General features: G+C 39.8%; 8 protein-coding genes, 2 non-coding genes and 1 pseudogene across 12 annotated transcripts; 7 read left to right on the forward strand and 4 right to left on the reverse strand.

Annotated features, from left to right (window-relative positions):
• The first annotated feature begins 2,241 nt into the window (after positions 1 to 2,241).
• Positions 2,242 to 17,660, forward strand: TMEM192 (transmembrane protein 192). Of its 3 annotated transcripts, XM_036031934.1 has the most exons (7): positions 2,325 to 2,406; positions 2,845 to 2,974; positions 6,420 to 6,566; positions 7,992 to 8,256; positions 11,143 to 11,277; positions 15,159 to 15,261; positions 15,599 to 15,959. In XM_036031934.1, coding segments are annotated over exons 1-7 (921 nt in total). In that variant the 5' UTR covers positions 2,325 to 2,404; the 3' UTR covers positions 15,738 to 15,959. The 3 variants fall into 3 exon arrangements, with proteins under 3 accessions (XP_028375711.1, XP_035887828.1, XP_035887827.1); XM_028519910.2 differs by lacking the exon at positions 2,845 to 2,974 and having other exon boundaries at positions 2,242 to 2,406; positions 15,599 to 17,660; XM_036031935.1 differs by lacking the exons at positions 2,845 to 2,974; positions 6,420 to 6,566 and having other exon boundaries at positions 2,242 to 2,406.
• LOC114504432 lies at positions 12,454 to 12,517 on the forward strand. Its single transcript, XR_003685201.1, has one exon. It is a non-coding gene; the product is annotated as a small nucleolar RNA SNORD19 (small nucleolar RNA).
• LOC114503404 (putative tripartite motif-containing protein 75) lies at positions 17,130 to 20,181 on the reverse strand. The gene has a single exon (XM_028520963.2). The coding sequence runs from the start codon at positions 19,884 to 19,886 to the stop codon at positions 18,468 to 18,470; it is 1,419 nt and encodes a 472-aa protein (XP_028376764.1). The 5' UTR covers positions 19,887 to 20,181; the 3' UTR covers positions 17,130 to 18,467.
• Positions 20,182 to 26,707: 6,526 nt separating this feature from the next.
• LOC114504118 (putative tripartite motif-containing protein 75) lies at positions 26,708 to 28,202 on the reverse strand. Its single transcript, XM_028521796.2, has one exon. The coding sequence runs from the start codon at positions 28,199 to 28,201 to the stop codon at positions 26,780 to 26,782; it is 1,422 nt and encodes a 473-aa protein (XP_028377597.1). The 5' UTR covers position 28,202; the 3' UTR covers positions 26,708 to 26,779.
• Positions 28,203 to 29,807: 1,605 nt separating this feature from the next.
• LOC114504426 lies at positions 29,808 to 29,952 on the forward strand (annotated as a pseudogene).
• Positions 29,953 to 43,578: 13,626 nt separating this feature from the next.
• On the forward strand, positions 43,579 to 45,548 carry LOC114503585 (tripartite motif-containing protein 60-like). The gene has a single exon (XM_028521246.2). The coding sequence runs from the start codon at positions 43,834 to 43,836 to the stop codon at positions 45,211 to 45,213; it is 1,380 nt and encodes a 459-aa protein (XP_028377047.1). The 5' UTR covers positions 43,579 to 43,833; the 3' UTR covers positions 45,214 to 45,548.
• Positions 45,549 to 51,747: 6,199 nt separating this feature from the next.
• LOC114504457 lies at positions 51,748 to 51,938 on the forward strand. Its single transcript, XR_003685222.1, has one exon. It is a non-coding gene; the product is annotated as a U2 spliceosomal RNA (small nuclear RNA).
• A 1,291-nt stretch (positions 51,939 to 53,229) lies between these two features.
• Positions 53,230 to 54,514, forward strand: LOC114503586 (putative tripartite motif-containing protein 61). The gene has a single exon (XM_028521247.2). The coding sequence runs from the start codon at positions 53,417 to 53,419 to the stop codon at positions 54,062 to 54,064; it is 648 nt and encodes a 215-aa protein (XP_028377048.2). The 5' UTR covers positions 53,230 to 53,416; the 3' UTR covers positions 54,065 to 54,514.
• Positions 54,515 to 62,547: 8,033 nt separating this feature from the next.
• On the forward strand, positions 62,548 to 65,885 carry LOC114502281 (putative tripartite motif-containing protein 75). The gene has a single exon (XM_028519078.2). The coding sequence runs from the start codon at positions 62,867 to 62,869 to the stop codon at positions 64,274 to 64,276; it is 1,410 nt and encodes a 469-aa protein (XP_028374879.1). The 5' UTR covers positions 62,548 to 62,866; the 3' UTR covers positions 64,277 to 65,885.
• Positions 65,886 to 70,888: 5,003 nt separating this feature from the next.
• LOC114503524 (tripartite motif-containing protein 60-like) lies at positions 70,889 to 79,245 on the reverse strand. The gene is made up of 2 exons (XM_028521159.2): positions 79,171 to 79,245; positions 70,889 to 74,100 (listed from the first exon to the last, which is right to left on the reverse strand). Exon 2 carries the CDS (start codon positions 73,805 to 73,807, stop codon positions 72,386 to 72,388), a length of 1,422 nt encoding a protein of 473 aa, XP_028376960.1. The 5' UTR covers positions 73,808 to 74,100; positions 79,171 to 79,245; the 3' UTR covers positions 70,889 to 72,385.
• Positions 79,246 to 86,853: 7,608 nt separating this feature from the next.
• APELA (apelin receptor early endogenous ligand) lies at positions 86,854 to 103,767 on the reverse strand. Its single transcript, XM_028521898.2, has 3 exons — positions 103,495 to 103,767; positions 102,070 to 102,159; positions 86,854 to 89,578 (listed from the first exon to the last, which is right to left on the reverse strand). The coding sequence occupies exons 1-2, from the start codon at positions 103,568 to 103,570 to the stop codon at positions 102,071 to 102,073; spliced, it is 165 nt and encodes a 54-aa protein (XP_028377699.1). The 5' UTR covers positions 103,571 to 103,767; the 3' UTR covers positions 86,854 to 89,578; position 102,070.
• Positions 103,768 to 144,179: the final 40,412 nt, after the last annotated feature.

A 144,179-nucleotide genomic window follows, 5' to 3' on the forward strand; every position in this document is an offset into this window, starting at 1 on the left:
ATGAAACTCTTAGTGACATGTTTTTACTTGGCCATCATTCTGTAGGACATAGAGATCCATGCATATGGATCTATCCTTAGGCTTTTTAATGACAACTTCCATTGGTACAATATTTTATTTGGCTAGTACCCTATTGATAGGTATTTAGATTGTTAGTTTTTAATAAAGAGAAAGTTTTACAAATGATGTTGCAACAAATGTCTATAGACAAATATGTTTCTCACTTTTTTTAGTATAACTGCAGAAAAAAATCCTACAGTCAAAGGATAGGTATTTAAAAACTTGGACAAAGGTTGATTTGGTAGGTTTGACAGATTTAGCCAAACTGTCCTCAAAATGTTTCAGTAACTCACACCTTTTCTAACAGTGTATGAATATTTCCCACAATCTAACTAATACTTTTTATCTTTGTCAATCTAAGTAAAATGACATTTTTTGTTGTTTTAATTTGCATTTTTAAAATTGTGAGAAAGGTTAAACATATTTTTCTATGCTGTTTGCCTTTCTATTTCTGTGAACTACTTGCTTTTGTCATTTGCCTGTTTAAAAAACTTTTTAAAACATTGATTTGAAGTGCTTTTTGTGTAATAAGGAAATTAGCTCTTTATCGTGTGAGTTAGTGTTACGATAATGCTATCATTAATAATTACATGGTAAGCAGTTTTTGTGTGTATTCTAAACTTTTTTAAAACTGTGTTTTTATGGTGGTAAGATATTTATAACATATTTGCCATGCTAACTATTTTTAAGTGTGCAATTCAGTGGCATTAATTACATTTGTAATATGACACAACAACCGCCACCACTTGTATACCTACAGCTAGAATTGCCGGATCATATGGTAATTCTATGTTTAGCTTTTTGAAAAATTGCCAAACTCTTTATTAGCTGTTAACTTGTTTATTAGCTCTCAGACCATTTTTGTGCATTCTTTAAGGTTCTTTTTAAGATATGTCTTCTGAAAATAATTTTACCTCTTTTCTTTCCAGTTTGAAGGCCTTTTATTTTTTTTCTTGCCTAATTTCTCTAGGTCTGTATACTTTCATAGCATATATTAGCATATCAAAATATCAAAATATTTGTTTTTTGCATTAAGTGTACTCTTTCATGATTAAAATTACAGTATGACTATTATTTTGCAACCTGCTTTTATGACACCCTATATTACAGAGCTCCCCCCAACAACATACATAGATCTAACTCATCTTTTTTTAATTGCTGGATAATATTCTCAGTATGGATACTATAGTTTACTTAACTATTCTACAAATAATGGATAGCTACATTGCTTCCAGTTATTTGGCATTTAGATTTTAAGTTTATGTTGTCTTTCTTTCTCATACAGAAGAAAAAGTTTTAAGCTTTTCATGTAGTCAAAGTTATTACACTTTTTTCTTTGGCGTTTTGGGGTTTGGTGTCATGCATGAGCAGTCTTTACTGTAAGACGATGCTAAGTTTTTTCTAGAACTTCTGTTGATTTATTTTTATGTTTAAATCTTTGAAATATTAGGAATTTATTTTGGCTTAAGGAATGTGGGAATGATCCAACTTTATTTTCTTCCAAGTGGCTAGCTGGTTTTCTCAACATCATTCACTAAATAATCCGTCACCTGGGAAGTACTTATCAAAGAAATATAAAGTTCAAGTTGAAAAAAGGTTAAAACCTTATTTCTCCTAGAATTGTTATACAAGTGAAGACCCAGACTCAGGAGACTCAGCCTCCTGAAAAGAGGGTGAAGCCTACTTGTTTAGAACTGAATCCAAGCCAGATTAGGCAGGTACTGAATAGCAAAATCTGTGAGACTGGCTTCTAATTTAATTTCTTTATTCCTGTGCATTGGTGAAATCTGTAAACATGTTATAGGAATTAGAATCTTTATTCTGTTCGTGTCCCTCGACTGGTGTTTTGAGCTAAAAATGAGAACCCTAAAATTCTGCCGGTGGTTCTGCTTATGCATGGAGCTATGCCTGCAAACAAAAACTGAGGGAGATCGAAAAAAGTTAACGTTTTAAAAGGAAGCAAGTAGCGACCGGAAATATTTAAATTCTTGGACTTTGAATACATCACTTAATGCTCAAGCCTCTGACCAATAGTAGACCTGAACGGGGAAGGCTGGAATCTCCAGGAACCGAGCCCAGCCTCTGCTGCTACCCAAAGGTCCAGCCTTCGGGGAAAGGGTACGCCCCTCCCTCTGCCTTCGCCAATAGGAAGTAAGGAGGCGGGGCCCGAGGGGGCAGGAGGCGGGGCGGGCACAGGAGGGGGTGTGTCTGGAGTTGGGGCAGGCGGATCCTTGAAGGTGGCAAATTTCTTGGGCCCTCGGCGCCTGGGAACAGGTGGACAGGCCTGCTGGCCGAGGCTTCGGCCTCGAGCGTCGGGAAATGGCGGCGAGGGGCAGACTGGAGGATGTGAGTTTACAAACGTGGCGGGCAGCTAGCCCCAGAATCTCCTTCTTCCTGTACGGGGCGCGCTGGGCGGGGACGGCGCGGGGAAGCCACCCTCACCCCGTGCGGCCACGGCAGGAGGCGGTGCTTCCTACGTGAGGCTGCTGGCTGCGGGGTGTTAGAAGGCACCAGGGCCGGGTGGGGTCCGCGATGCCCCCGCTCCCGGGTCTCCGAGGGGATGGGCTGCAGGATGGTGGCTGCGCTGGTGCGGGGGTCCCGGCGGGAGCCCAGCCCAGGTGCGGTGCTCATCCCTGATCCCGGAACTGAGAGCTTCACGTGATGCGCGCCCGGCCTGACAGCACTCGCTCCAGTTGTGTCTCTGGGAGTCCCGCCGCTGGGCTCCGCTCCGGGGCGCAGGGGGCGAATCTCCCTCCTTCCGGGTCCCCTGCCTTGGCTCTACAGGACTCTGAACCTGGAGCGGCTGCAACTCGCAGACCAGCCGCCGGCGTCCCATGGGCAGACCTGTCACTATCATCACTCAGAAACCAACATTGGAGAAAAACAATGCCGTGATGTTTTGAATCTAGGCATGGCAGAAATGAAAGGATTTTTTAGTCTCCGTTCTTAAGATGGGCCCAAACAAGATTAGTAAAAAAACAGTGCCCTGTTTTACCCTGTATATAGTACGGAGCGATTGCATAATTGCAAAAATCTTTGCTTTAAGTATATGAAAACATTTTAAGGGAAATGTGTTGTGCCCAGAATTAACTGGGTTGCCCTACTGGCACAAAGTAAAAATACTGCCTTTCCAAAATGCAAAGTGGACAGTTACATTAAAACACTAATTTGGATTAATAAATTAATAGAAAAATTATTGTGATCCTATTCATTGAACTAGGTGCATCGAGCAAGACACATGAAACGCAGTCCCAACCCTACAAGAAGAGCTTAGGTTCTTTGGTAAACAGTGACCTTAGTTAAATGATCTTGACTAAATAAAGACTAAAGAATTTCTAATAAGACTACAAAATTCTTCCCCCCCCCCCCCGGAAGAAAATGTAACACTAACTAAAATCTGGAAATAGATTTGAGACTCATATTTATTTTTTTAATTGTTTCTAAATTTTTAAGGGTGGGATTCATAAGCTGACACTATGGAAAAACTAGTTTCTTGATTGGTGCTAAGCTACCTCAGGGTTCTTGGATCTGTAGCTTTTAGCTGTAGAATGAATACAATCCTAGAAATCTATTTCACTAACAATTACATAGCTTAAATCACTTTCGACCTGAGCAAGTTGCCTGCTTTGGTATTTTTGTGGATATGAATTCAATCATTCTGTAAAAAGCTAAAAATTATCTGCTCCAAGCCCAGACACTTCAGTGACTTAGAAGAGGCAAATGCTTTTTAGCTAAGGTTAATTGTTTGCTAGTTGTGGAACCAACTCTGGCTCATTTAAGGAAGGTAGGGATTTATTTGAAACAAGCTAGATGAACAGCAAGTCCTCTGAAAAAAACCGACAAGGGCGGCTCCAGTCCTTTTCAGGGCCTGCCCTGGAGTGACTCTGCCTCAATCATGGCCTCGCTTTGCCTTGCTGCTCATAGAGAGTTGGATTGCCCAGGTCTCTGTGGTTCAAAGACCACCTCTAGGACAGAGGAGGGTGAAGAGTATTAAAAGATGTTCCCACTGAGATTTAATGCAGAGGTAGACGGTGGGTCCCCAAAGGAAATAGATTTATTGTTGCAGAAGGAAAGGGGGGAGATATAAAGCAACAGGTATCTTTTACAGGTTGTAATGTAGTTGCTCATATTGCAAATGAAATAGTTTGGATTCAGGAAGCATCTGGCCTTCACCTTTCACTTGCAGGGAGTGAATTAGAGTGCTCGCGTGCTGTTTGTATGGTTTTGCTCTATTTCCCGTAGGACCCACTGGACAGTATATTTGATATAGCCGTCGATACATTGTATTGACTGAACATCTAATGAGTGACAGAGAGAAGAAAATATATTGCAGGCTCCAACCCCTTCAGTAGAGCCAGGGAAGATGATACAAGGCAGCATAAGAAATATTTCAAATTAATATTAAGGGCAGTGTGTTTTATAGGAGTTTTAAAGTAGAAAGAAAGCAAGTGGCTGGACAAGTCTTACAGAGAACATAAGTTTTGAACCCAGGCAGTTTGTCTTAGGAGCCTACCCTTAACCATAGCACGTACTGCCTCTGGTCTGAGTTGAGTGTCCCTACAGCTCTTGACAGTCTCTCCCAAGTACGACGATTCAATAACTGAGTTAGGGAACTGCAGGGACAGGTCTGGAACATTCATTCATTCCTCACATGTTCAGAGCGTCGACCATGAGTCACTGCTAGGCGCTAGCATTACAAAGACATAGGAAGTGGGGAGACAGTGGGTCCCCTAAAGTCTACCGGGGAAGACAGATAAGAAGACATCACAAGGATAGTGTGACGAAGGAGGTGAGCACCAAATGCTTGGGAAGACACGGTGGGGTGGCATGATCCAGATGCTTGGCTTCCCAGGAAGACTGCCTGTGGGAATGGCCCCACCTGAACCTGGAAGTCTGCATGGACATTAGCTAAGGGAAGAGCTGTGGAAACTGGGACATCTGCTGACTGAGAGAGAGCTAGGGGGAAAGGAGTCTTGAAGGGAACGGAAATAATCAGAATTGCACCAGGAGTTATGGCAAACTAAATGGGAGGCTGCTTAGGAATCTAAAAAATTGCAGCCCTTGCCACATCGCATGGCTTAGTTGGTTGGACATCGTCCTGCAAAGCAAAAGGTTGCCAGCTCAGTCCCCATCAGGGCACATGCCTGGGTTGTGGGGGTTTGGTACCCAGTTGGGGTGTGTGCGGGAGGCAACCAATTGATGTTTCTGTGTCACATTGATGTTTCTCCCCCTCTCTCTATCCATTCCCCTCTCTCTAAAAGTAAATAAATAAAATCTTTTTAAAAAACTACAGAGCATCACCAAAGGCCTGAGACTGGAAATCAAGGTGCCCACCCCAGATCTGGGTTATGCCCCAGATCACTGAATTATTTGTGTAACCCTCGTGGCTGACAGCCATCTCACACCACCCTCTACCCTTTCCAAAGTAAAAAGCCCTCATCCTCTGTCTCCTGGTCCTGTTCTCAGGCTTCCCTTTTGTGCACTAAGGCTTCATTTTCCTCTCATTCTAGTGCACCTAGTCAGCCTGTTGCATTGTTTGTGCGAGTCATTTGCTAATTTATTATTGCTTCCCTACAATATCACATGCACTGTATTCTCTTGTACGTTGTTTAGTTGTTCATGCCTTTATCCCCAACTGCCCCCACCACGAAAATGTAATCTCCTTTTGGACTGTCTTATGTTCTTTTATCTTGGACCAAGTGCCTCATACAGAACAGTTTTCACTAGGAATCTGAGATTAAGAGATTGTTGTATGCACCAGAGACGAGAAAGTATTGTTTCTGTCAAGGCAGTGCCTTTAAAGGTGACAAGTAGATCTTTAAGTTGCAGCTGAACTTTTGCCAGCCACTTCAGTGACATCGCAAATAGTAGTTGCCATTGAGAATCTGACAGCTACAAACTAAAGTCTCTTTGGAGGTCCATCAGGGTGGTCAATACTCGAAAATATTTCTATCGTAAATGAAAGTCTGTTTTAAAACCTCTTTAATAAAGTCTTTACCAACTTTCCCAAATTTTATGGAACACAAACACATAGTTGAAGAATTGTAACCATTTGTAGTTATTTCATCAATATTATAAATTATGTTAAATAAATCAATATATAAGCATTGAGGGCTTGAAGATTAATGAATGAAGATGTCCTCTACCTGTTTTAATAATTGTTGTTTTCACCAATTTGTATACTAGTTATCTAGAGGCTAATGGTATATTTTCAAAATTGGCTTTAGGTAGAGAGTTGGGGTTTTTTGCCTCTAACTTGTGTAATGCTTTATCAAGTTTTGTAGTTTACTAAATTTGTCTTAGAAACATAACCCAGAAAGTGGTAATCAATGCTTGCTTTCTTTTTTTCTGCACCCCAGGGTTCCTTGGATCCAACCCAAAGTATTGAAGAGGACCCCCTTCTGGACACCCAGCCTCACCCACATTACTCATTACACGCTCATTTTAGACCCAGATTCCATCCTCTTCCTACAATCATCATAGCAAATCTTCTCTTGTTAGTACATGTAAGTTGACTGGGAGAAAGTGATCCATCTAGAGGTGATGTTCTTAAAAAATATATAAGCTGCCCTGGCTGGTGTGGCTCAGTGGATTGGGTGCCAGCCTGTGAACCAGCGGGTCATCAGGTTGATTCCCAGTCGGGACACATGCCTGGGTTGTGGGCCAGGTCCCCACTTGGGGGTGTGTGAGAGGCAACTGATAGATGTATCTCACACATCAAACTATCTCTCCCTCCCTTTATCCCTCCCTTCCCCTCTCTAAAAATAAATAAGTGAAATATTTAAAAAAAATATATATATATATATATGCTCTTTGGAGGGCAGTTTGGTTATATTTATCAACATTTAAAATGTGCATACTTTTTCACTTGTATCTCTACTTCAAAGAATTTTATTGTAGACACATTTGCAGTGGTATCCAATTTCTTTCAAAAAATGGATAATATTTCAGTTATTGCTCTACAGCAGTGTTTCTCAAACTTCGATATGGATCAGACTTCCTGGCATGCTTGTTGAACTACAGATTGCCCTGCCACACCCAAGATTTTGACTCAGTCACTCTGGGTGGGGACCCAAAAACTTAGATCTCTAAAAGGTCCCTGGTGCTGCTGGTGCTGCTGGTTTGGGAACCACACTTAAGCTACTAATCTGCAACTTATTTCTTAATCTTAACATGTTATAGACATCCATCCAAACTAATACACAGAGATTAATTAATTCTTTTATGGCTGAATAATATTCTACTATGTGGATGAATGTACCTTAATTCAAGCATTCTTCTACTGTGGATGGACATATGCGGGCAATTTTCAAGTTTTGTAAATACGGAGAATACTGCAGTAAATATTCATACCCCAGTGTACTAGGTGCCAGTGCTTTCCATTCTGAGGGATAGAGTCCTAAGGTAGGCAGCTGGATCAAGACATTTCCAAATTACTTTTCAACAGCAGTTCTCAGGCCAGTCAGCATTTTATGAGAATGTCTGTTTGCCTGTATTTTGGCACCAATCTTTTAAATTTTTGTCAATATAATTGGATAGTTTTTATTCTCTTAACACTGAAACTAGAAATAAACTTTTTTTTTAATACTTTTTTAAATCATGATTTTTATTAGCTACCTTTAAGGCACTAAATTAACTATTTTTACTCTTTTCAGTAATAGAGAAGTAGACAAGGAACTGTGTTTACATTAAGTACCTATACCTGTTAAGATCAGATTTGGAGTGATTTCTATTTTATTTCTGATTTTATTTGTTTTCCAAGTTATCTGCAAATTTTTCTTCAAATTTTGTTTTGAAAGTTTGCAAAAAATATTTTTAAACTCATAAAAATTGGGTAGCAAAAGTCATAGGTTTAAGAGTATATGCTGGGACGGTGATGTTTCTTAAATGCAAATATTGAATATTAAACCTACTGCTTTCCTTTCCACCAGGTTGTGTTTGTTGTTTTAGCATTTCTGACAGGTGTGCTTTGTTCTTACCCTAACCCAAATGAGGACAAGTGCCCGGGAAACTACACCAACCCGCTGAAAGTTCAGACGGTCATAATCCTTGGAAAAGTCATTTTGTGGATTCTGCACTTCCTTCTCGAACGCTACATTCAGTATCACCACAGCAAAGTAAGAAACCGAGGCTATAACATGATCTACCGATCAACAAGGCATCTGAAAAGGCTTGCATTAACCATACACTCCACCGGTAAGCCCGGTTGTCTCTCTCAGCTCGTCAGGTGTGCTTGAGTAACAAAAGTGACAGCAGAGAGAAAACGTGAAGATTGGTTTTATAATCAAATACAGCAGGTCCTTGAATAATGCTGTTTCATTCAAATGTGGATGGGGTGACATGGGAACTGAACTCTTGTTTGGATCAATAGCCTATGTTCGGATGGGTTTCTTTATATGCTATTTCACTTAAAGTTGCAGAAACCTATTTACGGTGGTAAGTGAGGATTTACTGTAGGTTTTTCTCATTTTTGTGAGAATGATATATGTTGTGGCCACTAAATTCAGATCACCTCAATGTCTTGAAGCTTAGTTTTTTTTTGGAATCTGTGTTTATTATTATAGAGGAAGACATATCTTTTTCCCCTCTATCCTTTCGGGTTCTGAGCTGAGAGCCCACTGTAATAAAAGACAGATTAACAGGAGAAAACCAAACAAGTTTAGTAACATGTATGCCTCCTGTAGACATGAGAGAGACCCAGGATATCTGAGTAATTCCCCAAAATGGCCCAAGCCACCACTTTAAATACCATCTCCAGCTGCAGACACAAGAAGATGTTGGGGGTGGGGAAGCAGCTACGGGAGGTTACCGAGAAAGGCACAGTAAACAAGGGTAAGGTTGTTAGCAGGTGTAAGTAGATGCCTTCACCATTGATGAGAATTTCTTAAGATTTAGCATCATCCTTTCTTAAAATAAATTAATTAACTTATTTATGAGTCATCCTTTTCTTCCCAGTACAGAGGGAGACAAACTTACACATGGATAACTTCTACTTGGTGTTCAGAGATTTTCCTGTGTCTGCTGTTTCTTAAAGATAATCAGGTTAAAATTATCCATATGCTAATGTTATATTTTCAGTTGGCACTTTCTGCTCCCATTCATTGTGAACCTGGTGTCCATGAATTCCTACGTGAAACATAGAAACTCCTCCCTTTCCTTATTTATGTCAAGCAGATATAAATGCTGCTGCTATCTGATCCTTCAAAGATAAGAAGAGGGAATTCTTTTATTTTAAGTGAAGCTCAGTACTTGTCTTATAGTAAGAGAGATTGTTAAATAATATGGTGTATTATCCAAAACGAAAAGAGAAAAACAAATTATGAAGGCAAGGTCAGAAAGTCCACACGGGATTTAGAATGCATGAGTGCCTGCTTCTCTTTACTGTTGTAGACATTTTAAAGGCTTAATGGAATGAAATTGAACATCTTTAGGTAGTTTAGCCTAAGTTTCTATCGTTATAAAAGACCATCTTTGAATGTGAGTCCAGAATAAATCTTTAAACATTTTGAAACTAGATTAGAAATGAATATTTTTCTCCAGAAAAAACAGCTCTACAGAATTTAATTTTTATTTTTCTTCCGTGTTCTGTTAGTACCATTTGTTAAGGGCAAACTGCAAGGTCATCCACTCTGACCTGGTTGGGCCAGAGTGGATGGAGGGCCATACGACAGTAGAGAAAGCAGCATTTTATGGAGATGGATGAATTTTACTCATCCAGAAGGGGGCGGCATTTACTGCTTGCTCCCTGAGGAACTGTGGTTTTCTTGTTCAACTTTTGATGTGTAATACTGTCTCATGGCCACAAGATGTCACTATCACCTTTCCTCTGGTGGCCGGGTAAGGTGGTGGTGGAGATGGAGAGAAATAGGCAGAAACCTGTTTTTAAACTACTGAAAACCTTATGCTCTATGACCAAAATAATGTTCCATCTTAAGTGATTTTCTGGGAATAGCATTTTTTAGGACTCGTATTTTTGAGGCCACCAAAAGGGTGATATCTGACTTTATCTTTTCTCTGACTTTCAAATTCTTGTTAAACATGTGAGCCTTAATCATAATCTGTTTCTAAACAATTGGACCCTTAGTTTAATCACAGATGGCATCACTTGTATGTCACTCATACAGGGACCCAGGAAATCAAAGAGATTGGGGCAGGTATTTACCCTATTTCTATTTTCCTTAAGTATATTGTTTTCTTAATTGAAGAAAAAGAAAATAAATCATAGAACCTCCAGCTAATCAGGAGAGTATAACCATATTTTTAATCATATGTGATAGTATTGCTGGATATTGATTAACCTCATTCTGATACTTTTTGTTATTCTCCAGAGAGAGGAAAATACATTTATTTTGTGGAGATGGGACTTCCCTTTTCTTCCAAATAAATTGAAAATATCTGATTTATCTGTCCTCCTTCCCCAGATCCAAATACATTTTTAAACTCTATCAAACACTGCCCAGCGAGTAAGAAGAGGCTGGGTCTCGCTGTAGTGGGGCCTGAGCCTGTAGGTCAGCCGTGGGGACTTGCCCGGAGGAGGGGCTGTATGGCGTATGCCTGGAATTGGGATACGCCCCATAAAACCACAATTATTATAATAATGGTACCCACCATTTATCGAGTATCTACCATTTATCGAACACCTACTGAGGCACTGTCAGTTCCTTGCAAGTCTTATTTCCCAGGTTTAAAGAGGGAGAAGTCTGAGGTCAGAGTGAGTTAACGGCTTTAGTTCACAAAAGGTGGCAGATCCAGAAGAACTGGGATAACGCAAATTTCTAAAACCTTCATTTTTAAAATGCACAAAGGACCCAAAGGGATGTCATTGCTAATAATTCTATAAAGCAAAAATATCATTCCTTAGTTTTTAAGGAAGTCCAGAGTCATGTATTTGTATATGAGACATCGTTAACTCTTTGATGTTTTGTTTTGGTTTTCATTTCCCTCAAAAGATGAGCAGTTTTTTGGTTTTTATCCTCTAACTTCCTCACTGCTACATAAAAAAGGCTCTGGGTACGTGCATGGCCTTGGGGTGTCACGCTGGGCTCTGGCTAACGCCATGGTGATGATATTCCTTCTTCCCAGGCAACACAGCACTTCTCCTCATCCTGTGCATACAGCATTCCTTCCCGGAGTCCAGCAGGCTGTATCTGGACCTCATCCTGGCCATCCTGGCCCTGGAACTGATCTGTTCCCTGACGTGTCTGCTCGTCTACACAGGTGAGAGATACAATCAGGCTGTTCTTACAGAGCCCAAGCCACTGTCTCTGCCATAAGGAGGTTGTTCTCCAAGATACTCTGCGTGGCTGAGAACCTCTTGAGCACGTGGATCTGTCACTGCTGACCATATCCAGACTTCTCTCATTTCAAACCAACAGGAAGATACGCGTGCGTCACATGTCTAAATTTGTGCCATCTACAGTTTTTGTGAACTAAAGTGAAGCCTTCCCATTATAAATCAAAAAATTCCCAAAAGCCCACAAATGTGTGATTCCTCAAAGGCAACTGAAATGTAGATCTGGCATTTCAAATAAAAAGTAACAAGCTACAAAATAAGTAAATAACTCATGCAAAAGTGCATTAAGCCCAAAATTGCTTTGGGAGAGATTGTTGAAGAACCCACTTCTTGTCCTGGCTGGCATAGCTCAGTGGATTGAGCGCCGGCTGCGAACCAAAGTGTCGCAGGTTCGATTCCCAGTCAGGGCACATGCCTGGGTTGCAGGCCATGGCCCCCAGCAACCGCACATTGATGTTTCTCTCTCTCTCTCTCCCTCTCCCTCTCTTCCCTCTCTAAAAATAAATAAATAAAATCTAAAAAAAAAAAGAACCCACTTCTTTCCAAATTTAGAGCTATCTGAGGGTTGGCCTGTCTGTCTGCCTGTCTCTCTCTTCTCTTTGCAATCTCTCATTTAAAATATATATACAGAAATAAAAATAAAACTCTCAGTAGTAAAATTAAAGCAAGCTAGCTATGTTAATATGAAAAATAGATGAAAGGATACTTCAATAGAAAAAAATTCAAGCCCTAGGGAAATCCAGATTTCATTCCTGCTGCAGCAAAATCGGTCCTCAGTAGTGCTGCTATGTGCCATTGAGCTACAGTCAGTCATTTTATGACAACAAAGTACCTTATCTGCCCATTTGCAAAGAAATCACTTCTCTGGTTGTTAAGTAACACGAGTCTAGGCTTGTGTTTTATTTTACTGATTTTTTTTTTTTTGGTGCATCTCCTTGAGGACCCAGAGAAAGGTATTTAGAATAGGAATGGAATACCTCGTCTTATAAATGTGAATGCTGTTTCATCTTAATAGACTTAATACATTTTCCTGCAGTTATCAGCTAACAATTGGCCAAATTAGGTAGATTACATTTGAACCTTACTAGAAAAAGAAGTTCGAGGTATGAGGAAAACACCTGAACAGTCTGATTGTTACTAAGAAAAGAACACCTAAACTTGAACAAATAGACAGGATTTTCCTTTATTATGTACTATTTATTTTAAAGATTTTATTTATCTGTTTTTCAGAGAGCGGGGAAGGGAGGGAGAAAGAGAGGGAGAGAAACATCATGTAGGTTGCCTCGTGAGTGCCCCTATTTGGGGACCTGGTCCACAGCCCAGGCACGTGCCCTGACCAGCCATGCAAATAGCAACCCCAATCCATGGAGCCCCGCCAGTCAGGGCTACCTTGTATTTTAATTTGTTGTCTTCCTAATTGGAAAGGATTGCTTTGGTCTATAGTCAAAGACTTAGAAGCATAATTTATAGTATTTACATAAAATTTAAATTTTTTTTAACACACTATGAAAAATTGTCCTTTTAAATCTTAACATGTTTCCTAATTTAAGAAAACTTGATCACTGGTAATTCAAGCTTGTAAAATAAATAGACTATAATTGTGACCATTATAAATTTACTTAGTGTAGGGTTTCTGCAAATACTGAATTTCTTTCGAAGGCTCAAATATAACTATTTTTGCTCCACATCCTCAATAAGACGTGCACTTTTTAAGCTGTACTGTTCCTTTAAATGTACTGTAGGCTCTCAGAGGAGAGATTTAGGGAGTCACTTCTGGAGACAGATGTTGCTATTGTTCATTGTCACAGAAAATTTAAGGTTGGTCCCCTGATAAATGCATTGTTCTTGCTTCTCTCTACTTTAAAAGATAGCTAGCTAGTTTTGATCATTGTTAACAGTAACTCTTTAGGGCGTGATTCTCTGATACACCAGTTCCAACCTAACCTTGACTACTTGATTTGCATTGCAAGCAGTTAATCTCTAGAAGCCAGGATGGACTCTTCCTGATGAGCACTCCTTTACTTGACTGCCTCTGTGAGGAAAGCTAGGAAAAGAAAACTTGAAACGGTTCTGAGATACTAAATTTGATGAGCTGTCCATGCATTTAAAAATACGCAGAGTCAACAAAGGCCACTCAGGTATCAGCCTTCCTGCAGCCGGTAAAATTGTCCTCTAGTTCATATCCTTTACTCTTGCCAAGGTGATTGTGTTTACAGGTACATCTACTTATTAACACCTTCCCTGTTCAGAGTTTTCTAAGGGCCTAAGGAAGAAAATCTGAAGTCTTAGTGTGGCATAAAAGGCTTTCCATGGACTGGCGCCTACCCATCCCTGCTCTCCAGGGAGGATGGTGAGATCCTTTTGCCCTCAGGATAAAATCCAAATGCCTTACCATAGCACACCAGCCTCTCGCACCTTCCTGCGGGCCTTTCCAGCCTCACCCTTTGTCTCTGCCCAGCCCTACTCACCGGAAACAAAAGAGGTCATAGTTGAATGATGTAATACAGTAACATAAGTCATTTTGCTTCAAGGAATTCAGATGGCCAAATAATAACTGCTTTGCTGATTACCTTTGCAGGGCTTTTGTCTGAACCCTTTATCAGCAGGACTTTGAATGTCTGACAGTGGCACGCACACACACACACAATAGAGCACCTTGTTAACTTAACCACCCCCCCCATAATACTCCTAAAAAGTTGTGCTTGCTAGGTATTTGAACCCTGTGCTAGTGCTCATTATTTGTAAAATAAATATTTTTAGTTCAAGCAGATATATGGTGAGTTTGTCCAGGCTAGCAGTGTCTAAGCCCCTAGTCTGCTGAAAGTAGAATCTGGGCTACCTCCCTTCCGTCAGAAGAGGGGAGAAATGGAGGACTCTGAGACGTCACATTGTAAAGTAGCTTGTTTTATGTTCCCGAAGCTATCTTATTCTGTGTTAAAGCTGTTGTCTCAGTGTAGGTTTTGAATATACATACTTCATTAGAAAACACACACTCTCTCTCACACACACCCTCACTCACTGCCTCGCTCTCTCCCCTTCTCAGGATCCTAAGTATTTGTCCTGGCTCTTCCCTCAACTAAAACTTTATTCTTTTAGTGAAGATTTTAAAATTTAAAACACCATCTCCTCCACCCCACTTGTCTGTGACTAACTTCGGGTTTCTGTCAAGGCTGGACTCGAGCCCTGCCCTCTTCCTCCTCTCCCATCTTCCCCTGACCCCCACCCCACTCCTGCCGAGTAAGGGGCTGCTTTCCAGGGAGGGCTGTCTTAGCTCCTCTGCAAGCGCTGATTTGTGGTCCTTTCCATGCTGTCATGGAAGGCAGGCTTATTTGTGCTTTTCCCTGGACTAGTACCTCCTCCCACAGGGTAGCGTCCACAGCGGTCTGTGGATTCCTGCTTCCTGGGCTAGAGCCCTGGGTACTTGTCTGGCTTCCTTGGGCTGCAGTTTACGTGACTGTAGAAAAGGAGGAGAAATAAAAGCACCCACCTCAGGGTGGTTCTGAGAACTGAATGAGTTAGTTCCATGTAAACTAGTTCACCTCTGCCTTCTGTGTTTTCAGTCCAAAAAAACTGACACCCATTATTATTATCAATAATCACTGTGTTCCCAGTGCTTAGTACAGGCTTGGCATGCAGTAGACTTTCAAATGTTTGACTGCATCAATAAACAAATGTGCTTGTTCTCCTTATGAAGCACTTCTGTGCATATTTGCATTTTTCAAAATAGCCAATTAATGTAACTTAAATAAATGGAAATGGAAAAAAAATTGGATAATTAGATAACCTGACAATGACTTTATTTCAGTGAAGATTCGAAAATTTAATAAAGCCAAACCACAGCCTGATGTACTTGAAGAAGAAAAAGGCTATGCCTACCCCAGCAATATTACTTCAGAGACTGGATTCAGGTAAGCTTGGGGTGGGGAGTAATAGTCGACAGAAAGAGAATTAAGTTTCCCTCCTCCCCCCGGGAATCTAGAAACCATGCTCCTTGGGGATTATGACTGTGCATATGTGTTGTTAGAAGTAGGTTTGATGGTGCTTCCTTTTGACTGTAGTGAAACTGATTCGAATGAAAGAATCTCATTTTGGAATATTGCCTTGGCTTATGTGACATGTAAGAAAAAGTGACGAAAGCATTTTGCTGCACTTTCACCAGGCTTCAACTGGTAGGGACCCATTTGCAAAAAGACTAATGAGTATTGGTGACTGTGTGTAACCTATTAACATCTTGATTCTTTGCAGGACTATTTCAAGTCTAGAAGAAATTGTTGAAAAGCAAGGAGACATTATCTTGTACCTGAAGCGACACAATGCCCTGTTGAGCAAGCGGTTGTTGGCTTCCACTTCCCCTGACCTAGGCTCTCATCCAAGTAGAATATGAGAGTTCAAGGTCAAGACAGCAATTGCTGAGGAATCCAGACTAAGACTGACTACCTGACAAGCTGTCATAGCAAACTGCAGCTTTTGCCAAGTAACAGTTAACCATTTTCGTCGGAAACCTGAATTTGGTTCTCACCTATGTGGCTGTGTGACATGTAGGGCTGTGGATCACGTGAAAAGTGATTTGTAGTCTTGGTAACTAAAGGAGACTGTCTTTCTTGCACATTTTGAAGTGATTTAACTACCTGGTTTATCCCAGGACCAACAGTATAAACATCTGAGCCAACACTTCCACATGACCTAAGAGCCCTGTAATAATTTGGCTGTTTATAGAGGGAATCTGGCATGCCAATGAACTTAAAACAGGGATTTGATCGTATTAAGTTTTTCCCACTTTTAAACTGACAGGGAAGGCATTTGTGTTAATGTTCCTTCCCATGGAGCCTTAGCATATATTTCATATGCTTGTGTCGTATTGGAGAGCAGCTTGGCCGTTGTAGCTTTTATAAAGAATTTTTTCATTGTAGAATCATGTTCTCACTAGGTTATTGACTATGCAAACTCCTACAATTTTCCATCCTCCAGAAATAAGCTATGAAGGTTACTTGGGTCAGTGTCAGCCTGACCAGTGCTAGACTGACCGTCGCTGTTACATCTGTACAACCTTCCGGTGGCAACAGCTGAAGTACTTAGGAAACCTTCAACGTTCTCTCTATTTTTGCCCTTTCTCCAGGAAGTTGCTGTGTATTTCAGTATTGACTGTCCCGTCACTGGAGCAGTACGTTCAGCAATAGGAAAGGGGTCTCCTTTGGCTTAAGTTTGTCTAAAAAGTAAAAAGGACACGTCTCTTAGGCTTGGATTATACTTAAAAATTATGACGGGAATAAAATGTCCTATCAACTTCTGTATCAGATATTAAACACATCTCATGCCCCAGATAAAGTGAAGCATTTTTAGGAGTAAATGGCATTACTTCTGTTTTCCCAGTGTGCCCCTTTATCAGTTGTTATTGGCACCACGACATGCCGCCGTAGAAACACTTTTGGTTGGGACCTTAATATGAGGGGAGGGCATAAAGTATGCTGCTAATTTACTTTATTTTTAGCGTCTTTGGTATTTAGCTGAATAATCAGTGTTCGGTTTGGAAACCCTTAACCTAGACACAGCTGTCTGGCAAGGGACGTAGCCATTCGTAGCCTCCACCACTCTTACTGATGGTGGGCAAACACCTGTATCCTTCAGATACAGCCATTGCGGGCATTCTGAGTTTTCTACTATAGTAAAGGTGATGGTGTATCACCTGCAGGCAATACCATTGAATCCCCCAAATGACAGGATTCACAGACTAAAGCCAAACTAATTTTAAAGTTCAGATGATCTCCAAGTTCCCTGACTTTCCCCCTCCCTTTTATCTTTTTTTTTTTTTCCTTTGGTATGTCTCAAAACCATTGCCTTCTCTGAAAATCTGTCTCTATGACTTTGCTGTCAGCCATTTTCTTTTTCTTTTTAAGAAGATTTTACTATTTTAGAGAGGGGAAGGGAAGGAGAAAGAGAGGGAGAGAAACATCAATACATGGCTGCCTCTCTCACACCCCACTGGGGACCTGGCCCACACCCAGGCTTGTGCCCTGCCTGGAGATCTCAAGCCGGCACTCAACCCACTGAGCCACACCAGCCAGGGCAGCTGTTTTCTTTTTCAAAAGGAAGACACTGATGGTAGATGATTCATTCTTATTTATTTTTAAATTCAGTGTGAATCTAGTCAGTTTCTAAGGTTTATGGGATGAACTTGGGTTTACAGAGAATATGGTATAGTTCAAAAACGAGGATACTCAGGGTCTAATGTGTCAGCTCTGTGAACACCAGCACTCTTTAAATCCAGTGACGAACATTTCAAACAATAAAAGAAAATGAAATTAAGTACTAGAACTAGCAAAACAAAAGAATGACCGAAGCGTTTTAAATGTTGAGCATGATTATAGGTGGGATAAATGGTGATGGAAGGAGGCCTGACTTGGGGTGAACACACAGTACAATATACAGGTGCTGTGTTACAGAATTTTACACCTGAAACCTATAGAATTTTATTAACCAATGTCACCCCAATACACTCAGTAAGAAATGAATAAAATGATTGTTAAAAATGTTAAGCATGCTGTTCATCAGGCAAATACTGCGCTAGCACCAAGGATATAACAATTGACTGAGATAGACCCGGTTTGTAGCTTACAGGGGACTAGCGTTTCTGGGCGAAGTGAAATGACGGCAGCAAGCCCAAAGGTGCTGTGGGAGCTCCAGGTCAGAGTGCCCCAGAGGCGACGGAGACGGTAGGAACTCCAGGCAAATTCGTGAGTAAAGAAGCAGGGCAGGCAGCTACAGAGGACCGCAAGCACCATGTACAGCTTGAACCAAGTGTGTGGCAGGACATGGGGGAAGAGGTGGGCAGCCTCAGATCTTGGAAGGTCTTAATGCTGTCTGTCCTGTGTTGCTGAAACAAAAGGAAACTGTCTTCTTGAGGGGTGCAGCTGTTGTGGGGGGATTGTATTTACTGTCATGTTAATATGATACCCACCTTCCAGGGGGAGGTAGGAGATAATGTATTATAAAATTGTACCCCCCAAACCTATGTAATTTTATTAGCCAATGTCACCCAGTACATTCAATTAAAAAGGAAAAACCCACCTTCCATTAAAAACAAATTATGAAACTGGCCCAGCCTATTAGAAATGTTTCATTCACTATCTATTCTTGTACAGATTCTAAGATGATCTGAATCATGCCCCACAAAGAAATAAGGCCTAAGAGGTCTATTAAAAGTGTCCGTGAAAGTACAGATATGGGACTTGTCAGTCATGTTGTAAAATGAGACCTCACCCATCTCACAGTCCAGGAAGATGCCAATGCCTGTGAGTTTCACTTCTGACAGAAGAGGGGGTCTGCCAGCTCCTGGGGCATCATAGCTGTCTCCCTGCCGCCGAATGCTCCAGCATCCCTGACAGGCCGATGGGCTTCTCCTCGCCTTTGTAGAAAGAGAGTCTTTGCAAACCCCAACAGCCCATTTGCATTTGTCTTCCACTTCTACCTCCCAGAAATGCCTGCCAGAGTGAAAAAATGGAAAACCCAGGACAACCGTGTTGACTGTAAATCTTTTTGGAAAATCTGGAACGTTTTGTTTTCTCTTTGTGTACCTCACACATTTTTTATCCTCAGAGACAATCAAGTTAGGGTGTGCTGTTTCAGGGTCCAGGATGACATCCACTCTAAATTTCTGCACAATTTTCTGCAAAGCAGAATACTGGAAAGGAAAACTGCAGCCTTCCTTCCTTAACTGAACTGAAAAGACTGATGGACTGTACTCCTCGGAGTTCTTGTAGAAATTTTTAATTTCTAATAGCAGTTCCACTTCCGGCAGCACACTGCTCTGTGCAAGCTTACTCAGTAGATGTTTGAGTGTGGAATTGTACTCGGAAAATGCAGTTATATTAGCGCTGAGTTTCCTTTGAATAGCCTTTTCTTCATCAGCTAATCTTGAAAGAACTGCTTCTTGATCATGTTCTAAAAACTGCCGCAGGTGCTCAAATTCAGAGAGTAATTCCAGCCTTTGGTTTTCCACCTTCTCTCTCAGTTCTAAGGTTTTTTTGTTTTGGATGCTCATTAATTTCTGAACGTCTGCCATCTGCTTCTTGAGGGGCTCAATGTAACTGCTGAGCCTTTGCCTGTGATGGGCAGCGGCCTCCTCCATGGGCCTCACCTGGTGGCCCTGGTGGTCGGGGGGCTGAGTGCACAGGGGACATAGCACCTCTAGGTCCTCCTCACAGAACAGGGTCAGGGCCTGGTTGTGCTTCTCACACAGGTGCCTCTCCTCCTTACGCTTCTTCTTGCTCCTGCTGATCTGGAGGAGCTTGGCAGTGTCAATCATCCTTCCCAGCTGGGTGTTGCTCCTCAAGTGTCTCTTTTGGCACAGATGACGGCACACAGGGCAAGGCAGTCTGTCCTGCAGATCAGCCCAGGACTGTTGGATGCAGGAGCGACAGAAGTTGTGGCCACATTCGATGGTGACAGGGTCTTTCAGGTTATCCAGACAGATGGGACAGTTGACTTCTGCCTGGAGTCCTGCCAGAGCTGCTTCAACTGCCATGGAGCCCTGCATGATGGACTGGCCTGAGGGGGGTTTTCTTCAGGAAGCTGGGCCCTGCAAGTAAGAAGTGGATATCCCCGAAAATCTCAGTCCTCACTTTGCTGGTAGCCTACAAAGTCCTGAGTTTTCAGACCTTTTAATTCCAGCTGCCAAGAGGAGCCCCTCCCACAGCCTGCAGCCTGTCACAGCCTGGCTAGACAGCTGCTCCTCCAGAATTTGGAAGCTCAGCGGGAATTAAGCAGCTTTCTTGGTCAGAACAGTTGTTTGTTATCTCAAATAATAAGTTGCTGTGGGTGAGAAGTGATTCCTTATTATTTTTTTTAAAGAAAGAAAAATCACCCCGAGTTTCTTTCAAGGGGTCCCACTGCCACATTCCAGTCAAACACAATTATCCTCTCCCAACCCCAATCTTTCCTTCTCCTGCCTTTGTCATTGTGCCCTATCTACTCCCACCCTCTGGGGACCACCATCCCCCATCCCATGTACCTCCCCTTCACCCCACCTGGGGCCACGGAAAGGGCACAGGCTCTGGGACAGACCGATGTGCCACACCCAAGTTAAAACACAGCCTTGGTCGCCTATCCACGTAACTGGGGAGAATTTCTTTTACGTCCTGCAGGGGTGCAGAACATGCCTCCCCCAAATATGCCATTTTGGATGTGGGTTATTTTAAGCTGAAGGCGATCAAGACGCAATAGACTCTGGAAAAGCCTTTTAGCTCCTCCTTCACTGCCCCCTCCCCCCAAAATATAAAATTTCCCCATTTGCAGGAGGACTTAGCAATTACAAAGAAAAGTAACATTAGAAAGGGGGCCTTTCTGGCAGGAAGAGAGCTGTCACCGGAGATAACTTTTTCGCCTAAGAAGCTTCTGCTTTGACAGGACAACCTTTGCGTGCTGAAGACGTCCTCCTCTCACCTTCCTGTGAATCCCCCAACCCCAGGCCCCCCGCCCGCCAGCCCTGTCCTCACCTCAAGACGAAGTCTCAACTGTCTGGCCGCCCATCGGAGTCTCGAATCTTTGTGAAATTTCTGCCTGTAAAAAATGTAATTAAATTTTTTTTTTTTAATAATCGTTAATCTATTTTACGTCAATTTAATTCTTAGACCAGCCACAGGCCCTAGGAGTGTAGAAGGGAAAATTTTTTTTCTCCCCTGCAATTCCAGACTCTTAGAATCAGGTATATAAGAATAATAATATCACTATACATTTTTGTCTTATGAGAATGCAGAAATTAAGGAAACCCTCATCAGTTTTGAGGCTTGAAACAGAATTTATGATGGCTCAGAATTCACATTTACCAAATTTACTTTGCTTTTTTTATATCCTTGCTTCTCTACATGTGTTGAATAAGGAAATTCAGTTTTTCCTGTACCCTCCTAGTGTCTTAGCTGAGACATCTCTGTGAATAACATATACACCCCCTATACACATGCGAGAGACCCAGGAAAACGAGCTTCCTGAAATGGCCTGAGCCATCACCTTAAATATTGTCTTTATCTGAAGACAAGATGGGGGGGGGGCAGTTATGGGAGCTTCTCCAGCAGAGTAAATAAAGGTAAGGTTGATAAGCAGCCTGAAGTGGGTACCTGCTCCATTGATAAAGAGTTTCTAGAGCACTGGCGTCATCCTCTTCCCGTAATGGAGAGAAGTACCCTTACAAATGGAGATTTCCCTTATGAACATAAATCTCCCTTACAAAAGGGCAACTTCTACACAGTTTTCAGAGATTCTCCTGGGTCAGTAAACCTTTCAAAAATAATCAGCCCCAAATAACCCTTCTGTCCCAAAGAACCCTTATAGTGTGACTTATTCTGCTCCCACAAAACAATGTGCAACAAAAGCCTCATTTGTGAAATGAGATCCAGGAAATAAACAAAACTGGGAAAATCTTCCGCATTTACTATTTATCTCTAAATCAAGAATACCTACAAGAAGGTAAAACAAACAACTTCCCATGAAGAAAAACAAGCAGAGAAGCAATGATTATGGGAAAATGCAGAAACTTAATAATCCAAGAATTACAAATCTGCTCCTTTTACTAAGCTTATTGTATTGGTAAGACTGAAAAAATCATTAATGCACTGTTTTGGCTTTGAGTGGTAGCTATTTGAGCACTATAGACAATTGAAGCAGAAAACTTTTTTTTTTAAAGAAAGTAATGCTGAACTATCCATCAACAACTGAAAAAATTTTTGCTTTGCCCTTGTAATTCCACTAACACTAATTCTAAAAACCACATGTTAAGAACAAGAAAACGTGCCCAAATATAAGTGACTTATGCCACTTACGCCCCAAGTCATCAAACCAAGACTCACCTCTCCCAGAAACGGAATCTCCAACCAGTCAGTCAGTCAGGAACCAGCTGATCAGCACTCCCGGGGGGCTAGCTGCCACAGAGGCCCCTGTGATGCCCTAAAGGAAAGGAACCTCAAAATAGCTGACCCACTGGCTTCTTGGCCTACTACAGCTTCCTGTTCCCTTCGGCCTATAAAAACCTTTCCTTTTGTACAGCTCCTTGGAGCTCCTTTCTGCCTGCAATATTGTGTGCAGCCCCATCGAACTGATGAATAAAGTCAATAAGATCCTTAAAATTTGCTCAGCTGAATTTTGTTTTGTAACAGAGATCACTTGAACACATACTCAGAAATATACACACAAAAAAGAAAAAGAACAACAAAAAGAGATGTATTCAAAGACATTCTCTTCGGTACTGGTTTAAACCTCAAAAATGTGGAAACATTGGAAATATGCATTGTCAGTATTGGCTGAATAAACTACATTACAAACATGTTCAATACATGCTGTTCAAGAAGCTAGAGCCGATTTTAAAGGAAGATGGTAGGGCCAAATGTATTGAGATAGAAGGAGGCACACACTACAGTGTAGGCTGAAAAAAGCAGGTAAAACTGCTCACTCGACTTCAGTCCAGTCCCAGCTGTTGTCTCCTACCCCTAGACCACTGGACTACAGTATTCAGAATTTTGTATTTTAGAAAATGAAAATACTACATAGACCATGTATTATATAAATGTCCATGGGATGACACAGGGAAACACTTCCTAATTAAACACATTAATAATTACAGAGCAGAATGTATGTGTGTTCAGACCAAGTGGGATAATTAAAGACTATAAAAAGCTTCATGTCAGGTGATACTTCACCAAATACGTTGGCACCAAATTTATCAAAAACTTGTTATACAGCAGTTTGGGTTTCAGACTTGTGGGCTATGCAGGATGACCCTGTGACCCAGGACTAGTGTCCACCAGGCCATTCCTGCCTGGCTGCACAGGTACAGGGTTAGAATGTGCCCAGTTTCCCCAGATCCTTCACGGAGCCCACGAGACACCTCGTGGTCTGTTCCTTACCTGACCTGGCACCAAGCCCACTCTAGGCTGACTTCAGCTCCAGTTCTTCCATCACTGGCCCCAAGTTGACCTAATTCTGGCCCCAGAGCTTTTTTGGGGGGCGGGGGATGAGGCATCGGGGTGTTAGAAACACCTTATTTCAATTATCTGTAAAAAGTTTCTCCACACACAGTACAAAGTAAGTACAACTTTCATTTACTGACATAACTGTATTCTCTCAAGGCAGCTTGCAAATACCACCCCTTTGTTTTTAATTGAGATGTAATTGACTCCAGGGTATTTTAATACTAATGACCCAAGCCCAGGAGATCTCTCCTCACGTGAGTCCCTCCTTAGCTCCTCCTCTTCCTTCACAGCTCACACGCCCCACCCCCAACATCCAATTTCAAGGTTCAGTATCACACACACACTTTCTATAAAACTTAATCATTGTAGTGATGTTCCACACTAACCACCAAAACATTCAGTCTGTATCCTTCTTTCTTATTACTGATCCTTACCCATCCAGCTCAGGGCCTGGCACCTAATAGAAACTCATTAAATATTTGTTGCGTTAGGTTCCTGGTGCTCCCCCATACACTTTGTGGCTTGGGGTAAACTACTTAGCCTCCTACAAGAAGGCAGTCTGGCTGGAGTACGGGAGATCAAGGCCATAAAGGGCCTGAGAATTGGAGATAGGGGCTCCGTAGCTCTCATCCCTCCACTTCCCCAACTACCTGAACCTCCCTGCTCACTGAGACACCCCGGATTTCACACTTGGCCTCAGACCAGCACCACCGAGAGCTTAGTCACCACAGATATTGCTCCCCGTTACGTTAGGGTGGAATCTGTGTATTATTTGTTTTTCTTTTTTGAGATTCATTTATCTTAGAGAGATGGGAAGGGCAGGAGAAAGAGAGAGAGAGAAACATCGATGTGAAAGAGACACATCAATCGGTCACCTCTCACACGTGCCCCAACCAGGGCCCAAACCCGCCACCCAGGCATGTGCCCTGACCAGGAATCAAACTGGCGACGTTTCGCTTTGCAGGACAATGCCCAACCAACTGAGCCATACTGGTCAGGACTATGGATCTGTGTTTTTAATAAATATTGCAGGCAGTTGTAGAGGAGGCTTTTTGAGAGACCGGGAAATGTAATACACAGGATGTGTTTTGAAATAAGCCAAACCTGAGTCTGGATTCCCTGGCAAGGCATGATCTCTCTGGGGCCCCAACAACCTCCTCAGGAGGCCAAGCCTCTAACCACACTCCAGCGTCCCGCACCCACGTCCTCCCATCTCCCGGCTTACCTGGAGCTGGGGAGCTCCGGACCAGAGGCATTCTGCCACAGATCCTCAATCCGTGTGGGAAGGCGCACACAGGACCCAAACCAGAGTATAGGTAGGAGGGTGTGGCCATGAGGACTCCGCCCAGCAAAGACCGGTTCCTCTCGGAAATGGGAGGAGTAGGAAGGGGGAGGAGGATGGACGGGAAGGAGGGTGTGTTTCTTGTAATTACAGTGAGCACTTCTGTGTCCTTGGCCCCGATCTAAGCACTCTGGAGTCTTCTCCGTCATAACCGTGTAGGACCGTTTCTGTTATTATTCACGTTGTCTTAAATGAGCAAACCAAGGAAAGAGAAAGAGATCCCAAAAAGAGATTTCAACCCAGACCTGCTAGCCTGGTTATGGTTGAGTTTCTTGACAGAAAGTTAACACTGAGGGTACCCATATGAAACAAGCAGTGGTTCATAGACGTCAATTGTGTTTATAAGGAAATTCTTGAGACCTAAACTGTGTTCTTTTTATCTGATACATATAGAACAGAATTTAAACGGATTAAGTTGTTATACTGATATTATCCTATTCTCTCTACTTTTCATAAACTTTTACATTTGCATAACAAGATTAAAAAGGTTTAACTTGGGAGAGAAAAGGTTTAGTAGCTGAAAATATTTTTGTGTTCATGTGAATCCAGTATAATATGTGGTGGAATCCTGTAGGAAATAATATTGTAAATATGTTGTATTCTTCAGCTACCCTGATATAAGATAAATGACTAGAGTGAAATATGTTATTATTATTGGTAAATGCTGGTAGGTTGTAGGCAAAAAAAAAAAAAATCCTGAAAAATAAAGTAGGAATACCATTCACATGCTACTGTAAAAACAAGTACTAATACTCTTTTTTAAAAGACTTTATTTATTTTTAGAGAGAGGGTAAAGGAGGGAGAACGGGAGGGAGAGAAACATTGATTGCTTGCCTCTCACACGCCCCCAACCGGTCACCTGACCTGCAACCCAAGCATGTGCCCTGACCAGGAAGTGAACCAGCAACATTTTGGTCTTCTGGACCGTGCCCAACCCACTGGGCCACACCAGTCAGGGCAAATACCAATACCCTTAAATGTCTGCCAGTAAATAAAAGGCAAAGCCCAACATAAAATAAAGTAAGTTCAATAAATTCTTACATAGTTTTATTATTCTTTAAATTCTATCAATGTATTTTAATCCATTTGGTCTTTTTTCCCTTATTTTAGCTCTTGTTTTAATCCATTTGATATGTACATCTTCTTTTCATAACTAAAATAATATATGCACCACAGTCAAAACTGATGTAAATCAGAAGTAGAATAAAAATAGGTTTAAATGTTAGGTCCAGGGACAGAAAAGCGTCAGCCAGTTTAACCTAGTAAAGACATGGAGACAAGTCTCCCAGCAGAGGAAAGGAAATGGGAATTTCTTACTGACTGCTCCAAATCAAAAATGTAAAAGCTATTAGGCCCCCAAATTAACCAACCACGGCAATCTGTTCTTTATGATGGATATAATAAAGACTGACCTTTTTCTGTCAGTTGTGTCAAAGTATATGTTAAATCATCCCACCTGATTTTCGTAATTAGTAGGCATGATAGACATTAACCTCTATTTTTTGGGTGAGAGTTTAATTTGGGATACCCCTTGAGTAATAAGGAAAGTCCCATATGTATAAAGGGCAGCAATTCTGCCTGACCTTTGCCTTGGGGGAGACGTTACTTCATTATACCGGAAGCAAACAAACCTGCCCAGTGCTTTATATGGAGACACCATCCCTATCTTCCAAGGCTGTTCTCATACATACTGTTTCTTGAAACTATTGTCTGGACCACTGAGTTCCTTTCTCCCAAAACAGCAGAAACTTGAGACCCACAGAAAACTATCTCCCCACAATTGTTTTCCCCCCACTGGCAATGTGTAAGGTAATTATGAGACACGTAAATGCATAGGTGTAGGAAATAGGTAGATTTTCACAAATTTATTGCAGCCATGAAAGTACAATTTACACACTTTATTATTAGAATTTTGGTAACACTTTATTTGTTAGTTCCCACATCTCTATTGCTATTGAAACAAAATTTAAAAAATAGAAAACCAAGTAAGAAAAACTTTCTTCATATATGTTTAGTAAAATAAGCATTAAAAAAACTTTTTGTATTGGTGCTAGAGTCACTGATAGCTGCACAAAATTCTAGCTACTGTCCATATATCATAGGAAAATGAGGCAAAGTCACAGGTCATCATTTGTAATCTCTTACAGAACACACTCTGAGAGGTTTAGGATCACATCCAATACAGAAGTAAGGCTTTAGCACTTCAGAAAATTTATCCATGAAAGAATGGATGTGAGACCTGTCATTCAAACTGTAAAATGAAATCTGCCCCAACTCATAGTCCAGATAGATGCCAATCCCTCTGGGATTCTCCTTTAGCACAAGGATGACGGGAAAAGGCCCTCGTGCCACATAATCACCATTATGCAGCTGAATTGTCCAACATCTGTTGTGTCCTGGTGGGGACTGCTTTCTCTCCCTGGTGAGGGAGCCTTTACAAACACCCACGGCCCACTCAGGCTTGTCATCCACCCGGACCTCCCAGTAATGTCGGCCACAATCAAACCCTTCAGAGCCCAGGACAACTGGGTCAATCATAAATCTCTCTGGATTCCGAGAAACTCTTTGCCTTTTCCTCACAAACGTCACCGACTTTTTATCCTCAGACACAAGCAGATTAGGATGTGCTGTCTCAGGATCCAGACTAACTTCTTCTCTAAATTTCTCTATAATTTGCTGCAGGGCCGAATACTGTGGGGGAAGACTGCACCCCTCTCTCCGAAACTGCACGAAACACATTGCTGGAGGTTTCAGGCTTTCACAACTGTGGAGGACACTCTTGATGTTGGTCAGCAATTTCACATCTGACATCACACTCTTTTCTGCCACCACCTTTAGTAGACTCTTCAGGCTGGAAATGTGGCTTATGAATGCAGCTGTGTTTGCACTGAGTTTCTGTTGAATATCCTTCTCTTCTTCAGCTAACCTTGAAAGAACAGCCTCTTGCTCGTGTTCTACAGATTGTGTGAGGTGCTCAAATTCAGTGGCTAGTTTCCTTCTCCAGTTCTGCACTTGTTCTCTCAGTTCTAACAGTTTCCTGTCTTGGGTGGTTATTAGTTTCTGAGCATCTGCCACCTGCTTCTTGAGGGGCTCAATGTAACTGCTGAGCCTTTGCCTGTGATGGGCAGCAGCCTCCTCCATGGGCCTCACCTGGTGGCCCTGGTGGTCAGGGGGCTGAGTGCACAGGGGACACAGCACCTCTAGGTCCTCCTCACAGAACAGGGTCAGGGCCTGGTTGTGCTTCTCACACAGGTGCCTCTCCTCCTTACGCTTCTTCTTGCTCCTGCTGATCTGGAGGAGCTTGGCAGTGTCAATCATCCTTCCCAGCTGGGTGTTGCTCCTCAAGTGTCTCTCCTGGCACAGATGACGGCACACAGGGCAAGGCAGTCTGTCCTGCAGATCAGCCCAGGACTGTTGGATGCAGGAGCGACAGAAGTTGTGGCCACATTCGATGGTGACAGGGTCTTTCAGGTCATCCAGACAGATGGGACAGTTGACTTCTGCCTGGAGTCCTGCCAGAGCTGCTTCATCTGCCATGGAGCCCTGCATGATGGACTGGCCTGAGGGGGATTTCTTCATGAAGCTGGGCTCTGTGAGATCTCTCTGCTGAGAGGCAGATGCACACTCAGATCTCACTGTCCTTCCTGTCCTGAACCATTCTTTCCAATGAGACCGCTGGCTGCAGGTGTCCAGGGGAGCTTCTTCACCACCTCCAGCTGATCACAGGGTAATTGAATCCAAGCTCAGCAATTCTTTTTGGTTAGAAAGCAGACATGGCACTAAAGTAACTATTTGTTCCTGGGGAGGAGAAAATACCATTGCATGTTAAAAAGGCTATCATTTGTCTTGTAGTCCTGCTCACTGCCACAGTCGAGGCAACCACTGATGTGTGTCTCTCTACCACCACTCCCCAGCTCAATGCAAGTCATCTACAAGGGTGCTGCATGGGACTATGGCAAATGGATGGGTTTGGGACCAGATGGTCTACACCTGGGTCAGCCTCCATCCTTAGTGACCTACCATCTGGGAAGCCTGTGGAAAGTCACTTAACATTCTTATCTCCAAGAGAATCTAGTAAACAAGAATAAAATTCCCAACTTCAATCATCTGAACCTTGTGAAAAACCTAAGAAAGGGATTTGCACTATTTGGCTCAAAGTGGTTATTTTTGACAGCACTGAATTCATCGTATATCAAAGTTTACTTGTTTTCCCTTTAAGCTTCTCAAATGCAGGATATATCCAGCTGGTACAGAAAAGTGAATGGGATTTGAATTAGATTAAATTTATTCTTGAGGACCCTCCAAGTCAAAAAACTGATTTTTGTGTGATGCTCAGAATGAATAAAATTGGAGATCAGGATTTAAAAAAAATTTTAAATAGTTCATTTAAAAATTTTGTTTCCAAGCCCTGGCTGGCATAGCTCAGTGGATTGAGCGCGGGCTGCGAACCAAAGTGTCGCAGGTTAGATTCCCAGTCAGGGCACATGCCTGGGTTGCAGGCCACGGCCCCCAGCAACCGCACATTGATGTTTCTCTCTCTCTCTCTTTCTCCCTCCCTCCCCTCTCTAAAAATAAATAATTAAAATCTTTAAAAAAATTTTGTTTCCAATACCATTTATCTCCTTTATACCCTCTTCCACCTCCCCCCAGCCCAGGGTTTCGATGTAAACTGAAGCAGGGGAGCATCTGAGATCTTGCTTTCCAGCAACTGTCATCAGTTTGGCATTTCAAACTGCTGAAGCGAATTTCAGAGTGGTAAAATAAAGAACAGCCATATATACAGCTGGTGAGACTGCAAGTTGGTACCACCACTTCAGAAAACTATTTTGCATTATGACCTGACTTTGAACATAAATATACTTTAGGATGCAGTTATTCTACTCAGGTTACATAACCATCAGCCATATGAACCAAAGGGAATAAAAATGGTACACAGAAGCCCATACACAAGGTTCATGGCAATATTTTTCACAGCGGGCCTATGATGGCAATAACCCAGTGTCCTACAACATTTGATTGCATGAATGGATTCTGGTGCATTCATACAATGGGTCAGAATCAACAATGGAATGGCCATATCTCACAAATGTAATGTTGTGTGAAGAAAAGCCAAGGCACAGTAACTGAGTGTGTGTGCAGAAAATACTATTTCATGACCCCCTGGCAATGGGCAAGGAGACACCCAATCGGTGATGTTGCTCTTACATCAGTCAGGGACAAAGCAGACATACCGTTATTAGGTCATCCTAGCTTAATGCCTGTGTTGGTGGCCAGAGCTGTTTCATGCCTGGGGCACATTAAAAAAACAAAAAAACCTACTTTACGAGTTGGTCAGCTTCAGCTAATGTTTGGGGAGGAGGGACAGCCTAGTGATTGGGAGGAACATGAGAAAGCCTTCCAGGTGGTGGTAATAATTGATTTCGTAAATGGGTAGTGGTGTAGAGTTACAGGCCCACGCAACTACCTGTTTGTAACTCTATTAAAAGGAAAAGTGATAATAAAATCGTAGTTTACAAGAGTAAATTATGGTAAAATATTTTAATTCTCTTTGAGAAAGCTATCTGTATGACTGAAAATCAGAAAATTGATATTATTTTGTCAAACCATATAAATAGCTCCTACACAGAGAAACTCAACCAAACCATAATGGATATAAAGATGGGTAATGGAGATTAATCATAGAAACAAATGACCGATCATGAAATCAAAGCAAGTCATTTTGAAAATGCCAGCCCCGGCTGGTGTGGCTCAGTGGTTTGAGCATCAGCCTAAACCAAAAGTTTCTGGTTCAATTGCCGGTCAGGGCACATGCCTAGGCTGCAGGCCAGGTTCCCAGTTGGTGACAGGCGAGAGGCAACAGATTGATGTTTCTCTCTCACAGAATGATGTTTCTTTCCTTCTTTCTCCCTCCATCCCCTCTCTCTAAAAATAAATAATTAAAATCTTTTAAAAAAATAGAAAAAATTCCAGAGACATCAAAGTGAACAACAAGAGACCTTGTTCTTTGTACCGCATGTGATTGCCAATGATTTAAAAAGACTCGAGTGGAACTGTCAGGCCTGAAATCCTGGCACCCCCATTCATGGCCACGTGACCTTGGACAAGTTAGAAAGGATTTATGGAGAGGAAAATGTGCCTAGCAGCCAGCCTGGCACAGAGAAAGTACTCAATGGTATCTAGTAATACCCAGACTTTCCATACATCTTTTATGGTCACCACTGCACCTCTTGACAAAGCTACCATCTGGTCCCTCTGGCTACCAGAACTCCTCTCCAACTGCCAAATCCATCAGCATTCACTCGGGGAGGACTCCCCTCATCCGTCCTCCAATGGCAGGGATCTAATGATGACCCTCCCCTACAGGACTGCTGTTCCCACCTCCAGACCATAGTCCTTCGCTGAGCTCTGGCTTCTACCAGCACCAAGCTCTCTGCACCTTTCACCTTCCTTCCCTTTTCCAGCAGGTTCAGCTTTCCCCGACCCAGTACCTTGTACAACAGGTCCCCTTCGTTGTCTCCAGTGCTTTCAGCCAGCTTCCAGTTCATTTGTCCCTTCTTTCTGATCCCAGCTTCCCCTGAATCCGTGATGGGTCACTTCTCCAACACAATGTTGGAGAACAGTAAGGACAGGATCATGAATTCTCCCTTTAACTCTATGACTTCTGCAAACTCACACAGGTTTTGGAGATCTGTACCCTGTGGAACTGTAACCATGTTATCTCTGCCACGATTGTTATCTTAGTCCCTGGCCTGATTGCCTATGTAACGACTAAACTCTGCCCAAGCTCCTGGGTATCCCACTTAAACTCGGTGTGTTGGACTACCTACTTAAACACTCAAGAGTGTCTGCAAGTAAGCAGATGGTGAGATTAAGGAAGACCAAATCGACACAGGATTTAAGCGTTAGGCATATCAGGGCCAAGGCTCTGCTCTCTCCACTCACCTCCTGTACACCAACCAAACGCCCCCACCTATCCCCACTGAACACAAACCCACTGTCACTGAGACGTCCTAGAAGGGGTTCCATAGGTAGCTGCAGACCAGACCCTCTGGGCGCTTTGTCACACACGGATATTAGTCACCCATCAGGTCAGGCTGGGATCTTGATTTCTGTATTTTTAGCAAGCATCTGGATGACTTAAGACAAGGCTCACTGAGGAACCCAAAGCATAATAAAAGCATGGATTCCCTTGTGAAGACTGTCGAGGCCTTGCTAGAGCTTGGGCTCAGGAAACCAAGGATCCTGCCTCCTGTACCTACCTCACCCCCTCTCCTAGTTCACCTGGAACTGGCTGCTGTGGGTGCCTCTGTGAGATCGATCTCTGAGGACACTCACCATCACTTTATCACACACAGAAATTCCCCTTTTCCAACCCCTCAAAGCTCAGATCTGGGTATCCACATTGCTATCAAGCATTTCAGTGATTTAGGACAAGGCTCCTGAAAGGACCCAGGAAACCATAATAAACCTCATGCTTTTTATAAGTAAGCCAAATCCCACAGGGAATATTAGTTAATAATGTAATAACTGTGTGTGGTGTCAAGAGTACTATGCTTATGGAATATCATTTCATAAGGTGTATATAAATGTTTAACCACTCTGCTGTACACCTGGAACTAATAATGACAATTGTAACTGAAAAATAAGTACAAATAAATAAATAAAATAAACTGAACTCAAACTTGGATTCCCTTTTGAGGTATGATGTCTTAGCCTGTCTTAGCTGGGCACAGAGCAGATCCCAGGAAGCCACCCATCTTACCTCCTGCATCCACAGGGTCCCATCTCCTAACTCACCTGAGCCACTGGCCCTGGGCAGGTAAGTGTGGTTGCTGACACCTGTCTGCTAGAAGAGTCTTTGAAGCCAGTCTGACACCAGATCATGTGGTTGGCGCTGTAACGCTGACATATATATACATACACACCACTAGGAGAGTGGGGGTATGAGGACCCCGACCACAACTACTAGAGACCAGTGGCTCCTCCCTGGCTGAGGAAGGGGTGGGCCAGGGTGGATTGCTACAGGGTGCAGGCAAGAGGGGGGGCCCAAAAAGGGATTTGGAATGGGGTCCAAAACTCAAGGTGTCCAGGAAATATTAGGATGTGCTCACCCCTTCCCCCACAGGTGTGAGCTGGGGGAAGGGACAAATGGAGCAGGGCCCTTGAGAACTGTTTTGCATAGCAACAGCTTTGCAGCTAACCTCTGGCATGGTCATTTAACATATCTATAACCTTCAACTGGTTGCATAGATATGTTAAATAGCTGTGGCCATGCTCTGAGCCAAGGAGGATGGAAGTAACTTCCCCCCAGGATGTAACTAAGAGGCAACTCCCCCTAGTTACAGCACCTGTGTGAGAGCTTGGAGATGATTGGCTCCATGACATGGGGCCATGCCTGCCCAGACTCACAATGGCAGCCCAGTGAAGCTGGAAGAATATGAGAGTGCTGGCAAGTGTAGCCAATTGTGGGAGGAGTCGGAAATGGGGCTGCAGAGGGAGATTGGCGTGAGGATTTAAACCTAGACTCGGCAGCCATTGGAGAGAGGACCACAGCCATTAAGGGGGAAGGACCACAGCCAGTGCTGGAGAGAACCACTCAGTTTTAGCAGAGTGTAGACTCTCTCAGTCCTGAGAGAGAATTGCCATTTGGTTGTGGCAGTGAAGGAGAGCCACATGGCTTTGCCAGAGTGAGGACCCCCGCAGCTTTGGTAGGGGGAACCACCACCTGGCTTTAGCAGGGATCCCAGTGACACAGCTGATAGTGCCAGGAACGAGGGAGGCCTACCAGCTGAGCACAGATTCCTGGGAAGAACCAGGGGCTGCCTGAGCCTCGGACTTCTATTTCTTTTCCTGAGATACGGTACCCCAGACTGAGCAAAGGGGGGAAGGAAGGACTGTGTGTGTTTGTGGGTGTTTTAAGGGACTTGGGATTTTGATGAAGACATTAGGTCACTACTTTAAGACTGTATAGCATTTCACGAACCTCTGGCATTGAGAGATGTCTTTCCTATAAGGCAGCGGACAATCAAGCCCGGTAGGGGGTCCTTTCAATAATAGTATATTACCCTTGGTCCCCTGGGTTCTGTAACAGGATGAGAGGATGTTCAGAGATGCTGCTTGCTAGGAAGAGGACTCTCCTGTGATTCAATCAGGCCAGGAGAGCCCAGCACTTGTGTTCATAGGCATAATGTCATTTGTGCCTTTGTAATCTTCTGCTGATCCTCTCAACGCCATTTAATCCCATCTCCCCTGCTGAGGAAACTGAAATCTGAAAGGCTGAGGCCCATTCATCTCTCACCCAGGAACGTAACTCTGGACCCCACTTTCACACTCTCTTCAGGGTGTTCAATCTCAATGTTGTGCAATACAAGGAATGGGGGGCTTTACCCTTCAGTTTCAGGGGTCTGGGTTGAGTCCCTCCCTTGCTCCCCGCATATTCACAACAAGCTGTAACCTGTTCCCTTGACTGCAGAATCTTCCCCCACCCTTCCCCGCCCTGGGTAGGGGAAGTTTATAGAGGCTGACTCTGGACCCGTCCAGCACACAGAAGAGAAACTGTGAAGCTCCCACCAAGAAGACAGCAGCTGATGGTGAGACAGGATAGTAAGAAACTAGGAACATTCCTGGGGAGCAGAATGACAAAACTGGGACAAAAAAATTAATAAGGCCAAGCAGTTTGAGCAATTTACAGCCAGCTGGTGAATGGCAAGACCTATCTCCCCTAACCAAGGACACTTGAGAGTAAAAGATTTATACCTTTCCTCCCTAATCAGAGAATCCATAACCTCCCTGGCCTTAAACCACAGGCCTCTGGCGAAGAGAAAGAGAGCAATTCTAATGCAAGCAGAGAGGTCACAAGGGAACAAAGGAGCCAGCTTGAAAAGAAGCTGTGGACTCCCCTGTCAGCGCCCCCACCCCTACCCCCATCCCCCCCCCAAGTGATCGCCTTAGGAATTCCCCCTAGAATACTAACCCCCAGCAATCCCCTTAGGAATTCCCCCTTCCCTAATTCCTATGTTTCCTTTATATAAACTTACTTCTGACAGCTCAAGGTAAGGTGGATGTTAGGGTTTAACCTGCCACCTGCTCAGATTTTTAGCTTCTGAAATTAACAAAATCACAATTATCCAGTTCCTGCCTCTGCTTTTTGGCTGAGCGGTGACAGGCAACATGAGCCCCAGACTTGGTTGCCCTCTGGTTTCAATGGTTCAGATTCTGGAATCATTGTCTCCAAGAAAAAGAATGTATTAAAGAACCAATAGGCTGTATTTTCTGGTGGATCAATGTTTCCTCCAGTATTTTTTACCCTTACGTTTTCAAATAAAAGGCACCATTCACTGAGTGTTTTACTAAGTTAGAGACGCAGTGCTCTATGGTTTACTCAAATATCCCATGGGAACATCACAAGAATTCTGGATTGCAGAAGAGAATTGTCTCCCACAAACAAAAGTTGAAAGGAAGGCTTAGCATGGAGACTTTCTGGGAGCCACAGAGATGGAATGTTGCTTCTTTGTGCTGCCGCAACCACCTCTTTCAAAATGCTTAGAGATCTGTACTTTTCATTACCGTTTGACCTGGTAAGTAACAATTTAAGAATGCTCTCTCAAAAAATAAAGAAAAAGAAAATCTTGATTTATAAGACAATTTCCATGAAAACAATTATTTATCAAATGGAAAGATTAGAAACATGCCATGTATGTGGGAGACATAAGGAGCTTGAGCTGTTATTTATTTATTAGCTAGGTGTCCTAGGGAAACTTACTTAAATCCTATGAACTTCAGATTCTTTTTATGCAAAAAAATGTAAACCATGTCATGAAACAGCCAAACTTGTAAGGAATTTCTTTTTTCTTTGTGAAGAATTTTTATGAGTTTATTTGAGTCAAACTGAGGACATATGCCCAGGAGCAAGAACTCAAATACTCCACAGAAAAAAGTTGCAGTTTCTTTTATGCATTTGAAATTAAGGAGAAAAGGTAAGGACTATTACATGAAGGTGGGAGAAAGCAAGGTGGGGATTTCAAAGATGTGTTACCCTAGATGCACAGAAACAATAAACAGGGCTTGTTTAAGGCAAAGATAAGCAAAGAAGTTACATGCCTGGGGCATGACTACCCACCCTGACCTGTCCAGTGAGAAGTTTGCAATTAGATCACCCTATGAGGTTATTATCTATAGAACTTCTTTTTTTCCCTTCACAGACAAAAGTTACAGTGATGTTGTTCATAATAGAAGAGGATATGTATTATCTTAGTAAGAGACACAAAATAGTTATCCCATAAATGATACTAACATTAGAGCGGTGTTCCACAAAAAAAGTGGATAAGGAATTTCTAAGCTATAAAAAACTTGAAGTACAAAGAGATTTTAGGAGTTATTGATTTCAAAACCTTACTTTTAGTTTTTTTTTCTTTTAAAAAAAGGTATGTTATTCTCCATAGACTAATGGAAGTGCCTAGGGACTTATGCATAGAATAAGTCCCTTAAAAATATGCCTAGAACTTATGCATATTTTTACTTGATGGATACACATCATATAAGGTAAAACTTTTCCAACATTCTGATTTTGTGAAAGGAAAGTGGGGGAGCATGGGAAGGAAATTGTTCTGCATGATTTAAAAATATATCTTTACTAATTTTTGGTGCAAGGTAATTTACATAGTACAAAAGGATATAATTAAAAAATGAGTGTATCTGAGTCTGTTTCAACTCAGCATTTTACTTAATTCCACCAATCCATCTCTCTACGAGCAAACACTCCTATTTTTCCACACATTCTTAGTAAAATTTAAGTCTGCAAGAAAAAATTTTTTTTAAATAGTAGTACAGTTAACATGCCTGTACTCATCCCTTAGATTGCCCAATGAACATTTGCTTTGCTGCTGCAATTCTATATATCCATTTTTTTATCTATAACCTCATTTAGCTAAAGCATTTGAAGGTAAGTTTCAGATGCCATGACAGTTTCCCACTGAACATTTAAACTTTCACATCCTGCAGATAAGGATGTATCTTATAGGATCACAATACCATTATTATATATTCAGAAATAAAATGATTTAAATTAACACAAAATGTCCATTTTTCATTGTTTGAAAGCTATTCTGTCTCCACTTTTTCTTCATTAGATTGACTTTTATAAAGACTTCATGCTAATTGTCTTTTTATTAGGGAATGGTTTGGGGTACTGAGAGCTCAATGGCGTAGTCCTCATAGATTCTAGGTGATGCTAGGTGAGCTCAGTAGGTGATGCTAAAAAAAAGTCTTAACAATGAAAGGAACAAAATTGTCATTAAGTTCAATGTCTTTTAGAATACCCAATAACACTGGAAATATTGCGGGAACACTTTGTAAAGTATATGGATTACTTAACCCACTATCCTGCACAACTAATACAAAATAACATTGAATGTAAACTATAAATAAAAAATAAATTTAAAAAGAAAAAGAAAACCCAGTGAAACTATAGACAAATTATAAAGACTTTACTGGGATTTTAGCAAGAATTATATAAAAGATCAATATTCATATGTGAACAACAAATAAGTATATTCACATGTGAGTAAAAAAGAAAAATAAAATGTTTCAATTGAATCTGATACAATTGTGTCAAAATATAAAACAAATCATAATGAATCTAGGTCTAAATATGAAGAATATTAGGATCAAATCACAAACATTAAAAAAGTCTTCTTTTAAAAAAATTATTTATTTTTAGAGAGAGAAATGAAGGAAGAAAGAGAGAAATATTGATCAGACCACTTAGTTGCCCAGTTGGGGACCTGGCCCACAACCCAAGCATGTGCCCTGATGGGGAGTAAACCAGTGACCCTTTGGACATCAGGGCAATGTCCACCCCACTGAGCCACACCAGTTAGAGATACAAAGGGCTTCTTAGTAAAAAGAGACTAGAAAACTTTTAAAATGTAAAAATATACCACACACATATGGATTGCAAGACAATACAATAAAGGTGCCAATCCTCTCCAGTTTGGACTACAGCTTCAATGTAATTACCAATAAAATACCCAAAGGCATTGCTTCAATAATAAAATATGACTTTATTTATTGTTTTGTTTAGCTATGTTCAGAGAATAAACTAGACAAGTACATTGTGGGAAACATTAATCTAGAGGAGATGACCTACAAATTCTTCAGAAAACATCTATAATGTTTATACTATTTCACATCCAGTCTCTAAAGGTGGGAACACGTTTAAAACAATGTGCTGATAGAGGATGAAAGTATGTGACACATAGACAGTTGTAGAATATGTAGGTGGTTCTCACTTGAAGATATACAAAAAGAATGTTCTCTAGACAAATACATAAATATAAATCACATCAACATCTGGTGTAGACTATTTGGAAGTTTCTTCAAAAAGCCATTAAGTGGGAATTCCTCTAGATAAGCAAATAGAGGAGAGAAAGTCTCTGTAACCATTCCACCATGTGAATCTTTACCATAATACATGGGATATCATTTTACCTTTAAAAACCTTTCCAGAAGATAGTTCTGGAATAAAGGCATTTGTATTCCTATTAAAGATAATCTTTATACTCTCCTCAGAGGAGACGGCTATTATCATAAAAAGGAGACCAAAACCTTCATTCTGTGGCTCACCTCTCTCTTGCTGGTGGAGGATGTGCTGTGATCCCTGTGTTCCAGGCTGCTAGTCACAGTCCATGGGCAGTGAGCCCTGTACTCCTGATGAGTGAATATCTGAATGAGAGCTGTCAATGAAGGGACAGAGCCTGACAATGATCAAATCTGGATGTGGAGATTCAAAATTAACTGAGGATCTCACAAAAGGTGGGAAGCACCAGGAAGCTTTATTTAAAACAAACAAACAAACAATACCGTATACCTCCTAAAGGCAAAATTCTGATGCATTCCACCCAGATAAACCTGTTCACTAGAGCTGTTATGGCATTGCCCAGTCACAGTTCTGTAACAGAATGAAATGCTTCCTCTCTCTAATGGCCTGCAAGCTAATAGCTCCTGCTATCCACACGCTAATTAGAGGAATTAGCAGCCCCCTTGGTCAGTGGAGGTGGAAACTGTTTCCCCAAAATGTACGAGTCTCCATATTTTGCAGTATTCCTTGGATTCCTTTTGAAACAAGCCTACCCGGCTAGGACCAGCACCCACACCTTGTCCCTCCTTCCTTCCCTTAACATTAAAAGATGCCAGGGTTCCAGATGCTCTTCAGATGGATTTGAGAATTCAGTCTCCCATCTTCTCAACCAATCAACTTGCCCTTGCTCCAGACTCTGATCTATTGAATACTGGCATTCTTTTGAAGCACCACACACACCAACCTTGGGCAACAGCTCCTCCCTCACCTTCTTTCCACACTCCTACAAAGTCCCCATCTCCTGAATGAACAGGAAAAGGAGAGATGGTGCTACTGGGAGCTTGTCTGCCGCACGTGAACCTATGGAGACTGGGAATTGCAGAATGATTTTGTGAATCAGAAAACGAAGACAAGGACAGATTGTCGAAACACCTCCTTTAAGGGGCGGAAGGTATTAAGACAACCTCCAAAGAAACAGGCAGAAACTTTTAGGCAATTTCATTTGAGAAAAGACAAAACGAGGGCTTTTCAAAATATTCCATGGATTCAGAAACCAGGTCATTGATGGAATTAGAAGGGAGACTAAGTACAGTAGGAACAAGAGGTGAAAACTTGGCAGATGCAGTCGGAGAAGAAAATGGGAAATGTCCCAAAGGGCCAGTCACTTCCGGGCGGCTTACTAGAGGATTGGAAAGCCACTGGTTCCGGATGGCGAGCGGAGGGGTGGGGCTGCCCTGTGCCCTCTGACCTGGATGAGAAACACCATTTGCTCCGCAGGGAGGGAGGAGCCGACAGCGCCCCCTAGGCCTTAGGGTCTCAGCTCAGCTCCTCCCCTCTGCGCAGAAGCCGCGCCCAGCGGAAACCGCCGCGTGAGGCCGTCGGGGTGAGCGCATCCGGGTGAGCGAGACTGACGGAAGGACCCCGGTTCTGGGTTCTGGGGCGGAACGAAGTGGGGACAACCGAGGTGGGGTGCGAACTGGGGTGAGCCGGCACTGGCGCCTCACAGTGGTGGGTGAAGGAGGTGAGGGGGGAATTGGCCGCGTCAGAGGCGTTTGGGGGCTGTGGGAGAAGCGGATGTACTCACTGGGTATTTTGGGACAGATTTTCTGGCGGCAGAGTGGATGATTTAGTGGTTCAGAGGAGCAGGCCGCACGGGGAGGGCCAGTTGCAGGTACGGGTGTGGAGGTGACCTGACGTGGGCCGCTCGCCTGGCCCAGGCCAGGGGCAGGTGCGGGCAAGTCCCGGCACTCCAGGTGAGGGAGGACCTGCTGCGTGTCAGGGCCTCTGCTCATGGCTGTTCCGGTTCCTTTTTCAGTGTACTTCCCTATTCAAGCTTTTGTGTATGTATCTGATTACTTAATTGAAGATTAAATGTTTACTGATGTTTTCATAGGTGCGTATGTTCCCTTTTCACTCTGCAACAAACTGGAATTTGGGGAAATTATGTTGTTTTTGGTGTTTCAAGGACTCCAGAGTGAATGTGTACATTAAACGCATTTTGACAGTGTCAAGGAAAAATCAGCAGACCTACAATTAAACAATCCAAATAAGGATGATGCCTCACCAAGCAAATCTCCTATAAGGAGCAGACACTGACAGGGAGAATTTGAAACTATCTATCTAGAGATAGAGTCAAACCCCACAGCATCTGAACCCACAAGACTGGCCCCACTGCAGAAGGCAGTCCCAAGTCCAGGTTGTTACCTGTCCTTCTGATCCACTATTAATTAGAGGTCCCCACGACCCCCTCTTTGGGTTCCATTAATTTCACAGTAAACAGAACTCCAGCGTTTGCTTAGGTTTACCACCTTTGTTATAACGGGTGCAGATGACAAGCCAGATGAATAGGCACAAAGGGGGAGATCTGGAAATGTATTAAGGACAGGACCTTCTATCCTTGTGAAACTGGAGTGTGTGCCACCCTCCCAGCATTTGGATGTGCTCCTCAACACAGAAACTCTTCAAATCTCTGTCAGTAGTTTTTACTGTCTTCACAGAACTTAATCTCCAGCCCCCCAGAATTTATTGGGTTGGGCTGAAAGTTCTAATCCTCTCATCAATTGGTCTTTCTGGTGACCAGGCTACTGTGTGTCCATCTTGGCCCAAGCTGTCATATCATTAGTGTAAACTCAGATGTGCTAAAAGAGGGCTTCTTTTTTTTTTTTTTTAATATATGAGACTAGTTCTTCTTTTTTTAAGATTTTATTTATTTATTTTTAGAGAGGGAAGGGAGGGAGAGAGAGAGAGAGAGAGAGAGAAACATCAATGTGCGGTTGCTGGGGGTTATGGCCTGCAACCCAGGAATGTACCCTGGCTGGGAATCGAACCTGGGACACTTTGGTTTCCAGCCCGCGCTCAATCCACTGAGCTACGCCAGCCAGAAAAGAGGGCTTCTTATACACTACTATCACTCGGGAAACTTCAAGGGCTTTAGGATCTGTGTGCCAGCAATCAGGGATGAAGACCAGGTATATTTCTTGTTATACCAAGAAAGAATTCACAGAAGAAAATTGGAAATACTATTCAGAAATTCTTAAGTTTTGTGCCACACATATTCCTATTGTTTAAAACCAGATGTCCCAAGAAGTTTAAGTTTATGTGTATGTTGACAGCAAACTGAAAGGGAAGGTGAATGTAATTTTCCTTGTTCCGCCGGTCCCTGACAGAATGGGAGATCAAAGAACCCACACCTAATGGTACAAGTAGTCTGGGATCACACCTGAATCCAACCCACAAAATGTAGAAGCAGATAGAATTTTAAGGCCTGCCTTGGTCTTTCCTCAATCTGAGTTTATCTCAATTTGAGAAATTTGTTGAGTGTGGGTGTGAAGTCAGAACAAGGAAGAAGATGATGAATTTGGAGTGGAGGAGAAAGGTGACCGGTTTGAAACCACTGGGAGGAAGAAAAAAGATGGATGGATCTGGGAGCATTTAGATGAAGGGGGGAAAAGATGAGGCTTAAAGAAGAGAACAAGAGAACTGCTTAGCTAGAACAGAATAGAGAATCATTGAAATAAAATTCAAAAACTAAATCTTTGGAGGGGAAAACTTTCTAAAAAGATTGGATTTATTTGTTTTTCGATAGAGGGGAAGGGAAGGCGAAAGGGAGGGAAACATCAGTGGTGGTTGTCTCTCACTTGTCCCCCAACCAGAGTTCTGGACAAAAACCCAGGCACGTGCCCTGGCTAGAATGGAACCAGCAACCTTTTGGTTTGCAGGAAAAACCCACTGAGCCACACCACTCAGGGCAAAAAGCAAAAACAAAAAAAACCCCTTTTTAAAATCAAAGAATATTTTAGGAACCTATACTAGGAGAGAGAATATTATAATAAAGCCAGGTGTAATGAACCAAGCTGTAAAGAACCCAGGGGCTATAATTACAAATCTTTTGCCACTCCTTACCTACAATCCTACCAAGTTCTTGCTGTTTTTGTGAAACAAATCCAAAGACATAGAAGTTCACTTGTAAACTTCTTATTATACTTTCCAAAAGAAACAATTTACAAACTTCTAATACCATTCAGTAACTCAATCTAACATAATTGTCATTAATTTTTTATCCACAGATATCCAACTTCTATATTGAAGTTTGATCAAGTATTTGAAGATGGAATATAACTAGGCTTATACGTTGTAATCGGTTAGTATCTACTTTATACCTACTTTAATTCCTGTATACTTTCTCCGTGGGTTTTTTTATTTTCTTTTTACTTTTGTGTCAGGAAACATGGTTGAATTTGGAGTAGAGTATATCACAGTCCATATTTTACTAATTACTTGCTCAGTGTGATATTAAAGGTTTACCAGAGAAAAGAACAAATAATATGTCTCTGGAAAGAGATTTATTTACAAGTGTTGGCTAACAAGGTTATGGAGGCAAAGAAGTCACATGATCTTCAGTCTGCAAGCAGGAGACTGGAAAGACAGTGGTGTAGTTGGAAGGCCTGACAGTCTGAAAATAAATGGTACAGATTCCAATCTGGGTCTGAAGGGCTAAGAACCAGGAGCACGCAGGATAGTACATGGATGTGCTAGCTTATTCAGTCCAGCAGAGAGTGAATTTAACGTTACCCCCCATTTTGTTCCTTTCAAGCCCTCAATGAATTGGATGATGTCCACTACATTGAGGAGGGCCTTCTACTTTGCTCATCCACCAATTTAAATAATAGTTTCTCCCAGAAGTCCTCTCACAGCTATACCGAGAAGTAGTGTTTCACCAGCTATCTGGGACTTTTCAGTGGCCCGATCAAGTTGACACGTAAAATTAACCAGGTGATCCTTCACATGTTTCTCCATCCCTTATATTTCCTGTAAATAGGTGGTTAGGCTTCTGTTTGATGAGATGTAGGTTCATTTTTCTAGCAAAACATCTTTATAAATAGTGTTATTTTCTTCCTTCAACAGTTCTGATATCTGTCACTCTTTTTGTGATGGTTGAGGCTAACGATAAATTTGCCTAGATGGATTAATTCTTTTAGAGTTGCAAATTAGATGATAGTCTTCACTGCTAACTCTTCCTCCTTAAATATTGTCATGATATTGTTTTGGTCTACCTGAGATACTTTTTGCTTTACTTTTTAAATTTCTTTATTGATTTTAGAGAAAGAGGAGGAGTAAGAGAAAGAGAGAAAGAGATGAATTTGTTGTTTCACTTATTCATACATTCATTGGTTGATTCTTGTATGTGCCCTGACCAGGGATCAAACTTACAACTTTGGTGTACCTGGATGATGCTGTAACCAACTGAGCTACCCAGCTAGGACTCTGAGGTACTTTTCAAACAGGGATGGAAAGATTAATGTTGATTGAGCTGTCCTCTAAATGACAATATTTTTTGTCCACAGAAACCACATATGACTTGGATTGTACTGGGTTTTTGACTGTGAGGAGACCAGATGATCTACAGTTGGAGAAAAGACATTAAATAAGGAGAGGGTGACGAGAAGGCTGGACATCTGCTGGTGGCTGGGACTTTTCTTGGAAGCTCCTACTGCCTTCCACAGTTAGTGACGACTGAGAAAACGTCAGCATCTCACTATTCCTAGCTCCTAGAGGCTCATACTAACTGCTGAGAGTCTCCTCAGGCAGAAACCTGCACTGCACAATGGACTTTGCAGCCTCCCTCTTCGAGCTCCAAGCAGAGGCCAGCTGCCCCCTCTGCCTGGATTACCTGAGAGACCCAGTGACCACTGAGTGTGGACATAACTTCTGTCGCTCCTGCATCCAGCAGCGCTGGGAAGATCTTCAGGACATCTTTCCCTGTCCTGTCTGCCTCCACCATTGCCCTGACAGGAACATCAAGAAGAACACTCAACTATGCCACATAACTGATATTGTTAAGCAGATTCCCCCCACAGGGAGGGAGAGGGAACTGCAGGAAGAAAAACCCCTGTGTGTGAAGCATCATGAGGTTCTGACCCTGTTCTGTGAGGAGGACCTGGAGCTGTTGTGTCCCCAGTGCAGTGCCTCATCAGACTATGAGGATCAGCCCCTGATACCCATTGAGGTAGCTGCAGCTAGTTACAGAAGGAGGCTCAAAAATTATCTTGAGGCACTGACAGTGGAGGTGGAAGATGCTGAAACGGGATTTGAAAACCAAGTGACAAATATTTTTGAAGTGCAGAAAAAGATGGAGAGTTGCAGGAGAGAATTACTCTATGAATGTAAAGAATTTAAGAATTCCTTGAAAGGAGAGCAAGATGAAATCAATGCCAGTCTACTTGTGGAAGAGAAAGATGTTAGAGAAAAACTAACTGAAAATAGAGGGCAAATTTCAAACCATATGCTCATGCTAAATAATCTGTTAATTGAAATAGCAGAGAAGTATTTCCAAACAGACCTGGATTTACTCACAGATATTGAAAGTATCCATAAGAGGTATGAAAATTTAGCAACCCCAGCAGTCTTTTCATATGAATTAAAGAAGGAGATTTGCATCCTCCCTCCACATTATTTTGGTCTGCATAAAATGATCAGCACGTTTCAGGTAGATTTGACCCTGGATCCTGAAACTGCCCATCCAAGTCTCTTAATCTCAAGAGACAGAAAAAGTATGACTTATAAGGCACCAAGTGGTCTTCATGATCCCCATGTACGTGCTTCTTACCCAGCGGTCCTCAGTTGTGAGGCATTTGATGCTGGCAGGCATTATTGGCAGGTAGACATAGGAGGCACAGGTGAATGGTCTTTAGGTATATGTAAAGAATCTTTCCCTAGAAATGCTTTTATATCACTATCACCACGCAGTAGGTGCTGGCACATTGAGCTTTGTGCTAGTATATGCGGAACATGCCGTAGAGGACATATCATGCAAGTTGGCATTTTTCTGGACTATGAGTTGGGAGAGATTTCATTTTATAATATGAATAATAGGTCATATTTGTATAAATTCTCTGATACGTTTACAGAAAAACTTATGCCTTATTTCTCTAGTGCACCTTCTTCAAAATCTGTTACAATCAGTATCATCAGAGACAAACGATGAAAAACTTGGAGGACAGTTTTGTATGTGGTTATTTTCTTCCCTTGTTTTGGAAGTGATAGTTATAATGAAGATTCTGATTCCAGTTTGGATGTTTGACTGTTGAAAGCTTTTGGGACTCATGCTTCTCTGCTCCCTTAACTCACACCTGGGAAAGCTGAAGAGAAAGCCCAGGTGCTCTACCCTTGGGTGCAGGTGGGAAGTTCCAACCAAGCAAGTCCCTAGTGGTGCCAGCACCCTCCCACCACCAGCACCCAGTAACTGCCATAAACACCACAAGCTGGTTCCTTTTCCCTGTGCTCTCAGTTATTTTGGGACATAGTCTGAGATCCACCCTACTCTCCTCACAAAACCTCATTGTGTAAGTAATCATCTGGTTTATACTCTTCTGGTATATGGTGAATCATCATCAGTCTTAACATTTGAAACAAATTTGCGTGAGTTTCACCCTGACTATGCAGTGTGGTCACCACCATTGGCAATGCAAATAGGATTATCCAGATGTGAAGTGCCCCCAGCAGGGGGTTCTCTGGCTTTGTGTGTAACAGGCTCTGCTTTGCTAGGCAAGGCCAGCCTTTCAGCTTTGTGCTGCTTTGCTGAGTTCTCCCCAGGCTGTGCTGCACATTTAACTGACCTAAGAAGTCTCAATAAGGATTCATATTGTATTTACTTTTTATTATTTTTTGTATAATTTTGGGGAATTCTAATTATTTTGATTTGTTTGATATTTTATAAAATCACTTTCATATATATCCTCCAAATGTCACATACTCATGTTTAACATGTGAAACTGTTGACCTTTTAGAACATGCCCCTGTTTGGAAGCCTGTATGGGTATTGTTTATAGAGTTAAGAAATAAAGTTTTACTTTGTATATCTCTGTACTATTTGTCTATCTTCATAATTGAAAAGATGCTCAGCACAGTTTTCCTTGAGGTACAAGGGACCCCTGCACTGATCACAGTAGCCATGCCATGCTGTGGTAATCTCAGTTGCTTAGAAAGAATAAAACAAGTACTCATTCCTATAAAGTGCAGTGTGGCACACTGCTGCATTACCCGCTCCGGAATCTAACTCCCACAGTCATGGGTTGTCACAGCACTGGCTCACTACAACTAGAGAAAGAGGGAGCATTAAATTGCACAGTGAGCCTTAAAGGCCATCACCAGGAAGAGATGCATTTTTTCTTACTCTATTTTCTAAAAGTAATTGCAAACCTCTAATTGTCTGCAAGGGGTGTGAAAGAATGCATGTATTGTGAGGTGAAAAGCTACTGTTTGCCATAATTCCTGATCCAATTAGATATTAGTGAAATTCCCATTAGTGACGATTTAGTGGTCTTCAACTATAGGTTTAAAAGTCTTTGACTATAACTTGTAAATAGATTTAACAGACATTTACAATATATAATCCTACAGTGGTTGTTAAGTAAATTCCCACAATAAAGAAGATATTCCCTTTAGGTAAAATAGCCTTACAACATTCTTTATTTGGTAGAATAATAAACCAGTATTATTTTGAAATTGTGGTAATTTGTTAGAAAATGAATCATTGAGACTAGTGTTTAAACTCAGTTAGATGAGTCCTGGCTGCTGTGGCTCGGTGGATTGAGCACTGGCCTGCTATGAGAAAGGTTGCTGTTTTGATTCTCATTCAGGACAAGTGCCTGGGTTGCAGGCCGGGTCCCTAGATGGAGGTGGGCAAGTGGCAAACAATTGATGTTTCTCTTGTACATGGATGTTTTTTTCCCTCTCTTTCTCCCTCACTCCCCTTTCTCTAAAATAAAAAATTACTTAAATACATAAATAAGTAAGTAAATAAATAAATACATAAATAAATAAACTCAATGGGATGAATGGGGATAAAAACCTCAACTGGGATGGATTTCTGTGGATATATTGCCTAGGAGCTACTTAAAGGACTATTGTGACATTTGAAGCCAGCGGTGGAGCTGAGGTATGTTTAGATCAGAACTCACACAAGAACTTCACACTTGTAATGATCCAATATACTCAAAATTCAGTTGCCGTGGATACTTAAATAGCCCAAGTATGCCACAGGTTTAAATTTCAGTTAAGCACGGTATATTAACAGCAATTCTCAAAGTAGCCACAAGATGGGCATAGAGGATTGAGTCTCCAGCCACAGAGGATCACTCTCCTCAGCAAGTTCATCACTTACAAGTTCTGCTTTCCACACAACAGTAGTATACCATTCGGCTGTTTTCTGTCACTGTATAACAATCACATAGGGTCTCATTAAGTGAATAATAAACCATTTCACACCCTCTTGGTGTGTTTGTGCCATTAGCAGTCTTGACACCAGAACCAAATTTTACTGGCTTGGGCATGACCATAATAGTGGTACTTAGTATGTTGCACGATTCCTGGGATAATCTGATCCCAGGAGGGATGGTGTATTTGTGTTTGTTTTCTAGCTACTCTGAGACAAGCAGTTTCGTCCCTCACTTTCTGATATTATCTATATTTTATTTGTGATTCCCCACTGCTCTTGGGAAAGACATGAAAATCTATTTTAAATTCTATACACTTATATTTACACAAAATAAAAGTATTATATCACTGTTTCTTCTGAAAAAAATCTACCACAAATCTCTCTCTCTCTTTTTTTAAACATTGAAGAGGCAGTGAGTATTTAAAAACAACTGAAAGCCTGGTGGTTTTGCTAAATTGATTGTGCACCGGCCTGGGAACCGTAAAGTCGCTGGTTCCATTCCTAGTCAGGGCACATGCTGGGTTGCCGGTCATATCCCCAGTTTGGAGTGTGCAAGAGGCAACTGATCCATGTATCTCCAGCAAATTGATGTTTCTCTCCCTCTCTTCCACTCTCTTAAAATACACATACACACACACACACACAAATAAAATCTGAAAAAATAAAAACAATACATGAAATGAATCTACATAAGGAAATTTGAAAAATATCTCCAGATAATACTTTTAAAAAGTGTAAAAAAAGCAAAGGATATACCATATTCATAATGTAAAATCAATGAAGAAAAGTTGTTTATATTGTATATGAACACTACATTCCTGAAATTTGCAGAAGAAACATAAAAATTGTAAGGCTGAGAAGTAGCCTGGATCCTGATGGTCCCCAGAAATTTTTGGTTGCTTTTTGACTCCAAAAGTACATTTGGCTTTCAATGTACCCCACTACATATCCAGAAATATTAGAGAAAAAATATATATGATGTCCTCATGCCCACCAGTCTGAGTTGAGGGATGGGACACATGGAACTGGGCCATTGAGAGCTGTTTTGCATAGCAACAGCTTTGCTGCTAACCTCTGGCATAGTCATTTAACACATCTATAACCGTCAACTGGTTTCACAGATATGTTAAATATCTGTGGCCAGGCTTTCAGCCAGGGGCATAGGAGTGACTTCAACCAAGGATATAACTTGGGAAGCAACTCCCCCTGGTTACAGCACCTGCATGAGAGCTTGGAGATGATTGGCTCCACGCCATGGGGACATGCCTGCCTGGACTTATTATGGCAGCCCAGTAAGGCTGGAAAAATACGGGAATGCTGACAGGTGTAACTGGTTGTGGGAGGAGTCGGAAACAGGGCTGCAGAAGAAGATTGGCACAGGGATTTAAACCCAGGTGTGGCAGCCATACTAGGTCAGGACCATGCACCTTTGGGTTGCTCCCTTTTGCCATGTGGCTTAGGAAGCAGGAGAGACTTTACCTGGAAGAAAAGGAATGAAAGGACTCTTGCTGATGGGCCATGAGAAGGTGCCACGTGGCTTTGGATTAACTGGAGATCGTGGCGGTGACACAACTGATGGTGCTGGGAGCCTGAATCATGGACTTCTACTTCTTTTTCTGAGATATGGCACCCACACTGGGTAGAGGGAGAAGTGAGAACTGTGTGTGTCTGTGGGTATTCTAAAGGACTTTAGTATTTTAATGAAGACATTAAGTCATTACTCTAAGTCTGTGTAACTTTTAAATAAATAATTCCTTCCCTTTCACCAATCTCTGGCATTGAGAGACATCTTTCCTCTGGCAGTAGGCAAAGCTAACCTAGTTCAGGGGGGAACCCCCGGAGAAAAAAGGGGGGTCCTTTTGGTAACAGTATATCATTTACCCCCCACCCCCATTCTGTTCTGTAACAGACTGAGAGAAACTAACCTGTTAAACAGACTGAGGATCTACAGTCTGAGACCAGTCCGCAACATTTTATGTTGCTTGGTTAACAATGTGATATGAGCAACTATGTTCTATGTCTTACGCTTTGCTTTTTTTTAATGTTTCTGTTTATTTGAGCCAAAATTGGTGACAATTGTTGGAAAGCAAGATCTCACATGCTCCCTACACTTTGCTTTTTACACAAAAAGTATGTCTAGAGGGTTTTTTACACTCACATGTGTAGATATATTGCATGTATTGCCATACGCATTCACTGCTTCTTCAATGTAAAGCCAAATGAGATCAATTATATTTGCCAGATTTTTCTTCAAAGAAATAGTACTGCACTTCTATCTTTTTTGTAATGATTTTACCTTTTTTGTTGTTGCAGTTTTATAACTTTATTCAACAGTCAGCAGTTAATTCTTATCCACATTACTTGTTTGTAGATTTTAGAAAGTGGTGACAGGCACATAGGTAACCAAGGCTTAGATCTTGTTTGGAGAATCTTCATCCTCATTATGTCTTCTGGACACTGCCCCAGAACACACTATGGACATTCCTTATTCCTTGAGTCCAGGCAGCTTTGTTGTGCGTAATGTTAACATGTCTGTCTGGAGTCACATCTCTTCATGACATATTTCTGGGTCTCTTTGAGAGCCAGAGTGGACTGCTTCTTGAAACTCATTGCATGGATGAACTTGTGAATGTTGATAGTGTATTCTGTGTTACTGCCTCTTTGATGGCACAGTGGTTTTTTCTCTTCTCCTGTCTTGGAGGGAGCCATTATCCAGGGCCAAGATGGAAAGAAAGATTTTACTTTTATTTTCTGTTTTTTTCCTCAGCAAAGATGGGATTCAAGGGTGTTGAGGTCAAGGGACGATTACAGACATGCAAATTAGATGGTGCATATTAATACAGGGTTAATCTCTATTAGCATAAACTGATAATAGGAGATCTTGCCCCCTCTCCCCACCTATCAGCACTTGTGAACACCCTCTCACACCCACTCTTGCGCAAACCCTCCTCAAGGGAGAAGCCACCAGATTTTGGTGAGCAATGTTCTAAATAGTTCTACCCACTAAGTGGTAATACATATATGCCATGGTCACATTATACCGTGCTAGACTAGATTAGAGACTGGCTTCAAAGACTTCCTGGAGACCCACTTCACAGACTCGCCCAAAGCAGCTGGTTCCAGGTAAGCTGGGAGTCCAGACCACACAGGAGTGGGAGGCAGGAGCACCAGGAGAGCATTGGTCTTGTGTGCTGCTGCTCTAGGAGAACCTTGACTGTGGCTTGCAAGGGAATCCTAACTTGGAGTCAAGTTAAGACACATGCTTTTATTATTGTTCATGTCCCTCAGTGAGCCTTGCTATAAGTCATCAAACCACTTGCTAAAAATACAGATAGTGTGATACCAAACTGATTTGAATGGTGACCAATATCTCCATGTGCAAAGAGCCTAGAGGCCCTGGTCTGAAGCTGCCTGTTGGAGTCTTCTAGAATATCTCAGTGTCTAGTGTCTATTATTGAGTAAAACCAAATACTCTGAGAGGTTTATCTAAATTTATGGGTATGCTGACACCAAACTGGAAGGGAAAGTGAGTGTTCTTTTCCTTGTTCCATGTATCCCTGAAACAAAACAGGATCAAAGACCCAACCCCAATGACACAGATAGTCTGAGTTCGGGCCTCAAATCCAACCAAATTAACATACAGGCAGGTGGAACTTCAATGCCTGCCTTGGTCTTCCCTGAGTCTCAGTATTTCTCCATTTAGGAGATTTGTTGGTTGGGAGAGGAAGTGAGAACAGGGCAGAAGATAATGGATTTGGAGTGGAGGAGAAAGGGGAGTGGATTGAAAATAACTGTGGGGAAGGAAAGAAATCGAATGAATCTGAGAGTTTTGAGATGAAAGGAAATGTCTAAAGAAGACAGTAAAAATAACCATCTTGGCTAAAATAGAGCAGAAAATCACTGCTCTATTTAAATGGCAAACTGAATTCAAAAGGTAAATCTTTTTAATTATTTTTAAAATCATAGAATATTCAATGCATCCAGAATGGGAGAGAAAATATTATAATCTTGTATAGGAAGAACTCATATGCTAGGATTGTAATCTTTTTGCAATTTCCACTTGTAGTCCTCCAACATTTTGCCATTTTTTTTACAGGAAATCCCTAGGATTTCACTTGTAAAGTTTTTAGTATATATTTCTAAAAGAGATGCTTTACTCACATACTTCTAATGCCATTTATTATCTCAATGTAACATAATTATCCTTATTTTTTAAATCCTCAGATATCCAATTTCCCAACAGAATTTTGATCAAGTATTTCAAAATTGAATGAAATTAGATTTATAAATAAAAATAGTTTCATTGCTTCTTGGCCTTTTGGCTAAGATCAAGTGTAGTACCTGTTCTTATCAGTTTAATATCTGATACTTCCTCTATCCAAGGACAATATATTAAATGGAGTTTTGGAAGTAGGAGATAGAATAGAGGCTTGCGGCATCCACTCCATGCATGGGCCTGGTATTGCAGCACTTCCAGGAACAGTGCACCAAAACAAACAAACAACAAATGGTTTACTATGGCTTTTAAGTCTAATTTCTACATTCACCCTCTATGAGATGTTTATTTTCTCTTTATATTTGTGTTGAAGAAGTGAGGTTAAATTTTTAGTAGTTTGTCACAGCCTGGATTTTACTGATTACCTATTCAATGTATTGCTGATGGTTTATCAGAGAAACAGAACCAATAGTATGTATCTAAAAAAAATTATTAAAAAGTATTGGCTGACAAGGTTATAGAGGCAAGGAAGTCCCATGATCTGTTGTTTGTAAGCAGGAGACATGGGAAAGATGGTAGTGTCATTGGAAAGCTGCAGAGTTTTAGAATGCATGGTACAGATTCCAGTCTGTGTCTGACGTGCTGGGAACCAGGAACATCCAGAAGAGGATGTGGATGTGGTGCCTTATTCTGTCTAGCTGAGAGTGAATTCAATGTTCCTCCAGTTTTTGTTCTCTTCAAACCCGCAATGGACCAATGGATTGGATGATGCTCACCAACACTGGGGCAGGGCCATCTGCTTTGCTCATCCACTGACTCAAATACTAATCACTCCCAGAAATGTCTTCACAGTCACACCCAGAACTAGCGTTTCACCAGTGATCCAGGACATCCAGTGGCCCAATCAAGTTTCACATAAAATTGACCAGGTAGTCCTTCACATATTTCTTCATCCCTTTAATTTACTGTAAATAGGTAGTTGGACCTGTGCTTGATGAGATTTAGGTTAATTTTCTGAGATTTTTTTTTAATAAATATAAGTGTTATGTACATATTTTGCCAATTCTATGATATGCTTGTCATTTTTAAATATATTTCCATTATAGATTGAATTGAATTTTGGAGTGAGAGAAGAGAAGAGAGAGAGAGAAGGAGAGAGAAAGAGAGAGGTGGACTTGTTTTTCCACTTAGTCATGCATTTATTGGTTTATTCTCACACATGCCTGGACCAGGAATCAAACTCATGACCTTGGCTTTGGGCGAATGCTCCAACCGACTGGGGACCTGGCCAGGATCACTCTTTTTGTGATGGTTAAGACCAATGATAAATTTGCTTAGATCAACTAATTCATTCAGAGTTGCAAACAGATCATAGTCTTTATTGCTAACTTATCCTTAAATATTGTCATAATAACTGATTTTGTCTACCTGGCACATTCTTCCTCCAGAAATGGAAGGATTGATGCTGACTGAGCTTTTAAATGCAACCTTGTTTTATCCACAGAAACCATATGACTTGGATGGTCCTGGGTGTTTTACCACGATTATTCCATGTCCCTTGAGAAAATGTGTTAATATATATACTAGAGGATGACAAGAAGACTGAATATCTGCTGGTGGCTTGAACTCTTCTTAGAAGCTCCTGCTGCCTTCCACAGAGAGCAAGAACTGAGCAGACAGCAGTCCTCAGTCCTAGGTCCTGGAGGCTCATACTAACTGCTGAGAGTCTCCTCAGACAGAAACCTGCACTGCACAATGGACTTTGCAGCCTCCCTCTTCGAGCTCCAAGCAGAGGCCAGCTGCCCCCTCTGCCTGGATTACCTGAGAGACCCAGTGACCACTGAGTGTGGACATAGCTTCTGTCACTCCTGCATCCAGCAGCGCTGGGAAGATCTCCAGGACATCTTTCCCTGTCCTGTCTGCCTCCACCATTGCCCTGACAGGAACATCAAGAAGAACACTCAACTATGCCACATAACTGATATTGTTAAGCAGATTCCCCCCACAGGGAGGGAGAGGGAACTGCAGGAAGAAAAGCCCCTGTGTGTGAAGCATCATGAGGTTCTGACCCTGTTCTGTGAGGAGGACCTGGAGCTGTTGTGTCCCCAGTGCAGTGCCTCATCAGACTATGAGGATCAGCCCCTGATACCCATTGAGGAAGCTGCAGCTAGTTACAGGAGGAAGCTCCAAAGGTATGTTGTGCACCTGAGTGTGGAGATTGAAGATGCAGAAGTGGGATATGAATATCAAACTGCAAAAACTTTACAGGTGATGAGGAAGATGGAATATTGGAAGAGGGAGTTACACTATGAATATAAAGAACTTAAGTGTTCCTTGGAATTAGAGCAAGAGCAAATTAATTCCATCTACTTATGGAAGAGAAGGATGTTGAAGAAAAACTGAGAATAGAAGACAAATCTCAAACCATATGTTCATGTTAAATAATATGTTAAGTGAAATGGCAGAGAAGTGTTTCCTGACAGACCTGGATTTACTCACAGATATTAAAAGTATCCATAAGAGGTATGAACACTTAGAGACCCCAGCAGTCTTTCCATATGAATTAAAGAAGAAGATTTGCATCCTCCCTCCACATTATTTTGGCCTGCATAAAATGATCAGCGCATTTCAGGTAGATTTGATCCTGGATCCTGAAACTGTCCGTCCAAGTCTCTTAATCTCAAGAGATAGAAAAAGTATGACTTATAAGGCACCAAGTGGTCTTCATGATCCCCAGGTACATACTTCTTACCCAGCGGTCCTCAGTTCTGAGGCATTTGATGCTGGCAGGCATTTTTGGCAGGTAGACATAGGAGGCACACATAAGTACTTCTTAGGTGTGTGTAAAGAATATTTCCCCAGAAATACTCTTATGTCACCACCCCCAAGCAATGGATGTTTGCAATATCCCCTCTGGACTAGTTCATGCAGTCCATGCTCTATTTAGGTGATTGGGGTTTTTCTGGACTATGAGTTGGGAGAGATTTCATTTTATAATGTGATTGACAGATCATATTTGTGTAAATTCACTGATATGTCTACTGAAAAACTTATACCTTATTTCTCTAGTGCACCTTCTTCAAAATATCTTACAATTAGTATCATCAGAGATGAATCATGAAAAACTTGGAGGACAGTTTTGTATGTGGTTATTTTCTTCCCTTGTTTTGGAAGTGATAGTTATAATGAAGATTCTGATTCCAGTTTGGATGTTTGACCATTGAAAGCTTTTGGGACTCATGCTTCTCTGCTCCCTTAACTCACACCTGGGAAAGCTGAAGAGAAAGCCCAGGTGCTCTACCCTTGGGTGCAGGTGGGAAGTTCCAACCAAGCAAGTCCCTAGTGGTGCCAGCATCTTCCCACCACCAGCACCCAGTAACTGCCATAAACACCACAAGCTGGTTCCTTTTCCCTGTGCTCTCAGTTATTTTGGGACATAGTCTGAGATCCACCCTACTGTCCCCCCAAAACCTCATCATGTAACTAGCAATCTGTTTTATACTCTTCTGGTATATGGTGAATCATCATTAGTCTTAATATTTGAAGCAAATTTGGAATAGGTGTCGTCCCTCCCTGACCCCCCCCCCCCCCGCCCCCCCCCAGCTTAGTAACCTGGTGACCACCACTGGCGTTGTAAATAGGATTATCAGATGTGAAGTGCCCCCAGCAGGGGTTTCTCCTCTGGCTTCATGTGTAACAGACTCTGCTTTGCTAGGCAAGGCCGCCCTTTCAGCTTTGTGCTGCATTAGCTGAGATGTCACAAGGCTGTGCCGTACATTTAACTGACCAAAGTCAGAAGTCTAGATAAGGATCACATTGTATTTACTATTCATTATTTTTCATATATTTTTGGGAATTCTAATTGTTCTGCTTTTGTTTCATCCTTGATAAAATCATTGTCTTTTTAAAAAAAGATTTTATTTATTTGTTTTTAGAGAGAGGGGAAGGGTGGGAGAAAGAGAGGGACTAATAACCCAAGTCCACTGGTTCAAATATCAGTTAACCATAGTATATTAACTGAGAATGTGGAATCTTTAGCCACAGATTATCACTTTCCTCAGCTAAATAGCCAAGTTTATCACTTACAAGTTCTGCTTTTCATGCAACGGTAGCAGAATATCAATGTGTGGTTGCCTCTCGTGCACCCCCTATGGCTGACCTGGCCTGCAATCCAGGCATGTGCCCTGGCTGGGAATGGAACCCATGACCCTTTTGTTTGCAGGCCAGCACTCAGTCCACTGAGCCACACCAGCTAGGCCAAAATCATTTTCATATAAAACCACCAAATGTCACACACTCATATTTAATATTACATGAAACAGTTGACCTTTTAGAACATGCCTCCATTTGGAATCCTGTATGTGTATGGTTTACAGTGTTGGTAAATAGTTTTACTTTACCTCCACACTATTTGTCTTCCATCATAATTTGAGAAAATGCTCAGCAGAGCCTTCATTGTGGAGGTACACTGCGCTGATCAGAGTAGCCGTGCCTTGCTGTGGTCTTCTCAGTTTCTTAGGAAGACAAACTAATACTTATTCTTGTAAAGTGCAACATGGGGCATTGCTCCAATATCCTCCCAGGAGTGTAACTCCTTCAGTCATGGGTTGTCACAGCACTGGGTCACTGCAACTAAAAGAAGAGGGGGCACACTGAGATTTGAAGGCAAGCACCAGGAAGTGACACATATTTAATCATATTCCTTTTTCTAAAAGTAATTGCAAAACTCTGTTGGGGACCACCCTGCCTGGTCTCAGGAAGCTGTAACCCCCTGTGACTTAGGCTGAGTGAGAGACCTCTGGACCAGGAACCACTAAGGAGACAAAAACTTATTTCCCTGACATGAATGCTGCCTGTTCTAATGCCTGGCTCCCTTACATGATCGTCAGTCAAAGATGGGGTAACAATTCTCTAAGAAAGAGAATGAATCTAAGACAGGTGTGATCACATGGGAATGCCCTAAGGGAAGAGACTCGGGGCTGTGGATATGAAGGGGTGATGGACATCAACCCCTGCCCCCTTGGCTTTGTCAAAGCCTGAGTCTTTGTTCTTAGATGTGAGAAATCCAAGTCTCCTGGCTGCCTCTGTCTCCTGCCCTTCGCAGGCCTGTGGAAATTAGCAGGGGCGGTGCAGCCCAGACCAGAAACAGTGGACCCCTGGGGTATTCAGGCCTGGGACATAGAATATGCAAGATCCTATGAGATCTGTTTGCTGGAGGATGTTATTAGATTAGAATTTGAAGGCATAGACAGGAAACCAAAACTGCCCTTTGAGCCCTGTTAGATAAAACCCCAATCTCTGCCCAGAATCACAGCGGGGGTTCTGTCTGCACCTTTGTAAGTCACCTACTTCTTTTGATCTTTTCTGCCAGACTGTGAATCCACAAACTAAGTCTGTATTCTCAATAAAAATCTGCTTGGGAATGGAGATGGGTGCTCTCCACTAGAGGGAGTGGCCCTTCTGTCCTTATTTCCCCACAGGACTTGATTGTCTCTGTGTATGTTTTTTCTCATGTTTCGACAAGCATCCGCAGCAGAGATGGATACTGCTGGAAGGTTTCATCCACAAAACTCCACTTATCTGTAAGGGTAGGAAAGAATATAGGCATACAAGAATACCAGACTACATGTGGTGAAAAGCTTCCATTTGCCATAATTCCTGAATCCAGTTAGACTTTAGCGAAATTTATATTAATGATGAGTGCTAGAGTTAAAGGTCTCCACTTAGAACTTGTAAATAGGTTAACACAGAAATTTACTTTCCTTTGGCTTTATCATATCACAGTTGTTCAATAACTACCCAATACTGGAGACATTTTTTTTTAGTAAAATAAGCCTAAAAGCATTTTGCATTTTTAGAAACATAAAGCACTGTTATTTTGAAGTTTTGCTGATTCATTAGTAAATGAATCATTGAGACTAACATTTAAACACCATGAAACAAATATGGGGGAAAAGCTCAACTGGGAAAGACCTCTGTGGTTAAGTTGCCTGGGAACTACTTGAAGAACTGGTTTTACATTGTGAAGGCCAGGAGTTCACACTTTGCATAGTTCAAATGTGTACAGAAGTCAGCAGTCACAGTTGCTTAAATAACCCAAGTCCACTGGTTCAAATTTCAGTTAACCATAGTATATTAACTGAGAATGTGGAGTCTTTAGCCACAGATGATCACTTTCCTTAGCTAAATAGCCAAGTTTATCACTTACAAGTTCTGCTTTTCACACAATGGTAGTACACAATTCAGCTATGTTTCTGTCACTGTATAACAGAAATAACCTTTCTCCGGTCTCATTTCATATTTACCCCATTTCCAACTGAGCTCTCACAAAGGACCTTTCATGTTCACTTTCCTACCAATATATTCCTTCAGAAAATATGTCTTCTCTGGGGCTAATTTATCTAAATTGTAATGGGTTCACTGTTGGGCTGGTAAATTCCATTGTCTGCAGAATGGGTTAGAATACAGTAATACTCTGTGGGGAGAAACAAAATCCCAATGGATTGAATCCTCTAGAATAGGAGATTGATGTTTCTCTTGCACATGGATGTTTCTTTCCCTCTCTCCCTCCCTTGCCCCTCTCTAAAATAAATAAATAAATAAATAAGTAAGTAAATAAATAAACTCAATGGGATGAATGGGGATAAAAACCTCAACTGGGATAGATTTCTGTGGATATATTGCCTAGGAGCTACTTAAAGGGCTACTGTGACATTTGAAAGCCAGCTGAAGTGCTGGGGTATGTTTAGACCAGAAACACACAGGCAGTTCACCTTTGCAATGTTTCAATATGCACCAAATTCAGTTGCCATGGTTACTTAAATAGCCCAAGTATGCCACAGGTTTAAATTTCAGTTAAACATGGTATATTAATAGTAATTCTTTTTTTTTTTTAAATTAACAGTAATTCTTAAAGTAGCCATAAGATGGGCTCAGAGGATGGAGTCTCCAGCCACAGAGAATCACTCTCCTCAGCAAGTTTATCACTTACAAGTTCTGCTTTCCACACAATGGTAGTATACCATTCGGCTGTTTTCTGTCACTGTATAACAGAATCACCTTTTCTTCAGTCTCATATAGCACATTCTTCATTTCCATCTGAGTTGTCACCAAAGAACCTTTCTCATTCAGTTTTCTACCAACATTCTTTGGAAAGTGCATTTCTTCTCAAGGGCTAATTTATATTACTTGTGATGGTCTCATCGTTGAGTTAAATCTGGTTTCTCTGTGTAGTAAGGGTTAGAATACAGAAATACTCTGGGGAAAAAACAGAATCTCTATGGAATTGAGTTAAAGAGACAATTGTTCTTCATTGATTGGATCTGCCGAATAGGAAATTGAAGAAATTACATCTTGGTGTCCTCTTCACACTTTAACCAAGCACAATCTTACCCCTGAGCTTATAACTCTATTGAAACGCTTTTATAGATTTTATTTTATTTTTTAAAGATTTTATTTATTCACTTTTAGAGGGAGGGGGAGGAGGGAGAAAGAGAGGGAGAGAAATACTGATGTGCGAAAGAAACATCTAATTGGTAGCCTCTGTCACGCCCCTAACCGGGACCAGGCCTGCAACCCAGGTATGTGCCCTGACCAGGAATTCAACTAGCAACCTTTTGGTCTGCAGACTGGTGCTCAATCCAGTGAGCCACACCTGCCAGGGTTCTCTAGTCTTTTTTAATATTTATCACATTTCCATCTGAGCTCTCACCAAAGGACCTTTCACGTTCACTTTTCTACTAATATATTCCTTCAGAAAATATGTCTTCTCTAGGGCTAATTTATTTTAATTGTAGTGGGCTCACTGTTGGGCAGGTAAATTCCATGGTCTGCAATATGGGTTAGAATACAGTAATACTCTGGGGAAAAACAGAATCCTGATGGGTTAAATCTTCTAGAATAGGAGATTTGAAGACATATTTTGGTGTCCTTTTCACACTTCAGTAAAATGCAATTTTACACCTGAGCTTATAACTCCATTATAAGAATTTCAGCAATTTCATTAGTCATTTGGAAGCCAAGTCACTTGAATACTATTCAGTCTTATTTACGCCTCTTTACTTAACAGCTGCTGCTGGCAATGAGATTGCCAAGAATCAACTGTGATTCTGTACAGTTTTTGCTTCGTAGGACTTACTGTTTTATAGATTGGTAGCATGTAATAAATGTTTGAATTTTTAAAACTGGGTGGTGTTGACTATAATTGAAAAATAAATTTAAAAAATAAAATAGTTTGGGTAAATTTTTAGCAATCGTTATGAATATTAATTTGCCTAATAAGTAACTTGCCAAAAACAAATTGTGGTAGAGAATATTAGAGCTCAAAGAACGTTTCTCAAAGAAAATAATTACGCTGGGATCGGAAGTAAGAATGCCAGTAAGCAAGGAAGTAAACAATGTGTATGGCGCGTAGGAGCTGCCCTGGAAGAAAGCTGTCTGTACAACAGTCCTGTGGCAGGAGGATGCGGAGTCCTGAGTGTGGAGAGAAAGGGCAGGACTGCGCAGTGCTGAGATTGCAAACTGTGGCGAGAGGGTAGAATTGCTGGGCTCCAGGGTTACACATTCCTGCGTGAGAAAAAGAAGAGGCCTCACTTCGGCTTTCAGATTTATTTCTTCTATGGCAAAGATGGGATTAAATGGGACATTCAGAGGATCAAGGGAGAATTTCCAAGGTGCAATTAGATCACGCGTATTAACCGCAGTAGTCTTTATGGGCTGATTGAATCACACAATAGTAGGGCGCCCTTTAACCAGAAACTTGGAACATCCTCTCACCCTGACTCACCCCTCCCTCCGCGAGGGAGGAGCCACCATGGCTGAGGTGGGCGTGGTCTTAATAGCTCCACCCTCCTACGATAAATAGTGGGGTCACGTTGGTCACGCAGTCTCCTTCCTGGCTGGCCTCAAGCACGTTTGAGCGAGAGCTGCCTTTCGACCAGACCAGACCAGACCGGACCAGACCAGCCTTTCAGCTCCGCTGGGAGCTGGAAGTTTGGATTGCGTCGGTGCCGGAGGCCGGCGTCAGGTAAGACCTGGGGGGTTCCTGAGCGCCTTCTCTGTGCCCGATTGAGACAGATACTTGAAAAGGAAATCCAAACTCGGGTTTGGCTTATTTTAAAATACAGGAAGGTCCCTCTTGGAGCCTTGTCTTAAGTCACCTAAATGATTGTTAAAATTTTGGGTACTCACACCTGACCCGTGGGGAATTAGAGACAGGAGAACATCTGTATGTGATAAGGCAAGTTTCAAACACTTGGCCTCACGGAGTTGCTCGAGGCCCCGGGTTCCACGTGATCTGGGAGTTGGGACCCACTCAGGGCGTGAAGCGGGAGCGCGGTACCCTCTCGAAGGGCCGGACTGCGCTTTGCAAGGAAATGCTCACTTGGATTGGGGTCACTGTACACATGCTTTTATTACGGCTCCGGTCCCTCAGTGAGGTTTGTCCTGAGTCATCGAAATGGTCGCTAAAAGCACAGAAACCACATCCCAACCTGACCTAAGGGGATGACAGATTTTGTGTGAGAAAACACCTGGTAGTTCTGGTCTGAGCTGCCTGTGGAATCCCTGCTGAGATGTCCCAGTTAGAGGTTGTGCTTAGGTGGCGGCGTTTGTGTATAGCAAGGGGGTGGAGAACTTAGAGCTCTGTGCCTGTATTCCTGGTACTCAGACCCTGCATTGCATTGACTTGAGCTTCCTTCATCTGCCTCCTGACAGGTGCTCAGAGTATAAGCAGGGTGGCCCCAAATCACTCAGTCCCTTAGAGGAGACCTGGCCGACATTTTAGTCATCCAGCAGCGTTAGCCAGGGGCTGAGGAGATAATTGGAGATACAGTCATGGTAGGGATTACATAGTGGTTACAGTAGTGGGGAGTTGAGGTCTACAAAATGCGTGTTAATTTGTAACCTGAGTCGAAAGAAAATTTAATGATACTGCCTTTACTTCAGTAACACTGTGGTGACCAGGGTTACCCAAAATGGAGGTCACCTCTGCCTCTTGGCCTCCACTAGGATCAGTGGCTGGTTGTAAGGGAAAGCTGAATTCTTTTCCGAAAAATCGTCACTAGCTGTAGCTTACTAACTTCACAGGCTAGTGTGTATGTGCTTCCCAGGTTTTTCTCACATTGAATTTCCTGATCTTGAATTGCATTCTGTGCCTTTGATAATCAGTTTTCCTGCTTAGCAAGGTTTTCAGAGTAAATCTAATCTGGTCCAAACCCTATGCAGTTAGGTACCCAGTTGGGTATATTCTGCATTTGAGAAGCATAAATGAAAAACAAGTACATTCTGATAGTATCATGAATTTAGTGCTATCAGAAATAACTGTTTTTGCCCTGGCTGGTGTAGCTCAGTGGATTGAGCGCAGGCTGCTAACCAAAGTGTCGCAGGTTCAATTCCCAGTCAGGGTACATGCTTGGGTTGCAGGCCATAACCCCCAGCAACCTCACATTGATGTTTCTCTCCCTCTCCCTCCCTTCCCTCTCTAAAAAATAAATAAATGAAATCTTAAAAAAATAACTTTTAAGTCAAAAAAGTGCAAATCTTTTTCTCATGTTTTTCAAAAATTTGAAACGATGGAAGTTGGAATGTTTACACTTGTTAGTCAGTCTGATTCTCTTAACACTAGGGTTGTGAAGTGCTTTCTCCAAGTCTCTCAGATAATAGGTGACTAAAGCTGAAAGCTAACCCAGGGACAGAGGATCTAGTACCAAAAGTACTCACACTTTCTGTAGTCCCATGTAGCCCCCATGTGGCTAATGTGGGTGTAGGTAGACTGTGGGGTTGGGGAAAAGAAATCAGTGGTTCCCTCAAAAGTGACAATGTACAAGACAAATAGTACACTTTTTAATTCTTTTTTTTTTAAATGAAACTATATTTTCTCGTCCTCAGGAACCAATAGGTACTTAAGAGTCCTGACTGCTTTCTGACCAAGAAAATTGCTAAGCTGGGACTCATATCCTCTGAGCTGCCAAGGCCAGTTAGTTCTCCAACTACTCTGATTGGCTACTGGTGGACAGCAGAGCTCCTCTGGGCACCTACCTTTGTAGCTAAGGACTTTACAGGACACCAAGGGCTGCCCTTAATTGATAAAGAATTTGGACAGGAAGGACAGTGAGATCTGAGTGTGCATCACCTCTCAGTGCAGAGATCTCACAGAGCCCAGCTTCCTGAAGAAAACCCACTTCAGTCCAGTCTATTCAGGGCCCAATGGAGGTTGAAGAGGCTCTGGCAGGACTCCAGGCAGAAGTCAACTGTCCCATCTGTCTGGATGATCTGAAAGACCCTGTTACCATTGAATGTGGGCACAACTTCTGTCGTTTCTGCATCCAACAGTCCTGGGCTGATCTGCGGGACAAGTACCCTTGCCCTGTGTGTCGTCACTCATGCCAGGAGAGACACTTGAGAAGCAACACCCAGCTGGGAAGGATGATTGACATTACCAAGCTCCTCCAGGTCACCAAGAACAAGAAGCAGCAGCAGGAAGAGAGGTGCTTATGTGAGAAACACAACCAGGTCCTGACCCTGTTCTGTGAGGAGGACCTAGAGGTGCTGTGTCCCCTGTGCACTCAGCCCCCCGACCACCAGGGCCACCAGGTAAGGCCCATGGAGGAGGCTGCTGCCCATCACAGGCAAAGGCTCAGCAGTTACATTGAGCCCCTCAAGAAGCAGGTGGCAGATGCTCAGAAACTAATAACCACCCAAGACAGGAAACTGTTAGAACTGAGAGAGCAAGTGCAAAACCGGAGAAGGAAGCTAGCCACTGAATTTGAGCACCTCACACAATCTGTAGAACATGAGCAAGAGGCTGTTCTTTCAAGGTTAGCTGAAGAAGAGAAGGATATTCAACAGAAACTCAGTGCAAACACAACTGCATTTGCAGACCACATTTCCAACCTGAACAGTCTACTAAAGGTGGTGGCAGAAAAGAGTGTGATGTCAGATGTGAAAATGCTGACCAATATCAAGAGTGTCTTCCATAGTTGTGAAAGCCTGAAACCCCCAGATGTGTATTGGGTCCAGTTACGAGGAGAAGGGTGCAGTCTTCCCCCACAGTATTCGGCCCTGCAGCAAATTATAGAGAAATTTAGAGAAGAAGTTACTCTGGATCCTGAAACAGCACATCCTAATCTGCTTGTGTCTGAGGATAAAAAGTCGGTGACATTTGTGAGGAAAAAGCAAAGAGTCTCTCGGAATCCAGAGAGATTTATGATTGACCCAGTTGTCCTGGGTTCTGAAGAGTTTGATTGTGGCCGACATTACTGGGAGGTCCGGGTGGATGACAAGCCTGAGTGGGCCGTGGGTGTTTGTAAAGGCTCCCTCACCAGGGAGAGAAAGCAGTCCCCACCAGGACACAACAGATGTTGGACAATTCAGCTGCATAATGGTGATTACGTGGCACGAGGGCCTTTTCCCGTCATCCTTGTGCTAAAGGAGAATCCCAGAGGGATTGGCATCTATCTGGACTATGAGTTGGGGCAGATTTCATTTTACAGTTTGAATGACAGGTCTCACATCCATTCTTTCATGGATAAATTTTCTGAAGTGTTAAAACCTTACTTCTGTATTGGATGTGATGCTAAACCTCTTAGAGTTTGTTCTGTAAGAGATTACAAATGATGACCTGTGACTTTGCCTCATTTTCTTGCTATGATTTTTGAACAGTAGCTAGAATTTTATACAACTATCTTGTAGTGAATCTAGCACCAAAAAATTTATTTCAGTACCTCTGCCTTGAAGATGGGATGTTTTCTCTCTTTTTTTTCTTTGTTGTCCAATTTGGCTCAATAGCAAGATATGTTGAACAAATGGAGATGTGGAGAATAACTGGGAAGTGTTTCTGAAGGTCTTAGAATGCATACATTGTAATTCACAGTATAGAAAGGGAAATGTGTAATTCACGTTGAAATTTAGTTAAGTTTTTAGTGCATTTACATATATTACAAGTTTTGTGTGCCTGTCAGGCCTGTATATAAGTTCCTTACCTTCCAGGCGGAAGAGAAGGTAGAATTGGGGGTTTCTCTCATTTCTGTATGTGTTGGGAGTAAGGCATTGATTGCTTCAAACTGTTTTTGAGGATGTTGTTACAGATGGTGTCTTCATGGGATTTTTTAGGACTCACCCTTCTTGTATCCTCTTTTCCTCACACCTGGGAAAGCTGAAGAGAAAGCCCAGGTGCTCCATCCTTTGCAGGTGGGAAGTTCAAACCAAGTAAGCTCCTAGTTAGTGGCAGCATCCTCTCACTACCATCACCCAGTAACTGCCATAAACACCCCAAAACTTGTCTCCTTTCCCAACATCTGCTCTCCCTGTAAACCTTATTATGGAAATAATAAACCTTTTCATATCTTTCTGGTGTGTGGCACCATCAATCCTGAAACATCCATATTTTGGGTGGGGATCTATTGTGACTTAACATTTGGCATTAGAGTACCATGTCTGTCTCCGAAGAGTATGGTAACTTTTTTCCATGAGTATGAAAAAGTGGGGGAGAAGGAGCAGGAGATGTAACTGTACAGTGGAGAAGCTTGTAACCACCGCCTTAATCAGGTGATTAAGGTTCACATCATCAGTGATATGTTGGTAGCCATTACCTTTGATATGATGTGATAAAAATGGCAAATATTCCTCTGATGATAGTCTTTAGCCTTTTCTGGTGTTTGGAAATGAAAATGGAAATGCAGTACACATCTAGTGATTTCTAGTAGTATTAATATAGATACAGAATAATTTCTTATAAGTTTTGTTACTGGTAAAATGACAAAACCCAATAAGTTTGGAAAACTGTATTTTGATTGCTTTCAGATCACCTTCCTACGAACAAAAATGCCATCTGCCATGCTTACCATCCCTAGTAAGGGGTATTTTCAAGTTTTACAAATCTGTTCATAACAACCTCACATCTCCAACCTAATGTTTTATTTGCGTGTTTGAACATAATTTTGAACATTAACCAATTCCATCTTTCTTCTGTGTCCTTTAATTTTCTTGAGTCATGTATTATTTTCTTATGTTGTTGAAACTTTACAGATATGAGTCATAGTCTCTGATGGAAATATTTACTCTAATGCAGTTTTTTTGGTACTTTCATTTATGTTCAAATTTTTGGCAGCGTTTTATCACTTTGGTGTTTAAGGTAATACATAAAATCAGAAAATAAATACATATTTAAAATCTCCCTAAATACCTTTAAGTGTTTTTTTATGCTTTAACTTTTAAGGTGGAATTCAGCACTCTGTTAGACATATAAAATAAGTTACCTCCAAGTCATCTCCTATACTGATTAATTCCTTAATGTTGAATATGTCAGATTAAAATCAAAGGGAAAACAAGTGTCAAAATTGAACATCAATTTGAAGTATATTATGTGCCTAAGCTATTTTAGTTGTTAAAGGGCATATGAGCCAAACACCATGATTGGGTTTATTCGAAATGTTCAAAAGTCCCAAGGAAACGGAAGGGGCTGTTACCATGGTTGCTGGTATCCCTGACAGTCTGGGAAATTTAGTAACCTGCTTTGGGTTAGACAGGTGGAGCCTGGAATGTCACACTTGGAATGTCTCATTCAAAAAGCCAGTGCCTTTCCTCGATCTTCTTTGGGTGACAAAGGAGACACAAAAGAAGACAGTAGGTTAGAGGGGTCTGCTGGGTGGCGGTGGGGAGTGTCCACTGTGATGATCTAATGAGATTTAAGAGTGGGTCCAGGAATCTGCTAGGTTCAATGGTGGTAGAGAGCATGCGCAATCTGGTGGGGTGGGGATGGGCAGCAGAAAGCAAAGGAACCAACCACCCTGGGTCAGCTCTGTCACTGCCGAGTTACAATTGGCCACCCAGCGCAGTGGGGGGGAGGTGTGTGGCGGGCTTGTGAGTTTGTGCTGCCTGGTGAAGCTGAAGGAGATAGAGGGTGACCGCGGAGCCTCCCCGTGAGGTCAGGCGCCAGGAAGGTGTAAAGGCACAGGGTATCGGCAGAAGAGCAGTTCTCTTCAACCCAGCCCCACCCTCAGGAGCAAAGGCTGTGCAGGGTCGGCTGGGCGAGCACTGTGTTCCTTGGTCAGGGCATTGAGTAGGTCACCTTGACAGATTTTACACTGAGGCATGGCAACCCTGACTGTGCTGGTTCCCAGAGACCCACTGATGACCCTGTGGCCCAACTGCAGTTCTTGCAATCACCAGTCCTGGGGAGAGCTAAACGCTTTCTTTCCCTGCCTTGTTGGGCGCTCACTCTGTCGGCAAGCATTTTAGTATTAATACCTTGATAGATCACTGAAGTTGCCAACCAACTCCAAATAAGTAGCACGAGTAAAAAGGCTGGAATAGAAATACTATAATGTCCGGCTCTCTACCCTCATTCATTCATTCATTCATTCATTCAGTGAGAAGGACCTAGAGAGTTTGTGTCTGTAATAGTGTCCCACTGGGCTCACTTGTTGTACCATAGAGCAAGCTGCCTCAAAAAGGCAAAAATCATGTAAAAGTTATTACACTCTATTATAAATACATTAAAGCTACAGAATATTAGAGGGAGAGATTAAACTCTGGTTCTGAGTAATGCATGCTTTTATTGGAAAATGAACAGGCTGCAGCCTTGAAAGCCTTCAAGTATGAAGAATAGGATATTAGACACAAACTAAATGAAAACAAAATTTTCAGACCTGTTTTCATACTCAAAGCTCTAGTGAGCTAGCAGAGAAAACGGTATCAGTCAGACTGACAATCACTAACTGCTATTAAAAGTATCCACATTCACTATTAAATGATAAAAACTCCGGGGCAAGTTCATTTTAATTAAAGAATGATTACAGGCTTTTTTCACAACTTGGTTCCAGGGAGGAAATGGGATGCAGCTAAGGTGGGGTTTAGGGGGCTTTTAAGTTAAAGGTGTATTTCTTAAGTTGAATGGTAGTTGATTATGGTATCAATCTTTTCCTTTAAACATATAAAGGAATACCTCTATATTATTTTTTAAAAGATTTTGTTTATTTATTTTTAGAGAGGGAAGGGAGGGAGAAAGAGAGAGAGAAACATCAATGTGCGGTTGCTGGAGGCCGTGGCCTGCAACCCAGGCATGTGCCCTGACTGGGAATCAAACCTGCAACACTTTGGTTTGCAGCCTGTGCTCAGTCCACTGAGCTACGCCAGCCAGGGCACTTCTATATTATTTACACAGGTTTTCCATCATGTATAATAAGAAATAACCTAAGCCAATTTGATTTGCACAATTATTGCTCCCCTCAATAGATAACTGCCAATAGTTCTTTGTGTATAAAGGTTAACTACTGGGTAATAAAAAAAAAATCAAGTCTCAGTCACAACTTTGCCCTACATGTGGACATTTGTAAAATAATCTATATATTTAGCAGGCAGTCATTATACATTCACAGTCTTGTTTGTAACCTCATTGTTCCCAGCATTCTGTCCTTTAGGTGCTTTGATCTTGTAAATGGTTCACTTGAAGCAAACACAATTCCATAAAGCAATATTCATCTAACATTATACTGTTACACGGCTACCAGCATCCTCAAAAACCAATGGCTGGACAGGCGTTTTTGAAGTTCTAGGCTCATGTGTAACGAAGTACAGCCTGCAGGATTCCTTCCCTGTACTTTATTGTCCTATACCTGCTACAGTGTGGAGTGACTCAAATACTTCAGTCAATCCATATGTGTCCAATTCCACCAATGCCATCCCATTTTTTTGGTCCATTCTAATCATTATTTTAATTATAGCTTCAGAATTTATAGATTAAGATAACTGAAGCAATTGTAGCACACAGAGCTTGAGTTTCTTCATGGGAAAGCCAGCTGACCATCCCTGAATATGAATTCCTTGTCAGGCTAACCGACCAATTCTGTAGACAGTATTGAAAGTTGTGCTTAGGCCCTGGTGGGATAGCTCAGTTGGGTAGAATGTCATCACAATTTGCCAAGGTTGTGGGTCCCATCCCCAGTCAGGTCACATAAAAGAATCAACCAATGAATGCATAAATAAGTGAAACAACGAACTGATGTTTCTCTCTCTAAAATCTATCAATCAATTTTTTTTAAAAGTTGTGCTTATAGCATATTGTCTATGCTGTTTTATACACTTCAGATACCACAACAGTATATCTCACAATAAAAATGCTAAAAATGAGTAAATTATTTCAAAACTAGAATTTTATACCCTGAGGAACTTTCAGTTAAATAGCAGGATAGCCTAAAGACATTTTCAGACATATAGTCCTCAAAAATTTTACTTCCCATGCACTCTGATTAGGAAGCTACTGAAGGACGTTCTCCAGCAAAATGAGATACCAACCTCCAAATGGACAAAGATATGGAAATGGGAAAAACTCAAGAGAAGCCAAGGGTATCCATCCCCAAGATGGTATCTGAGCAGTTGGCTTAGTGAACAACCTGCCTGCGCTGGGGTTGGTCAGATGGCTCCTTAGGTAGTCTGCAAAATCAAAGTGGTAGAAAGCTACATGTGCTTGAATTGAGAGATTTAGACCACTGCATGTAAACATTGGAAAATATGCAAAAATGAATTCTATTTGGAGAGGGCCAGGGTGAAATTCTCATCTTCCAAAGTAGGACATCAAATGATACCTCAAACTGAAAAATTCGTAAGTATCACTATTAGCTTTAGTGACTATAAAATACCCAAAGAATGTGAGTTGAAAGGGATTGCTTCTAAGAAGTTGGCAATGGTGATTATAAAGCAATGGCTGGTTCTAATAAATCTTGTAAACAATGAACATTAACGGAAACATTAAAACTATATTAAAAATTCAGTTGGTATCAAATAAACTATTCTTAAAGCGCAAAATGCTTAGCTGCAGTTTAATTGAAATGAGAAAGGGGAGACTAGGTCTGAAGTCATGGTATTATTGAGGGTGCCAGCTGGGAGCACTTAGTCTCTAATCAACTCTATGAAGTCGAGATTATTTTGCTATTTTAAAGGTAAGGAAACTGGTTCCAAAACATACCAAGTTCAAACTCCAAAACTTTTGCCACCTTGTATATGTGCTTCCTCCAGAGATCACCTAATGACTTTAGTAAAATTTCAGAAGGTCCTTTTCAATCTATGGAGCCCACTTGTCAGGAAATTAAGATTTAGTGGTCTTCTGGAACGTGAAGCTTTTGTCAGTGCAGGTCCCTCACCTGCTCAATGTCTCATTTATGTCCACCTGAGCCATTTCATAGGGAACCCAAGAGGTACTCCTGGGTTTCTACACTATATAGACTACAGCAAGGATTTCCATAAAAAGGAAAACTGCTGGCAAGCTGATTACTGTATATCCTTCTGAGTAAACTTGATGTTATATGAGTTATAAAGTTTAATTATAACCTAAGGCAGCCAACTGGTAGATGTTATATAAGTTATTAAGAAACACTTAAATAGATGTAAAGGTATATTATGTTCAGGCAACTCAACAAAGTGGAGATTGTCTATTTTGTCCAATTTGACTTAGAACTTCAATGCAATTTCAAATTAATTCTCCATGGTTATGTTTAACTTGGTAAACTGATCGTAAATTTACATGGAAGAGGCCAAAAGTTGCCAAGATAACCCCAAATAGATGGTGAAAATTTCCACCAGATATCATGAATGAGCGAGCTATAATATTTGAGTATGATATTGGCCCAAAGATAGACCAACAGACCAGTAGAACAGATTCAGTATCAGATACAGGTAGCATTGCAAATCAGTTGAAATAATGATGGACTGCTTAATAAATTAAGTTGTGACCACTGGTTATTTATTCATCATATATAACTAAATATCCAGGCAGGCCCCATTCTATTCCCCCAAACAGTATCAACCCCAAGTAGATGTTTAAAACATTTAAAAGCACACAGAGTATTTTAATGGCATTAGTGTAGGATAGGATTTCTTAAGCAAGAATGCAAACCTCGAAAAGAGCAATACAATCAACTACATCAAACATAAGAAGTTCTGTACAAGACACCATAAGAGATAAACCTGAGGATACCTGCAGTGACTATTACTTCTACAGGACTAGAACCCAGAAGAGTTGTTATCAATGAGACACACAGACTAACTGAAAAACAAGGAGCACCACCAGGTAGCTCAGTTGGTTATAAGCATTGTCCCAATGCACTAAGGTGTGGGTTTGATCCCTGGTCAGGGCACATACAAAAAATCAACAAATGAATGCACAAATAAGTGGAACAACAAACTGATGTTCGTTCCTCTCTGTCTCTCTTTTTCCTCTCTCTCTCTAAAGTCAATTTAAAAAAATGAGTTCATTGCTGATCTTAGCAAGACAATTAAAAAAAAAAGAAAAACAAAGAAAAAAAAAGAACAGGTACTTTATAGGGAAGAAACAGGGATGATTGTTAAACTTATGGAGAAATACTCTATTAGAAATCATAGAAATAATTATAACCAGAGATAACATTTAACATCTTGCAAATTAGTAAAGAATTTGTTAAAATGGAACTGTTAGTGCAGAGCAATGAAGACATTTATACACTGTGTAGGAGTGTAAAGTGGCACAACACTTTGGTGAAAAATTGCATTATCCAATAAAGATGAAGATCCAGCAACTCACTCTACAAAGAAACCAGATGTATAATTTTCATAGTTTCAAACTGAGCATCCATCAGAAGTAGAGTGAAAACAAATAAAACCTTAAGCAAAAGCATGATGAATCTCATGAACATGAGTGGGGGGGGAAAATACCTGACAGATTAATCCAGTGTTGATTTTATGTAAAACTCAAAAACATGTGGAACTAAACATTATTTAGGGATAGAGAGATATATGGTAAAAAGTTAGAACAAGGGAATGCCTAATTAAGAATGGTGAAGGGAACTGAATAGAACCCAGAAGAGACTGGGGCTGAGAAGAAGCACAAAGTTCAAAGGTGATGTTAGTGTTGGGTCATGGTTATGTAGGTGTCTTTTTTTTCATTATGGTCCACAATTGAAAAGTATAAATATATAATCAATGTACATTATTTGCAAAAGTTAGACATGACTTGAATATATACCCATCAGTGGGGAAATGGTTAGGTAATATTGAATGGACAGTATTAAACAGATTATTTTAAGTGAAGACTGAGAACTATCAACGTTAGGTAATAAAAGTAACAACAGAAAAAAGTATAGAAATTGAGTCAATGTGAGCAGTAAAATGATGGATAAACCCAATCAAAGTAAGAAGCAACCCTGTGCTAGAGGTCCTAGTCAGTGCAAATAAGCAAGGAAAGAAAAAGAACCTAGATTGTAAATGAAAAAGTGAAAGTCTATTTACAAATGGCATGGGCACCTCTACAGAAAATCCAATGGATTCTAACTAGGGGTAAATCTACCCCAAAATGTTAAAGTCAGATATACTAAAAACTACAAAAATTGCAGAGAGAATTTGAAGACCCAAATAAATGAGTTCATGGATTAGAAGCCCCAATATTGTTGAGATGTGATTCCTTGAATAGAGTAAGCCTAAGGAAAAAAAAAAACTAATCACAGGGATTTCGAGAAAAAAGGTCAGTTTCCCAATGAGGTGAGGGACGGCAGCTGAACAGAGAGGGTACATGTTCAAAAAGAAACAGAGGGAAGATTATCTATTGATTGTGTGTGCATACATAAGTATATATGGTGAGATCACTATCTCATTTTTCACTGTACTACATCAAAACTGATAAAGACAATAAAAAAAAGGACAAAGCACATTACAGAGTGTTATTAAGGTAAATAGATAAACAAGTCTCCCAATAGCTCATTATTCAAACTCTGTTACTGTACAGATTTTAAGAGGTTTTGAGTCAGTTCCAGTATGGAAATAGGGCCAAAGTGCTCCTGTAAAATAATCATTAAAAACGTGAAGAAGAGATCTATCATTCAAGTTGTAAAAGGAAATCTCACCCAATTCATAGTCTAAAAATATGCCAATCTTACTAGGTATTACTTTTGGCAGAAAATTAACTTTTTTAGGACCCAGTGCAGCGTAATTAATTGGACCGCCTCGCCTGATACACCACAACCCATCCTCTAATAAAATCGAAGGATTCTGACTCTTTCTTCTTCTGGGAATGGAGTCTTTACAGACACCCAAGGCCCATTCAGTCTTGTCTTTCACTTCTACCTCCCAATACTGTCTGCCTGAATCATATCCCTCAGAACCCAGAACAACTGGGCAGAGATAAAATCTCTTTGAGTTACGAGGTAAGTGTTGCATTCTATTTCCATATCGTACAGTTTTTCGATCATCTGAAACAATAAGTTTACGATGTGCTGTTTCAGGATCTAGAAACACATCAACTTTAAAATGCTTGATAATTTTGTTTAGGCCAGAATATTGTGGAGGAAAATGGTAAACATATTCTTCTAACTGGAATGAAAAAGGTTCAGGGGCCTTTAAGGTTTTATATCTATGGTAGATACTTTTAACATCTGTCAGGAACTCCAGTTTTGACTTCACATATTTGCTGTCTATCTCCTTTAATAGATATTTTAATGTGGAAACATGATCTGAAAATTTTGCTATATTTTCATTTAGTTTTGTTAAAATATTCATTTCTTCATCTTGTAATTGCCGAAGAACAGTTTCTTGTTCACTTTGGAGAAACAACATAAGTTGCTCAAATTCAGACCTTATTTCTTCTCTCCTATTTTCTACCTTCTTCTTCAGTTCCAGTGATTTTCTGGTTTGCATAGTTATCACCTTTTCAATTTGTTCCACTCTATCTTTCCATGGTTCAAGGCAATACCCCAATCTTTGCCGATGATAGGGGGCGGCCTTCTCTATGGGCCAAACATAATGTTTCCGGTGATCGTCAGAGAAACTGCACTGTGGACATAAAACCTCTAAGTCCTTCTGACAGAAAAAAGTCAAAACCTGATTGTGCTTTTTACATAAAACCTTCTCTTCTTGTCTCTTCCTCTTGCTTCTTCTTATCTGGAGTAGCTTAGCAATTTCAGTCAAATTGCCCAGCTGGGGGTTGCTTGCAAATTTCTTTTCTAGACAGCAAAATCGGCAAAAGGGGCAGGGGAAAGTATCAGTTAGATCCTTCCATGACATACTAATGCAGGAGAGACAGAAGTTATGACCACAGTTAATGGTCACTGGGTCTTTCAAGTAGTCTGAACAGATGGGACAGCTAGCTCCTGCTTGAAAGTCTGCCAGGGCTGTCAGAAACTCCATTGAGCTGTGAACAAAGGTGGTGGCCGGTAAGGTAATGTGTCCTTTAGTGAGGCCTGGCTCTAGCCTCACAACCCAGTAAGCAGTGGATATCCTCCCCCAGACCTCATGAACTGATCAGCTCCTACAAACTTGTTTATCCCTCTGCCCCTTAGCTGTTGCTAAGTACACACCACAAGCTGAAGTCTATTACATATTAGAACATGTTAGCTGGGCTGCTGCTCTTCCCACTCAATGATGCGAAGTCAAGCTTAACTTCTTTCTTGTAGCCTTGAGTCCAAGACAAGGAAGCCTTCCTATGGATGAGAAAAGACATTAAATTAAAAATATGATCCCACAATCACCAATGTAATAAAATACCCACACAGAAATCATCCATGAATGTTAAGATCACTGAGTGGAAGTTCTTGGAAAAACAAGAATTCATAGTTGTACAGATTCACCTCACACAATTCTACTAATCAAAAACAAAAGTAGGGAACAAACTGACCTTACATGCTTCCTGATATGATGCAATACTAAGCACATAGCTTTGCTTATAAAATATTCTTGCCAAAAATATCCCATTTCCATTTAATCAAAAAATTTCTAGCCCTGGCTGGTATAGCTCAGTGGATTGAGCTCGGGACCAAAGTGTCCCAGGTTCAATTCCCAGCCAGGGTACATGCCTGGGTTGCAGGCCATAACCCCCAGCAACCGCACATTGATGTTTCTCCCTCTCTCTCTCTCTCTCTCTATCTCCCTCCCTTCCCTCTCTAAAAATAAATAAATAAACTCTTAAAAAAATTTCTAGACTTAAGACTATAGAAATATGACAAAATGTGCAAGCCTGGATTCAGTCTGGTATCTTAAAAGTTAAACAACTAAAATTTGGGGGACAAATGTAAGAATTCTAGTATAGGTATCATTATTGTATCAGTATTAAATTGTGTTTAACTTATCCACATTAACTTATTATAGGTAACAAATAAAATGTCCTTGTTCTTAAGAAATACATACTGATAGCCCTGGCTTGGTAGCTCCTTTGTTTAGAGAGTCATCCTGATACACCAAGGTTGCAGGTTCAATCCCCAGTCAGGACACATACAAGAAGCAACCAACGAATGCATAAATAAGCGGAACAACAAAGTGATGTTTCTATCCCTTCCTTTCTCTCTCTTTCTAAAAACCAATAAAAAATTTTTTAAAATATATTTTATTGATTATGCTATTACAGTTGTCCCATATCCCCCCTTCTCTCCCCTCCACCCTGTACCCCCTCCCACCCACATTTCCCCCTTTAGTTCATGTCCATGTGTCATATTTATGAGTTCTTTAGTTTCTACATTTCCCGTACTATTCTTGCCCTCCCCCTATCTATTATTTTCAACCTACATTCTATGTTACTTATTCTCTATACCTTTTCCCTCTCTCTCCTCCTCCCACCCCCTGCTGCTAACCCTCCATGTGCCCTCCATTTCTGTGGTTCTGTTCCTGTTCTAATTGTTTACTTAGTTTCTTTTGGTTTTGCTTTAGGTGTGGTTGTTGATATTTGTGAGTTTGCTGTCCTTTTACTATACATGTCTTTTCTTTATCTTCTTTTCTTAGATAAGTCCCTTTAGCATTTCATAAAATAAGGGCTTGGTGATGATGAACTCCTTTAACTTGACCTTATCTGAGAAGCACTTTACTTGCCCTTCCATTCTAAATGAGAGCTTTGCTGGATAGAGCAATCTGGGATGTAGGTCCTTGTCTTTCATGACTTGGAATATTTCTTTCCAGCCCCTTCTTGCCTGTTAAGGTCTCTTTGGAAAAATCAGCTGACAGTCTGATGGGAACTCCTTTGTAGGTTACTGTCCCCTTACCTCTTGCTGCTTCTAGGATTCTCTCCTTCGTTTTTACCTTGGCTAATGTAATTATGATGTGCTTTGGTGTGTTTCTTCTTGGGTCCAACTTCTTTGGGGCTCTATGAGCTTCTTGGATTTCTTGGAAGACTGTTCCCTTTGCCAGATTGGGGAAGTTCTCCTTTATTATTTGTTCAAATAACTTTTCCACTTGTTGCTCCTCCCCCTCTGGTACCCCTGTAATTCGGATGTTGGAACGTTTAAAGGTGTCCTGGATGCTCTTAAGCTTTTCCTTGATTTTTTGAATTCTTATTGCATCATGCTTTCCTGCTTGGTTGATTCTATCTTCCTTCTGGTCCACTGTATTGTTTTGAGACTCATATTCCTTCCTTTCACTATTGGCTGTCCTCTGCGTGTCTTCCTGCGTCTGTTTTATGGTATTCTGCATTCTTTTATCTAAATTTCGTCCAAAATCCACCAGTTCCGTGAGCTTTCTGATCACCAGTGTTTTGAACTGCGCATCTGATAGATCGGCTAATTCTTGGTCGCTCAAAAGGATGAGTCCTGGGGGACTGATTTGCTCTGTTGAAAACATGGTTTTTTTTTCCCCCCTGTCTCTCCTTTTTTTTTTTTTTTTTCCGGTCTGGTTGCTCTTGTTACGGTGGGGGGCGGAGCCTTAGGTGCTCACCGGGGCTGGGCACCCCGGTCGCTAGATTGTGACGTTATATGTGGGGGCGGGGCGGGAGCGGGAGGTCGCTAGATTGTGACGTTATATGTGGGGGCGGGGCGGGGGCGGGAGCGGGAGCGAGGCGGGAGAAAACAATGGCGGTAATTCCGTTCCCCTGGACTCAGACCCTTGTCTGGGCTTCCGGGCCACGAGTTCTGCCCTGGTCCACAATCGCTGCCCCTCTGGGTCTGCCAGCCGCAGCTTGCGTACTCAGGGATCACCGCTGACTTCTTACGCGCCCGATGGCTTTTGCGCCGATTTCGGGCCAAACCCTTCCCCCGACCTCCGCGCACCGCCGACCCGAGCCAGCCCCGCGCCCGCCCGGCTCGTCTTCTCCTACCAGTCCGGGTGAACGCGTCTACTTCAACTTCTTGGCTGCCCAACTCCCATTCAGATAAATCCTCTGCCGGATCTGGGTGTTATTCTGATAGTAAATTATTGTTGTAAATTATTGGTTTTCTAATCTTGGTTGTATGAGGAGGTACGGTGCGACCACCTATTCCTCCATCTTGCCAGAAGTCCAATAAATAAAATTTTTAAAAAATGGCGGCTGCAACTTACTTCCAGAAGCTTCACTAATTTAAAAATGTATACATAGAAGGTCCTTGAATAACACTGTTTTGTTCAATGTTATATTCTTATAATGTTGATGAGATGCCAGAAGAACGTAACTCGTTTCTATCAATTAGCCAATGGTAAAACTGGTTTTGTTATACAACATTTTCCTTCAAGTTGTAGAACCGACAACAACATTAAGTGAGGACTTACTGTATAAATACAAGAGAAAAAGCAACTACAGAAAAGGTTAACAATTGTTAAATCCAGGCAAAAAGTATATACAGTATATTTGTTTATTGCAATCCATTCAACTTTTCTGTGGGTTTCAAAATTTCAACATAAAAAGTTAAGGAGAAAAATTTCCTGGCTTGTTTTCAAGATACCCATCGAGAATCCATTTTAAGCCAATCAAATTCCTCCAAGCTTGTGAGCCACCCAGGCATCACCACAGTCTTCTTTCGCTCCCTTCTCCCTACACAAATATTTTCTCAACTTGTGCTTTTCCTTATAACCCAAAGAAAAGACAGTGAGAATAATAAAAGATGGTTTTGACATTTGAAATCGGCTTTGACTTGGTGACCTAGCAAGTTCTTACTACACAGACTTTCTGCCAGCAGAATAGGAAAACTGCAGTAGTTCTACAAAGTCTCCACTGATAAATTGTTCCCAAATTCAAAGCTTGACTCAGTGTCTTGGGCCTGCACAAATAAAAACTATTATAGCAACATGCTACGGGAGGCAGTGTTTCAGGGCTAACATTATGCAAACAATACTAGGTTTGACTTCTGATTATTTATGGTGTATTTCTTAGGAAAAATGCATGTATGTTTTTTGAAGGCCATTTGACCTATAAAATGGGGATTAGGACCTTTTAAAATAAGGATATCCTATAAATGCCAACTAATATATGCCTACTGTTCTTGGCCAATGAGGAGCTTTTTTTCTTTAAAACATTTTTTCCCCAGATTTTATTTATTTATTTTCAGAGAGAGGAGAAGGGAGGGAGAAAGAAAGGGAGAAAAATACCAATGTGTGGTTGCCTCTTGCACACTCCCTATTGGGGACCTGGCCCGCAACCCAGGCATCTGCCCTGACTGGGAATCAAACCAGTGATCCTTTGCTTCATGGTGCAGCACTCAATCTACTGAGCTACACCAGTCAGGGCAGGAGCTTTCCATTTTAGATTTGTTTGCATATGGATCCAAATATAACACACACACTGAATTTGATTAGTTCTCTTAAATATTCCTTGCATCTCTACTTTTGTCCTATTGACTATCTCAAGTTTTTATCTCTCTCTCTCTCTCATACACACACACACACACCCCCCACAGCGTTTATTAATTCGTTCTGGAACTCGTGATGAGTGCTGAAATGGATGAATACCAAGTGATGAAGCATGTTCTCTTGTGGGGTGGTGTTGTGACTCATACAAGTTCTAGCAAGTATGAGTCCAGAGCAAGTGCCAAGTGTCCAAACATTGTTTTTCTCAGCAAAATGCAACAAGTTACTGGGTTTGACGAGGCCTGAGGTTGACAAGTACAACGGTATGACTTTATCTATATGTATATACGTTAAGAAAAATATAAAAGCATACACACACACACACTTTTATAAACTATCTCAAGTTTCTTATCATTCAGATTCCTTCATACATTATTATCTTCATCTGGCTATGGTCCCCCCTAAAGCACTTGGCCTTTATTTTTTAGAAACTGTTTATTTTTCATCAACCTTATTTCCATTCATGCTGTTCTTCCTCTTCGCAAACCACACTGCTTATTCCTCCCTCACTTCTTTTAGAACTAAGTTTGCTCCTCTGGGAGACTCAGACCAAGAGACATGTTCTCTAGGATGGTTTATTATGAGTTGGGCATTAAGCTAAGAATCTTTCACACAGTCACTGATCCAAGTAAGCTCTCCGAACAACCTTATAAATTAGGAGCTATCATCCTCAATGACAGCTAGAAAGCCGAGTCTACAATAATGTGAATACACTCACAGCATTACATTCATTGGCATAACCACTGGCATGATACTCAGTCACTAAGCCATACTGCCCCTTCTTCACTCCTACAGCATACTACTCACCTCTCTGCATCTGTTCCAAAGACCATATAATTTTTGTATTGATATGTTCATATTTATTCACATTTGGTAACACATTCCAAAAAATTTTAAGGGGAAAAACAGGAGCTTATTGATTCCAGGAATATGACAGTGAAACAGATATAACACAAATTGAGAAGTAGCAATACCTGATAGAACTGAATTTTCATCCAACTTGGTCACTTGGTCAAATTAACTTCTCTGAGCTTCAGTTTTTCACAGAGTGATATCTATCTTTGAGAAAATAATGCAAGACACATGTCACAGAGCTGGCATTTAACACATGTACTATAAAGAGTATTGTAAGACTACCTCATAAAATCTCAAAAGTTCTAAGAAATCTAGCCAAATCCACATACTTATATTGTCCCATAAAATGTTACACTTTATTACATTATATATTACATGTGTGTTTATTTACTTACATATAAAAAGCACTACTGATATTTAACCTAAAATTATTATGTCTGGTTAGTTGTTAAATCCTCAGTGACTATTGAAGGCATTAACTTCCACTAGACTCATTGTAATAGTACAATGTAGAAAATTTCCTATACTAATTTTGGAGGTGCAGGAGACAAGTTTCAGAATTTTAAAACACATTTAATTTTAGCCAGCTTTTAATAAATTCCAACACAGAACTACATCAAATAAAGCATAAGCATCTTCCAAGCTACTCTCCCTACATGCCCACACTACGTATAACACTTTGGTGACTTTCAATCTCCTTGCATGATACAGTCACGCCCTGCTTAACAATGTTTTGATCAATGAAGAATCACATATTCTCTGGTGGTCCCATAGATTATAATGGAGCTGAAGACTTCCTATCACCACAGCATGAGACACTACCTAAGTTTCGTGTCACAACTGCCTATAGTCTGCAATACAGTAACAGGATGTACTTACAGGTTCATAGCCTAGGAGCTGTAAGGGAACAGAATTTGTCACCCCAAAACATGCCTTTTTGGTGCAGGATGATAGTAGGCTGGCTAATTTTAACAAAGAGTACAGTAGGGAGGCGCTCAGAAAATCAAGTTTAAGTTACCCTTTGTAGAAGACACTTCCATTTGTAGGAGAAACCTCCATTAGTGTGTACCTCCCTAGGCAGGACCAGGAAGAGGGATAAAACTTTATCTCTGGGAACTCTTATCAATGCAGAAGATGATGACTTCAATCTGCATAACAATCTTACCCTCATTTATCATGCTTTTCCCAGCAATTCTTTTACTGTACCCTCCCATAACTGACTCTCACCAACATCTTCTGTCTTCAGTTTAAGGTAATATTTAAGGCGGTGCTTTGTTATTTTGGTGAGTTTTACCCAGTTTTCCTGGGTCTCTCCCCTGTATGCAGGAGGTATATACATTAAGAAAGATGGGGACTGCATGGGATTGGGCATGAGGTTGCAGAGAGTAGTGAGATTAGAACATTGAGGCTGAAAGATGTTTTATGAAACTTGCCCAACCAATACAATATCATGCAGCTAGTAAATTGCACAGCATAATGGGAAAACTAAAATCAAAAGAAAAAATATATAACTGCTAAGAAAATATGTAAAAAAAAAAAAGGATTCTAGTGCTGTACAAGGAACATAGTAGGTACTCACTCCAGGTATCATAGTGCCTTCCATTTCCCAAGCACTTATACAAACCAGTCTTCCCTACTTTTCAGAATCAGGCCATCAAGAAAACAGACCATGAACTGGACACAACTAGTTTTACAATCACTGCTACCACTCTACTACCATTCCAGCTACCCACCCCTGGATTACAGTGTGAACTCTTTTTTACCCTAAAACACAATGGTGCCTCCAATCAATTGCCTCACTGTGGCTAAACTGATCTTTTGTTTGCTGGGCCACATCCCTAGTTTTTAATTCAGTTGGTGTGTAGGATTTCCGAGAAGTTCCTAGGTGATGGTGCTAGCCTCAGAACCTCCCTTTGTGAACCACTGCTTAAAGAAAACTTAAAGAAACTTGTAGATTCCTAGGCCTCCGTTTCAACCACTGTTATACAGGATGATTCTTAACTTGCCTGAGCCTATATCAGTTCATTTGTAAATTTGTAATAATAATCGTTAACTGTAAAGATATTTGTGAGGATTAAGGGATGTTTAAATTGGCCAGGAGGTGTAGGCAATGCAGAGTAGTGGGTTCTCAAATAGTACCTCCCACCCCACTCCCTTAACCTCCCACCCCTTCTCTCTTCTCCCTGCGTTCTTCCACCAAACACAGTCATTCTTTGGAAATAACGTGGCAACCCTCAGATACTTGTTCAGATCAGTATCTTCTCGAAAACTTATGTAAGGCCAGACACCCCCATTCTGATACCGCAGGTCTGAGACCAAGGAGTTGAGCCTTCACAAGATCTTTGACTGACTGAGGAGACCCACCCACTCGTGGGCAAGCCGCGACGTCCCGAGGTCTGGCGCACAGGAGACGCTCGGGAAGCCTCCACAACGTGCTCGGCTGAGCCTCACGACAGCCCCGCACGGTCCGGTTTTGCAGCCTCCCGGCTTACCTGGAACCGACAGCAGGGCCCGAGACTGTCGGAATCTCAGAGCCTGGACCTAGATGCGCGGAGCGTGAGCAGGGTCTTCCCCGGCCGAGGCGCGCACTCAGCGGTGCGGCGATGGGCGGCTCCTCCGGAAGTGGGCAGGTAATAGACAGGCGCAAACTGCTTGACCCCGAGTGCAGGGCGAAAGCTGGAGCACAGCTGCGGGCGTTTCCCCGGGGGCTAAGGCCCTTGTTGGCTTCCACTGATCATTCCGTTCCCAGTGGCAGACTTCTCTGATTCTTACTAATGAGCAACTTGGGGGTCGAAGTAAGGTTTTCAGGTTGGTTTTAACAGCTTCTTCACCACGCCCCCCTCCTTTCAGACGCAAGGCAATGGAGAACTTTGCGGCCAAGGAGCCGGTTCATTCTGTCTGTGGTCGCCGGTGAGGAGGTGGTAAACCTTGAAAAGGAATGGGAACTGTCGCCTCTTTGGATCAATTTGTATCTCAGTAGGAGGGTGGGTGGGTCTGACCCACCCTGTAGAATTGTGCGGATCCCAACTCGGCTCACTGAGACCTTCTAAGGAAGTGACATTTAAGGTAAAAGTTGACTAATAAATTTGAGTTAGTTGGACAACTTCGAGGGTAAAATCTTTAAGGATAAAGGAAGAGCGAATGAGAAGGCTCTTAAGTCTGAAGTTTGAAGGTGGTAGGTACCTGATGACAAGTTGGTTTGGCTGACACCTCGAGAGGAAGTAGGGAGTGCGGGGAGTAGAAAAGATTGAAAAATGGCTTTTGTGAGGCTGATGAGATAGGCAAGAATTGCTGCTGCAAGACCATTCAGGCAAAGTTGAGGATTTCGGGTCTTTATCAGGCGCAAAGGAAACGAGAGAAGCATTCCCAACAGTTAACATAATATAAAAGCATACCTCGGAGATACTGTGGATTTGGTTCCAGACCATCGTAATAAAACAAGTATTGCAATAAAGCGATTTTTTTTTTTTTGCTGGTGGAGGGTGTGGCCTTCCATTTGCAAAAAAGTGCAACGCTTAGGAAACACAATAAAACAAAGCGTGCCGATAATAAAATTTGAAATTTTAATAGATCACTGGCTACAATTCAGAAAATAGATCTCTTGGTGCCTTTAAAAAATCCGGGATTTTTAAATAGTGCTTGGTGCCTGTGTAGAACAGTTAAGTGCAGATGTGAATTAGAGACACCTCAATAGATACTGTTGAAGTTCTATGCCTAAACCTTTTGAATTGCTGGTGGCAGCAACTTCCTCTTTTCATTGATTCTTTTACTGTGGGGTGAGTATATGGTTTTAATTTAAATACCTTAAGATACAATATGAGTCATTCCCTATCATAGTTCATGACATAAAAAGTTACTTAAGACTCCTTTGTTATGAAGCTGTCCTTTCTTTGTAGGCTATAGTGTAATTCAACAGGATGGAGCCCGCCTACCTGCTGGATGCTAATTACACTAATGAGTTGATTGTTATACATTGGATTCTTCCTCAGGACCCACTGTGTTTTAAGAATTGTAACTTTCTTTTTCTACAAGATGAGTTCAGAAGCAATCTCATTTTCACCCTACTCCTTGTATAAGAACTGAAACTTTTAATTTTTCAGTAAGTTAGTTTCTTAGTCAAGGAATAAATTTCATGTCTGTTACTGTCTGAGATGCTATGTAGTCTTAGTCTCTAACTACTCCCTGGTTTTGGGAGTTGCTGCTCTTTCCTGTCCTTCATGCTTACATGTCAAAGTCTGCAAGGGCATCTGACAAACTTTTAAAATGTAGCATGAAACATGTATATGGATGTGCATCTGTAGGCATACACACACCCAGTCTATGTCCTGCTGCATATATAGAGGAAACTTAAGAGCAGTGGTTAAAGATGCCTGGCTTTGGAGTCACGCTCCTGGGAGTTCAAATCCAACCAAGCTCCACCCTCTTTGTGTGACCTCTGGCAGGTTATCTTTTTGTGCCTGTTTTCTCATCTAGAAAAAAAGGGGTGGGGGCAATAATAGCACAGTTGCCTCTTAAGAGTTGTACTGAATGACTTTTCATAAGTTAAACACCTGTAAGAGTGTCTGGCATGGTAAATGCAGTAAAAAAAATAGATGATAGATAATGTGTATATTTTTGTATGCATATATGAACATACACACTTTCTATAAATTCATCTAATTTCTGTTTCAGAGCAGAAGGGAGATTTAGAGGGAACAGGTGTGTCACATAGTTTTATATCACTTGTAAAAGTTTTTGTTTCAGGCTTTTATGTAGTGTATTGGTTTATGTGATTTTAAAACCACTTGCTATGACTTACATTAAGTTGTTTTAATTCACTTGTTTATGGCAAAGAAGAAAGCCACTTTGATAGGAGAATGAAGTAAGTTGTGCCAGAATGTCATCATTCTACATCTTAATCATTAATAAGCACTCAGCAGCCCAGCTGCTGAGGGGCCCTGCTGGGGGCTTATCAGTAAGAACATAGGGAGAAGCCAGTGTGGCAAGGGGACCTTTAGAGTATAAATACTGAGTTTGTGGGGACTATTTGAGTTTTAGTTTGGGTAGGGCGACTGTTCGCTAACCTAAAGACTTTCTGAAGATCTTTGGGGCATTTGCTCCTGGCCTGGGGAAATACTCCTCAAAGACATTGTTGATAAACCCACACTGGCCTGGTGAGTGATCAGACTGCCTGTGGGCACTGGCATCTTTGCGCCCTAGCAACCCGCTCTAGCAATAGGGATCGTGTACTTGAGCGCTGACAGCTGGGAAATCAGTCCTTTGGTTGGTGGTTGCTGACTCTCCTTGTATAAAAGATACACCTCATATGAAATTTAGACTTCATTCCTTCACGTCCCCTTACCTGGAAAAAGAGTGTAATTAATCCGGCATTTGCTTGGAATGTTATTTTCTCTATTTAGTTTTATTAAGAGATATTATCCTATAGGCTATTGACTTGTGAAATTATGATTCCCACATCAAACCTGTGCTAAATTAGTTGTTGGCAAAGATAAAAAATAGTTTCTGGAGCATAATTTTGCTACTTCTCCAAAACAAAACAAAACCTCAAAACATTATTATAATTGTTTGAAATATTCTGCTTAGTACATATGGTAAATGAAAAGTAATTTTACTTTATACAAGTACTATTTTTCTCTTTAAAAAACAGTTAAAGCAAACAATACTTTCTAGGTTTCCTTGAGAAGAGAGAAGGAAGGTTGGGAGGGAGGAACCCTAACTCTGCTCAGTGGAGCCACACACAAAGACAGGAAGGAACAGGTCTCTGGTGGCCAAGAGAGCTCAAGCAGTGATGCCCACGCTCATCTGCCTCTAGAAGGGGGCCTAAAACTATAGGCTAAGAAGTTTTTTCCTGTTTTTCAGGTACAGGTCAGAAAACAATTTTTTTTTAAAGATTTTATTTTAATTTATTTATTTTTAGAGAGGGAAGGGAGAGAGATATATATAGAGAGAGAAACATCAATGTGCGGTTGCTGGGGGTTATGGCCTGCAACCCAGGCATGTACCCTGGCTGGGAATCGAACCTGGGACACTTTGGTTCCCAGTCCGCGCTCCATCCACTGAGCTATGCCAGCCAGGGCGAAAACAATTTTTTTATCCCATTACAAAATACCTGGCTTTAGTAAATAACTTAAAGCTCCTAACTTAATAGTCCTCCTGGTTAAGAGCACATTTTGGGAGGCACGTGGAGTTGTATCCCAAATATATCAGTTTACTAGCTGTGTGATTTCAGATTACTCTTACTTTCTAGGTCCCTGTTTCCTCATCTTAAAAGGGGCAAAATAACGTAATCCTGCAGAATTATTGGGGAACTGCTTTGCAGAGGCGGAGGCCCTTCTTTTCTCCTTCCTAACAAGTGCACTTTTTTTTTACATTAAGCAAACACACAAAAGACCTGAATAATTTAAAAAGAGAGGGTCAGATACTTTAAAAACATAACTCCAAAAATTATAATATGGACAATATCATCTGCAATCTCATCAGAGGGAAGAGTATCTTAACAAAAAACATCATTTTTTGGTCAAATTTCAATTTTAGAATTTTTTTCTTTCATTTTTCAAAGCTAATATATATTTTAAAGATTTTATTTATTTTTAGGGAAGGGGGGGAGGGAGATAGAGAGGAAGAGAGACATTGATGGGTTGCCTCTAACAGCCCCCAACCGCGGACCTGGCCCGCAACTCAGGCATGTGCCCTGACCAGGAATTGAACTGGCGACCTTCAGTTTTGTGGGATGATGCTCAAACCCACTGAGCCACGCTGGTCAAGGCTTAAAGCTAATATTATCAAATGTTTACCAAATGCTGAAGAATTGGAAATATTTTTGTTTTGGCTTAATTGTAGTATTTGCACTTTTTATGGCTTAGATGGCTTAGTTTATAAAAGTCATATTTAGTTAAGTGTTAACACTATTTGAGTTATAAAACACATTGTCTAGGACTCACTGGAGGAGAAAAAAGAAGTTTGGAAAATGACACACTAACACATTCTGCCAGGTAATGTTATATTAAAAAGACAACAACCTCGAGAAATGGCTGCAAACCAAAATATTCCTTTACTATTTTCCATTAGTTAAAAACTGAGAAGAATATTATAGTCACTTCCATAGCAAGTGCTGTAAAACAGGTGATATAAGGTATGAGTACTCTGATAATCCTTCAAGTATAGAGTCAGGAGATACTGTAGGTAATTCTTAAGTATTCAATCAGATGTTAAACTTCCAGATGGAATTTTTAGGACTTTCCTGTAGAGCAACTGGCAAGGGCAGGAGCCTCTACCAACCTCACTTCTCTTACTGAGACTCCTTGGAATCCAGTTACATGATTTTATAGTAAGATGTGAACTCAGATGAAAACGCCAGGGTTAGAATCCAGTGTTCTTTCTATAAACACTGGCCGGACCGAAGCCAAGTATGAAAAACAGCATACAGATTTAGGGTTTAGGGAGTGAGGTCATTTTTGGAAGTGAGAAGGGATGAATCAAAGGGCTGGAAGTCAGGCTTCAATATGCTTAAAGTAAGGCTCTTTTTACTGACAGGATTAGTATTACTAAATCTTTTCCTTTTGCCTCAGGCACTAACATGGCTTAACTGAGACTGTCTTTTTTTTTTTTTTAATTGATTTTAGAGAGAAAGAGGAACACAAAGGGAAACATTCATTGGTTGATATTTGTATGTGCTCTGACCAGGAATTGAACCCTCAACCTTGGAGTATCAGGATGATGTTCTAACCAGCTGAGTTATCTGGCCAGGGCTGATCCTGTCTTTTTCCTAAAAGTCTGGTATTTTGTTCATCATGCTTCTTCTTAGTATTAACTTTTTTTTTTTCAAAAATGGTGTAAAAATATTACTAATCTTGATTACTAAGGCATTTGGCACACCCTTAACTTTGGTAACTATTCATTCTGGCCCTGCAAAGGAGAGTAGAAATGATGTAAGAATGGAACCAAATACTGATTTCAGAGTTTGGAAAGACATGAGCCAAGAAAGAAGGGATCAACATTTACGGTTCTTTGATCTACCACTCCATCTGTTCTACTTCACTGCCCCACTCCACATCCCCAAGTTGGGGTGGCATCATTGCTTCTATCCCCCTTGATAGAAGCATCATTGCTTCTATCTTGGTTATACTGTGTAAAATCTCTTTTGTATTCTGAAAATATTTGAAACTGCAAAAAACCTGTACTAGAAAAGAAAACAAATACCAAATCAGACATGGTTAAGTTTTAAGTACACATATTTGACATTCCTCTGGTCTGCTGCTCTGCCTCACCAGTGAAGAGGGTTCCATTGTCATGGTCTTCTTCTGGTATGCCACTTTCAGCATACATGCCACCAGTTGTCAAGTTTTTATAGATTTTGAGAAACTCTTCCCTTACTCTGATAATCTAGAATTACATAAAAGATATGCTGTAGCAGGGTACACAAGTATAGATAGCAAGGAGATTCAGGCTGAAATGCTTCAATTAAAAGGAACAAACCATGGCATAGAGACAAGTGTCAGGGAAATTTCTATTATACTGCACTCAATACTCTGATCATTTCTTATACAAACTAAGGACAGCTAGATACTCAAATCCCTGAGTGTTCTCTTGAACAATTATTCAAGTGGTCTGGGCAGAAATGTATAACCATTCAACTACTCTACAATGGTATGGCTGGATTTTGACGTTCTGTGAATGTGAGAATTTGTACTTAAAAAGTAGACTTGTATTCATTGAGATGTATCTGAACTATATATTGTTTCTCTTTTGTACAAAATATATAAACATATCAACGAGTATGTGTTTTAAACGTAAGTGATAATAGCTTATGTCTCTACTGAAATGCATTTGTGTAAAAGGATTATAATTTACCCAGAAAATCATTTAGAATTCCCCAATATCCAAATGAAATAATGAAGTAACACATTTTATAAAACATCTTTTGTTTGTATGTAAATTTAGTGGCAGTACTTTATATAAAACACCTTTGATTCTAAAAGACACCACTAATGAGCTATGAATGGGAGACAAACTCCATGATGTCAGAATATGTCTATCAAATTCTTTATGTATCAATCCCAAACTTTTACTTTTGCAAAATAAGGGTCAATGGTTTATGGCTTCTACTCTTTCACAATGGAAAACTTTTAGTCAGGGTATGAATTTGTAAATTTTATATTAGGAATTAACTTACAGTAAAATAATGTAAGCTTTATGACACTGAGCTAAACAGTTTTTCAATAAATACAAATTAAGAGTATATTTAACAACTTGGGAGCACCTAATTATCAATACAATTTAGATTTAGACAGGATAAGTTTCCTTCTTGGGTAATCCTTCATATCCTTAAATTCCTCCTGATTTTTTAAACAAGTCTCGCCACTGCGGGTTCAACAGCACTTAAACAGAGCCCAGCAGAATGGTGAACACTCATGTATCAGAGATCTTGACCAGCTTAAGATTTCATTGACATAACACACACACACACACACACACACTCTATCCCCCAAAATATAAAGTTTACTTAGAAAGTTACAGAGGTAGTAGTAGTGAGCCAGCTGGGCTGTGTAGACTCAGGAAACAAGTTACAGAGGCAAAAGAAGGATCCTTGGAGCTTCAGAGAGAAGAAGGCAAAGGTAATGAATGGGGGTGGGGTGGGAGGGGACAATATGGGGAAGGGAAAGGTGCTCCTGAGAGAGTGCTCAGGAAAGGGGGAGAAGGCGTAGGCATTCTCCCAAGAGGGGCAGTGACGGCATAGCTCTATTTTAAACGTCAACTTTACGTGGGCCTTTCTAAGAAACCGTGCACATGAATCAAGGACGTGAAACAGAACTTCAAAGAAACTCAAACGTTGGCTTCTTGTAATTACATGATGAGAAAAAGATTCAGAAATGAACATTTCAGTTTTAAAATAAAATGAGCTACAATTAGTATTTCAAACTTCTTTTACAACTTTAAATGATTATTCAAAATAAAAATACTTTCATAAACATTCAAGCCTATAATATAAAATTGGTAGCAATTAATAACCTTTCTTAGTCTTTCTATATAAATAATCAATGAACCAATTATTTTCTCTCAACTCTGCAAAGCCAAATAGTCATTGACATTGATTCCAGATATAGCATTTTTTAAAATAACCACTCATACATAAATTTATTTTAATATTTTTAAGAATTATAGGAATATGAAAGAAAAATGTTTAATTTTTGTACTTTTCACCATTATAGAGTCCTAAGACATTACAATGTATTTTTCTTTTCAACCCACATAAGAATTATAATGTACAGAAAAGATGAGATTTTTGTTATGCAGGTAAATAACTGTGCTTCAAACTGTCATTGCTTTTGAACTCGTTATTTTCCCTTTTGAAAGAAAACAAGAAGAGAATCCTGTGAAACTAATAAGACATCCCAGGTGCTTTCAAACGATTCCTTTTCAAACAGGAACTTCTAGGCAAGCACACCATTTTGTGGGTGGGTGGGTATCTTTCCTTGGCTTCTCCTCTTCTTCATCTGGCAGACAGGGTGAAGTTTAGCAAAAGACAATCTATATTTGAAAGGCAAAGGAGAAAGAACATATCCATCAGATCAATTTACCTATGCTTAATTTTTAAAATAGACAATGAGTTGCAAACATTTCATAATTTCAATCGAATAAAGTACAAAAACACATGATAATCTCAGTAGATACAGAGAAAACAGTTAACAAAACCCAACACTCTTCTTTCATGATGAAAACACTAGGAATAGAAGGGAACTCCTTCAACTTGATAAAGATATCTCTACAAAGACCCATAGCTAGCACCACAATGGTGAAAGACAGAACACTTTCCATCTAAGATAAGGAATGAAACAAGGATGTCTGTTCTCACCACTTCAACTGAACATTGTACTATAGGTTCTAGTTAAGGCAATTAGGCAAGGAAAAGAAATAAAATATATCCAGCTTAGAAAGGAAGAAAATAGTAAACCTCTATTTGCATATAACCTATGCTTATATAGAGCAAATCCTATGGAGCCTACTAATCAATCAATGTTTTCATTAAGGTTACAAGTTATAAGATCAATACCAAAATTTAACTATACACCTATACATTAGTAGTTAACAATTCAGAATTAAAGAAAATTTTATTTATAGGCCCTGGCCAGGTAGTTCAGTTGGTTGGAGTATCATCCTGATAAGCCAAGGCTGTGGGTTTGATCCCCAGTCAGGGCACATACAGGAAGCAATCAATGAATGAATAAATAAGTGGAACAACAAATCAATGTTTCTCCTCCCCCCCCCCTCAAAAATCAATTTAAAAATTTTTCATTTATAATACCAGCAAAAGAACAAAATACTTAGGAATAAATTAAACAAAAGTATAAAACTTATATTCAAAAAATTATAAAACATTGTTGAAAGAAATTAAAGTAGATATGGATAAATGGAAATACAGCCCTTGTTCACGGATTGGAAAACTTAATTGTCCATATGGTGATGTTTCTCATATTGATCTACAGAGTCAACACGACACCTATCCAAATCACAGCTGGCTCTTTGCAGACCCTGACAAGATGATTTTAAAATTTATATGGAAATTCAAGGGAACTAGAATAATCAAAATAATCTCAAAGAACTACAAAGTTGGAGGATTCACAGTCTTAATTGAAAACTTGCTATAATGCTGCAATCATCAAGACATTAGAGTATTAGCACAAGGTTTGACATATGGATCAATAAAATAGAACTGAGAGTCCAGAAACAACCCCTCACATTTATGTCGATTGATTTTCAACAATAGTGCCAACATAATTCAATAGGGGAGAGAATAGTGTTTTCAACAAATGATGCTAGATATCTAAACTAGGTACATGCAAAAGAAGTCGGACCTCTTTCTCACACCATATACAAAATTTAACTCAAAATGAATCATAAATATAAGTGATAAAACTCTTAGAGGAAAACATAGGTGTAAATATTTATGACCTTAGATTAGCCAATGGTTTTTTTTCTTTAAAGATTTTATTTATTTACTTTTTAAATTTTTTTTTATTTTTTTAGAGAGGGAAGGGAGGGAAGGGAGAGAGAGAGAGAAACAGAGAGAGAGAGAGGGAGAAACATCAATGTGCGGTTGCTGGGGGTCGCAGCCTGCAACCCAGGCATGTGCCCTGACTGGGAATTGAACCTGCGATACTTTGGTTTGCAGCCCGTGCTCATCTGTTCCAGAGCTACACCAGCCAGGGCTTATTTATTTACTTTTAGAAAAAGGGGAAGGGAAGGAGAAAGAGAGGGAGAGAAACAGATGTGTGAGAGATACATAGATCTCTTGCCTCTCATAGGCCCCCTACTGGGGACCTGGCTGGCATCCCAAGCATGTTCCCTTACTGGGAATCAACTGGTGACCTTTTGGTTCGCAGGCCGGTGCTTAGTCCACTGAGCCACACCAGCCAGGGCAGTCAATGGTTTTTAGTAGGACACCTAAACGACAATAAACCAAAAAAAAAAAAGGGCATAATTTGATTTTAACAAAACTGAAAGCTTTAGTGCTCAAAGGACAACACCAAGAAAGTGAAAAGACAACCCACAGAATGGGAGAAAATATTTGCAAACCTGTATCTGATAAGAGTTGTGTATTCAAAATATATAAAGAACTCTCACAACTCAATAATAAAAAGACAAATAAGCCAATTGAAAAATGAGCAAAGGATTTGAATAGATATTTCTTCAAAGATAGACAAATGGCCAGTAAGTACATAGAAAAGATGCTCAACATCATTAGACATTAGGGAAATGCAAATCAAAATCACAATGAGATACCAATTCACACCCACTAGGATGGCTATAACAAAAAGTGTTGGTGAGGATATGGAGAAATTGGAACCCTTCTATACTGCTGGTAGGGATACAGTAAATATGATAAAATGCTGCAACCACTGTGGAAAACAGTTTGGCAGTTCCTCACATTAAACATAGAAAAACTGCATAATCTAGGAATTTCACTCTTGGCCTATATGTCCAAGAGAATTGAGAACATGCTCAAACAGAAACTTTCACGTACCTATTCAGAGTAAAATTGTTCTTAATAACTAAACAGTGGGAACAATAGAGGATAGATAAACAAAAAGTGATTTTTCTATATTTTATTAAGTCATTAAAAAAGAATTATGTACTAATGCATGCTGCTACATGAATGGGCCTTGAAAACAAACTAAGGGAAAGCCAATCATACACGCACAAAAAAAATCATAAGAATCTATACAAAATGTCCAAAATAAATAAATCTATAGGTAGAAACAAAATAGGATTAGAAAGTTCGGATGAAATTGAGAGTACGTGCTCCTGGGTATGGGTGTTTCTTTATGAGGTGAAGAACATGTTCTAATATTGATTATGGTGATGGTTGCACAACTACTTGAATGTAGTCAAAACCATTGAACTGTACACCTTAAATGAGTAAATTACATGATATGTGAATTATATCTCAAGAAATTTAAAAATATGCATGCCTCAGTGATTCTTACTTGTACACTAAATATACAAGTGTTCAAAGATGCATGCATACATGTTCATTGCACCATTGTTCAAAATAACATAAAACATATGTATCCATCAGGAGTCAAGTCAAATAAATTAAGATTATCTATACAATGAAATTCCAGTCATTCAAAACAATTGTCTGCATATCCTCAAATAAATACCTCTAAGTTTAGTGGCCTATAAAGAGGCAAGATAATAAATGCATTCCACATGATGTTTACATATGTGTATATGTCATATATGTCCACACATACATAATTTTTATATATACAAAAGGTACTGTTTGAGAAAAAATGAGAAGTGTAAAGTTGAAAGTTCTAACACAATTTCAATATAATGTAATGTAAAACCTAAAAAACTCCAAAGTCCCCTCCCCAAATTACTGGGGCCGGTGTAATGAGAGAAGTTGTATGTGGTACACACACACACACACACACCAAAAGAAGTGACATTTACTCAGCCTTGATTGAGTAGGAATAAACTAGGTAAAGATAAGAAAGAGAACCTCCTAGATTCTGGGCTGAGAACATAATGTGTGAAAGTCCTGAAAAGAAACAGGACGCCTTTGATAAACTCTCATAGCTACAGTGAGTCAGATAGGGCTGGAAAGGAGAGAAGTGCTTGACTGTGCAATTTTATAATAACATTAAGAATTTTATTTTTATCCTAAGTGTAATGAGAAACCACTAAAGGGCCTCAGGTAGGATGAAGCTACAATATGAAGAATGGATAAAAGAGAAGCAAAAATGGATGTGAGGCGGTTAGTGCAATGTAAACAGTAGTTAAGTTTGGGTGCTGTGAACTGGAGATGAAATAAGTTTGGAGCTGGGAGACTGAATATACAAATGGACAATGGCCAGACCATAGATTAAAATAGAACCCTGACCCAAAAACTCTAACAACCTGCTCAGGAAACCTAACTGTAACCTCTGCAGCAATTGGTATCAAATGATCAGGATCTTGTCAGTAATGGCCAGCTTTCCTAATTCCTAATACTTGCCCCTCCTTTCACCTGAAGTGGGGAATGGGTTCCTGGAGGAATGGTCATGCCTTCCATGGCACCAAGAGACAAGAAGAGGATAGGAGTGGGCAGGATAAGAGGTGGGTTAGATGAGATTCTAGTTTGGTACTTGGAAGTTGAGGTCTGTACCATTGATGACTTTTTCTCTCTTTGATATAACAGACAAGGTCATCTGCTGAGAATGAAAGGTCTGAAATTTGGGGTGAGTCAAAACAGTGAGAAACAAGCCCTGGCTGGTGTAGCTCAGTGGACTGAGCACCAGCCAGTGAACTGAAGTGTCGCTGGCTCCATTCCCAGCCAGGGCACATGCCTGGGTTGCAGGCCAGGTCCCCAATTGGGACATGCGAGGGGCAACCGCACATTGATGTTTCTCTCCCTCTCTTTCTTCTTTCCCTCCCCTCTCTCTGAAAAATAAATAAATAAATTCTTAAAGAAAAAAGTTAGAAACAGTTACTATGGAATACAAGGCAGCAAGTTGACTATAGGAATGTGGTAGGTTTGCCGGGCACTGTGAACTGAAATTGTAGATAAGAATTTAAAAGTGGCTCCAACCCTGGCTGGATAGCTCATTTGGTTTGAATGTCATCCCCATATGCCAAGGTTGTGGGTTCAGTCTCTGGGCAGGCCACATACAAGAAGCAACCAATGACGGCACACAATAAGTGGAACAACAAATCAGTGTTTCCCTCTCTTTCCACCCCTCCCTCTCTGACTCTCTTAAAAATCAATAAATTAAAAAAAATTATTTCAGTTAGACTTCTTGTGTATTCTTCAGTAGCAATAACATACTTGGATGAAGACTTTAGGATTCTTCTAGAATAATGAGATGAAGATGATGGCAGCAAGGACGCTTATGATATTGGCAGCAATTAGGGAGAGAATGAATTCTGGAATCTTAGCTGGAGAGAAGGGACTAAAGAGGACCCATCAGTGGACATAGAGAAAGGTGGTCAATATTCTGCAAGGCCTGATTATGGTGGAGTAGTGGCCATGGCTGACTAAGCTCTGGGTATGACTCGTGCATGGCTGAGACCTAGCAGAGAAGAGTGTCTTGGGAAAGCTTGTGTATTCTACCTATTTTTCTTCTCTAATAAAAGTTTTACAAAGCAGCAGAAATGTGGTTTGCATTATTATTTTCTTTATAAATATTTTTAAATATTCTAACTATCAAGGATTTTAATTATTAATTAGCAATGCTCTGAGGAATTGTAGATACACTGACACAAATTTAAATGTTTCTGGTGATAATTACTTATAATTTTATTATGATCAAGAAGTTTACAATTCATCTATATATATTGATATTGATAGTGTTGAAAGAATTGTGGCATTCAATACTATGTACTACTATTAAAAAATGCATCCAAGAGTGAAATATGTTGAAGTAGTTAATTATCAGTGATTTTGTGTTTTTCAAGTCACCCACAAAACTATCTTTTCCTGCTATCATCTAAGAATAATATATTTTTCAAATGTGTTACTATTATATAATAATAAAGTTAACCTCATATCTCTAGGTGATTAATTGATTATATAACTGAGAACAAACTGAAGACCAAAGATTTATGCTAAAAAAATTTTAGACTTCTGAACATGATAGAGAGCTGCTATTTAAGTAAATATTGGCAGAAAGAATTATTCAGACTTTGTAATGAGAATCAGTTTCCAAAGTGAAGAAAACTCTGAAATTAGGTTTTAGTTCATCATATACATATTTAATTCATTGTATACATCAGTACATATGGGGGAATATACATTTATAATATATGATAACTATATTTTATATATTTATGTATTCAATATATAATATATATTATCATTAAGGCATCATGACCTTTATAGTAAAGTTTCGCTTCTTCAGTAAGTTAGAGACATTAGGGATTTTCTCTGAGCATGGTCTTTGAACACTCAGCTCTGATTAATTGAGAAAACAGTAATTTTTTGTATTTAATTTTAAGCAGGACATCCTGCAGATATTATAGTCCATGAAGGAATTCTTTATACTTAAATCTGCTTTCAGGCCCTTCACACATTGTAAAGGTTTATACACTAAACTGTAGGGGCTCTGTCTTGCTTTCAAGGAGCTCACATGCACTTATGGACAAAATCTGATGAAATAAAGAAGAATATGATAAATAGCTTTTAAAAATGTGCTGGTAAAAATAAAATAAAAAAGCCCCTACTGATTAAAATGCTGTGATTGTTAAGGGAGTGGAAGATTATTTTATGTTAAATGGGTCAGGGTGGGTCTCAGAATTTAAGGACAACCCTAGGGGAGGGAATGGGCTTGAACTTGATGAGATGAGGGAAGCAATCAGGTCCTGGAAGAGGAAATACTTCCAGCCCACACATAGGAAACTGAAGTTCAGTTTGGCAGTTAATGTTAGAAAATAAAGCTGAAAATGTGTGACGGGATCCGAGGATGGCAAGTCTTAACGGCTAAGATAATAAAAGTTTCATTTCACTTCTTTTAGCAAGATTTGTGGAATGCCTGCTGTATTTCAGGCACTCTTTTTGGCTGAAGATACAAAAGTAAATGCAACCCATTGTTGAGAGTTTAGGTAAGGAACTCCATGGTGTTGCTGCCTCAGCATTCATTTTATTTGACCAAGTGGCCTGCAAGGACCTTAAACTGATACTAGCCCCCTTCTGCAAACACACGTCCTGGACAGCAGTCCTGGACAGCAGCCGCAGAGTCGCAAGCAAATGTAAGTTCCTGATACGACTTCTCCAACAGCCCTTGTGATCAGTAGTCTCCTGGGCCTTCCAGGGCCTGTCTACTTTATCTTCCTCTTAGATAAAATCCCTGTGGAGCCTACCAAAACCCACCTATTTTGGTTTGAATTTACCAATCCAGCCCTAAGGCCAGTAATGCAAATGTGCTCCACTCACAAACTCTAATATGGGTCCCATATCTTTCTGTCTCTCCTGGGTCACTATTCTTTCTCTGTTTCCATTCTGCCTTGACCTCCCCATGTGGCCCCTACAGGCATGCCATGAATAATAAACTTCTTTACTGCAATTTATCTGTAGTCATCTGTTTAATTAAGGCTCACCATTTTGCACTCTGGACACTCCACTTAACAAATGTTAATTTAACAGAGTCAGAATACCCCATTCAGCCTTCTGCCTTCAGGGAATGTATAGCATGCTGGGGGTGGAGGGGAAGAGTACAGTCAGTTAACACATTATTACAATACAGTGAGTGAAGTACTTCGACAGAAGTATACAAATGGTGTGAAAAAAAGTGGGCATCTAATACAAGTGGTAGGGGTATCAAAATCAGGGAACATTTCCTAGAGGATGACTTGATAGTAAGGAAAAAAAATACAGAAAGGTCATTACAGCAGATGTGTAGTGAGAGGTGAAGAATTGACTGACTTTAAAATAATGGTAACAATAATTCTAGCTACTATCTATTGTATTTAGCATTTATTATGTGCCAGGAATGGTTATCATAAGGTTAAGTACCATTACTAGCTCCATCTTATTATGGTTCTGGAAGTGGAGGAAGACTTGGAGAGGATAAGTGTCTTACCAATGATCACCAGTGAGTGAGTACGCCATGCAGCCAGAGCTTGAATCCAGAAATCTACACAGTCTTAATTTTTATTCCCTCCATAAGAGGAAAGGGGAGAAGAGATGACAGATAATGCTGAAGAGGTACAACTTGTAAGGTGCTGTTTGTTAAACTATGGGAATTCTCACTGTCCTGAAGGCTACAAGGATAATTAAGGGTTTTAATCGTGTTGTGATATGATTGGATTCAGTTTGGAAAGATCAAATGATAAAACGAAAAATGGACTTTCCAGGACCAGAACTGGTGGCTAGAGTGATCAGTTAAGGTGTTAAAGCCATGTTGGAGAGATATAACAGGCACTAAGATAGTAGTAATCGAGACGAAGAGAAGAGAACATTAAAAAAATAATATAAGATAGAAATGGCATTTCTTAGGACACTGTGTTCAGACATTTGCATTTGAGACAATAACATGTATATTTCATAGCATATATTATCTTATATAGTAAACATCTAATATATAGTATCTTTACAATTCTCCAAATTTTGAAAACATGGAAGAAATATCTGAGTGGGAGAAATTGAAGAGTTTACTTTTAGGTACCCATTCCTTTCTTCCCTTGTTCATTCATCACGTATTTCTGGAGAACTCACTGTAGTCACTGGGCATACAGCTGGGATCAAAGCAAAGTCCCTGTCCTCTTGGACCTTACAGTCCAATGAAGAGAGGCAGACACTAAACAAATACCAGAGGAAGTATATGTTATGTCAGATGGCATTCGGTGTTATGGAAGAAAAACAAACCAGGAAAAGGAAAATAGGGATAGAGTGAGGTATCCTTAAAAAAAAAAAGAAAAGAAAAAGACTGTATTTTGTAATCAGTTTTTTGTACAAAGGATCATCAGAGAAACCCTTCCTCCTGGCATCTACGGTATTGGAACTGGGAACTGAGTTACAGGAATACGCTGTGCAGAAGCCATGGTAGAGAGCTGCATGCATACTGCGCATGGGCCTGTCTACCACGGGACGGCTAACGTGATGCCAAGAAGGCGTTTGGACACCATTACAGGTCCTGAAAAGAATAGTAATTTGTTTCCAATATAGAGATAAATGGTCAAAAGGGAGGATGGTGTCACTGAAACCAAGGAAAATTCATTCAATGATTTGACCTACAGCAAGATAACTGGGATGAGGGCCAGAACGTGTTCACTGGATTTGAGAAGTCACTAGGGACCCTTCCCAGTGTGTACTGGGGAGCAGTGTGTTAACAGTAGCTGGGAGGACAGGAAAGTGCCATCTTTTTGAGAAAATAGGCTGTGTCTAGAACGTGGGTTGTTCACTAGAGAGCACAATAAGGTCAATGGTGCACTTTTTTTTTTAATATAGAGTAGAATAGAACGGTTTTGACTGAGGAACATTCTAGGGAAAAAAGGGAGTAACTGCTGGATCAAAGTTCCTGAAGTGTAGAAAGATTAACCTTACCCAAGAGAGGAGCCTGTTAGTGAGAGATTAGGAAGCGAGACTAGAAATGTTGAGGATGTAGATGTTTGTAAGTTTGTGGGCGGGGTCTGATTGTGCAGCTTGATTATCTCCATTTGCTGTGGGAAGAGGAATTAGCTCTTGCTGTGAGTTAGAAAAGGAGGTGGAGAAGTTTAAGGGGCCCTGACTGGTGTGGCTCAGTTGCTGGGCGCCATCTCACAAACTAAAAGGTCACGGGTTCCATTCCTGGTCAGGGTACAAGTCTGGGTTGCAGTTTTGTCACAGTAGGGGTGCATAGGAGATGCAACCAATCGATATTTCTCTCTCCCATCGATGTTTCTCTCCCTTTTTTCCTCCCTCCCTTATTTATCTAAAGATATAGAAATAAAATCTTTAAAAAAAAGAAGTTTAAGGAAACTAGAGGTCACTGAATATTTGAAATATATAGATGAATGGGACTCAGAAGCTCCTAAGAGTAAACAGAAGAGCACTTTCTGGAGAGCCCTGCTAAAGTTGGAGATGAAGTGCTCCAGGAAAACGTGGGGATTCTGTGCCAAAGGCAAACTTGGCTTTCAGTTTAGCCAGAGAGGCAGATGGAGTGAGAAGGGCCAAGACAACACGACACTTGCGGAAAGAGTTGGGAAGCAGGGCAGAGATTTGGTCAAGGAGGTAAGAAGTCCATGACTTTGAGGGGTAAGAATAAGGCAGAAAATAGAACTTACATTTTGAATGGCAAAGGTGGCATTTATAGAATTGTGCATCTGAAAACTGTATCATTTTATTAACCAATACAATTTTTTTAAAGGGTGGCAAGACAATATTAGCTGGTCTCATTTATAAAAGGTAACTTCACCAGAACTCTTTTCATAGCCATTACTTCTGGTAAGTGAAAATGGGCACGAAGGTGGGAAGATTTACTTCTGACTTTATATACCTCCATACCGTTAAAAAAACTTTTCGCACCATGAAAATATATTATAATTATAATTAAAAAGCTAGATAGGGAATGTACTAATAGGATATATAGTCATCGGGAGCATATATTTGTAGGTAAAAGCATTGATGTAGTAAGATTTCACTGTTGGAAGGGAGAAATCATTAGAGTCTAAAGCCCCCTACCCCATTTTCCACTCTGGAGCTCTCACATTGACCTGTAAGCTTAGGATTCCCGACGGCCCTTCTCCTGCTTCCCTCCACTCCGGTTTACTTAGTGACGAATGTGATGCCAAAATACTTTTGTGAGAAAAAAGAAATCAAGAATATGAATTACATGCAGCGTAAGTTTTCTATTTAACTAAGTTGATTTCTATTTAACTGTTAGGAAGTCTTACTGAGGATCACTGAAGAGGACTCTAGAAGCTGAAAACATTGACGTTCGAGGTCATAGAACATTTCTATGAGGTGAGTTAAAAGTCTAAACCACTCTAAAGGGTTAATCTGGAAAAATTCCAAAGTTAACTGTTTACCCTTCCTATCATTTTACAGTTTTACTTGGCCCTAACTGAATCAAGTAACCACATGTGATTTTATCTAAAGCGTGCAGGAAAACAGAGGGGGATAAATGAAAGGGAGGTTCTGCCTCGGAGTTCCACTACCTAGTCTACAGGGCTTGCATGCAGTTATCAAGTCAACAGGAAGTTTTGTGGCAAGACATATAAAATATGTGCACATTTCAGGACAGTGAGAACGATGCTATCAAATTTGAAGGCAGCACTTGCTGTTCTAGCACTGGTTCAGCAACATCTTAGAAAATTATCTGTGTTATCTTGCATTGGTTTTTATGCTATCTCTGGATTCCAAAATAAGGTTTTTATACATTCTTCAAAGAACTGTGGCTGCAATGTAGAGCTAGTCCAAACACTGACAAAATGAATGTTGTAAGCTGAGCAGCTCTTTAACGGGTTCAGCCTAATTTTGTACAGGGTTGTTTTTATTAAATGGCCTATATAGCCTTCACTTAAATTTCCCTTTGGTTTACAAATTTGGCTTGTAGGTCAAAATTTTTCTTTAACTTTGCAGATTCAAATTTCCTAACTCTATCTTGTTTACATGCAACACTAGTTTTTATGGCAGGTGGTTTGTAGAGAAAGCCAGTAAAACCTGTGGCTAACTAAGGGCTTTTATTTACAGTTATGTAAGGTATCTTGCTCTGTATATGCAGGAATTCCCTTGCTATTGTGAAATGCCTCCTCTCCTCTTTGTTATTTGTGGAGGAGTGCTGGGAAAATCTTGAACTTCCCCACTCCTCCTCAGCGTAGATTTTACCATTAATTATTTACATGTGAGGCTAAAATGCATTATCAACACACGGCAAAGGATTTTTTAAAAACATATAAAATCCTTTTAAAGCATAGTTGAGCCTCTACCAATTGTCTTCTCAAGAACTTCTTATTGTATGTTTCTGGATTCTTTCACCAATTTATTTTTCATATGTTGATAGCAAAGAGTAATTTGTTACAGGTATAGACAAAGAGAAATTGGCTTTTTTGTCTCAGTCCTCATGAAAAATGCTTATTACTGAAATGCTTATTATCGAATTGCTCTTCCCTCTTTTAATGTCCTATGTGGGGCTTTCACTGGGTTTGAAAGCACATATTAAAGAGGTATAGCAACCATTCTTTCCTCTGGATGAATAGTGCCATAAATACTACAGTCTATAGGCCAGCTGAATAAGCTAATTCAGCAATTGTCTGTGTATATTTACCAGCCAAGGAATATTTCTATGGCAGTTTTTTAAAGGAAGATACATTTTATGACTTAATAGCTTAAGATAATTAAATGGAATGCCAAGTTAATTATTTTTTTCGTGCAAAGTGACTTCAACTTGGGCAGTGTTTGAAGTTAATTGATACAGATGGTATTACCGCTTCATGGTGATGTAAAATCATTGGTCTTTTAATCTTTTTTTTTTTTTAACAAAAAAGTGGGGGAGGAGCAAAATTCTCCTCAGAATTTGTTCTTAAAGATGCAACCATCAAGAACAGTTCCATGGGTGAGATTGTAAAAATGCTATGCTATTAAAATTAAGTTGACTTTATATATTAAAAGAAATAGTATCAGGAAAAATAAACTATATTGAGGCTATCACATCATTCATTCATACAGTGTTGTTGGGCATATATATCCAAATGCTTTCAATAGGGAGCTATTCAGTGTTTTTCGAAACACATGTTTAGAGGTACTTTCTTAATTATATTGTCCTGGTGCCTGATTTTTAATTGTAATTGTCAAACACACAAAATAGTATTAATCCCCATATAACTATTATTCAGTTTCAACAATTATCAAGGTTTTCCTACATTTTGCTCATCTACTCCATTAAACTATTTTTAATCATCATGTCATTTCACTGTTTCATCTGTTAGCATGCATGTCTTGAACTGACATTACCATAAAGCCATTATGACATGTCACAAAATAGGAACAGACGTTCTTTGGTATGTCTATCCAATATGGACCTCTGCCTAAATGTAGGAAAGCGATTTTCCATCAGAAATACCTCAGGGGAAGGGCACTCGTGAGTGGAGAGGAATGCATCTCCTCTGATGGCAGCTGAGTCTATGTAGTTTTCTTCTCATTGCCAAATTAGCTGAGGGGAAAAAAGAGAAATATTAGGAGCATTTTTTCAGAAAACTAACTTTTTCAGTCTGGGGGGTGACAGGGAATATTTAGGATTCAAACTATAATGTGATTATTTGCTATTTGTTTAGATGTGAGTATGCCATAAACAATCAATGTGATGTAGAAACACAGGGTTTATTCCCAACAGTTCACATTAATAGAAGGATCTAATAGTAATACCCCCCTCCTTCTACATGCCTTCTTTCTAAATGCTCCTGGTCCTTTTATTTTATGTCGTGAATTAGTCACAAATATTTTACAAGAACACTGTCCAAGATGCTCCATATTTCACAAAAGGAGAAATGGTTTGAGCAGCAATGGCTGTAAACAGTGAAAAAGAATGCTTTCCAAGTTGCTAGTTTGGGACTTTTTTCTTGTTTATGTAAAACGGCACACCAGGGGACTCCATTTGAAATAACCTCAGTGATCAAACTTCTGATTAACTGAAAGGCAGACTGAATTTTTAACTACTGGTGTACTATTTTCTGTTCTAAATGGAGAATTATATTATTAAGTGAACAATATAACACATTTGGATATAATCACCCTTCTATTTAAATTTGGGTATGCATTTTCCTGAGTCAGAAAATTTTCTATTTTTTTTTACTTGCCAGTGCTTAGCAATCTTAGATATTTGGTTTTGAGGTAAAAGCACTTTAAAATAACTGTTTACTAAATTCCTGTTGGATAAGGACAACACAGCTGATAATCAGCTTTAAAGAATATGCCAAGTAAATGAATATTTATTTATCTTGACCATACATATTTTTGGCACTTCTGGCTTTATAAACACAATACTAAGATTGTACTTTTCTTTTTGTTTTAAATGACACACCTAATTATGCATAACTGGAAATAATGCTATTGACCAATTTTAAGAATTCATCTACAGTTTGACACATTATGAATTTTATGTTGTTAGTTAAGTCAACATTGCCTCACTTTAGCCAGCTACATGCTGTTTTAATAAATTGCTTTGAATTTTGCATTTTACCTAAAAACCTGTAAGTTTTGTTTACCTCTGTAATGAATGGACGTATCTACAACAGCTAAAGAATCAATGTTTTTTACAATTAGAAAAATAGTAGTAAAATATCTGCCACCACTTTAATATCCGGCTATTTAAAAACTAACGAAATAATAGACCTAACAGGATCGATAGCATACTTCCGAAACCCTGCACACCCCCAGTGCCTCCAAGCACACCTCAGTGATCTTCAACAGAAACACAACTGTGCTCAGAGGCACACGGAGAGAAACAGGCACAAAAACAAGTGACTTGTTACAAATAGGTCAGTCTTACCTGGTCTCTGTCCATTGATAAGAAGAAGACTCATCATAAAAATTAAAAATACAAAAAGGAATTGTCGAAATCTCATTTTTCTGCTACACTATAAAGGAACAGTAGCGCCCAAAGGAAACCAAACTTCTTTGAACAGTCTGTGCAGTATCTGTGTGGCTCTTCTCACATTCTAATGACAAACCTCAGAGAACTGCCAGCTGCCTTTTCCAGAAGGGTTAATGATCACATCAGACAAGGTTACTGGTGTGTTGTGCTGTGGTCAGAGCCTCCCTCAGCCCTAAACCCCTCCTCCGCTCCCCTCCTCCTTCCCCTCTGTCACTCCCCTTCATTTCCATAAGCAAATATTGGTGAAATAAACCATTCAAGTGTGCAGTAACTTCAGTGGAAGTCTGCTCTGGAAGCTTTTAGGAGAGACTGGCTTAATTCAATCTAGATTTGGAGAAATATGTAAAACTAGGCATGGCTTTGCCTCCTCCCCTCACCATTTGCATCTGTTTAAACTTTGGATTGCCCATATTGGTCCCACATGCAGAAACCAGTGGAAATGACAGGAAGTCTCTCTTTTGTCCTTTTCAGAAGGAATTCTGAAGCTCTGACTTAAGACTCCCAAATGCTTTGTGGCAAAACCTGTGCTGAAATGCTTTCTCATTACGAAATCTACTGCAATGCTGGTGCCTGTTTATCTTAAATCTCTAAATTGCTTAATCCATATCAAGAAACATTCCTGGGGTTTAGAGTGTTCTGAAATAAATCTGAAAAATGTTTTTATTTTTATTTTGTAAAGTGCAATTTAAAAAGTAATGGAGATCATTTTTATCTGCATTATGTTCAAGATTTTTGAAAAGGAAGCTTAGACAAACCAAAAACTCATGAAATCTGTGTTCTGTTAACAATTTTTTTATATGTGGTGGAATACGAGGCTAACAGAATATCACAGTCACAGAAATTAGAGGTCCCTCAATGAATTCAGAAGGCACAAAAACCATCTAGCCTTGTCTTTGGCTCACATGCACTAAGATCTCTTTTTTGTTGTTATTTTGTTTTAAGTGCTTCCTTCTCTGTTATAAACGGAAATTACTGTACTTAGTATAAAGTAAACCAAAAGAATCATGTAGATACACTTTTAAAATGCACGTAGAGCCAAATATCAGACCTAAAGCATATGCAGCTTTTGCGAACTACCAGAAATTTTGTTGCATTTGGTTTCTCTAGATTTAGGTAGTTGGTACACAGCCTTGGGCTTCCTGAGGTTTGAAATTAATGCATGATTTGTTTTGATCTTACAAGTCAGTTTGTGAATTTCCCTGCCTGCCTCCTGTGAATGAAAAAGGGGCCCGCATACTAAACCTGAGAAGCTTAAGGGAGGCCTGCACTGTGGCTTTACAAACTCAGAGACTTGAAATTAAAACTTTGTAACTAAAAGTAGTCGTATCCTAGGCCGGTGTTTTTCCCTAACAAAGGTCAATTTTGCCTTAACTGAGCCTGTCCGGTGTGTGTATGTGTGAGCGTCTTTTTGTATCTGGACTCCTCAAAGCACAACCAACCACCAGAGCAGAGACCACAAATTCCTTTATTGTTATTATTATCGTGTGAATGGTTAGCTGTCCTATAACTGCTCACATAAAAAAAAGTATGTGTCTGTTTGTTTTACTTTTTATCCAGTCCCAGAGATTTCCCTGCTTTGCTTCCCCCCCCCCCCCCCCCGCCTCCCTAATCTATCACCAATAAATTTCATGTAACCCACTTACCTCTTCCCCTTTGATTCTAATGTGTAATAAAGTAAGTGGTAAAGCTGCCATTTTTCTGGAGCATTTTCTCAATCCGTTGAAATTTTGCTTCTGAGCAACTGTCGTCAGTTTGGCTCAACTGGCTCATAAAATTTTCTTAGAGGTTTGGACCTATCTTACATGGACACTAGTTATGCATGCACCTTACAACAGGCAATAGCATACAGAAATTCTTTTTTTTTTTAAAGATTTTATTTATTTATTTTTAGGGAGGGAAGGAAGGGGGAGAGAGAGAGAGAGAGAGAGCGAGAGAGAGAGAGAGAGAGAGAGAGAGAGAGAGAGAGAGAGAGAAACATCAATGTGCGGTTGCTGGGGGTTATGGCCTGCAACCCAGAAATGTACCCTGGCTGGAAATCGAACCTGGGACACTTTGATCCCAGCCCGCGCTCAATCCACTGAGCTATGCCAGCCAGGGCTAGCATACAGAAATTCTTTAAATCCAAAGAATATTTGCCTGTTTGGCGAATGGAAGCATAGTGTTAAGGGTATTGCATTTCCATGATGTATTTATACATCGATCCATACAATCAGTTGAATACAAGAGTTTGGACTTATAAAAGTGTTTCACAAATGTCAAAAAGTGCTTCAAATTGTTACTTCCCCTGCCAGCTTCTCTGTGGCACAATGGAAAACAGCAAGCCAACCAAATTGAGAGGTAAATCAAACAAACCAACAGAAGACCAATGTAGATTCTGACAAATTAGCATCAAGTTTTAAGTCTGTTCAAAGATACAGTAGCAAGTTTTCTCTATGGATAAAATAGTGACCACCAAGACTGCACATGTAGATTAAAATGTTCACCTTTTATTACCAGATGTTCAACAACAGAATAAGGCCAATCAATATAAGCAAGTACTATGGAAGATACATGTATGACATCTCCACTGACCAGGGTACAGCAAAGTGCTGTATTTCTCATGTAACCACTTTGAATATCAACTTACTCATTTAAAAAAATGAGATAAAATACTTGGTTTTCCATTTACAAGAGTTCTGAGGGTTTAGTGAAATAATGTATTTATGAAACTTAAGACATTATTTAGGTATTTATTTTAAAATTGTTTCAAAAAAACAACTTAAGGAAGATGATGATGATTATGTTTAAGCAGTTGCTTTCGCAGTGAAGTCTTATAAAGTTGATGGACAAACTGAAATTCTAAACACTGAAGGACAGTGATGGATGATCCAGCATTTCTACGGAGTATGAGTCAACAAGGGTGGTACACCACTCATGTTAGTATTGAACAACCAGGCATGGAGGAATCTTGGTAGCAAAGTGGTAAATCAAAACAATGCAAGTAGCTCTGCAAAGAGGACTTCCAGCCTGCCACTATATGAAAATGTTAAGTCATCTTTGTTTATGTGAACAGAAACACTCATTTCCACCCCACTTACAGCAAAGGGCAGCCTCTGTGGAGGAAAGAACTCTCCCTCTGGGCCAGGTACCATGCTAAATGCATTGCATATATTATATCACTTAATCCCCCTCAAAACACTCAGAAACATCACTCACTGTTTATTAAATGAGAAAACTATCAACTGAAGAGGCAACACAACTGGGAAGAGAAATAGATGGAATTTAAATTCTATGACCTGAATATCTAACTGTTTTCCTATCCTCCTGTTTAAGGTCAAAATTCTAGTTTTTATAATAACAGCCTATTGAAGCTATTATAAAAATAAGGGTAAGAGCCCTCACCAATGTGGCTCAGTGGGTTGGGCATCGTCCCATAAAGCAAAACATCACCAGTTTGATTCCTGGTCAGGGCACATGCCTGGTTTTGGGTTTGGCCCCCAATGGGGGGTGGTATATGACAGGCAACTGATCCATGTTTCTCTCTCACACTGATGTTTTTTTCTGTCTTTCTCCCTCCATCCTCTTACCTCTAAAAATAAATAAACAAATCTTAAAAAAAATAAGGATAAGTTAGGAAAATACTTATACTGGGTTGAATACTGTCACCCCCAAATGCCAACTTAGAACCTCAGAATGTGACCGTATTTGGAAATAGGTTTTTTGCAGATGTAATTAGTTAAGATCAAGTTCATACTGGAGTGAGGTGGCCTTTAACTCTAATATGACTGCTGTGGCTAAAAGAAAAGAGACACAGAGACATACAGGGACACACAGGGAGAATGCCATGTGACCACAGAGCTAGAGATGGGAGTTATGCTGCAACAAGGCAAGGATTGCCAGCAACCACTGGAAGTTAGGAAAGATACATTGAACACATTCTCCCTCTGAGTCCCTAAGAAAGAATCAAACCTTCTGACACTTTACTTTTGGACTTCTTGCATCCCGAATCTTTCTTACTTGTATTTTGATCTTTCCTAAAACTTCTCTCCTTTTGCCCATTATCATTCAGCCACTATTCAGGCAGATGTCTGAAATAAAGATTGTTATGCGCCCTTACCACCTTCTCGGGATACATCTCCTCGATATTGAACTCCAGTTTTTACCACACTGCTGACACTGGTGTGTCACACATAACATCATTAAACTTGCAAATAGGGCCTTTCTGTGAGAGCTTTAATCCATCCAAATTAGGCTATTCTCTGCCCACATTTTCCTCTTTTTTTGTTTTTGCTCAGGCTTTATGTTTCTTTTCTTTGCAAACATCTGCTCTGTTTTGTTCCAGTTTTACATAATTGAACTCCTACTAGTTGTCATTCAAGATCAGTTCAACAGATAGCTGTGGAGTACTTAAAATTGTTGCTGTATACGAGGCTCTGTTCTAAGTATAAGGTAAAAAATGAAGAATTGGAAATGGGCTTTACTCTTACAATGGCTGGTGTGGCTCAGTGGATTGAGTGCCAGCCTACAAACCAAAAGGTTGCTGGTTTGAGTCCTGGTCAGGGCACATGCCTGGGTCGTGGGCTAGGTCCCTAGTTCGGGGCACACGAGGGGCAGCTGATAGATGTTTCTGTTTCCCTCTCTTTCTCCCTCCCTTATCTTTTCTCTGAAAATAAATAAAATCTTTATTTACTTTTTAAATTATATTTTATTGATTATGCTATTATAGTTGTCCTGATTTTTACCCTTTTGTCCCCCTCCATCCAGCACCCTCTGCTCCCTCAGGCAATCCCCACACCATTGTTCATGTCTATGGGTCATGTGTATAAATGCTTTGGCTACTCCATTTCCTATACTGTACTTTACATCCCCACAGTTATTCTGTAACTACCTGTTTGTACATCTTAATCCCCTCATCTCTTCCTCCATTCCCCCACATCTCCTCCCATCCAGCAACCATCAAAACGCCCTCCATATCCATGATTCTGTCTCTGTTCTTCTTGTTTGCATAGTTTGTTTTTAGATTCATTTGTTGATAGATACATATTTATTGCCACTTAAAAAAAAGTTTTAAAAGATTTTATTTATTTATTTTTAGAGAGAGGGGAAGGGAAGGAGGAAGAGAGGGAGAGAAACATCAATGTGTGGTTGCCCTTCATGTGCCCCCAACTGGGGACCTGGCCCGCAACCCAGGCATGTGCCCTAACTGGGAATTGAACCCGCGACCCTTTGCTTCACAGGCCTGTGCTCAATCCACTAAGCTATACCAGCCAGGGTGCCATTTTATTGTTTATAGTTTTGATCTTCTTTTTCTTAAATAAGCCCCTTTAACATTTCATATAATAATGGTTTAGTGATGATGAACTCCTTTAGTGTTTTCTCATCTGGGAAGCTCTTTGTCTGCCCTTCAATTCAAAATGATATCTTTGCTGGGTAGAGCAATCTTGGCTATAGGTCCTTGCTTTTCATGACTTTGTATATTTCTTGCCAATCCCTTCTAGTCTGCAAAGTTTCTTTTGAGGAATCAGCTGACAGTCTTAAGGGAACTCCCCTGTAGGAAACTAACTGCTTTTCTTTTGCTGCTTTTAAGATTCTCTCTTTACCTTTAACCTTTGGCATTTTAATAATGATGTGTCTTAGAGTGGACCTCTTTGCATCCATCCTGTTTGGGACTGTGTGCTTCCTGGACTTGCATGTTTATTTCCTTCACCAAATTAGGGAAGTTTTCTTTCTTTATTTTTTCAAATAGATTTCCAATTTCTTGCTCTTTCTCTTCTCCTCTGGTACCCCTATGATGCAAATGCTGGACTGCTTGAAGTTGTTCCAGAGGCTGTTTATACTATCCTCATTTTGGGGGATTCCTTTGTCTTCTTGCTCTTCTGATTGAATGCTTTTTTCTTCCTTATGTTCCAAATCATTGATTTGATTCTTAGCTTCACCTACTCTATTGGTGTTTCCCTAGAAATTGTTCTTTACTTCAATTAGCATATCCTTTGTTTCTGACTGCATCTTTTTTATGCTGCTGAGGTCCTCACTAATTTCCTTGAGCATGCTTATAGACAGTGTTTTGAATTCTGCATCTGATAGAATGTTTATCTCCCTTTTATTTAGTTATTTTTCTGGAGTTTTGGTCTGTTCTTTCATTTGGTCCATGTTTCTTTGTTTCCTCATTTTGGCAGCCTCCATGTGTTTGTTTCTGTGTAGTAGGTAGAGCTTCTTTGACTCCGTGTCTTGGTAGTGTGGCCTAACTTAGCAGGTGTCCTGTAGGGTCCAGAGGTGCAGTCTCTCCTATCACCCAAGTTGGGTACTTGAGGTTCTCCCTCCGTGTGGGCTGAGTACACCCTCCTCTTGTAGTTGAGCCTTGATTGGTGTTGGTAAGTCAATGGGAAGGATTTACCTAGGCCAGTCAGCTGCAAGGACTGGCTGTGACCACTTACCATCAACCTCCGCCCTCTGTGCAGGACCAGCTGTTCAGGGGCAGGGTGGTGGTGCTCTGATGTGTAGATGCCCACTAGGTGTCCACTGAGTGTTCAGGCTCTGCGGTTTCCCAGGTGGTGCAGGTAAATGTCAGCCCCCACCTGTTTTCTACCCAGAACTACCCTGCCTGAGCTGTAAAGCAATCTGAGATGGCTGCTATTCGTGCTGGGCTTCCCAGCAAGTGTCTAGAGGTTCCCAGGCAAGGCCAACCTGTGAATCTAGGCTGGTTGCTGCCAGTGCCTTGCTTGGGGCTACTTAGCAAGAGGTATGGGGGCTGGGGGCTCACTGAGGTCTGCTGTTGCTTTTTTGAGAGGATTTAAGAATTGTAAAGCATAATCCTATGAACCAGCCATTCATATGGAAAAGTTACTGTTAACAGCTTAGATGGGCCTGTAAGTTGGGTGGGATGGAGTCTCAGGGCATCTCCAGGTTGGGGCAAACAGTGTTAGCCAGGTTGATGGAGTCTCATAGAGCCTGTTGGCTCCATGGCTCTGTGGGAGGTGGGACATTGTACCTGAAAAGGGACAATGGCCTCTGTCTCTCTTTCTGGGAGAAAGCTGACCCCAGCTCTCACCTTGATGCCAGACACTTCAGTTCCTCCCTGTCTGCCACTGGTGCCTTTCAAGCTGCTACCCTGGTGCTGGAGCTCAGAGGGAGTGAGTCTGAGTAAGTCTGTGTGTGGGTTCTTTAAGAGGAACTGCTTGGGGCTCCAGAAGTTTCTTCCATTGATTCAATCCCCACTGGTTTTTGCACCTAGAAGTTATGGGAATTTATCTTTCCAGGAATTATCCTTGTGGGTTGGCGATCCTGGTATGTGGCTCCTCACTCCTGAGATACCCCTTCTGAATTTTTGTCTACCACTCATGGGTGTGGGATCAGTGCATTTTGCATCTCCACCCCTCCTACCAGTCTGGATGGATGTGGATTCTTCTTTTTTAAAAAAAAAAATTATTTTATTGTTGTTCAATTACAGTCGACTGCGTTTAACCTCCACCACTCCCCTCCACCGCAGCCAAACCCACCTCCCTCCCTTGCTTCCACCGTTGGATGTAGACTCTTTCATTCCGTTGTCAGACTTCCATTCAACTTGATTTCTGATGGCTCTGCGTAATGGTTGTTCTGTAGTGTAGCTGTAATTTTGATGCTGTTGTGTGAGGAGGCAAATTGTGTTTACCTATGCCACCATGTTGATTGGAAGTCCAAATAAAATCTTAAAAAAAAAAAAAGGAAATAGGCCCTATTCTTGTATTTAATGCTTATTCATTAAATTTTATCTAATTTAATTTTTAATTAAATTCACTAGGCTTCCTCTATAAGATTTTCTTCATTCTTGCTAACTGGAAGAGTAATTTCAGTTCTGTTTTGGAGGTCTGTAAAATTTCCTCTGTTATCATGGCCTTTTCATCACTGTAGCTCTTAATTCCTCCCTTGTGGGTTATAGTACATTCATCCTGGTCTGCCAGTTTCTTGAGGACACATGGACTCAGGCAGAAATAAAAACTCCTTGAATGGAGAGACTTGCCCTTTCTCATTATGATGTTTTTTCCAGAGCCTAGAAATACTGAATTCATATTGAATTAAACATGGAAATCATGAGATACTTAAAAATGAATGGGTGAAAACTTAAAACCAGTATGGTATCAGAAGTGATTATTGGATAAAGTGAAAGAATCTGTGAAAATTATTTACCTGGAAGAGGTGAAGAAAAATGAGTAAATTCAGGAATTAGAGCAAATACAAGGATAGCATTTTATGAAACTTCATCTAGATTAGGATAGAAACTGAATTGCTCTTTAAGTTTACCTTCCCCTGTAGAATGTAAACTCTGTGAAGATAGGACATTTTATGTTTTCTTCCTTGCCATGTCTTCATTTACTAACACTGTTGAATAATCCTAGTACAGGAAGTAGATCTTAATACTATCAGAGTCTACTCTTGCTTTCTGTCTCTCTTTGTGGTGGGATTGTGTCCTGCCCACAGATGGAAACGTTTAAAACTAATCTGGTGGAGATATAGTATAGCTTAATTTAGAGTTTATCTTCCCAAGAATATTTCCTATTTGATTCCTGATTGCCTGGATGGTGCTGACTACCCCTTCCCAATACCTTGCTTGGACCTCACTTAACTGCCTGAGGCCTTATTTCCTTCTGACTTCCCATTTCTTGCATTTTTGCTTTCTGACTCATTTTGAATTTAAAACAAATTCATTCATTAACCTTTAATTTTGGTACATTCATCATAGTTTTTCTTTTGATCCTTGCCTTTATTTTGCCCACTTCTAAGTCTAGACCAATGCCATGCTTTTTAATTTTCATTTTTACACTGGCCCCCTGAGGGGCTCCCTTAACTACCCACTGCCATTTTTTGGTCCCAAATTAACACTGATGAGGAAACAAACAACCAGAATTATATAAAACTAAATCATAGTAAATAAAAAATTATTGGTTTTGAAAATACGTGACCAGATTGACATTCTTCCTGCTTAGAGGAAATGGTGACTTAGACATGTTGGAGATATCAAATGTATAAAATTAGAATATTGAATGTGGTAAAGCATTTATTCAGTACACTGCTCATTCAGAAATTTTCCCAGGATCTTCTTGTGCACATGTACTGGCTGAAAAAACAGTACTGATTATAAATGCTGCATCAAGATAATATCTGAGCCAAAACATATATTTTCACAAAAAACCATAACTCCCCAAAAGGCATTCACTTTTAAGAGTATGAATATCTCCTTAACCCTCATTTGCCTGGCAAACCTGAAAAAAATAACATGGTCATGAGAGTAGCAGACTCTTATTTATATGAAGTACAAAAATAACACACGTAACAACATATGTGGAACATTTAAATACCCCCCTACATTGTGGTGATTCTTACCCTGGCTTAAGGTGATTAGTGATTGACCAGATGACATCAAGAAGACGTTTTTAAAATTTTTATTTATTTTTAGAGAGAGGGTAAGGGAAGGAGAAAGAGAGGGAGAGAAATGTTGATATGTGAGAGATACATCAGTTCATTGCCTCTTGCATTCCCCCAACTGGGGACCTGGCCAGCAATCCAGGCATGTGCCCTGACTGGGAATTGAAACGGTTACCTTTTGGTTAACAGGCTGGTGCTCAGTCTACTGAGCCACACCAGCCAGAGCAAGAAGACTTTTGTTATTGATTAAAAGGGATATTGGTGATATATAGATAGATCTATCTATCTATATATCTATATATATATTTAAATATGTTTAAATATATATATATATTTAAACTTTCATTTACTTATTTTTAGAGAGAGATGAAAGGGGGAGAGGAGAGAGAGAGAGAGCGTGAGAGAGAAGCATTGATTTATCATCTTCACCCATCTGTGCATTCACTGGTTGATTCCTGCATGTGCCCTGACTCAGGATGGAACTCACAACCCTGGTGTATCTGGATGATGCTGCAAACAATTGAGCTACCTGGCCAGGGCTACATATTTTTCCAATGAAGAACAATATAGGGCCCTGGGCATTTAGTTCAGTTAGAGCATTGTCCTGATATATCAAGGTTTTGGGTTCCATCCCCGGTCAGGGCACATAAAAGAATGAACCAATGAATGCATAAATAAGTGGAACAACAAATTGATGTTTCTGTCTCTCTCTCTAAAAAAAAACCCAATGACAAATAAAAACAACAAATTAGGTAAAAATTGTTCAATTGACATAGGAGAGGTCCCACTTAGTAATACTATTCTTTCTTTTTAAGATTTTATTTATTTATTTTTAGAGAGGGAAGGGAGGGAGAGAGAGAGAGAGACATCAATGTGCGGTTGCTGGGGGTCATGACCTGCAACCCAGGCATGTACCCTGACTGGGAATCGAACCTGTGACACTTTGGTTTGCAGCCCGTGCCCAATCCACTGAGCTACGCCAGCCAGGGCGTAATACTATTCTTTAAAAAGAAAATAAGTGAAAGATTTCGAGTTCATCTTCTCTACCCCTACCTTTAACCTTGTTTACATGCTTCTTATTATTGTTTATTAAAAACAGTCTCAGGAATTTTCATAATAAATTTAAATGACTCCTGGCCAATAATTATGGTATACTGGATGAATTATATATGATATAAAACTGCTAGTAAACCTTGTGTAGGAATTCTTTCAGGATATATTTAAGATTTTGAAATTCATGGAATTTTAAATCATTTTTGACCTATAAAACTTCAATAGCCTAGAGTTTAAAATTAAGCTAAAAGAATAGAAATCTGGTATTTGGCTTGTGATGATTTTGTTTGTCACTAAAAGTGAAGGTAGTTTGGTCTAATGGAAATAGCATGACCTTAGGAGTCAGGCAACTTGAATTTTTAGTCCTGGCTCCTGTCTCTAAGTCATATGGATTTGCTCAACTTATTTTTATCAGAGCCTTCATTTAAAATATGAGGTATTTAGTCTTTAAATGACAGATTCTTAAGTCCTCCAAAACCCTAACTTTTGGCTCTACTTCAATTTCCTTTGGTTGAAAATTTAAGAGTTTTTATTAACTTATTTAATAAACATGAAATGAAAACACTTAGTATATGCAGGGGTTTTGTTGCACGTTATGAGAAGGAAAAATATAAGCCCAAAGCGTCTATATCTCAAACAGAACTGGAGGGTGGTAGCATGCTAATTGGTATGTGGTTGACAAAGTACAGAAAACTTTGTTGATCAATTTCCAAGCATTTCATCCTTTCAGCACTGACCCTTACTTCACTCCCTAGTAACATCCTGCAAAATATCATTTCTCTTTCCCAGAGAATGCAGTCCAATTAGTGTTATCCCCAGATGCTTAGTCCAGTTGCCTAACATTGCTGTACTTTGCCTATTTTCCTGATAACTAGTCAAGAACAATTTCCAACTCTCTCTGTAGTAAGCCCTCGCATGGGATATTTAATAAGAATGTTGGCTATGGTTCTCTGTCAGCTTCTTGACCTGGCTGGAAGGGGTATTTTATTATTATTTATTATTATGTTGTTACCTTTGCAGTCCCCAAATTTGTCAACTGAACTAGAAATGTTTGAGATCAATTATTCAGCTACTGTGACTGTTAAGCCCTTATCACACACAATATTTAAATGAGCTTATGTGCTATTGAAATACAATAAAGGTCCTAGAAATACCCAAATGCAATGTTAGAAATGAAGTCCAATCTGTTTCTCTTTTGTATAAACAAAAGAGAGAACTGCCATTAAATGGCTTGTTGAAGGCCAAAGCAAGTTAGTAATAGAACAAATGTGCACCAGTAATGTTTTTGTTAGAAGCAACTTTAATATGGAAGATTCTCTCTGAGTCACCTGCTATATTGCAAGTATTATTGTAAGAGCTTTACTTGAGCTCTGACAGAGTGGCTCAGTTAGTTGGAGTGTCATCCTGTACACCAAAAGGTTGTGGGTTTGATCCCTGGTTGGGGCATATACAGGGGCCAATAGACCAATATTTCTCTCTCACATAGATGTTTCTCTCTCTCTTCCTTCCTCTATTTTTAAAAATCAATAAACATATCCCCAGATGAGGATATTAAAACAAATAAAATACCTCATTGTTAAAAAAAGAACTTCACTCGAGTTAACTAATTTAATCTTTATAACAACCCTCTTATGCCTGTTTTACAAATTAGGCAACTTAGGTATAGAGAAATAAGGTAGTGTTCCAAGATTGCATAGCTGGTAAACAGACCTAGGCTTTGAACCCAGTCAGAGGGATCCTGGAGTTCCTGTTCTGAGTTGCTAGCTACTTCCACTGGGCCAGAAAGAAACAATCCTTATCCTATGTTACCAGGGCACCTCTGGGCCTCAGTGGAAGAAGAGTTGTCTTGGGCCACACATTAAATACACAAACACTAATGAAAAAAATCTCATGTTTTAAGTAAATTTATGATTTTGTGTTGGGCCACATTCACAGCCATGTTGGGCCAAATGCGGCCCACAGGCCACAGGTTGGACATCCCCGTGTGGAGTCTTCTTTAAGATTTACGATGACTTTTACATTTTATTCATGCTTTTGTCTTTCACATGGAAAAGTCATTGGATTTCTGACTCTGCTGAACTTCCAGTCAAATGCTATTTTTCAGAAATATAATGGTTATAGGGATATAGAGAGAGAATGTGTCTGTATGTCTCTATGTATATACTTACAGAAATTTAATTTTTTAACTTAGGTGCTATTTTCTTATGGATAGCTTTAAAACATCCAATCACTCTATTACACAAGCACCAAAATCTATGCTATAACATAAGCACAAGTCTCCATAAAAGACTGGTATACTAACTAGCCAGGAAGTGAAGTAGACTAATAGTTGTGTGTCCTTTCTTACAGAAATCAGAATCTACATTGAAGTTAAGTTCTTTTTAAAATCCTGTAAGACAGCACATATGGATCCAATTATTTAATTGTCTGCAGAGTTGTAGTGACAATTACTTTTGCCCATTTCAGCTAGTCTGGCAGTCCTCTCCATACAAGCTGAAGGATGGCTCCTCTAACTGACCCTTTGTCCTTTTGCAAGAAGCCAATCAGTAGCAGATGCGGTTGGGTGAATGATGTGTGTGTGTGTGTGTGTGTGTGTGTGTGAAGGAAAAAATGTTTATGGTAATCTAGTCATTTGAAAAGGAAAAGAATAAAGTAGAAAGTGAAAGGGAAAATGGGAAGATGTAAAGAGAGAAAGAAGTGGAGGGAGTGAGACAAAGGATAAGCTAAAAAGAGAGGTTCAGTGTTAAGGAATTTCAATAGGATCTTCATTTGTTTACTTTTAGGAAAATCTGTTTTGTAAATTTAGTGACCACACAACACGATTGCTCCTGGTGAAAAGGAACATGAAAGCCATGCAAAGTTAAATGCATTTAAGGAAATCATACAGCTGGAATGAGTATATCATGAAAACAACCTTGTATTTTGAAAATACTTTGCTAATGACACCTCAGCACAAGAAGCAAAGAGGGTAGTTAACATATCAATGTTTCCTCTTGATGGTAGCAAAGGACAATAGAGTGTAATTTTCTTAAAATCTCACCTTAAAAATAAAATTGACAAAGGCAATAAACCTTTTCACTTTGTTTTCTGCTGAATCTCTGCTCTATTTCTGATTTCTTTTTAGTGTGTGTGTTTTTTTTAATCTAATGCAGGAGGATTTTTATCAGTAAAATTGGGTGAAAGGAAAATTTTAAAGCAGACTTATTAAGGAGATGGCTTTCTCCTCTCTACCCTTTTGGAGATCATATTCCTGTACTCTTCATGCTTTTTCAATGCTGCCTACAGGTTAGAAATTAAGCGCAGGTAATTGCTGGGGATAGCCCAGATAAATTATCTTTCAGGTTGTCATGAAGGTTTGTATTCTCCCTTTTCTCATTTGCCCACCATTATTGATTAATGAAAGGTAATAAGTTTTTTATTCCAATACAAATGTTTTTTCTTTCCCCCACCTGGGAGAGAACTAGTCATCCAATACCAGTCATCATCTCTTGAACACAGACCAAGACCTATTTAAGTACAATATTACATGTGATACGCCAACATGATAAATAACAATGCCAAAATGACATTATGGTTTAACTTCAACTAATAAAAGCAAATGTGCTTTCTGAGTCACATAGCTTTAAGAGAATGACTTTCTGCAGGTGTTGCATGCAGCTTTTTGGGAAGTTAAATCAACATCCTTAATATTTTATCATTTGCTGGAACAGTTTAGTTCACTAATAACAGATATTTTAATAATAAAAATAGCAACCATTTTTTGAGCTCATGCTATATGATGTTAAAGAGAAGACCATAGACCCAAAATGGTATCACTTATGCTAAACCCCATGATACCAAACCTAAATGTAATATCTAATCTCATAGATGCTTCAACTCCTCCCAGAAATGTAATCTTGATAAACAAGTCTGGAATTTTCTGATCAACACCAATGAAGGGGTCTGATACATGGATCCTCTCATCCCCCATAGAAAGAGACAATCTGCATAATAAAAATCCATTTTCTGACCCCCCAAAAGATGTACTGGTCTAAAAATAATCTTTTCTTGTCCCAATTTTCTTCCTATAAAACTTTCCACTTTGTACAGCCTTTTGGAGAGCCCTTCTAGTTGTTAGATGGGATGACTTCCAGATTCATGAATTGCTTAATAAAGGCAATGAGATCTTCAGATCTTCTAGGCTGAATTTTGTTTTTTAACAGTGATAAGCTCCGTAAGTACACTGCTTTACATTATCCACCACACGAGGAGGCAGAAACTATTGTTTCTTCATTATACTAGCAATAAAATTGAGCCACAGAGAGATTAGTCATCTTCTGTCTCACCCAGAATCAACATTCCTAAGCACTGTGCTAACCTGCAATTTCCAGCTATGTAGGTGGTTTATCGGTATGGAAATTATTATATTTTTTCGTTTAATAAAATGGCTTTTATTGGAAATTATTCTTAACATAATGTAGTTCTGCTATGTTGGACGTGTAAAAAGGTAGAAAAAACATTAGGAATGTCAAAATAAATGTGCCATGAGGTCAGGTAAAGCAGAACCCTATGGGAAGGGGGAAAGGAGAGAAGAAATGGCTTAAAGTTGCCTAAGCATGCAAAATAGCATAAGGTCTCCTTGATGAGCAAAAACAAAGACAGACAAACAAACAAGAAAAACCACGCCGTGTGTGTGTGTGTGTGTGTGTGTGTGTGCGTGTGTGTGTGTGTATAAACCTAGAAGGAGATGTAGCATTGTGCTGTGGTTTTTGGTGGCTATCTTTAAGTAGTAGAATTTCAAGTGCCTTCTTTGAATCACTTGTGTACTTTAAAATAACTTGATCATTGTTGAAACTTGGGGCTTATTGTACTATTTTTTCTTCTTTTGTATATGTCCAGAATTTCAAAGTAAGTAGTTTAAAAATAATTTTTTAAAATAAAAATAGCTCCAGCCCTGACTGGTGTGGCTCAGTGCGTTGAATTTTGTCTCACAAACTGAAAGGCCACTGGCTCCATTCCTGGTCAGGGCACATGCCTGTGTTGCAACAGAGGCCCCCTAGGGGCATGTGAGAAGCAACCAGTTGATGTTTCTCTCCTTCTTTTTTTCCTTCCTCTTCCCTCTCTCTAAAAATAAATAAATAAAAACTGGTGAGAAAGAAAATAAAAATAGCTTGAAACACAGATTAAAACTCCAGGTGGCTGCTGTGGCTTGTTGGGGGTAAGTGTGGCTAAGGGACCAGCCCGAAACATGTTTATTAAAAAGATGCCCTTCTTGAACGTAGATTACCTGGAGTCTCAGAAGCAAAGAAATAAATGGTAGAGGCATTTTGAATAGATTTCCCACTGAGAAAAAAATAAAATATGGCACCAATTCCTTCCGAGCTCTTTATAGCCTGGCCTATGTCTGCCATTACCTCCTGCTCCTTCTATTCCCTTGCTATGTTCCACTGCTTATGAAACCCACACAATTCTTTTTCCATAGGCTATTTGCACCTGCTGTTCCTCTTCTCGGGAAGTCTCTTCCTCAGATCTTCACATGGATAGTGATGGATTTTAGACACACTACCCCAAAATATGGCACCTGGGCATATTGAGTATTTTAAGCTGAAGGAGTCTGAGGAGATGGCAAAAGCAGAAAGATCACTCTGATCTTTCCTCCTCCTATTTCCCATGAAACAGGTCATAAAACCCTTACGTTGTATGAGGAGTGCCCTCCCTCTAACAGAAGGAAAGGAGCATTCTTATCTCCTAACACAAAGGGCTTCCAGGAAGAATCCTAACAAAACAGGCCTTGCTAAGTTTCCCCAGTTTACTATACTTAATTCATAGTTTCTAACCTATCATATTCTACACAGCTGCCCACTCCTCATTAAACCTAGTGTAAGAGTACTCAGGTCTTTTTCTTTGGGTCCTCATTTCCTTCAGATGGCTCCCCTGTCAGGTAAAACTTAGGTTAAATAAATACGTATGCTTTTCTCCTGTTAATTCTGTGGGTTTAATTTTCTGACCCTCTGAGTGTCGAGAAAAAGTTTTTCCTTCCTTACCAAAACTTTTTTCTTCTGGTTTCAGCTACACCTCTAGTTAGAGCCTCTCATATTGTTCTGATTCTTTATCTTTGAAATATTTAATACAGTCTTAAAATTTTAAATATATATGTTTAGTGAGTCCTCATTAGATTAAAAACTCTTTGAAAGTGGAGGTCTTGTCTCTTGTGCTCCTCATTCTACCCAGAGACCCTGGAGCAGTGCCTGGTACACAGTAGGCACTCAATAACAATAGTGGGATGAATGCAAAGACGGTGTCTGCATGAGTTCTGCTGTCTGTTGTCCTGGATTCATCCTTGCAATCAGACTTGAGCACCTGAGCTTCACTGCAAGAACTCTGGAGGGGGGAGAAGGCGAATATGAAGACTTTGTTATCACTGCAGGAACCCTGGGACTTTTGCTATACATGCATATAAATAATATTGCATGATCATATCTTAATCTATATTCATAAATGCTAACCCTTATAAATCCCAAAAACTTAGCTCCAAGTAACAAAATATAAAAATATTATACCTGCATATGAAGGAACTAATTTATGTTTAATAAGGCAAAAAAAAAATTGTTAAAAGATAAAAAAACAAAACAAAACAATATAGCCCTGGCTGGGTAGCTCAGATGGCTAGAGCATTGTCCCCATGCACCAAGGCTGTGGGTTTGATCCTCAGTCAGGGCACATGCAAGAAGCAGTGAATGAATGCATAAATAAGCAGAACAACAAATCAATGTTTCTCTTCCTCTCTTCCCCTCTCCCTTTAAAATCAATACATGGAAAAGCCAACATAATTTATCATTTTTGCAATAAACAGCTAACTTTTGAGGTACTTTGCCAGGCTGGGAAATGATATTTTCCAGAATAAATTCCATTTTCTTTGTATACGTTCTTATATTCGGACCACCCATGCTACAAAGCAGTTTTATGACTCGACCACATTAAGTATAGGAGAAAATGTTTATATTGTAATGTAGATGGAAAGTTATTTTTCTTATTTTGTGAAAGCATTTCATTTGCATGGCCTCCAGACTAACAAAGGTAAAGGTTAAATCTCCTAAGAGTACTCTGTCACTGTCCACACAGAACAGAGAATACAGCCCGGGGCTGCCTCATTGTATGCGGAAGATCTGTCTGGTGGATTGCAAAATGCCCGCGGAGGGAGCCGTTCAAATATACTGTCTCCTTTTTTTGTGTTCAGAGAATTAGAAAACATCTGCCTGCTGACAAAGGTCACCTCTGGATTAATGACTGGGAGGTTTAATGTATGCAAATATATAAATCTTCAATCTATGTGTTTTCCGCATTAGGTTAATAGTACCCATTTCAGGGAGTTTTGTAAACCCTGAGAAACAAAAACACCTGGGTCTAAAGGAATCAATTACTTTGAATCTTAGGGTTCGAGCACACGAAAGTATTTTAATTCAATTATTATTACATCATGTAGGCAAAGCTGCCTGCATTACTCTCCGTGAAGGTTGCCCAACAAACAGATGAGTCAAGTGTAGAATGTATGACAGAAACTCACCTTACTGCTGCCCCCAACCAACGACACTGAGATTCCTTATTTTTGATTTGGGGATTTTAAAACATAGGTCTTACTGCACCTACTTCAAACTTATTAAGTCCCATAAAGTGTAGAGGTACAAGGAAGAAGAAAAAAAATCACAATCCTACACACTTAGAGGCAGCTATGATGAACATAGTGGAGTCCTTTCTTTAAAAATATTTTCCCTATTTTTATATTGCCCCTATTTTCCAATGGAAATGTTACTCTACACATTTGATGACTGTCTTGTTCTATTATTTTGTACTTCAGAGTAATGGCAATCACGAGAACACTACTCTAGCTGACTTTTGACCTGTAATGAATAAATAGACTTAAAACTTGTGCCTAGTTTTTAGATTTTTAAAAAATGATAGCTCAAAATACTTTGTAAAATAAATATTCTGCTATGAAATTATATGACTCCAAATTAGGGAAATATGCCATATCCATTTCTAAAGGGAGAAACAAAAACTTGGATAAGGAACAAATTTCAGAAAGGTTCCTCCCAATGAATGGAGTTCCTGTGGAAAGCAATCAGGTTTTGAGGACTGGAATTTGGAAAGGACAGCTAATTGATATTGGTGCTCGATAGAAGACAAGCGTTCAACATCTTACTAGTTTTTATTTGTATATAAAAATAAAGTTGTGCCCTGGCTGACGTAGCTCAGTGGATTGAGCTCAGGCTGCGAACCAAAGTGTCGCAGGTTCGATTCCCAGTCAAGGTACATGCCTGGGTTGCAGGCCATGACCCCCAGCAACCACACATTGATGTTTCTCTCTCTCTTTCTCCCTCCCTTCCCTCTCTAAAAATAAATAAATAAAATCTTTAAAAAAAATAAATAAAAATAAAGTTGTGAATTATACCTTAAATTATGGGAAAAGGGTCTACCAGACTGGCTTTATTTAACTCTCTGTATCCTGCCCTATAGCAAAGCTGTTTCTATTTGTCTTTGTCCTAGCACATTCTAAGATAAACGTTAAGTGCCTTCTAGTCTACCTGGTGTTAATTTCATTCCTATTGGAAGAAAAACTTTTCCCCGATCTTATCAGAATATGTTGACTGTGTACTGATGATGGACAAGTCAAGAGTGCTTAGGGCGGTGAAGGCCAGAGTGGGGTGGGTGGAAACAGGGACATCTGTAATAGTGTCAGCAGTAAAAATAAAGAAGAAAAAAGGGCCTTAGGTGGTGCCTCCCTGTGTGTGCCCTTGTGAGCACGGGAGGGGCAAACTCAGGCGTAACTGCACTGCAGGCTTCCCGGGACCATCACTCTTCCCTGCCTTTTGCTTCTGTGGAATTTACATATGAACAGTGAATTTGTAACTTCGAGAATTTTTATTATTAAGATTAGTAAGGTGCTTATTATTTTTTAAGACCAGTGTAGATCTTGGTAGATGCAAGATGGAAAAAAAAGTGTCAATATTATTTCTATTATTTTAGGAGACAGAAATGAGGCATAGTCAAGACCTTTATGCAGACGGAAAGTTTTTTATTTATCTCCTCAGGCAGCTCCTCACCTGGGGAATATTAAAGGTACATATCAGACAAAGATTTAGCTTTCAAAGTGCTTTATACTGATGATGTCCTTATTACTTTCCTGGTGTTTTCATGGATTGTACTTAAGCTTATAGATCTATAATTTCTTTTATTTATTTAAATTTTTTTCAACTACAGTTTACATTTAATATTATTTTGTATTAGCTTCATGTGTACAACAGAGTGGTTAGACAAACACACACTTTACGAAGTGTTCCTCCAATATTTCCATGGCACTATACGTAGTTATTGGCACTATACATAGTTACTACAATATTATTAACTGTATTTCCTATTCTGTACTGTATAGCCCCATGACTTTTTTGTAACTACCAAACTCTACTTCTCAGTCTCTTCACCTTTTTCACCCAGTTCCCCAACCTCCGTTCCCCACTCCCTTGGGGCAACCAGCAATTTGTTCTCTGTATCTATGAGTCTGTTTCTATCTAGTTTGTTGGTTTTACAATTTCTTTTTTAAGAGGCTCTCCAGTAAAGATATTGAGTAAAGCATTTTAAAATAGACTTGACTCTTGTCACAAAATAGTCAACAAATATTAACTTCAAAAAAACAATAACACAACAGGAGTAGGGGGGAGAAAACTGTACTTGAACAATGATTGAAATAAAACAAAAAACAAAAAACAAAAAAAAACCAATAACACAACACATAACTTTATACCTCTCTAAAGTGCTTATTAAGGCTACCTGCAGTATTTTTTTTAAAATGTTTTATTTATTTATTTTTAGAGAGGGGAAGGGAAGGAGAAAGAAGGAAACACCAATGTGTGGTTGTATCTTGTGCGCCCCCTACTGGGGACTTGGCCTACAAGCCAGGCATGTGCCCCGACTGGGAATGGAACCAGCCATCCTTTGTTTAGCAGGCTGGTGCTCAATTCACTGAGCCACACCAGCCAGGGCTACCTGCAGTATTTTGTCTTCAGGAATTTGGAAGTAAGCACAACTCATAAAGACATTAGCATTTCATGCTTTAGAATAATTCAAATAAATTTAGCCATCTGTCTAAGGTTTATTTATGAAACTTTTCCATTTGACCAAATGGGCTACGACTATCAATCCAGAAGTACTCAGTGACCCAGTGGTAGTGGTCAAACCAGAGACTAGAAATGAATCACCTTTACTTTTGCCAACAATAAGACCTTCTCACTCACTCTGCCTTCAAATCAAATTATCTGGTCAAGGAAGACTTCCCTGCCCCACAAATACTCTAAAAAGCACCACTTTTTAGCTTTGGATGTGGATGGTAATATATATTATGATTCTTCCCCATGCCCCACCCAAAAGACTATGCCTGTGCCTTCCCAGCCCTTCTCGGTGCAGTACATATTGTGGTTCTTGCTACTAAACCATTAAAAACTGCAATTTGCAGTGAAAAGCCAAATCTTTATTTTCTAGTGGAAATCAAGGAGGGGAGAGCACTGAAGGGTCTCCATCTCTTCCAAAGCACCTGTGGTACTGTTCCCAGTCACCCGTCACCCAGCTGCTGGGGTGGGCATGCATATAGTGTGGAAACTGTGTCACTGATGTCACTGAGAGTGACATCTCGTGTGTGTGGCAGGAAATGTCATCTGCATATTTCACATGGGAAAGGAATTTGCCTTTTTAAAAGAATGTGGATACCATCTCTTCATGCATTTCTTTCTTTTCTGTTCTCCCTCTCTCTTTTCATTTATTTTAACTTTTAGACAGCGCCAATTTATTTCAATAAAGGCAATATGATATAGTAGTTAAGAGCCCTATTTGGTCTGATATCAGAAAGATTAGGTGCAAAATTGAGCTCCACCACATGTTAACTGTGTGCCCTGAAATGTCTTTTCTGTAAGGAGGAATAAAGTCTAACAGGAAAGAAGTGAAGAATAAATTAGTATGCAGATAAAGCACTCAAGCAGGACTTATTGAGCACAATGCTAGCTTTTACTATGAATGGCAGTCCTGCTATGTTTTACATTACATTCAAGTTGAGGAAACAATAGCTGGTGAATGACATAGTGTGGACACAATCTCTCAAGGTGTCCAGTTTCTTTAATTCTTGATAACACGACCCATGAATCCCATCTCCTCTTGCTGCCCTGGTTTGGGATGTGTGAGGAGGAACATGAGATTGACAATCAGAGGGAGGAACAAAACAGGCATTTTTAACTGGCGACAGAAGCGAGGGAGACAAGGCATCTCACGCTAAACTGACCAACGTTAAGCTCTTCATGATTCCTGAGGTTTTAACCAAATGTCAAAGATTATCTTTCCAGACCTCTGACTTTAGTTGAGTAACAGAAGTGTAGTGTGTTGGGGCACAGTGATGTCTCTGTGAGACTCAGCAGTGTGACTTCCGTTTCCTCAATCCTCTGCTCCCAGAAACACCCAGTTCTCCCCCTTTTCTCATAGTGGTGGATGTTGAGGTCTGCCTTCTCTGTTTAGCAGGGACTTAACCACAGCAAAGAGTTTATCAATTCCTACATTTTCCTCAGTCCTCCCTTTCAGGTTGTCCTCCTTAGAGCTGGGTGGGGCTCGGTAGAAATGTCAGAGACTTGCCACTCATGAAAAGTAAGAATTAAAGTGCTCAGGAACCGACTGAGTCACGGCAGCACAAACACCACATTATCAGAGATTTTTGGTAATAGTCTTAATTTTGTCACTCGGCTGCCGAGACAGACCTAACATCATCATCTTGTATGACCTCAAGAAAGTCACGAAATCTGTTTAAGTCCCACTTTTTATTACCTGTTAAATGTGTGTATTACTTCTCCATATTCTTTGAAAGGATCACTGTGAAAATACTGAGAAATGAGAAAGTTGATTTAACAGAAGTCTGTTGCATATCTATTGCATGCCATGTTATTACATGCAGGCATTAATAGGCAGTTTGCAGAAGGGGATCCTGTAAATTCTAAATAACCATAAACATTAGTTAGCACTTTCATTATTGGGTGACTTTGCGTGTGTGTGATGAATCAGCAAGGTGTGGGGAAATAACATCCGTATGTTGGAATAGAATAGGACTCTTAAATGCAAGAAAGGAGAGTGACTGAGCGAAGGAGGAAACATACACCTATGCCTCTGGTTGTATTTTAGCTCATGGGGCGGCTGGATTGGGCTCTCCCATGTGCTCTGGTGGGCGCAAGGTCATTGTGGATGCCTACTTCCCCCTCTGCTGATGCAGCCAAAGTTCCTGCTTCCAAGGAGCTGCAGATGATATAAATTCCAGAACACAGAACCCACACTTTTTATAATGGGTTTCAGGCCTCTTACTGGTAATAATTTAAAATTGTTTGCGTTCACGGCTAAAGAGAGATGCTTCTGCTTTTCATTCAATGTCACCAAACAGGTGCTGAGCTCTGCAGTCTTTAATGCCTTCCAGCCTCAGCTAAGTCAAGTTTAAAAGTAAAGTATTTTAATTCCTCCCAAATTTTAACAGTCACATTAGTAAGAGAGTTCAAATAAGCACACACTTTATAACCTCTCTCTGGCATCATTTGATTTCCATGACAAAATTTTCCTCTTCTTATGGAAGCCTGAGTAGAGATAAAATGGTTGGAAAAATATATAATTTTGTTTTTATTATATAGGTGGTTGCACAAAAATTTTGGGAACATTATGCCTTCGGGTTTTCTTTTCTTTTTTTTCTTGGTGGGTTTTTTTTTTTTTTTTTGACTGCACCAAGTTGTGTTGAAAACAAGGCTGCTCTGCTAGGGAATGTTTGAAGCAGGACAAATTTGTGCCTAGGAGATGGGAGGTAATTACAAGACAAATGACTCACACATCCGGTAGATTCTTGGAGGGTTAAACTAAATATTTCAAGCTGTTATTTGGTCTGTTTACTCATGCTTATGTGAGGCTAACAACTTCCACAAGTGCTCCCAGGTGTCTTCTGTTTAAAGTCGTTCTCATCTGAATTACTTTATGAGGAATATTTGGAGTAGAGAGACACAGGGATGATCAAGGGTGACTTGGGCTTCCCACAGCCCAGAGAGAATGCCAGGGGCCTACTGGCCCTCACGGCAGCTCTGGCGCAAAGATCGCTGTGGGCAACAGTGAAATTGGATTTTTACTTATGCTTTCTCCAGGTTCTTACAGGCTCAGTAGGAATTTTACAGGAGTAAAAAACTTAGTTACTGAAAAAGCTCCTTTGATTTTGAAGACTCGGATAGGCCTATTTATTTATTTATTTACAGAATTTTAATGAGACAACTGAAACCTTTTCTGCAGTGGGGCGTGGGTGATATTTGAGGGGGTGATGATGTTTGTGGACATAGATGAGAATGCCTAAGTTCTTAGGAGATGCCTGCTAACGCATGCAAATGTGGACTGATATGATGTCTGCAACATATTTTGAAATGTTTCAGCAAAAATAAAGAGATAAAGGAAATGTGATAAATTGTTAAAATATAGTTGAATAGTTACTTGGTAAACGTGCATTCCATATACAATCCTTCCAACTTTTCTGTGTGTTGGTAAATTTTTATAATACAAAGTTGAAAGAATCCATTAAAACATCAGAAAATACTAAGTTAAGACTCAACTGACAAACTTCAAAATTACTTGCCAATTGTATTTCATATATAGGATCATTATCCTTAAAATATAAATCACTACTATGAATCAGTAAGAACAAAGATGAACACTTCAATAAAAAATATGCAAAGAAACACTCAAGTCACAAAAGGAAAAATAGAAATGCAATGAATATGTAGAAAACTATGTATTTAACTAACTGTATGTTAACTCATTATACTTAAAACATAACTCAAAGCAGATAAAAAGAATAATAACTATCAGGTGGTTACTCTGAACCAGACATTATTTGAGTATTTCCCCTCTCTTCACATTTCACTCTGGCAAAAGTTCTAAGGTGCAGAAATATTATAACCTCCATTTTACAGAAAAGGAAACTGAACAGAGTACTGAGGTTAAGTACTTTGGCCAAGACCACCCAGCATAAAAGATTATGAATATTTGTCATGGTGAATTTTAAAAAATTTTATTGTGGTAAGAATACTTAACATGAAATTTACCGTCTTTGCAGATTTTTCAGTGTACTTAAAAATTTCTAGTTATCTTCCCCATATTCTAATTTAATACATTTATATGAGTGTTCTTCAGTTGGTATTTCTATGTTATGAATGAGAAAGAAGAGTATGAAATAGCTGAGGTGTGGAAAGAATGCAATGGCAAGTATGATCACTCATATTATAGTCAATATGGTGACCTGCAGGCACCGTGTGGTACGGCAGATCTCTAGGACGTGCGCATCCTGCGGAAGTGAAATGTTATGCCCTGCCTCTAGCACTTGGCAACCACGACTGATTCTTTGCTTCCATGAGCAAAGACTATTTGACTGTTTTAGATACTTCCTATCAATGAAGTTATGCAGTATTTGTCCTTCTGTGACAGACTTATTTCACTTAGCATAATGTCCTCAGAGTTCAGCCATATTGTCACATATGGAGGATTTGCCTTTATTTTTAAAGCTGAAAATATTTCATCATAGGTGTGTGCTACATTTTCTTCATTCATCTGTCAGTGGACATTTAGTTTTCTTCCCCATCTTGGCTGTTGTGTATAGTGCTGCAATGAACAAGGGAATGCAAATATCTCGTCAGGAAAACATGTAAAATTTTTTTTCAGGAAAACATCTAAAATTGTAATCCTGCAGACTAAAGACTGTGTAGTTCAGAGGTTATTTACTACAGTATGAGTGATCATATTTGATGTTGCATTCTTTACTCAACTTAGCTATTTATTACTCTGCTTTCTCATTCATAATGTAGAAATACTAACTGAGGAACAGTCACACATAAAAACATATTGAATTAAAATATGGAGAAGATAAATAGAAATAGCATGCCAAGGAAAAAATATGTATGGTTCTGTTAAAGAAGAGTCCATGTATTTTTTTTAAAGATTTAATTTATTTTTAGAGAGGGAAGGGAGGGAGGGAGAGAGAGAGAGAGAGAGAGAGAGAGAGAGAGAGAGAGGGAGAGAGAGAGAGAAACATCAATGTGCGGTTGCTGGGGGTTATGGCCTGCAACCCAGGCATGTACCCTGGCTGGGAATTGAACCTGGGACACTTTGGTTCCCAGCCCGTGCTCCATCCACTGAGCTACGCCAGCCAGGGCGAGTCCATGTATTTTTAAGATAAATGATTTTCACCCTGTCTGGTGTAACTCAGTGGACTGAGCTCAGACTGTGAACCAAAGAGTTGCCAGTTAGATTCCCAGTCAGGGCACATGCCTGGGTTGCAGGCCAGGTCCCCAGTGGCGGCCATGTGAGAGGTAAGCACACATTGATGTTTCTCTCCCTCTCTTTCTCCCTCCCTTTCCCACTCTCTAAATAAATAAATAAATAAATAAATGTTTTTTAAAAAGAAAAAAGATAAATGATTTTGGATCTCTAAATATGATGCTGTTTTGGTAAAATATAAAACATCTGAAATGTGCAAACAGGTGAAAGGATAACCACGTGGCTTTTCAAGTGTCACACCAAAGCGCTATCTCACAGGCTCAAACATGATTTACCTAATTTTCTAAGGGTTTGTGTTTTTTTTTCACTTTCTATTTACTACTGATCAAAATAATTTATAATTCTTTGAAGGGCAGATGCTAAACCGTAGACAGCTAATGGCTATGCAAAGATTCTTTGTCCAGTAACATTGCAAATGAATTTTGTCCAGAAGAGATGTGAATGATTTCTGTCCAGTAAAGATGTGAGTGAGAAAAGATAGCTCAAAAGTTACATTTTTATTGCTGTGTGGCATTAACCAGTTTTATATCTAATTTAGCAATCTTATTTGATCATAGGTCTTTTTAGAGACTATGAACAAACACTTTTTCTCTCTTATAATTCTTTGAGTCAAGTTTACCATTCTGCTTGTTTCCTCCTGAATGACCTAAATCTTGGACATATGCTCACTCTATGTTTGTATGAGTCATGTTGTTTATTTTTTATAAATTATTCTTCGAGTAATTCCAGTGACATTTAAAAAAATAGTATAAAGATTTCATTTAAGATATCTACATTTACAATGTACCAAACATTATACCTGTAGCAACTTTTAAAAGCCATAATGAAGAATTTTGAATGTCAACTTAAAAATGTATGAGGACATAGTTTTAAAATATTATCTCAGAGGTTATTTGAGAACAAAAAAGTCCAGGGTGATTCTACCATTACTCTTTTCCCTCTCAAACTCTCAACACCTTTCCCCTTTCTTTCTGATCATTCTCAGTTTTGACCTTGCTTGTATACTGTTTCACTAATTGTAGTGGGGGCATCAGAAGAGAATTTCTCCCACATCTATTCACCCACTGTCAGCTGTCATCGTCTACTCTGTCTTCCAGATCCCCCAGTACTGTTGCTCTGCTCTCGTAGGTTAGCCTGTTGATGTTCATTGTTATGTTCATATAGTGATAGCAGTCTTCATAATCTAGAGCTAACACCTTCTATAATTGGCTGTTATACTTTTTTCAATACCCAGAATCCTCATTATATAATAATCCCCACTTATTACTAAGCTGCTTATTTTTCAGACATGACAGATTACAGGTCATGAGCTGGAAGATCCATGAGAGTGTGCGCGTGTTTGTGCTCATGCATGTTTGTGTGTGCATGTATTTGTGTGCTCGCCTGTTTGCATGTGCGTACATTTGTGTGCACACGTTTCTGTGCCTGTGTGTGTGTGCATGTGTCTGTGTACGCACATGTGAAAGAGACTCTGTGCTAGGGAGACAGCAAATGATTGCAAACAATATTTATTCATTTCTAAAGATGTGGACCAGAGACACAGCAACAGTCTTTCATCTGAGATCTTGTGCTTTTTAGTAAGTGTTTACGTTGGAACTGTAAAGGAAAAGTGAAAGGCAAAGTTGGCATGAAGAAGTTTAACCATCACACCTTGCACCCCACCCCATTCTGCCCTTTGGTTCACCAGACTGAAATTGCCTAGACAAGTATGTTGTCTTGTTACTCGTGGTGTCTGTCTAACTTCAGTGCCTGACACATGGTTGTTCAGAAAATATTTGCTAAATGAGTAAATTAACTTATTTAAATTGCTTTTTATACATTATTTTATAAAGTGAGATAATTTATGTATTTTTATTTATTCAACACATTTACTAAGTTTCTACTGTGCTTTAGGTTCTTATAGATCTTGGGGTTAGAATCAATGGTGATCAAAGGCAAACATGATTTAGTAATGTTCTATCTACTCAGGGCTCAGAAATGTTAAAAATATAGGCTAGATTAAATATTTTATCTGTAAATCAATAGACTTGATAAAAACTCATAGATGGAAGCCTTGGCTGGTGTAGCTCAGTGGATTTACTGTGGGCTGTAAACCAAAGTATCGCAGGTTCGATTCCCAGTCAGGGTACATGCCTGGGTTGCAGGCCATGGCCCCCAGCAACCGCACATTGATGTTTCTCTCTGTCTCTCTATCTCTGTCTCCCTCCCTTCCCTCTCTAAAGATAAATAAATAAAATCTTAAAAAAACTTACCCTCCCCTTTATCTTAAAAAAAAAAAACCTCACAGGTAGAAGGATATTTAAGTATAATATATTTTAAAAATTTAAAAAATTAATCCTAATCCAGGGACATTTTTTTCATTGCTTTGAGAGAGAGAGACATCCATGTGACAGAGAAACATTGATCAATTGCCTCTCACAAACTGCTTGATCAGGGACCCAGCCAGGATGGAACCTGCAACCTAGGTATGTGCCCTGCCAGGGACCGAACCAGTAACCCTTCAGTTTACGGGGCAATGTTGAAACGAAATGAGCCACACGGGCCAGGGCTAGGTACAGTGTAATATGGCTTAATGACATTATCTTATAGGTGAGATAACGGAAGCCCAGAAAGTTTAAGTGATTTGCCCCAAAGTATACAGCTAGCTCAGAGCAAAGCTGGGACCTCTATTTCCAGGGCTTTGTTCATAACCATTGTCTAGCTGTCAAGTAGATACATTAACGTAATTAAAGACAAGCATTTGAATATTAGACAACCTTTTTATTTAGAAGAGTGGATTCTTGTGAATCGTTTGCACGATTGAATTTAATACTTCCTTCAACTTTCAGGCACACAGGGTCATCTGTTCTTTACTTTGTCTTTTAGTGACACTGCCTTCATCTGGAAAATAGAAGGGCCGTTCACCTTCAGAGTCCTTCAGAAATGCTGGTTCTTTTAAAAAGAAACAATTTGTTACAGCAAAGGTAAGCAAACTTCAGACTATGGCCCTAGTTTTGAACAATCCACCGGCAAAGAATAACTTTGACACTTTTAAATAATGGGAAAAAATAAAAGAAAAATAGTATTTTATGAAATATGAAAATGATATGAAATTCCAACTTTAGTGCCCATTAATATAATTTATCAGAATATAGCAATACTTATTTGTTTAAGCAATGTCTATGGCTGCTTCTTCTATACAACAGCAGAATCCAATAGTTGCAACAGGAACCGTATGGATTGTTATGCTCACCCCAGCATTATAGCAACAGCTATATTGCTCTTCCCTGTCACTCCCAGCACTTGGGAGATATTTAGAGAGCTACTTAATAGGAATGATGATTTTAATATTTTTGAGGACTACACCAAAGGTTTATTCCAAAATTGCAAATAACCCAAGATAGGTCTAGATTTTTTCTTATTTTCTCTTCTTGCTCAGTACTGTTAACAACTGTATATTACTTTTCTAAAAAAACAAAAACAAAACCTACTTAAAGCTTACAAGTGATGTCTACATTTGGCAGAAATAAAAAGTTTTCTACAGCCTACCAATAGAAGGTGAGCAATGAAAAAGAAATACACAAAGAATATACATACAAAAACATTTGGTTCCATTAGAAGTTAAATAAATACGACTGAAAACAGTGGTGAGCTCTGACTGGTGCGGCTTAGTGTGTTGCTGCCATCCCACAAACTGAAAGGTTCGGTGTGATTCTCTGTCAGGGCACAGGCCTGAGCTGCAGACCAGGTCCCTGGCTGGGGGCATGCAATCGGCAACCTGTGTTTCCCTCCCTCTCTTTCTTTCTTCCTTCCCCTCTCTCTAAAAATAAACAAATACAATCTTTTTTAAAAAGTGTTGAAATACCAATTTTCCTATATTAAGTAATAAAAAAGATTATACTTTGTGTAATGGCAAAATTAATGTTGCTGATCTTGTGTGAGACAAACTTTATTTGTTGACACTCAGAGGATTTTCAAAAGATGTGGAGTCATCCACAGAAGGGTTTGGTGCGCTTTAAGAAATACCACATTTCAACAGTAGAGGTCAATTCCCATTCTAAGCCAAGTCCCATTTTAGATAGCTGTTGTTATCTAATGCAGAAGCCTAACATGCCATTCCTCTGCTTAAAATCTTTTGAAGTTTCCCAATAATCTGCTGAGTAAAATCCAGCCTCTCTCAGGGGGATTTTAGGCTCTGTTGTCTTGGCCTGGACCATTCTGCCTATTTCCTGTCAGTTTACCTTCATAATCCTCTCCTTCCCTCACCCACTTAAACTTCTCCCTCCAGCAGTAGGCCCCCAATGTCTTCTCCATCGTTAATTCCCACCTCTTTCCTGGACCAGTTGCAAATGCTATACTTCTTCCCTTCTTAAAAAAAAAACTCTTTGGACTTTAGTTACCCTCCAGCCACCATCCTACTTCTCTCTTTTCCTTTAAAACAAACTTTTGAAAGAGTTGCTTATGTTTTTTGAAGATCTGTCTCCAGTTTCTCTCCTCTCATTTTTTCTTGAATCCATTCTTTTATGGTTTTTTTTTTTTACTTTTTATTATGGAAAAATGTAAACACAAAAAAAACAAGAATTGTGAAATGAACACCTATATATCCATCATCTAGCTTCCACCTGATTATTTGGGAGCCAAGTGCAGATAAAGGAACATGTTCTAAACTGCCTTTCGGACTCATCATCCCTGCAAACTTGTCAAAGTCAACAATGACCTTCACCTCATTTACTTTGTGGAGTAAAATACACACATGTACAATTGACTCTTGAACAATATAGGTTGAAACTGTGCGGGTCCCTTATACACAGGTTTTTAGAAATAAATGTACGTATGTCCTGGTTTTACATCCATGGATTCAACCAACCATGGGTGAAGAACAGTATTTTTCATCTGTGACGGGGAGTCCACAGGAGTGGAAGCCCAGTGGTATGCATCATTCTTCGCTATTTTATATAAAGGACTTGATATAGTCTGTGCATCTTGGTCCTGGAACCAATCCCCCTATAGATACCAAAGGACACTGTAGGTAAGTTTGGGGCAGTTAAATGTTATATGCAGATTTTTTATTGCTAATCTCTACATTGTTCAAGGGGCAACTGTATGTTGTTCTGCAAAGCAGTAGCTCAGATTGAAAAAATGTGTATTTATTAAAAATAAAAAAAACAAATCAACAGAACTTTTAACAGAGATAATTACTATTAACATTTCAGTGAATTTTATCTCAGATTTTGTTGTGCACATTAACATGTATTTAAAGATAAGATTATACTATTTTAAGACCGTTTCTTTATTTAATGAATTATGACTGTGAACCTCATTCTGAAATTGTGGAAAAGGACCATCACGCTGCCTACATGTCTGACTGTCTACCTGATCTTTTCATTACAGAGAGAAGAGCCTAGGAAGTGAAATTCTGCCCAGGCGTTCCACAGGTAGTCATTTCCATCAGCTTTCAGGGAAAGCTCCTGAAATACAGAATGTCCAAAATAGGCCTGGGCATCGATTAGTATAATTTGAATGATAATAAAAATTTTAATCTTTCACATTTATCGCTGAGATTTCTAGTGCCTCAGTGACAAGATTCAACCTACGTGTTTATTATACAATTTTACTACCAGGGAGGCAAAAATTGGTGCATCTGAATTCTGTGTTCCCTAAATGGCTTTGATTTTGCGTTAATTCCTTTAAACAGGACGTAATGTTAGTTACATCCTTTGGGATAGATAGATTCTGGGTTCAGTCTGGGATTTAGATAAGATGCTCAGTGAAGTCTTGAGAGTTCAGCGTAATATGAGCTGAGGGGTTGCTTTGATATCCTAGAGAATGCTTCTTGTGGGGAGTGGTGTGGTGTTTTCCAGATTAGATATGATCAGGATCCACCCAACCTTAAGAGTCTCCAAGTCAGTACACAAAGTCATGGTTGAATGGGAAAATGAACGGGTGTGGTGGTAAAGGGTGGGTCACAAGGGCCCTGTTTCCTTACCTTTGAAACTTTCTGATAGCTCTAATGAAAACTAAGCCACAACGTTTCACAGAATTGTAGGTTTGGTAGGTGCTTTAGAATTATTAGTCTCTTTTCCACCTAGTGGAAGAATTTTGTTTGCAACATCTTAGAGACATGGTCATCCTCGGCTCTTCCAATGAGGTATTTATTTATTTATTTATTTCTGAAGAAGCCCATTGAACAGATTTATATTTTAAAATGTATTTTTATTTAAAATTTTATATTTCTAATAAAAGTACTTTCTATGATGGTAATAAATTGTATCTTTCTAAAATATCTAGCCATTTTTAAAAAAGTTTTGAACTTGTGGCATTTTAGAATAAGTCTAGTTCTTCTTTTGAAATAACATTTATGAAAAACGACTCTCAGTATTTAGAGAAGATCTTTATGCCTCTCTCGGAGCTTTTTCTTCTCCAGCTCAGGCAGGTACCCTTAGTGTCTTCAGAAAATCTGTATATGACACGAACTGTATATTTTGTCCCTTATTATTCTGCAGGACCCGATGATAATTGACATACAGTATTATATTAGTGTCAGGTGTACAGCATGATGATTCAACATTTAGATATTTTACAAATTACCTTAGCCGTGTGTCGCTGTACATAGTTATCATGATACTGACCCTGCTCCCTGTGCTCTACGTTACATGTCTGTGACTGGAAATTTTACGCCTGGAAGCTTGTACTTCTTAACTCCCTTCCTTTTCTCTGCTCCTCTCCCTACCCCCTTCTCTTCTGGCAACTATCCGTAAGTCTGTTTTCTGTATCTATGTTTGCTTCTGTTTTATTGTATTTGTTCATTTGTTTTGTGTTTCAGATCCCACATATAAGTAAAATTATATGTTTATCTTTCTCTGTCTGACTTATTTCACTTAACATCATACTCTCTAGGACCATCCATGTTGTCACAAATGGCAATATTTTGTTCCTTTCAGTGGCTGAGTCCTAGTCCAGCGTGTATATGTGCCACATCTTTTTCTATTCATTTATCGATGGACACCTAGGTTGCTTCCATTTCTTACCTGTAGTAAACAAAGCTGCAATAGGTGTACATATATCTTTTCAAATTATTATTTTGTTTTCTTCAGATAAATATCCACAAGTGGACTTGCTGTGTTGTATGATAGTTCTATTTTAAATTTTGGGGGGACTCTCCATACTGTTTTCCATAGTGGCTGTACTAATTTAGAATCCCACCAATAGTGCACCAGGATTCCCTTTTCTTCATACCCTTGCCAACATTTGTTATTTGTTGACTTTTTGATACAGCCACTATCAAAATAAGGTGCTATCTCATTGTGGTTTTGATTTGCATTTCCCTGATGATTAGTGATGTTGAGCATCTGATGGCCATGTCTATATTCCTGTACCTTTTCTTTTTTTTTTAAAGTATATTCTTTTTTTAAAAGATTTTATTTATTTATTTTTTAGAGAGGGCAGGGAGGGAGAAAGAGAGAGAGAGAGAAACATCAATGTGCGGCTGCTGGGGGTCATGGCCTGCAACCCAGATATGTACCCTGACTGGGAATTGAACCTGCGACACTCTGGTTTGCAGCCCGCGCTCAATCCACTGAGCTACGCCAGCCAGGGCCCTGTACCTTTTCATATGTAATGTCAAAACCAGAAAACAAGGCTTTTACAATAGATACGAACTCTTTTAGGATCATATTGTTAAAAAACAAAATCAAACTAAGTCAATTTTAGATATTATTGGCAAGAGATATTATCAGTAGAAGGAAGCAGGAACAAGTAAGTTATTATATATTAGGCCCCAAAACTGATTGGTTGTTACGAGGTTACTTTCCTTGTAGGGGATGGCAGGGGTTTATCAGGTAAATTTCCCAATGCAGGTAGGTTAGGCAGTTCCTGATTGGTTGGTTTAAGATTCCATTTCTGGGAGAGCTGCAACTGTAAGTCTCAGTTTGGGAATGTGGGGCTTAGCATAATTAAATAAAACATGGGCCCGTTGTCCTTCATAATATTGAATATTTGTTGCTGTCATAACATAATAGAGCCAAGTACTGGTTTTTATTCCATTAATTTCGGTAACAAGGAAAAGTCTCTCTTTTTCCTGTTTGGCAAGAGGCAAAGATACAGTTAAGAAAAGTTCATTTTTTTTCTGATTAAATAAGAAATGTGATAAATGTTCAAATATTACAGAAATGTTGACTTAATACCTGAATTTATCTGTAATCTCTCTCCTCCTCACATGCCAGTGTACATGATTGGTAAATATATTACTGATTTTTCTTTCTTGTGTGTTTGTATGTAGTAACACTTATAGGAAGAAGACTTATTGAGAACTTTGGCTTTGAAGTCTGATTGTCTTAAATTCTGACTCTACCACTCACTAGTTGATGTTCTGTTTCCTCAATTCTAAAGTAATAACAACATACCTATCTTATAAGAAGTTGTGAATAGCAAATGAGATAATACATAGGATGCTCTGTACATGTGGCATTTTATTAAGTTTTTATTTAAAGTTAGCCACTTTTTATGTTTATATAATATGCATTTATATAAATTTTATAGACATGAGAATCATAGAAAATTTAATTTTTTAAATTTAATATTTGCTTCATATTATCTTAGTATAATTGTCAATTTCTATCACATTTTTTAAGGGTTGCACAATATGGTGGTAGTATTATAATATTGTATAAATTTACCTTAGTTTATTTAAGTAATACTGGTCTGGTAGACATTACTTGAAGTCTCAGAGGTGTTCTGGAGGTTGCTTACACCAGCTCACAAGAGCTGAGTCTCACACCTCTTCCTAACTCTGTGCTCAGCCGACATCATTTTGGTAGTTTGAAATTGTGGTAGGAGTATTTATACTATGGGAACTGGCAAATGCTAGTGATGACTTTTTTTCCTTACCCTCACCCCAAACACCATTTACTACTTATTTAATAACATATAATTAACATTCTGGTACATACATATTTGCACATTGGTGAAGGCATCAAAAAAAAAAAGCCTTCAAAGAAAAAAGAAAAAAAAATACTCAAAAGCAAAACAACAAAAAAGCCACATGAAACATTTTCATTTGTTCCTTCCAGTAGTAACTTTCTTCCCCCAATCGAGTAATGGATCAGGAACTGAGGGAAGATTGTTTGATTTCTTATAGGGTGTCCTTTCCCTCCCCTGCTGGATCCTACCAGTGCTAGTCCTTGTTTCAAAAAATTGTGGTAACTTGGCACTGATTTTATCATTACTTTCAATTAATGTAGATGCATGTGTGCCCAGAAAGGTTTGATCGAAACCTGTTGGCTTTAGAAGTAACTGTTAGATGCTCACTGGGGAGAAAAAGATGCCTTTCCAGACGTCCCCTTTCAGTTCTGTCCTGGGGACTGGGTCACAGAGAGGAATGTGACAGGAGACGTAAATCTGAACCCTTAGTAAATTCCATGCCTATTCTTACTATAAAGAAAAACTTGCTAATCACATCACAAAACAAACTTCTTTTGAGTTATTCTCTGAACACAAAGTGGGCTTGTAAAACGCAGATCAGTTCTTAAAGGTACATAGAGATATACAATAGAGAAGACCTATCAAGGAAGCATGAGGAGGGCTAATAAAAGAAGAACAAAGCAGAGAGTAAACTAATCCCCTGAGTTCATTGTTGTGTCATCTCCTATCCTTTCACCCCCTCCCAGGAAGGTATTGTAAAAGCAGTACAGGACTGACTGAGAAACAAATGGTTAGTTGGTGCTGAATGGTTTTGTGCTATTCATACTTGCCCTCCTTATTTTGAAAAACTCAAATAATTTATTTGACAGTTTTAGTTAGGGCTGTCACTTCGGGGTAAAAAGAAGGAGGAAGAAGAAAAGCCAGAATCTAGGATCTGGGGTAAGCCTGGCTGAGTAGCCTGAAAGGAAAGTAGACCAGGACTGAATAGAACACATTTAAACTCATTTGCATATGCGAGCTGCACAGTACAGTTGATTTAGTTACAACTTTAACACACAACAACACTTTTAATAAGACCATAGTTTTATATTTAGTTGACAGTAAACTTCCAAATGAAAGCTCCAAGTTTTAGAGAACAAAAATAAGAACATGACTGTGACTATAAAAGTCTAATTTTAAGCAAATATTAGAGCAGCTAGAGAGGAGGGAAGAAATAGAAGTTTTTCATTGAAGAAATAGAGTATTTTTATTGAATATTTCTTAACCTCATCATATATTGCTACAAAAACATCCCAACTGTTTAAAAAAGAAGTTAAGACCTCTGTAATTTTCTCCTATTTTTATGTTGAGTTTAACGTAATTTTTGTTTCCATAAAGCAAAAACAACAGACTTTGCTAAAAATTTATGATCTCAGCTAATTGTGTGGAGAGCAAGAAAGTTAAAGTCAGAGTGTGTTTACTCTGGGCTGAGGTGAATGTGCATGAAAGGTTGATGCTATCGGAAACTTTGTAAACCTTAACATTGTTTTCCTCTCCAGGCAATGCTAATTAGGACTTGGCTGTGCATGGATTTGGCGGGTTGGGGGAGAAGTGCAGGCCTGGAATACTAGTTACAACTTGGGAAAAAGATGTTGACTATAACCAAAGCATTTTTGTTTGCACTTGTAATTTTTCACACTTTTTTTTTTGGTTCCAGTTCATGAAGTCTCATGCCCGTGACCCTTTGGCAAGCTGAGTGATTTCCAGCAAAGCTCAGTCATGGGTGATGTTTAATTAAGCAGGAGAGGATGCACAGAGGACATTTATAGGGCTTAGTTTTCTGACTGAAGACATAGTATCGCTATCTAATTCTTGTGTAAATAAATATAAAAAGGTGCTTTGGCCTGTCAACCCAACCATTGGCCATAGTTAGATTCTGTAAGCCATACTAATAACTTCCCAGGTATATGTTAGGATTAGAACAATTTTTTATCAAATCAAAACCCATCAAAACAAAGAGTTGATGTAAAAATTATTGTAGGATATCACTAAGCTCTCTTCATTAGCTTGTTAACAGTGAAAATTCCCAAATGATTCTTCTGTATACATAGAATGTACACAAAGTCCTTCGTGGTTACAGAAATAGAATGGTTACATCATATAATTAGCATGATTCTTTGAAGCAGGAACTGCTTCATCTGTTTTCTGGCTAACGCATATCATAGGTACTTTAAAATTTTTCTTTCCAAACCCCTCTGGGCATCGTTTTCTTCAATTTTGAGGTGTGCTCATCTTTAATGTGAATAACAGCATCCATGATGATGAAAATACCACAGGAAAGGCATGAAAACAGGCAAAGTAAACAGAGCTGTGGTCTTCTCCAGCAGAATGAGATCGCAGTCCTATAATTTAGGCTGGGAAGTTTGCAAGCTAGTGAAAAAGGTACATTGCTCTCTTCTCTTCCTGTCGTATAATCTGTGATACAGCTGTCCTGATATATACATATATATATATGAAGATTCATTCATTCATTCATTTCTGAGCAGTATATATATTCCTTAGTCCTTTGAATAGTATTCCCTTGTTCCCAATAATGCGGAGCTTCCTGTCAGCTGTCTTCCTGGTTCTCATGACGACTGAACAAGATCAAATGCCAACCGCATTTGATTGTCATTGGTTGTCAGGGCTCTTGACTGTGTGATTCATTTCCATGTGTTTTTCAGCTTCTTTCATATTTCCCAGGCCTTAGAAGTAATATCACTTAACAGAAAATAAAATAAAAGCTTTCCTCACTGCTCATAATGTACGAGAACAAGGAGTTTAGATTCTCTGGCATTTGAGTGCTCCTAAAGATCCTTTTGTGTGTCCACTATGTATAAAAATGTCTAAAGGCATTTCATTGGAACAATAGTGGAGTGAAGTGATATTTCTAAAGAAACATTTTTTTGTTGTTGTTTTATGGAAGTAATTTAAATAACACACACAAAACTGCCATGGGGACTGAAACCTTAAGGGCACAGAAAAACTATCAAGATATTTTATAGGATACTGGTAACAGCTACCATTCACTGATCTTTTCCTAAGGGCCAGTCACTGTGTTTTAGTTACATTGCAGGTTTTAAACTTCGCAGCAGTTGTAGGGTCTCTGGATGCATTGGCATCTCCATCTTCCCCATGATAAACAAAGACACACTGGCAGAGATTCCATAACTTGTCCATGGTCGTCAAGAGACTAAGTATTTACTAATCTATAAAGCATAAGTATACAACTATAAAACTAATAAAATACTCTTAAAAAGATGGTTTTCAGAGTGTAAACATTCTGGAAAGGAATATGCTTTCCTGGAGAGGAAAGCCATCTCTGAGGCCTTCTGTGCAGCCTCGTAGTTAGGGAAATAGACCCTTTTATGTAAGGAGTTTTTGTATCTTTAGTTCACAGATATCTGACCTGTAATATCTTTCTCTGGTCAGAAATTAGGCCCTTGAATGCATTAGGTTCTTTCCTGTTTTCTTGGGTTTTGAGGGGACAATTTGAGGTTTCATATACATTAATCAGGGAATGATCTGGAATCAATTTTAACTCTACTCTGGAGCCAGTTCTTCTAAAAAGCAGCAGTTCCTCTTTTGAAAATATTGAATCTGATTGAAATTAAAGGTGGGAAATTTTTACCTTAACCCTTTAGATCCTTGACATGTTTTTGGTATGTCCCATGCCCCCAAACCTAACGCTGATGGGCTTGCTCATCTGTTGAAGTCTGGCAGGCATGTCTTCATCTGAAACTCACTTTTGAGAATGGAAAGGTCTTTCAGTCAATATCCTGTGGAGCTTTTCTGGCCTGTCCAGATATATTGGGAAGTTGTATATTTTTAAGCTAGAGAACTACTTATTTTTCTGAATGGGCTTTGAATTTGTGTGTGAAAGTTTACAGGTATAAATTAATGTCCTCTATGAGCTTAAAGCACAATATGTATATGCAGTGGTTACATGAAATTAAGGGGTCGACCATGAGGAGGGGTAATGGGTAGAAAATGATTAGAAGCGTTAGGACATACTGGAGTTCAGGGTTACGGTTGATTTGTTTCTCTATTCCCTGTACTCAAAACACTTCCTGACTGTTGTTAGTTTGTGCTCATTTACTTTTTAATTGAATAAATAGAAGCTTTTTAAAGAAACAAATGAGGAAATGCTTTGACAATTGATTTCAAGATTAAGTTTATGTGGGTATGTATTGTCTACTACTTTATTATACATTTTTATTTTTATTTATTATTAAAATTGTATTTTAGTTTTAGAGGGAGGAGGAGGGAGGGAGAAAGAGAGGGAGAGAAACATCAATGTGCGAGAGAAAAATGTTAATCAGTGGCCTCTCACAAGCCCCCAACTGAGGACCTGGCCTCAGGTATGTGCCCTGACTGGGAATCGAACCTGTGCCCTTTTGTTTCGTTGGCTGGTGCTCAACCCACCAGGCCATACCAGCCATGGCTATACATTTTTATTTCTTAAAAATCTACTGAATGGCCAAATAAAATATGGAGCATAATGTTTTAACTTTTTCTCCCAAAATGCATCTAATATAAGTAATCTGAACTTTTCTCCTTTCATTGAGCCATAACACAATTCCCCCTGTCACATAAGATTTCCTAGCTCCCAGTTTGAGGTCTTACAAGATTAAATAGCAAAGTCACAGTGTAGTTTAACTTACAATAGCCTGAAGTAGTAGGTAAAATAGATAATCTTGGAATAGAAATATAGACCAAGAGAAATTTTTAACTGCTCTGTACCACCTAATCATGAAACAATGTCTTGGGAATTACTCTGTTGATACCGTGGGTGATGGTAATGACCACATTTTAATAGATGTTTCCTCTGTATGATTAAAAACTCATTCAGTTTTCAGTTTCACGCTTTTCTGGATGGTTAAAAAGATGATGACTGATTACAAGCTGAGCTCAGGTTAAAGGCCTAAGTGCATGAACAGTTTCATTTATTATAACTGTGAATGCTTTTATTTCCATCAGCTATTTGATATTTTTATTCTAAAAGTTGCTGATTCTAGTTATCAGGTTACTAGTTATAAACTGGTTGTTGGAAACTTTTATTTTTTGCTGAAGAGTCTGCACAAATCTTATTTAAAAAATATTTTGCAAATTAAAAAAAGCACAAAGTTTATTAGATAAATTATCAAAGACTGGAAATTAAAAATGGTAAGACAGCCCTGGCTGGTGTGGCTCAGTGGACTGAGTACTGGCCTGTGAACCAAAGGGTCGCTGGTTTGATTCCCAGTCAGGGCACATGCCTGGGTTTCGGGCCAGGTCCCCAGCAGAGGACACGTGAGAGGAAATCACACATTGATGTTCTCTCCCTCTGTTTCTCTCTTCCCTCCTCCTCTCTAAAAATAAATAAATAAAATATTTTTAAAAATGTTAAGATTTTAAAAATTTAGATTTCTGCTAGTAAGCTTTGTGTTATTAGTATACGAGTATTTCAGTAACATTTATTGTGCATCCTTTGATCCCGACACTCATTTTATCATAAAGTTAAAATAGAATATGTTCTAGGTTCAGATAAAATCAGTTTTCAATAATGTTTTATTCATATAATACTTATCATTATGATTTCAAAGAAGAGATAAACTAACTCAGTATTTCAGTGCAACTCAAACAAAGGGATGTGAATATTTCACCACCAAGTTTATTATTTGATATATTCCTTTAAGACATGAGTGTAAAGCAGTACTTAAAAGCACTCAATAAATTTACAAGTCAGTTTATTGCTGATCTCTGTAGACACTTTAAACAGTCTTCATTAAATTACTGAGAAAAAATGTAGAGTCTGTTGACCTACATTCCTAGACCTTTTGCCAGTCATTTGAGGGACACTAGGACAATGATAGGAGGTTATCTGACTGCCCTCTCTT

Source organism: Phyllostomus discolor, chromosome 8 (genome assembly GCF_004126475.2).
Source record: "Phyllostomus discolor isolate MPI-MPIP mPhyDis1 chromosome 8, mPhyDis1.pri.v3, whole genome shotgun sequence".
Classification (NCBI taxonomy): Eukaryota; Metazoa; Chordata; class Mammalia; order Chiroptera; family Phyllostomidae; genus Phyllostomus; species Phyllostomus discolor.

What these genes read in the sequence shown, in the direction of transcription:
- LOC114503404 (XM_028520963.2), bottom strand. Translation starts at nt 19,886, where the DNA reads ATGCAGGGCTCCATGGCAGTTGAAGCAGCTCTGGCAGGACTCCAGGCA.
- APELA (XM_028521898.2), bottom strand. Translation starts at nt 103,570, where the DNA reads ATGAGATTTCGACAATTCCTTTTTGTATTTTTAATTTTTATGATGAGT. An exon ending in TATCAATGGACAGAGACCAG is followed by an intron (nt 102,160 to 103,494) that starts GTAAGACTGACC and finishes TTTTCCCCTCAG; the next exon opens with CTAATTTGGCAATGAGAAGA.
- LOC114502281 (XM_028519078.2), top strand. Translation starts at nt 62,867, where the DNA reads ATGGAGGTTGAAGAGGCTCTGGCAGGACTCCAGGCAGAAGTCAACTGT.
- TMEM192 (XM_036031934.1), top strand. An exon ending in ATCTTCTCTTGTTAGTACAT is followed by an intron (nt 6,567 to 7,991) that starts GTAAGTTGACTG and finishes CCTTTCCACCAG; the next exon opens with GTTGTGTTTGTTGTTTTAGC. An exon ending in GTGTCTGCTCGTCTACACAG is followed by an intron (nt 11,278 to 15,158) that starts GTGAGAGATACA and finishes ACTTTATTTCAG; the next exon opens with TGAAGATTCGAAAATTTAAT.
- LOC114503585 (XM_028521246.2), top strand. Translation starts at nt 43,834, where the DNA reads ATGGACTTTGCAGCCTCCCTCTTCGAGCTCCAAGCAGAGGCCAGCTGC.
- LOC114504118 (XM_028521796.2), bottom strand. Translation starts at nt 28,201, where the DNA reads ATGCAGGGCTCCATGGCAGATGAAGCAGCTCTGGCAGGACTCCAGGCA.
- LOC114503586 (XM_028521247.2), top strand. Translation starts at nt 53,417, where the DNA reads ATGGACTTTGCAGCCTCCCTCTTCGAGCTCCAAGCAGAGGCCAGCTGC.
- LOC114503524 (XM_028521159.2), bottom strand. Translation starts at nt 73,807, where the DNA reads ATGGAGTTTCTGACAGCCCTGGCAGACTTTCAAGCAGGAGCTAGCTGT.